Consider the following 144,179-nt stretch of genomic DNA (forward strand, 5'->3'; position numbering starts at 1 on the left):
CAGAGCTCAAAGAGAGATCTATGCATAACGTAAGAGCCCTTATGCAAATGCATATAGAGATCTCTCTTCCATTTAGTAGAGCCCTCTACGCTAACGTAAGAGCCCTTATGCAAATGCATATAGAGATCTCTCTTCCATTTAGTAGAGCCCTCTATGCAAATGCATAAGGGCTCGCATAGAGCTCAAAGAGAGAGATTCCTATGCAAATGTATAGAGATATCTCAAACATTTGGTAGAGCCCTCTATGCAAATGCATAAGGAATGTGGGGGAGATGAATGAATGAATGTGGTGGATATGAATGAATGTGATGTGATGGATGTGATGTAAATGAATGTGATGGGTGGACGTGAATAGATGTGATGTGATGTGAATCGGGATGTGAATGAATGAGATGTGATGTCATGTGAATCGGGATGTGAGTGAATGAGATGTGGTCATGTGAATCGAAATGTGAGTGAATGAGATGTGATGTAAATTGGGATAGATGTGATATTGGATGTGAATGAATATGATGTGATGAGATGTGGATATGGGTAGATGCGAGTGGATGAGATCTGATGATGCGGATAAATGAGAAAGATGTGATGAGATGGAAAATGATGTGATGAGAATGGGAATACATATGAAATAAATGAGGATTGATGTGGAACAATGTGGAAAGACGAGAGTTTGTTATAGAAACTGTATTTATGACCTGTTTTTAAGTGACTGTTTTATGTCAAAAATGCTGGGGAAGCATTTTGGCCGTCTTGTGAATGTGGTCGTGTGGAGACCTATATGATAAAGTTGCAACAAGTGATGGAGAGTCAACGAAGGACGTCTAGCATAGAAAGGTCGGCAGAGGTCTTGACCAGCCTCGGTTCAATTTAAATGGTGAGCTTCTGGTATGGTGGATGAGGGACTAAGGAAGCGGCCTACGAGTCACAAGCGCTAGGTGGCCTACGAAGGATCCTAGAGGGTGCTGACCATACGGTGCTTTCTCGGGCTTTGAGTCACTGAAGATACCCACACGTGCGTCGTGGAAGATATTGGAACAAGGAGTAAGAGTTGTTTTCTGAATTCGGGCATGGATCTGGTTGATTGACCTTGCTGGTCCTCAAAACGGATGAGTCCATGGCTCCTTTATATGGATCTGTTGGTTGATCTTGCTGATCTTCGACGGAGATTCCATTTTGATTTTTACAAGCGAATATATTGTCGGGTACTATGAGCTAGGAACTATTGAAAAGGCCCCTGAGTGGACAGGTGGTAAGCGTTCTGGTTGCCAATGATGCCATAAGTACAACGATGAAGGAAAAATTAGAAATTAGGATTCAACCAAATATTTTGGAAATTAGGATTCAACCGGATATTTTGGAAGATTATGATCAATGATACTATAGTTTCATTAAAAGATTGTTTCAAAAGATAGTTGAATCTATGAAAAAGGCAATTTCATATTGGGTGTGCAAGTGGTGTGACTAGTTTTAAGTTTGCATGAATATCTGGCTAGGGGACCTGGGAACTCTTTTCCCTGGTACTCGAGACAAAACTTAACCAAATTCTTAAATGGATCCTATCACTACAGTGGTTGGGCGGTTGGCTAACCCACGGGATTGAATGGGGTTAGGCTAGACTGATGGACCCCTAAAATATGGTACGATACATGAAGTAAATTTCGGATAAAAATTGTTCTATGGAAAAGAATCAACGGCTGTGCCTCTCAATGAGGAAAAAAGCATTGGTCTCTATGATCCAAGTGCAAGTTTTTTTCCTTGATTTGACTATGATACTTACGGGTTCAATCAGATCAGTTCAGTTAGTTAAGGCTCTTGACTACATTAGAGTAAAAATATCCTAGAGGAATCGCCCTTGCTTTCCGGGCGAGGGAAGTTTTTTCGGGTTCGGTTTTGGAAGAAGCAAGGGATTAGTCTCCTGTCCGGATATCCGTGGGCGAGGCCCCGAGTGAGGGACCCTGCCCCACACAAGAAGTGCTACTTCCGCTGCTAGCACCCCTGAATTCGTTGTGCGGAGGGGACATGGATCTTTCAAAAAAGGAGCCTATGGAGGATCTAAACCCCAAAAAAGCCAAAAGCTACACATGATGTGAATTCATCCACCTCAAAGGCTAACCCTAAAAGCACAAAACCCACATGTGTGTCACATGATACAAGAACTTGAAAGAAATTTCATTCTCGTCGCATGGGAAAACATAATAAAGTCCTAACAATCCAAGGAAAGTCAAAAGATGAAATGAGTTCTAGTACATCACTTAGTGAGGGCGAAACAAGTTTTGACTCGTCACTCAATGCACCTCACAATCCAATCAAGAAACTAGAACCCACACAACCATCCCAAATTGAAAGACGTACTCTCTATAGAATTGAAATCATCTAGCCAAGAAGAGTCATTGGAGGAAGATTGCACGAATGATGTAGTTGAAAAAGCACGTGAGGAATTTGATGAATCCCTTACGAAATTTAAGTAGTATCTCAAATCCTCATTTGGAGGAGTTCTCTTCTCTCTGGTAAGGCTAGCATAGGTTCAGCACTTGGAGAAGTTCTCAAATCCTCATTTGGAGGAGTTCTCTTCTCTCTGGTATCTCAAATCCTCATTTGGAGGAGTTCTCTTCTCTCTGGTAAGGCTAGCATAGGTTCAGCACTTGCACCTTTGAAGGTTAACCATGAGTTGTACCATGATCTCAATAGCTACATAGAACAGGACTGTAAGGATTCACAAGTTTCCAAACAGACCTCAATTAAAGTGGTAAGTGGGCCCAAGGTACCATTGTACACATTGGGCACTCTTGAAAGAACCAAGAGCGAAGAAGAAGATGAAAGTGAATGGGAATATGAAACCAAAATAGGAACTGAAGCTGAAATAAAAACTAAAACATCCATGGTTCTCCTTGAGGATTCTATCATGGTATGGTTAGATTTCCCTATAAGAAATAAGGTTAAGTGCAAGCGAGCATTTATTAGCCCTCAAGCAAGTCATAACCTTGTGATAATACCCACTTGGGTATCATTGGTTGAACCTACAATCATCCCTACTCTAAAGCATTGTAGAAACCATTGATGTGCCGCCAGGTTGCTTAGCTATGCTACTCAAACAATCAGTCAAAATGTGAAATTTGAATTCCATGCAACCCTAGATTCCCTTAAATATGATTTCATCCTTGGTGGAACTTGGGCATGTGGCTCATTGTATTCAATTAATGAATCCATGCAAACAATCACCTTGAACACTCCTGCGAGCATTATGACATTTCTCCTACTACAGGAGGAAGAGACCTTGGAGGAGCTAGAACTCTCAACATATCTTACTCACAATATCCCAAGAGTTTTGGTTAGATTTGAACTTTACAATAAAATCAACACAATCCAAGCACAACTTTATACACAACGAGAACACAATCTCATGACCCTCGAGTTATGGGATTTGTTAGCCTCTCAACCAACACTAAAAGTTCATCCAGATAAAATTTCATTCACAAAAGACATGAACGTGCCATGTTTGGGGTACTTTGAACAAACAATGTATGTAGAATCTAACCCCCTTACTTGCAAGTTTTTTGTGGTCGAGTATGTGTTGGAAGCATATTTGATCTTAGGGTTTAAATGGACTATTGATGCCACTGTGCTAGCGATAGGATCATCATGATGTGGTCAATGATGAAAAGTTGACAATATCATATTTCAAGGAAGTGGATCCAACCATAAGGAGTTTCTATGATGTTGAACGCAAAAAGCTACAAGCCTCTTCCTCAGAAGCTTCTCTGGTGTCAAAGACCTACCATTACACTACTTTGAATGTGATTATGGTGTATTTGTTTGGAATATTGTGTTTGTTTGTTTGTATGTAGCCTATGAAGATACCAAATAGATTGAGCAATGCTCAAGAGCTCCATCGTAGCTGCTCTTCTCACCATGGCCATCCTCTCGCACTCGTTGTGTCACCCCGAGGTGGTTGCTCTAATCCAACGGGTGGTGCAACCTCTCTCGCAAAGATCGTGTATGGGATCTTTGTAGAAGAAGATCTCGTTGGTAGTCTAATCACTCAATCAATAGGGAGAGAAGAAGGAAGAGGGAATCATGAGAGAACAAGTGATTAGTTCTACATCACTCCCAAACCCTAACCCTAAGCACACCACACATGCTAGATTAGAGTAGTTTGCAAGAGAGAGGAAGAGAGAACACTCCACATCTATTGCACAAATGGGAGAATGAGTTACAAATAAGAGAAATTGGCTTTTATAATTCCAAGCCTTTTCCCACTCAGCCGCCCAAGAGTAAGTGACCCGGGGCACCCAAAACATAGTTACAAGGATTTTCTCTATGGTTTGGCCAATTGACCAAGATTCTCTTGTCTATCCTTCAAAGCTCAATACTTGGGAACTTCTTTAGGATGTTTTCCTTCATCAAATACCGAGATTTACAATATAGTATCGATGCCCATTACATAAGTGTGCAGACATAGTTGTCGTAGGAATGTGTTAACCTAATAGAAGTGAGTTGATCTACCCTTAATGCGATTCCACTACCATATATGGAGGAGTAGGGGTCTCACAAAGCACACTGTGTTTGGTTGAGAGGGGTCAAGGTCTGGGATGACCACCTTTGTGTGATACACCCTGTAGATGACACCCACAACAACCTTTATAAGCTTCCATAAAAAAACACATATGCATCACCACATGAATACAATATCCAAAAAATAAAGAAAGATTTCAAATAATATACACCATATTCATATCCAAAGGTAGTATAACCCATCACAAGCTCAATGAGACATTACATCTCTCTAATCAAAACTCTGAGCAAGTCAAAGGTGGTCTGGGATAACCGCCTTTATGTGATACACCTTGCAGATGACACCTACAACAACCTTCATAAGCTCCCATAAACAAACACATATGCATCACATGAATACAATATCCAATAAAGAAACATTTCAAACAATATACACCATATTCATATCTAAAGATAGTATAACCCTCGATGAGACATCACATCTCTCTAATCAAAAACTCTGAGCAAGTCAAATTCCTCCAACTACAACCTATCTTAGCGAGGTCTTCTTAAGATTTTACCTTTCTTGGGGTCACTTCCACCCAGCTCCTTTCCTTGTGTGCATGGCCAGTCAGAGCAGAGTAAGGCCGCTCGGACTTGTCCGAGGAGAACAGAACACTGTAACCGGATGCAACTTCCCCATTGTGTTTTTGGTACTCCGTATGGAGGGTAACTCGGAATTGTATCCCATGTTGTTGGTAGACCATGGATAAGACATGGAAAAATCAAACATGATTGGCTAAGAGAAAGCATCACCATCAGGAGGGGAAAGAAGAAGATCAGAGTCGTAGGCGGTCAGACCATTGCATGCGGAAGTATTGAACCTGTTGGATGGAATAGAAGAGTGTTAAAAAAACGTGGTGCTCATGGTAGATCAAGTGTGTGGAGGAGAGGGACTCACAAAATACAAGAAAACTATCTTGCTTCTTAAGTTGTTTATGAATACAACTAGGCCTTGCTCAATACAAAATGCCTCCTAGCTCCACCTTTAAATAGATGAGCTAGTGGACCTTAAGTCCATTCACACTCCACCCCCCTCAATACCAACTATGAAAGAATGGAATAGGTGGTATTGGACATAGGATGCCTTTATAACATTAGGCGTACCAAGGTTTGGAATATAGGTGTGATTACATTGAGATTTAAAATAATTTCTCAGCAGAGGTAGAGGCTGATACAAAGTTTGCCTCTGACTCTTTGTTAGGACATTTAGAAGTGATATGTCCCGTTTGTTTACACTTGTTATATTTCATTTTGTTGGGATATTTGATCCAACAATTATTTGCCAAATGACCCACTTTTTTGCAATGGGCACATCTTACTTTGACCACTTGATGTGACAAAGCTTGTTCGATAGTCGATGAAGTGGTTGCATTTGAAGATTCAGCTCCTCCCTTTGGCCTCTTTTCCTAATCAAGACAAGATTGAATGACTCCTTCGAGGGTGGGATTAGGTATGTTCTTCAGGGTGGTGACCAAGGTGGGGTACACCTTCTTGACTGCTTTTAGCAAAACAGCCACTGCATCATCGTCATCCATTCTCGCATTCACTGATGCAAGTTGAGCCATAAGGCCCTTCAAGTGAGAGATGAAGGCTCCAATGTTGTCTCCCTCTTTGAGTTCCAAGCTGAAAAATTCAATTTTGAGTGAGATCTTGGAATTCTTACCACGAGCTCCATAGAGCTTATCAAGCTCATCCCATTTCTCCTTTGCAGTCGGAAGCTGGTCCACATGGTGAATGAGAGCCTCATCAAGATGAAGCATGATGATGGCTTGTGCCCTCTCATCATCTTCAATATCTTCAGCCTTTGTTCGATCAATAACCTTAGTGCCGGAGATGAATGGCCAAAAGCCTTTGGACATCATCTTGTACGTGACAAGGACTTGCCAAGTGTGGAAGCCCTCTCCCAAGAACTTCTTGATTTGAGTATTGTCCTTTGACATTAGGTATTGAGGGAGGCTATTAGAGAGTAATGGGCTGATTTATGAAGAAGAAAAAACCAGAAATTTATGATATTTAGGCTTAATTCGAAAGAGAGAGGCTTATGAGAGTGCAACAACCCTAATCAAGTCAAGGATGTTTCATAAATAGGAGATTAAAATAGTAATTTTTATGGTTTAACACTTAGGGTTTGTGCCCAATTACTAATTTTGATGGGGATTAGCTTCATTAGTGTTAAAGAACACTTTTTTTGGTGATTAAGATCACCATTAGTGTTTAAAAACATAATTAATGCTTAAGAGCACATTTGTAACGTCTAATGACACTTGTATTGGTAATTAGATTCACCATTAGTGTTTAATAACACTCTTAGTGTTTAAGAACACTTTGGAATAACTCCCCTTTGTTGGATTAGAAGCTTCATTAGTGTTAATCAACACTATTAGAATATGAAATTTCAGTAACATGAGCATTTTAATGCAAAACTTGGAAGCCTGTGAGAAATTAAAAAATAAAATTTAAGGTTAATAATTAAGTTATCCTGTCCATGAAATTAATTGAGGTTTTCTATGTGCACATGTGCATATGTGTACCCCCTGCACATTGGGGTTAGAAAGAGAAAGAAAATAATAAAATTAGTCTTATTTTTAAAATAAATGAAATAATTATTTATAAGGAAATTAAATAAAAATAATTATCCTATGGTGAAGTAATAGATAACTCTAGCCGTGCATAAATGTGGAAGTTGACTAGATGTATGGGTGGATGCATGTATGAGTGGTTGAGTACATGAGAAAATGGGTGGATGCAAAGGTTGAGTTGCATGATATTTGGTGGCCTACCAACTTGAGTGAACTAATGGTGCAGGTAGAGATTGCATTTGTCAATTTCAAGTATAAAAAGGGCCTCCTCCTCATGAGAAATCCATAATTTATTTTCCTAGAAAGAAGAGAGTACTTTCTACATTGTTTTTAGTGCTACACATGCCCATTGGTCATTTTACCCAAGGTTTTTAAGCAATTATTTGAGTGTAAGAGAGTTATTTGTTTACCCATATGGTACATGAAGTCTCCTACAAGTCAAAAACCAAGGTATAACTATCCCTTTGCTTATAATTCATAATTTTCTTATTCTTTTATAAATAAATCGACTATTTCATGGGGATTCTAATTGAATTGAATTAAGAAAATAAATTCTTATTCTCTGCACATTTCTCAAAATTTTTAAAGATTGTTTTACGTCAAGAATGCTAGGGGAAGCATTTTGCCTATCTTATGGAAAGAGGTCATGGGACCTAAGTGAAAATAACACTTTTATAATAAAAGAAAATCCTTTTATACATCTATTTATGCATAAAATAGGAATAACACTTTTAAAATAAAAAGAATTTCTTTTAGAATGCACAAACGGTGGGGATTATTCTTTTTGAATAACATAACAATAAAACTTATTTCCACAAAATTTAAGAAAATTTTGCCATAACCTCCTTTATATGGCTGACCATTTCTCAATTTTTACATTATAAATTTACTTTAAAATTTATCCCAAGATGAAATAAAGCACTATAATCTAACCAATTTTTCACTTCTAAAGAGTAATCAATAGGAAAAGTTTAACTCAATTTATTTGATACTCCTTTTAGGATAAAGAAAGGCTGAAATTCTTAATGAGGAGAAGGGGGAAGCCTTTTCATCAAGGCTTATAATCCATAATCACATTAAAAAGCAAACTATTTAGATAACCATATATTAGAATTAAAAAAAAGTAGAATTAATAACTTACATGGAGTTTTGTGAGCTTTCCTTTGGCTTGAGGGATTGAGGGTTCTACTCTTGTTTGGATCAAGAGTGGCCACCAATTCTTTGTAGAGGAATTAGTCAAAAACAAGTGAATTCAATGTTTTTGGCTCTGGGGAGGTAGAGTAACAGTGCAAAAACACTATTAAGCTTTTACAAAGGGGGAGGGTTCTATTTATAGGAAAAAGTGAGCCTCAAACCAAGCAAACTGATTCTAGAATTTTTCAGATCAGTTTGGTCAATTTTTGACCATTTTGGGTCAGTTCAGCTTACTTTTTGGAACTAGACTTGAATTAGGAGAGAGGAGAGATGAAATATCTCATTTTATTGATTTAAAATGGAAAGCAATGATGAGAAAAAAGGCGCCTCCTTCATGAGGGGGAATCCCATTTTGAGGTGTCAAAAATCAATTTTCTAACTATTTTCCTTGGTCCTTAGTCCACTCTTCATCTTATGTGAGTATTTACTCATTTTTGGGAGGGTTTTCTTTATTTCTTCAATTTATCTCCTCCCTACATTTGGATTAATCTAATTGGTCCCTTAGAACCTTAATCCAAAATTTTCAAAAAATATGGACCCTTAGGCTAAGGCCTTTTGAGCAGATTATAATTTATTTCTAATGCACCTTAGGAAATTCTTTTTAAACTTCTGTTTCGGGGGAATTTAGTTTAATAAGAAAGGGTATTTTTCCATCCAAAGACATCAAAAAACTCAGTTACCTCTCTCTAGGCCAAAATAGGTAGAAACAAGATCTTTTATTATTTTGAAAAGGGGATTGATTATAAGGGAAGAAACTGGACATCTTGAGGGCTGGGGAGGAATCTTACATTCTCTCTCCCACTTGAAAAACGCGAGATGTCCTCATCTCACAGGTGGAGTATGATCTCTTTCATCTTCTTCTTCTTCTTCAATTACTTCCAGCATTACTGCCTTGGAAGTGGACGGTCGATTTGGAAATATCTCTCTTTGCCTTTCCCTATTCTAGGCGGAGGTCTTGCATTACTTTGGATTGAGATTGCGGGTTGGTTAGAGGGTCTACCTCTAGGATTTTCTTGATTTTGGTGGAAAGAAACCTGATTACTCTAGAAGGAAGGAGCTGGAGTCTGGAATCTTGATCCCTGATTTCCCTGCCCCAAAAACCTTGATCCAAAAGGTGTTGGGCAATCCATATTGTGATGTCCAAATCCTTAACAGTTATGGCATTTCACTCCCTTGTTCAAGGGTGAAACTTCTGAAGTTGAATTCCAGGGGATTGAGTTTTGGGAAAAGGACATTTCTTCCATTTTGGAACTTCCCATATCCTAGGCTTGACCCTGATATCTTTTAGGCGACGGAAGGTTGGAATCACCTTTTGGAATTAAAATCTTTTGAAAGGTGATGGTGCTGGCTTCGGCGGGACTTTGACATCAAAGGCCTTGGTGAAATCCTTTGCCATCCGCACTGCTTCAACCATGGAAACTGGCTTGGCATCCTTCACACCAGGATATTCAAAGGTTCATTCAGTCTCCCCGAATGAACCTCGCCATCAGCTGTTCTTCATCCAGCGGTGGTAAGAATTTGAGGAGGAGACCGAACGCTTGGTGATATAATTCAATAGTTCTGCTCCCCTGGGTTAACTCTAAGAATTCGTTCATCTTTGTTTCCAAAAAGCCAGGAGGACAGAACCTCGTCCTTAGGTAATTTTGGAAACATTCCATGTCTGGGTATTCTGATCCAGACGGTGTCTTGCAGTGGTTTCTCCATGCCACTCTGGATGTTTCTACTATCTTCAGTCTTGCAAGAGCCATTTTGCTCTTCTCATTGAACCCGGTGACATCATCGAAGTACTCTTCCATTTCTTCGATCCACTTTTCCATAGCCTCACCCAAGTTTTCCACAGCCTCACCCAAGTTTTCTCCTTCACCTTTGAAAGGTCGTGGCTGCGATCTATGTGAAGAGTCTACGAACATCCAAGTCGAGCTCTTCCTCATCGGGTTGGGGGTTATCATTTCTACCACGTCAACCTCGATCCATACTCCTATCAATAGGAAAATTCTTGTTAAGTCCCTTTATTTATGATTCAAATCCGATTTTAGATTCAACTGATTCTGGGGTTCTTTAGATTGGTCAGTTCCTCACAGAATCATAGGATAAAGAAATTCATATAGAACTCATTATCAGATAACAATTCATTTAGAACATCTCATTCATATCTTTAACACAATAATGGTCCATTAGACTGAAATTTCCATCTAAACAGTCCTCCCACGGGGATTTCAATTGTACAGATTTTTTTTTATTTGTCATCCCTTAACTTGATCCACTGGGTCGAGTGTTAACAATAGCAATTTGTCAGCACAATCCACTAATCTCATAGTGATGTGCTGAAGTCACTATCGTCATTCTAGTTATGAACATCATCACAGGGACTCGTCCCATTCATCCTCCTTGTAGTTTTGTCCAGCTTATTACATTTCAACCAAAATTCAAGAATCATCATTTTTCAATCAGAATCCAAATCAACTCATCAGTTCTCAACCAGAATTTTAAAATCATATCAACCACATTCGAATTCATCATCTAGATAGCATTTTTGCTTATAATTTCAAGATCTTAGATTTACTCGTATATACTGCTAGTAAAGAGCTACAGTTGTAACCTCGGTATATACGGGTAGTCATGGTCCTTGGAATTATAAGGTAAATACCATCATGTCTAGGCCTCAAGCAAGTCAAGGATTCCATATAATTGCGGTACTTCTATTTGAAGACCTAATTACCAATTTATGAATTTTAGTCTTAATAACAATTTGTATGAATTTATCACACAATTTCAACCTTTTACTGCTACTTCATCAATTTTTGACATTTTTGGCTTCTTAGTTGATCACTTTAGCCAAATTTGCTCTGATACCAGTTGTAAGATCCCTGTCCCCACCGCGCAACAAATTCAGGGGTGCTAGTAGGCAGCGGAAGTAGCACGGCTTGCACGGGGTAGGGTACCACACTCAAGGCCTCGCCCACGAATATCTCGACAAGAGACAAATCCATCAATTCTTCCAAAACCAAATCTGGAAAAACTTCCTTTGCCCAAAAAACACGGGCGATTCCTCCAGGATAAATTTTCTCTAACGTAGGCAAAAGCCTCAACTCACTGAACTGATCTAACCAAACCACCCGTAAGTCCCATAGTCAGATCAGGGAAAAGATTGCACTTGGATCATAGAGAGACCAACACTTTTTTCCTCATTGAGAGGCACAGCTATTGATTCTTTTCCATAGAACAATTTTTATCCGGGCTTTACTTCATCTATCGTACCATAATAGAATTAAGTCTCAAATTAGGGATCCATCAGTCCAGCCTAACCCCATACAGTCCCATGGGTTAGCCAATCGCCCAACCACTGTAGTGATGGGATAATCCAATTAAGAATTTGGTTAGGTTTTGTCCCGGGTACTAGGGAAAAGAGTTCCCAGGCCCCCTAGCCAGAAATTCATGCAAACTTAAAACTAGTCACACCACTTACACACCCAGTTGAAATTGCCTTTTTCACAGAATCAGCTATCTTTAAAACAATCATTTAATGAAACCATAGTATCACTGGTCATAATCCTCAAAATCTCCAGTTGAATCTTTATTTCCAATCATTCCTTCATCGGTATATCTATGGCATCATTGTTGGCAACCAGAACGCTAACCACCTATCCACTCAAGGGCCTTTTGGATAGTTCCTAGCTCATAATAACCGGTAATATATTCACATATCAAAAATGGAATCTCCGTTAAAGATCAGTAAGATCAAACAATGGATCCATATAAAAGAGCCATGGACTCATCCGTTGAGGACCAGCAAGGCCAATCAACCAGATCCATTGGTTGATTAGTAAGATCAACCAATGGATCCATATAAAAGAGCCATGGACTCATCCGTTTTGAGGACCAGCAAGGCCAATCAACCAGATCCATACCCGAATTCAGAAAACAACTCTTACTCCTTGTTCCAATACACGATGCATGTGTGGGTATCTTCGGCGACTCAGAGCCTGAGCACCATATGGTCAGCACCCTCTAGGATCCTTCGCAGGTCACCTAGTGCTTCACTCATAGGCCTTCCTTGGTCCCTCATCCACCGTACCAGAAGCTCACAATTTTAATCGAACCAAGGCTCGTCAAGACCTTGGCCGACCTTGCTATGCAAGACGTCCTCCATTGACTCTCCATTGTCAGCTGTTGCAACTTTATCAGATTAGGTCTCCACGACCTCATTCACAAGACGGTCAAAATACTTCCCTAGCATTCTTGATATAAAACAATAATTTTAAAAAAAAATAGGTCATAAATACAATTTCTATAGTGAACTCTCGTCTTTCAACATTGTTCCACATCATTCCTCATTTATTTTATCTGTATTCCCTTTCTCATCACATCATAATCATTCACATCACAATTCACATGACACCACATCAACTTCACATTCAATTACATCACATCCATTTATACCCATCACATCTCATTCATTCATATCCATCACATTCGTTCATTCATACCACCACATACATTCTCATAACCATCCCATCACATACATTCTATCCACATTATATCACATCACTTTTGTCCACACCATATCTCATTCATACACATCCATCCAATCGTTCACCTGTACGACTACCCACATCTATTCATACATTCATATCTATCACTTCACATCCACATATATTCATGTCACATCACATCATTTTTCATCACATCCCATTCCTTCGCATACACATCCACATTACATTCTTTTACATACATTCACATCCATTCTTTCACATACATCCACTCACATCCCATATCATTCATTTACATCCTGATTCACATGACATCACATCTCATCACATTTATTCACCTCACATCTCTTCACCCCTATTCACATCACATCCATCCATCCATTCATGTACATCTATCTGATTCACATCTCTTCACCCCTATTCACATCACATCACATCCATCCATCCATCCATCCATTCATGTACATCTATCTGATTCACATCACACATCTCATCACATCTATTCACCTCACATCTCATCACCTCTATTCACATCACATCTATGCATTCCTTCATTTACATCTATCTGATTCACATCACACATCTATCTGATTCACATCACACATCTCTTCACATCTATTTACCTCACATCTCATCACCTCTATTTACATCACATCTATTCATCCCTTCATTCACATCACACATCTCATTACTTTTATTTGCCTCACATCTCTTTTTCTTCCTGAATTATCGTTCTCGAAAAGGGGGTGATATTTTAATTACTAATTTACTCAATTTCATTCATTGAATATTCACTTAACTGATTTCTAAATTAATCACAAATTTCGATGAGGAATAAATTAATCATTTATCTAGATATTTCAACTTTGATAGATTTCTCGAATTTTCTCTTTATAAACCGAGTGAATATGAAACGATAGAATTTTCCCTCTCAGAGTATTTACTTATTCATTTATCAAATATTCATGGAAATTAAACATAGAATTAAAAAGAATCTAATTTTGATATAAAAATTCTTTATGCATCTATTTATGCATAAAAGTAATTTAATAGGAATAACACTTTTAAAATAAACAGATTTCCAATATGCATCTTTCTATGCATAGAATTTAAATCTAATGAAAATAACACTTTCATAATAATAAAAATATCCAATATGCATCTTTCTATGCATAGAAATTGAATCTAATGAAAATAACACTTTTATAGGAAAAAAATATCCAATATGCATCTTTCTATGCATAGAAATTGAATCTAATGAAAATCACACTTTAATAATTAAAAAAATATCCAATATGCATCTTTCTATGCATAGAAACCGAATCTAATGAAAATAACACTTTTATGATAAAAAAATATCCAATATGCATCTTTCTATGCATAGAAATTGAATCTAATGAAAATAACACTTTTATAATAAAAAATATCCAATATGCATCTTTCTATGCATAGAATTTGAATCTAATGAAAAAAACACTTTTATAATTAAAAAATATACAATATGCATCTTTCTATGCATAGAAATTGAATCTAACAAAAGTAACACTTTTATAATAAAAAAATATCCAATATGCATCTTTCTATGCATAGAAATTGAATCTAATGAAAGTAACACTTTTATAATAAAAAAATATCCAATATGCACCTTTCTATGCATAGAAATTGAATCTAATGAAAATAACACTTTTATAATTAAAAAAATATCTAATATGCATCTTTCTATGCATAGAAATTAAATCTAATGAAAATAACACTTTTATGATAAAAAAATATCCAATATGCATCTTTCTATGAATAATGAAAATAACACTTTTATAATTAAAAAATATCCAATATGCATCTTTCTATGCATAGAAATTGAATCTAATGAAAATAACACTTTTATAATAAAAGAAAATCCTTTAATACATCTATTTATGCATAAATTAGGAATAGCACTTTTAAAATAAAAAGAATTTCTTTTAGAATGCACAAACGGTGGGGATTATTCTTTTGAATAACATAAAGATAAAACTTATTTCCATAAAATTTAAGAAAATTTTGCCATAACCTCCTTTGTATGGCTGACCATTTCTCAATTTTTACATTATAAATTTACTTTAAAATTTATCCTAAGATGAAATAAAGCACTCTAATCTAACCAATTTTTCACTTCTAAAGAGTAATCAATAGGAAAAGTTTAACTCAATTTATTTGTTTCTCATTTTAGGATAAAGAAAGGCTGAAATTCTTAATGAGGAGAAGGGGGAAGCCTTTTCATCAAGGCTTATAATCCATAATCACATTAAAAAGCAAAGAATTCAAAAAATCATATATTAGAATTTTAAAAAAGTAGAATTAATAACTTACATGGAGTTTTGTGAGCTTTCCTTTGGCTTGAGGGATTGAGGGTTCTACTCTTGTTTGGATCAAGACTGGCCACCAATTCTTTTGTAGAGGAATTAGTCAAAAACAAGTGAATTATCAAGTGAATTCAATGTTTTTGGCTCTGGGGAGGAGTAGAGTAACAGTGCATAAAAACTATTAAGCTTTTACAAAGGGGAGGCTTCTATTTATAGGAAAAATTGAGCCTCAAACCAAGCAAATTGATTCTAGAATTTTCCAAATCAGTTTGGTCAATTTTTGACCATTTTTGTGTCAGTTCAGCAAGCTTACTTTTTGGAACTAGACTTGAATTAGGAGAGAGGAGAGAAGAAATATCTCATTTTATTGATTTAAAATGGAAAGCAATGATGAGAAAAAAGGCACCTCCTTCATGAGGGAGAATCCCCATTTCGAGGTGTCAAAAATCAGTTTTTTAACTATTTTCCTTGGTCAGTCCACTCTTTATCTTATGTGAGTATTTACTCATTTTTGGGGGTTTTTCTTTATTTCTTCAATTTATCTCCTCCCTACATTTGGATTAATCTAATTGGTCCCTCAAAACCTTAATCCAAAATTTTAAAAAAATCTGAACCCTTAGGCTAAGGCCTTTTGAGCAGATTATAATTTATTTCTAATGCACCTTAGGAAATTCTTTTTAAACTTCTATTTCGAGGGAATTTAGTTTAATAAGAAAGGATATTTTTCCATCCAAAGATATCTAAAAACTGAATTACCTCTCTCTAGAATATTTTCTCTCTCTAACAGGTAGAAACAAGATCTTTTATTATTCTGAAAAGGGGATTGATTACAGGGGAAGAAACTGGACATCTTGAGGGCTGGGGAGGAATTTTACACTCACGATGGTCCGATCGATCCGAGTTTAGCTTTGACACTTATGGCGTCACTTCAGTAGATGTTCAGAGCTTATGCGATGGATGCCCACATGTATGCTGAGTTTCGGATTCCGACCCCCATGCTGTTGTCCATGCATAGTCCCCGACCGCATGGAGGATCCCTTGGTACAACCCTTCTTCATCATTGTTTGATGCAGTTGGATCATTACACCGATAACCGTATTTCCATTTACTTTCCAACGACTAATCGCCTCCGGATCCGAGGCCAGAGCTTCACGCAGATCAGTAGAATGTACTCCATGTTCTTGGAGTCTGAATCTTCTTGTGGATGTATGGTTTTTCATTTTCATCTTGTACCCTATATCATGGATGCATTTGTACATGGTATACGCACCGCCTTGGCATTACACTACAATGATTGTGGGTTTGGGTCGTCGAATTTTTCATCCAATCCATCAGAGCAGAAGCAAATAGAAATTAGCCTGAAGTCCTCAAAGAGGCAAATCAACTGGTTGACCTATGCCACAACCCTGCAAACTAAAAAGGAAAAGGGGGCAGCTGCTTTGTAGCTACCCAGCAGGAGAAGTAGTAACTCTCCAAAATCGGCAAACTCTTGGCAGCCCAAGGGGCCTCCCCAATCAAACCAAACACTGTGTTGAAGGAATAGTGCCCTCAGATGTCAGCTCTCGACATCCACATGTCAGAAATATCCACATGTCAGAAATAGTCCCACAGTAATAACAGAGGGACCCACCAATCAGGCAAGTTTTGCTACCTTAGGGGATCGCCTCAACACGCTGCTGCACAAAGAAGGCCTAAACGTGCACAAGGTGCTGTCCTCACTAGCAGTCATCATAGATTGTATGCTCAAAAATCTAGAGAATGAAGATGCAGTAGCCAAAGCATTTGAAAAGTTGACAACCGCATTCAAGCCTTAAATAACGGCCAAGCTGAGTGAAAATGAAAAGATTGCTGCTAAGCAGCAAACAATAAAACAGCTTCAAGCTGAAGTAACCAAGTAAACCAGCAAGGCATTGGAGCTGGAGGCCACCCATATAAAAAGATTGCTATTGAGGAGCAGCAAACAATAAAACAGCTTCAAGATGAAGTAACCAAGCAGACCAGCAAGGCACTGGAGCTGGAGGCCGAACTGCAGGCCAGAAATGTAAAGTTCATCACCAATAGGCTAACTGAAGCAAAAAAACACCGTAGAAGCTGCAAAAGAAAAGGCAACAAAAATCACTGACCATGCTATACAGATGATTATAAATGTGGAGATTGCAGCAGAAACCACACGCAAGGAACTGCTAATAGCCAGAGGGAAGTTGCAGATCCAACAAGTTGAGGCAGCAAATGAAGACTTGAGGTAATGAACCAGTAGGAATAGGACATGGCAGACATGCAGAAGGCATGCTGGTAGCAAAGCAACCTTGAGCTACTGAAAAATTACATGGTACTGCCACCCCCCACTTACCACCTGCCTCTACCTCCTATTCCTCCAAACGACAAGGATAGTGCCGATGGATCAGGAGGACAAGGCTCCACCCCCCCAGGTGGATCTAGCCAACAACAACTGCAGCAACAAGGCCAAACCAACAGTGCAACCACAACCACCTCAACTAACACACAACACTAGCAGCAGCTATAGGAATTGTGAAGCAAATAGCTAACTTGAGGCAACAGCTCTCAGTAATCAGCAAGCTCTATAAAGGCAAGTGGTGGACATGGAACTACAATTGAAGGACAAGCAAACCGTATTTGCAGAACTAGAGAAACTAAAAGAGACGCTAAAAACCATTGTGTCAGAGCCGGGCAACAGCTTAGACACTCAACAGCAACAACTGGCCAAGCAACAAATGGATATCCAGCAACTCAAGCAACAGCTCCACGCTAAATAGATCAAAACAAAACAAGCACTAGTAGCAGGAAAGAAGCTAGCGCAACAAGCTGAACTAGAGAGGCAGCTCGTCTTGAGATCAGTCATTCCCATGGACTCAATGACCCCCATGTCCCTAGCCTCGCACATCGGAAGGGTCTAGTGAGTGGGCGGATAGTCTAGATGATGGTTCAGTTTTGTTCCTTGCTCACGAGATGGATGTTCGACTCTGACTGCTGACACGTCGGATAGTCAGGAGGTCACTTGATGGAGTCATATGATGATGCTAATGATGATGTTTTCTCCTCTGTTCTTGATGATGATCCCAAGGAGCTAGCTTTGGCTAGTAGTGATGCAGATGTGAGGTCTCTCTTTGAGTCCGTTTTTCAGATTCGGACACTCATGTGGAGGTCCCATCGCTTTGGTACACCATGCATGCTTGTGATGATGTTCATACGTCAGTCCCAACTGACAATTCCCCCTACATGTTCACTAATGTGCCACAGTCAAATTCCCCGACTTGTGATTTAGATGTACGTGAGTCTGACTTTGGTGCTGACTTGGATGATGTTATGTCATGTGCTTTGGCAGTTCCTATATGTAGTGCCGATTCCGATGCTATTCTGGATGGCCCCATTGTTTAGATTCCAGCACATGAAGATGTTCCACTTGACAGTATGGATGCATCCGATGCCTTTCTAGATGGTCCAACTGATGGTCTAACAGATGTTGCGGACACAACAGATACCTTCCCAGATGATCCGACTCTGGGCCTCACGATGGTCCGATCAATCTGAGTTTAGCTTTGACACTTATGCCACCACTTCAGTAGATGTTCAGAGCTTATGCGGCGGATGCCCACATGTATGCTGAGTTTCGGATTCTGACCCCCATGTTATTGTCCATGTGGAGTCCGATGCATGGAGGATCCCTTGGTACAGCCCTTCTTCATCATTGTTTGATGTAGTCGGATCATTCCCGAACGACAACCGCATTTCCATCTACTTTCCGACTGATCGCCTCCGGATTCAAGGCCAAAGCTTCACGTGGATCAGCAGAATGTACTCCATGTTCTTGGAGTCTGGATCTTCTTGTGGATGCATGGTTTTTCATTTTAATCTTATACCCTATAGAATGGATGCATTAACTGAATTCTTCAGGGTTAAGCTTTTCTACTAGGGCAATCCTAAGGCTAGGCACTACAAACTCCATGGGGACCATAGCCTCTAGTCCATACACTAGTGAGAAAGGTGTGAAGCGAGTGCTTACCTTGAAGGTTGTCCAGAATGCCCATAATGTTGAATGAAGTTTCTGATCCCAGTCCTATCCTTTTTTGGTTTACAATCTTCATTAGTATCTGATGGAGTACCTGATTGGTTGATTCTGCCTGACCATTTGCTTGCGGGTAATACCCAATGAACTTCTTGTGCATGATCATGTGGTGCTGAGTCAGCTATCTTATCACATCATTGATGAAATGTCCACCCTGATCTCACTGACTAGCTCCTCCACTGGGCATCCAAACCTCATCATGATGTTTTCATACAAGAATTTTGCTACTGATTGTGCTGAATTATCCCTGAGAGCTTTAGCCTCCACCCATTTTGTGCAATAGTCTATTGCAACCAAGATGTATTTGTTTCCAGTTTGCTTGGCAGGGGGTTTGAATGGTCCAACAAAATCTAGCCCCCATTTTTGGAAAGGTTCTAGTGGGAGTATGGGCTCATGAGGCATTCTATTTGCAGCAGAGTGGGCTGACCCAGCCTGTGACACACATCACATTGTTTGGCATGATTACATGAATCTTTTATCACTGTCGGCCACCATAGGCCTGCCTGCATGATCTTTCTCCCCATCGTGTCTCCAAAATAATGTCCTCCTGCTGACACTCCCCTGGTGTGCTTTTTTGTTAGCACAGCCAATTGTTCATGTGATCAGGCACACATCTTCTGATTACCTGGTCTATTCCAACTTTGTACTTTGCTCCTACTATTTCCAAGAAGCTCTTGCTTCAAAGGAAGGCAATCTGCATCCGCTGATCTTTGGTCATGCCAGTTAGGAAGGTGCCTTCTGAAACAAATTGTAGCATGCCATAGTACCAATTCCTCCTGTTGTGTCGATGGTCTGTACTCCAAAGAGGTCTACATTTGGGAATTGGTCGGGTACTCCTGTTGCATGTTCTCCTATATCTATGCAATTGAGAAAGTTAGCGCGACGACTGCGTTCTGATTGCCTAGTGTGTGCATGATTGTGAAATCAAACTCTTGCAGCAGTAGCATCCACCTCACTAGCTTCTCTTCGTGAGGCTTGGCTTCTTAACCAAGTATAGTACTACTTAGGGCCTGATGAGATCAACATGAAATGTAAACTGGTTGCCCAACAAGTAGTGTCTGAACATGCTGACAGAGTAAATTAGTCCTAGGACTTCTCTTTTTGTTGTGCTGTAATTTTTCTCTACTCGAGATAGTCTTCTACTCTAGCATAGTAGATGGGTCTGTACCATCCCTCCTGTGTCTGCTGCATCAGCACACTTCCTATCGCACTGTCGGATGCATCCACAAACACGTGGAAGGTCTTATCCCACTCTGGTGGTTGGATTAGCGGAGCCCTTTGCAAGCATTCTCCTTAGGTCCTGGAATGCCTTTTGGTTTTCTTTAGTCCATCTGTATTCTGCCCCCTTTCTAGTGCGAACATAGAGTGGGTGTGCAATGTCTGCAAGGTAGCAGAGGAATCTGTTGTGCCATTTGATCTGACCCAAGAATCTACAGAGCACTTTCAGATTTTGAGGTGGTTGCAGCTTCTGGATCATGCTGACCTTGGAGGGATCCACGACAATGCCATCTTTAGACACAATGTGTCCTAGGAGGACTCCACTTGTAACTGCAAAAGCACACTTGGCGGGATTCAATTTCAGCTGTGTCTGTTGGCACATGTAGACATGGTTCAGGCATGTAGTTTTGGACCAAGCCTAGATGAACATAGTGTTCTCTCTTTATGCCAAGAGCTTCTTGCTATGTGAGATTCAGGCATGAGTCTACACATTATTGCATTGGTCCAAGAGTGGCTTGATAAAGCCAATTTCATTGAATCATATGTTCTATAATTCCATATGTCAAATTCCAAGATACTTGGAAAACTCTTGAAAATCAAATTTTTAGTACTTATGTACTTCTATAAAAAACCCATTTAATTTATTTAATGTTGATAAATGTGGTGCCGTTGAGCACAATGAAGGTAGGGAGTGGATGTAAGAAAAATACCACATGACATTATCCCACATTGTATGCAAAGAGCCCGAAGTTGTACTTCTTCCTATAAAAGGGAGCCATTTCAAGATGCAAACACAACACTTGCACTTATCTCAAGTCTCTTTTTGTATCCAAGGTAATTCATCTTAGTGTCTAACTTTATTGGAGTGCATCTTAATTAGCACACACACTCATACACCATGAGTAATCTTAGGCTTCACTCATCATAGCTTCACCCCCATCACCATAGCTAGTTGAGGTGCCATGCTCAATTTTTGACATTGTATATCAGAGAGTCCCCTCTCCTCATGATATTCTCCAATCTTGACATTTTATTATCATTAGCTTGCATTAGTTTAATCATTTTATATTAGCACTAATCTCATCTCATTAGTGAAGCTTATCCACTCACTTCACTAGTGGTGGAATATTTTCAACCTTGCCATTGCCAAATTTCTACACCATTCCCTCTCATTGCAAGACTAGGTAAGCTTCTTTAGCTTTCACTAGCTCATTAGCACTTTATTATATTAGGAAATTTGAAAAAATCCATGCTTTTTTGAAAAAAATAAATTGACATCTTTAAATTAATTTTGGTAATTTTGATGACTTTGGTAATTTCACTAAATTTGAAAAATAAAGTGTTGCTACTCATCAAGGTTGATAATAACACATGTGGGGTGTTTACAAACACCGTTTAAGCTACAATCTAGCCAAGAAAAGATCCATGAAATCTGAAACAAAAGTATAAAAAACAATAGTAGGGGACTAACATGCACTAACTCATAAATAAAAAGTGACTAACATAGATCCAACTAGTACTCTAATAATCTAAAGGATGTTTACAAACATCGTTTAAGCTACAATGTAGCCAAATTGAAAAGATCCATAAGATCCGAAGAAAAAGTATAAAAAACAATAGCAAGGGACTAACATGCACTAACTTATAAATAAAAACTGACCAACATAGATCCAACAAGTACTCTAATAATCTAAACTCACTGATCACAGTCCTTGAATGTTGCCAAACTCTCATTTGCCTTAGCACACACATTTTCTCAAATGTTAATCTTTTGTCGCACTAAAAACTATTATCTTTGATACTTCCCAATCCTAATCTTTTGTGGCACTAAAAACTATCGTCTTTGATACTTCCCAACACACAAGATCCTTCTTATTACACATCCAGAATTTGTTCCAACAATCTCTATAAACCTCAACATCACTAACATTTTGTGGCACTAAAAACTATCGTCTTTGATACTTCCCAATCCTCATCTTTTGTGGCACTAAAAAAGATATCGTCTTTAACACTTCCCAACACACAAGATCCTTCTTATTACACATCCAGAATTTGTTCCAACAATCTCTATAAACCTCAACATCACTAACATTTCTCTTTTTGCATACATGTGCCTAATATTGTATTAAAATCCTCTTGTAGCTTTCAGATGATCTATTCACATCTATGTTACTCTAAGATACACCCAACCATATAGGATATATTGGTTATTGGTTCTAATGGTTGAATAAGAAAAAAGTATCTCTTTCTAACATTAACCATGGGTTGAAAAGCTTGCTTTAGCCTTTAAATTTATGATTTGCAATAGTGATCATCATGAAAAGATGCAGGGGGAAAGAGAGCTTGAGCTCTTGCAAGCACACACACACTCACAAAACCCTAATAGAGAACACACAAGGTGAGAGGCTAAAAATCTTCTTCTTCTTCACTCAACACTCAACACACCATATACACACAATATGAAAGGTACTCAACCAAATACATACACGGGTTCTCTATAGTGTGAACCCAACTAAATGAGCTGGCGCTATAACTATGCCAGTCTCTAGAATGGCTGTCACACAACCTGTCATCCCATTGGCCGCATATCACCCATGATCTCACAAACCATGCCAGTGGTGTAAGTGTGGGGCCTATCCCCCAGGCGGGTCATCAGTGTCCATCGCCTCACTGGATGAGCTCGATATCTCAACACTCCCCCTCGAGCTCAACTCCATCTCATGTACACCAAGCGAAGCCCTGAATCTGCGGAGCTTCTCTGTACCCAATGCTTTGGTGAAGATGTCAGCTACCTGATCCTCTGTGCTGACATAAACAAGGTCAAGGTCTCCTACCAAGACCTTCTCTCTGACGAAGTGGTAGTGGACCTCTATGTGCTTTGTACGAGCATGAAAGACCGGGTTCCTGGCCAACTGTATACTGCTAATGTTGTCACAGAAAATGACAACTTGTTTATCCACTGATAGACCCAAATCTGCAAGTAGCTTTCTCAACCAAGCTACCTCACATGCTGCCATAGCATCTCCTCTGTACTCGGCCTCTGTACTGGATAGAGCAACCGTAGGCTGCTTCTTACTGCTCCAAGTCACAGCAGCACTCTCCAAAGAAAACATGAATCTACTGGTAGATCTTCTATCTGAGATACTACCAACCCAATCAGCATCTGTGTACCCATGCACACATATCTCTGTCCCAGTCTCATAGAATAGTCCACAATGCAAAGTAGACCTCACATACCTCAGTATGCGTCTCACTGCATCCAAGTGCGATTTCCATGGAACCTGCATAAACTGACTCACCAACCCAACAGCATAGCTCAAATCTGGTCTGGTAATCGTCATGTAGATCAAACTTCCTACTATGAACCAATACATAGTAGGATCCTCAAAGATCTCTCCTGAATCTGCACTCAACTTGCCATTCTGATCCAATGGCACAAAAATAGGCTTACAGCCTGTCATACCATACTTGGATAACATGTCCAAGCCATACTGTCTCTGCAGTAATCCAATACCATGTGGTGACCTAATCACCTCAATGCCCAAGAAATGTCTGAGCTCCCCCAGATCCTTCATCTCGAACTTCTGTCTAAGCAAGATCTTTACATCAAAGATCTCTGCATCATGGTCCCCCATAATGATCAAGTCATCTACATAGATGACAACAAGCACAACCCCTCTATCACCATGTCTCACATACAGCGAGAAATATGCATTGGCTATATGAAAGCCAATAGTGACAAGATATTCAGAAATCTTGTCAGACCATGCTCTTGGTGCTTGTTTTAAGCCATACAAGGCTTTCTTCAACCTGCAAACATGCTCGGGGTGACCCACATCAGGTGGCTGCAACATATACACCTCTTCTTGCAAATCCCCATGCAAGAATGCATTCTTTACATCCATCTGATGTAAAGACCATTGCTTTGACGCAGCCACTGCTATCACAACTCTCACTGTTGCCATCTTGGCAATTGGGCTGAAAGTTTCCTCATAATCAATGCCATATGTCTACGCATATCCTTTGGCTACCAATCTAGCCTTGTACCTGTTTATGCTTCCATCACTGTTATGTTTAACTTTGTACACCCACTTGCATCCAATGGCTTTCTTGCCTTCAGGCAATTTCACTAAATCCCAAGTCTCATTTCCATATAGTGCATCCATCTCCTCATCCATAGCTTTCTCCCAACACACATTTCCAACACCCTCATCAATGCATGTGGGCTCAACAACCTGCACAACCTTTGCCATATATGCATAGTGATGTGCCACATAACCATCATAGGTAAATCTCTGCACAGGATTTTTCACTCTCCCAGATCTTTGAAGCTTTTCATTCATGGCTTCCATAGCCTTCTTTACACCAGGTGTCCTCATAGCTGGGATCCCAAGCTCCTCATCAAGGCTCATATCTGAGCCACTAGACTCTCCATCAACATGAGAATGCCCTGCAAAAATGTCAAGCATACCAAGGGGCTCAACCACTTTCTCTTTTCCTTTATGTGATGTACTAATCACATTTGCAAGACTGGTATTATGATGCAGCCTGCCACTCCATGGTCTATCAACAGACCCACTAGATGAGGACTCTCCTGGTCCACTCAAAGACCGTGATTACTGACCTGCATTCTGTGCAACCACACTTCCACTCACATCAGCCCCAACAGCTTCTTTTTCAGCAGCATACCAGCTGCTCATCTCATCAAAGACAACATCCCTGCTTACCCTCAACTCACGTGTAGCAGGGTTATAACACTTGTATCACTTTTGCTCAAGGGAATATCCAATAAACACACATTTTTCAGCTTTTAGATCCAGCTTAGTTCTCAGCTCATCTGGCACATGCACATATGCAATGGATCCAAAGACTTTTAGATGAGACAAATCTTCTGCCAGTAAACCTCTCCTCTGGAGTTACATCATGTATGGCTGCAGTTGGAGTCCTGTCCATGATGTATACTACTGTAGATACAGCCTCAGCCCAATAGCTATGCGACATATTCTTCTCTTCCATCAATGCTCGCGCAATCTCAGCAATGTGCCTATTTTTCCGCTCAGCAACTCCATTTTGCTTATCTGCATGTAAACTGTCTCTGAATACCATTCTTCTTCAAAAATTCAGAGAACTCATTGGAGAAGTACTCTCCCCCTCCATCTGACCTTAGGCACTTTACATATTTTCCTATTTGCTTTTCAACCAAAACTCTGAAATTCTGAAAGTGAGTGAACACCTCACTCTTCTCCTTCATGAAATATACCCACACTTTCCTTGTGTGGTCATCAATGAATGTCACATAATACCTGTAACCTCCCATAGACATGGTCTTCGTAGGACCCCATACATCTGAATACACAACATCTAGTGCATTTTTGCTCACATATCTATTAAGTGGAAATACATGCTTTGTTTGCTTTCCAAATTGGCATGCTTCACATATTCTCTGCATACCTTCCACTTTAAACTTTGGCAGCCCTGTCACAATTCCTTTAGTCTGCATAGACTTCATTCGCTGCACATTCACATGTCCAATTCTTTTATGCCAAATGTTTGTCTGCAACAATTCCTGAACCATTTGCAAACATCGCAGCACTCATTTCAGGCATGTCTACATTCAACGTAAACATTCTGCCCACTCTGTTGCCTTTTGCAACCAACCTGCACTTGTCTTTAAAGTCTTCAACATAACAACCATCAGGGTTAAACCAAACCTGCAAACCCTGCTCAATCATCTGGCCAACTGAAACCAGATTCTTTGTTATGTTCAGAACGTGAAGTACATCTGCAAGGTACTTCACTTTGCCATCCTGCATAGACAATGGCACATCTCCAACATGGGCAATTGGATGAGCAGTGTCATCCCCTGTTTCCACAAAACCTGGTCTTTCCGGGTTTTTCATCTCCTTGAACCACTCCCCATGACTTGTCATGTGGTTCGAAGCACCTGAATCCACATACCATACATCATCTTTTTGTGCTGTATCAACATTTTTAGACATGGCATTCACGACATGCTGCATAACAAACAACCTTTCATTATCCTCATTATTTCTTCTTGAGGATGCATAATTGTTTTGCTGCACTTTTCCATTTTGCATGTCAGCCTGCTTCTTATAACATTCTGTCTGCACATGTCCAGGGTTACCACAATAATAGCATTCACGTGCATCATTATACTACCTTTGCCAATTTCCACGGCCTCTTTGACTCCCCCTGCCTCTGAATTTTCCTCTTCCACCTGCGTGTTGTTGTTGTTGTTGTTGTTGTTGTTGTTGTTGTTGTTGTTGTTGTGTATTCTAGGACTGTTGTTGCTACTGTTGCTGTCCATAATTCTGATTACCTGTTCGGCCACCTCCTTGACCGCGTCCACGGCCTCCTCTACCTCGTCCTCTTCCTGAACTTGTGTAGAAGGCCTGTTGCTCTGAACTGTTTTTGTTTTGTGAAGACTGTTGGTCTTCACCCAAGCTCTTCTCTGTTGAAATTTGAGCATTATGATGAGCTATGGTGGATCAAACACTAGAATCAACATCATTAACAAAGTGATTAACAAATAATTAAGACGTAATTAGTGGGTAATTAGCAAATAGATTAATGTAGGCATGGATACTCAAAAACCAGCAAATTCTCATTAGGGCAATGCCTCAATTTATAGAGTTTACATCAAGCATCAAATCCCATTGATTTCTCCATGATTCACTCCCAGAATATCTCCACCTCTTGTCTGATTCTCTCCACCTCTTCTCTTTTCCCTGAATATCTCCCAGAATAACTCCACACTCCTGAATTCTCTCATGCTACCCTTTATTCTCTCCCAGTAGATTCTTCTCACCTTTTCACAGGTTCTTTCACATTTACTCAATCTCTTTTACAGCCTCTAACCAAGGGCTTGTTCCCGCACACACCCTATTCACTTGTATATTTCAACACCTCCCCTCAAGTGAATAATTCTAGCACACCTGGACCCTATACCAAGTTTCCCACTTACTTGATAGCCCGCGACCAGTGTCTACTCCTCCCCCCTTAGCACACCTGGACCTTGTATCAAGTTTCTCTCTTACTTGACAGTCCGCGACCAGTGCCTCAAGTCCCTAAACTCCATAGTCCTTGACACTCTCTCTCTCTATGTGTCCAAGGCTACTATAACTGCCCGCGACCTTGACTAAAGTGCTCACACATACATCTACCGCGTGGCCTACATCATCGGTGGCTCAGAGGTGGTTTTACTTTGTTGGGGCAGGTTACATTGGGTTGTGGGGTCTCTCTCTCTCTCTCTCAGATATTTTCACATGGCTCCTCACTCTTTGGAGCCTCACATCTTCTCTTTTCTTCAGTCTTCTTCTCGTGTGGCAGCATCTCTCCACGCGTCCGTCTCTTCTTTCAGTCTTCTCGGGGTAGCTTTTCTTGTGGCAGCTTCTCTTTTCGTGTCCATGTCTTCCTTTAGATCTTCTTGGTGTGGATCTTCCTCTTGGAAAGAGATATTCTTCTTCTTTCATGGCTGGGGCCATGAGCTTGTCCGTCAGGTCTTTTTGCTCCATGTGAGCAACATGTTTCAATGTTTTGCTGACAGTTCCTTTGGGATTTTGATGTTCATCTTGTGTCATTATGCAATGCAAACCCAAATTTATGCGAGAGGTCTTACCTCTTGCCTTATTCTGGACAAGGGCAGTGCCTGTTCCCATTTTTACACTGATGTAATGTGCCCAATACATAATGCGTATAGCATTCATTCTCATGCACATTCCCAAATGCAACTCTGGCTGTGAATAATCTTGATTTTGAGTGAGATTTACAGGCATTAACCAAGGGTTAAATGCAAAATGATGATTATCACAATTTTATCAACACAATTTTACCAGAAATTACATTAAATCAAGGGTAACCAATTTGTACGGAATGGTTGGAGTATCAAACCAACTCCGAATTGCAATTTGAAGTTATAGGGATCTATATCAGATACCTAATGGTTAATTTGAACCCGCAATTGTACCAAAATATAGTGATTAGCACTGATTAATCACTGATTAGCAAATTAATGTTTTGTTTTGTATGCAAAAAATAGAGTATGCGGGGAGTCCAGATCTGGTACCTTAGACTTCAAATGAGCTCAAATGCTTTCAAAGGCATCAATAGCAATGAGTCTAGTAGAGGATTAAGCCAAGAAACACAAGAATTGACCAAATATTGAAAGCTTAATCTCTGTTTTACCAAAGTCACGTGCAGATTTGATGAAGAGCTTGGATCTCACTGTAGACTTGATGAAACTAAATTCTGTCTTCACCAGCTTGTAGAGCATGCTTGAAAACCCCCTTGGCTAAGAGGAATTAGAGCAATTTGATTTGATGAAGTGGAAATTAGTGATTTGCTGTAGAAAAACGTAGCCTGCTAAAACAGCGATTTCTCCCAGCTCCCTTGACGGTTTGCGCTTCTTTCTTGATGAGCTTGAAGAGAACTGAGATAGCTATCATGTGCTAGAAGGGTTTGGCCTAATTTTATGTGTGCAAGGAGAGGGAGCTCCTCCACTGGCTGGGGGTACAAAGGTGAGTTGAAAAAAGAGGGAAAATTATAAATTTCTACTAATCCTAATTAGCAAAATAATTAGCAAGATAATGGGCTCACAAATTAGCATGGCTCTGATACCATGTTGAAATTTGAGCATTATGATGAGCTATGGTGGATCAAACACTAGAATCAACATCATTAACAAAGTGATTAGCAAATAACTAAGATGTAATTAGTGGGTAATTAGCAAATAGATTAATGTAGGCATGGATACTCAAAAACCAGCAAATTCTCATTAGGGCAATGCCTCAATTTATAGAGTTTACATTCAGCATCAAATCCCATTGATTTCTCCATGATTCACTCCAAGAATATCTCCACCTCTTGCCCGATTCTCTCCACCTCTTCTCTTTTCCCTGAATATCTCCCAGAATAACTCCACACTCCTAAATTCTCTCATGCTACCCTTTATTCTCTCCTAGTACATTCTTCTCACCTTTTCACAGGTTCTTTCACATTTACTCAATCTCTTTTACAACCTCTAACCAAGGGCTTGTTCCCGCACACACCCTATTCACTTGTATATTTCAACATTCTCTTCTATAATCAGTATAGACACCAAATCTGTAAAGTTGGGAATGTTTTCCTGAGTCTGAATAGACGTCTTGAATGCCTTGTATTGTGGCCCGAGACCACGTAGATAGACTTTCACCTTGTCATCATCATCTACTGACACACCAATAGATGCAAGGGATTCCACAATACCCTTTATCTTCAGCGCAGTCATTCACAGACATGCTCTTTTTCTCCACAGTATGAAGTTCATTCTTCAAGTGTATCTTACATGCCTTGGTATTTGTTTCATAAAGCTTTACCAAGGTGTCCCACGCCTCCTTGGGGGACTTGGCATCCTGAATGTGCCCAATCATGGTGTCCCACGCCTCCTTGGGGGACTTGGCATCTTGAATGTATCCAATCATGGTGTCCCACGCCTCCTTGGGGGACTTGGCATCCTGAATGTGCCCAATCATGGTGTCCTGTATAGTAATGGAGAGCCAATACATTACTTTACTGGCTCCTTGGTTCCAGTCTTTAAACTCTTTCACATCTGCAATAGTCGGATTTATGTCCGGTATCTCTGGTGCCTCTTCATGCTTGCTCACCTTCTATGTAGTCCCAATAGCCCTTTCCCATCAGGAAATTCGTCAACCTGAACCTCTCCAAGCATGGAAGTTATTCTTATCAAGCTTCTCAGCCACAATCTGGGTTATGCCATCATTTAACATCTTGCCAGATACACAAATTTACCAGAAACAGCACTCTGGTTTTTCCTGCACAAACTGCTGTATTTTCTACAGCGGTACTGTAGTACTCTCAAATGTCACAACCAATGACTTCAATGTGCATACATGCACCCAGTGGCAACTGTTGACCTCTTTGCAGCACCCACAGTGTCTGCATAGTCAATCTGTCTTCCTGCAATTCTTAAAACAGAGTTCTGCAGAGAATCGATGACTTACCCGCAGTGCTCGAAATCGCCTGCTTTCTAAAAAAAGGAGATCCGATCGCGCCCGAAATGCGTTTTCGGCCAAGAAATTTGCTGTCCGATAGGACAATATAGTTGCCCTATAGCTTTACTCCCGCGAAGAAAGCTCCTCAATCAGAGATCGTTTGTCGGTGCCTCCCGTAGAGCTCCCAACAAGGGTGTAGTCACCAACACAAATAGGGAAGAGTAGTTGAAGCTCTTACCCTCGTACCACTTCCTGTGGTTCTCTTGCTTACAGCTCAGCCCTTAGCATGAACCAGGCTCTGATACCATGAAAAGATGCAGGGGGAAGAGAGCTTGAGCTCTTGCAAGCACATACACACTCACAAAACCCTAATAGAGAACACACAATGTGAGAGGCTGAAAATCTTCTTCTTCTTCACTCAACACACCATATACAAGATAAGAGTACACACAATATGAAAGGTACTCAACCAAATACATACACGGGTTCTCTATAGTGTGAACCCAACTAAATGAGCTAGCGCTATAACTATGCGAGTCTCTAGAATGGTTGTCACACAGCCTGTCATCCCACTGGCCGCATTATCACCCATGATCTCACAAACCATGCCAGTGGTGTAAGTGTGGGGCCTATCCCCCAGGCGGGTCATCAGTGTCCACCGCCTCACTGGATGAGCTCGATATCTCAACACATCAAATTTCTCCAATCCCAAGAATTTATCATCCATAGCAATAGTTATATCATCCACAGGGTTCTTCACTAAAAGTTTTGATATAGAAGCCTCCATCTTGGGCACTTGGTCTCTCTAGTGCAATGGTCTCCCAATACTCAATCATTGGGTAGATGTACAAGGTGTGAAAGTTGCATCAGATCCTTGAACATCAGCCTATCTTTTCCAATATCGTATGTAAGATTCTTAATTCATTTTACCACCTCTAAGTGATATTTAATGTACTCAAATGTTTGGAACAGCACATATGGAACCCCTTTCAGTAGTATTATGTTACTCCATCACTATCCTCCTTTCGTAATTCAATGCCACCATCCTTTTTGGCAACCATTCTATGGATTTCGAATACACTTTATATTGCACTTTATATTTCGAATACACTTTATATTGCATGAAGAACCTTTTCTTGCATGCAGAATCTGAATTGTAATGGTCTTGAGTGCACTTTATATTGTATGACTAGAACCTTTTCCTACATGAAGAATCTGAACTATAATGGACTTGAGTGTCCCACTAGCACACATCTTGTTCATTAGACAAGTATCCATCAAAGAATCCCTTGAATTCTAGGACATTTGTCATTAGAAAGTACCCATCAATGAATCCCTTGAAGTTTGGAACATTTTTCATCAAGAATGGGGTTGGAGCAGATACTTGGCTATCCTTGAATATTTTCATTAAATGTGGGAAGGTGAATGTCTGGCTAGTCCTCATTTTCTTAGAAAACCTACTACTACAAATTGCATCAACATCCTCATGTTTATGACTAACCATTAGAAATCCTAACTGGACTATCTTAAATACTCCTTTGGTAACCAATAATGATAGATAGGCCAACAAATATTGATTCTTATTCTCTGAGGCATAATTGTCCAACTGCAACATCAAATTCTATGGAAACTAGTGACCAAATCTACAAATTCACATCCATCTATAATATTTGACCACTAGTATTACCCACCCTTAACATAGATTTGAACAAGTAATCGAATCTAGCCAATAACACCCATGCATAAGATGTCTACTATCATCTAGTGCAATTTGAACAATTGACCATCAAATCCAACATTCAAATCTATCCAAATATGTGGACAACTAACTATACGAAAAAAATTAATTTATGCACTATTAAAAGATGTATTGAATATTTAAGAGCAATGAAAGAATGTGTTTGTGATTTTTAATTAAGTTTTGGTCGATTGATTGAATGTATTCTATCTTTTTTCCCTATAACGCCCATGCACAAGACATCATCTAGTGAGATTTGGATAACGAACCAAATCCAACATTCAAAACCATCTATAATATATGGACAATTGATCATATTGCCAAATTTAATTTTATGTGGTGAAAATATATCCAATATTTAAGAGCAATTATATGTTATTTTTTATTGAGTTTTGGTCAATCTATAACAAAGATAATGATATAATAGGATTTGATACAAGGGATGTGACAGACCAAATATCTATAATACTGGATTTGAATGAATTATTTGTTTCACAAGATCGAATAAGCATACAAGCTTACGTTGTGGGAAACAATGGATTGTACTTTGTCCAAGATGAATGGATTTCTTAGCCAATCTATTCACAAAGTTTCATGTTGGGATATGGTCACACGACTTCACGCAGAAATGTCGTGCATATGGTGGAAACTTTAGAATTGCATGTAGAGAGGTAATTTGCCATTGTTTATTGTGTGGAGACAAAAGGAGTGTTATGTGTATGATCCTGATAAAATATTTAGGTCAGAAAAGATGGGAACAGGAGCAGTGTTATGTGTATGATCTTGAGAAAATATTTAGGCCAAAAAATATGGGTGTGAAGGCCATGTTCAAAGCACTCAAAAAGGTTTGCACGAATGTAAGTTGTTGCTAGTCCAATAAGGACATACCTTGTATGAATACTTTTGATGTGTGATTATAGAGTGGGAGGAGATGTACAAGGATGAATCCAAGGGATATACAGCCTCAACATGCTAATATGAAAATAACTTAATCAATTCATGACAAGGTGTTATTAAACATGACTCTGAACTTACATTTTCAAGAGCAATACACTCCCCTCCATCAACTCTAAGTACTGCACGATTAAAGATATTTAAAAAATACCACCATTGTCAAAACTAAATGAAATGGTTACAATGCACTGTGTCAAACAACTAGGCTATAAGAAAATGTTCATCACAGGAATTGTGGCTAAGAGTTTCATATCACAACTCCAAGCATACCATAAGTGCAAACATTAATTGGGTTATTTTATATTGTTTAGCCTAGTGAAAACCCTAATATTCATGGATTTTTATTGTTTTCAACAGTAAGGATATTTGATATTTCTCCACTTTGTGTTTATGATAGCAATGGCAACCATTTATAACTATCTCATTGGCCATTTCAAAATGGTAAAGTCTTTACATTAATGAGGTTGCCTTCATGGTTAAGAGCTCAACAATTATGGGTGCTAGTTAAGGGCTATTTATCCAATCAAGTGTTCCTCTTGGTCGAGCTTGTTACACTATTATGGATCTAAATTTCTTCATGATGATTGAAATTTATTGTGTGCCATACACCACAGATCAAAGAAGTACTCCATTCTTGAGGACCAAATAGTTAACGCCGCCAAAGAGGATCGAATATATATCGTGGGTGATGTTCGACATGGAAATGTGGCGGGCTACATAAATAGTTGTAGGGGTTTCATTGAGAAAGAGAATGTGAGATATGTGTTTTCTCCATCTTTGCCACTTTGGCATAAACAAACTCACACGTCAATCAATAACCTTGAATATGGATATGTTTATGTTGAATCTATATGTAACCTCAAGGCGAGAGATGAGCTCTTTGCCCACTATGACTTTCGATTACAATGTGTTATCAATACCAAGTTTCCATCATTTTTCATTATGTTTCATCAATATGTTTTTTAAAATGAGCATTGGTTCTTTATAGTCATGGCAATTTGGAAGTGTCATTGTTAAGGCCTTATCTTTAATTATCGATCTTATCTACAATTATATTTTTCTTGGGATTCGTAAACATCATTTTTTCTATCTCCATTATTAGCTTTAGCTTACTTACAAATAAATATGATAATTGATGCCATATTGGTAGTTATATAAATGAACATAACAATGTCATCAAGTTGACACACTCAATAATGTTCGTAGATGTAATGTCAAGTTCATGGAAGTGAAGATATTTGTGAGATTTGAGTTTGGAGTAGGACATGTTATCCTTGTAAGGGTTTGTCATTAATTAATGGCTTTTAATTGATCAAAAGAAATTTTCTATATTTTTCAATGTATGGTTAAGGCAATACGATGAGTGTTGATGACAAAATTCGTTGGTATACGATGTGCATTTAAATAAAGCATTCCCATAATATTGTCCTTAAATATAGTATGCTTTGGATATTGTAAGCCTCAATATCATAAATATGCAATTTGGAGAAAAGAAGTTAATACATTTTATTGACCTATTATTGTGGCTGATTTATCCTAAACATATGAAAATAAAAATTGAGATTTTTTTAAATTCTCTAATATGGACTTAAGATTAATTATATCATTAGAGCTCTTAAACATCAACCTTATCCACAAGATTAAAGGAAGTGACTAAGCTTGTGCAATGTTAAGATGTCAAGCTCAACATGAGTTGACACTCATGAGGTGCCTCTATGACCGTTCGACATTTACATCACTGGTAGGTTTGGTAGCTGGCACCGACATATCTTCACCAAGATTCTACAGCTGGACTACACCAACTAGTCCACACTTACCCACTCCACTTAGCATGTTCACATTATGGACCGCTTGTATATACTCTATTATGTGTGTTAGTCACTTTATTTTCTTTGTAGACCTCTTTTGTTGTCTGAAGAAGAAGAAGAATTTTCAGCCTCTCACCTTGTGTGTTCTCTTCTATGGTTTGTGTGAGTGTGTGTGTGCAAGAGCTCAAGCTCTTTTCTCCCCTGCATATTTTCATGGTATCAGAGCTTGGTTCATGCTAAGGGCTAAGCGGCAATCAAGAGAAGAACAGGAAGCGGTACAAGGGTAAGAGCTTCATCTATTCTTTCCCCTTTGTGTTGGCTACTACACCCTTGTGTCGAGAGCTCTTTGGGAGGCACCGACAAACAAACTCCGATTGAGGAGCTTTCTTTAGAGAGCAGAGATACATGGCAACTATACTGTCCGTTGGACAATAAAGTTTTCCGACCAAAATCGCGTTTCGGACACGTCTAGACCTCCGTTTTCCAGTTTGTAGGCATTCACGGGCACTACGGGTAAGTTTTGATTCTCTGCAGAACTCTGTTTTTGGAACTACAAGAAGGGTGATTGGTTGTGTAGACACTGTGTGTACTGCAAAGAGGTCTTAAAGTTGCCACTGGGTGTATATATGTAAATTTAGGTCACTGGTTGTGATAATTTCGGTGCAGTATAGTACCATTGCACAGAATACAGTAGGTTATACAGGTCAAACAAGAGTGCTATTTTTGGTAAATTTGTGTTACAGATAAGTCGAATGATGGAATAAACCATATTATTACAAAAAGAAGCTTGACAAGAACAACTTCTATGTTTGGAGATTTAGATTAACAAATTTTTTGATGGGAAAAGGTTACTGGGACTACATTGAAGGTGAACATGAGGAGACACCAGAGATATCAGATATTAATCCAACTGCTACAGATGTAAAAGAATTCAAGGATTGGAATCAAGGAGCAAGGAAAGTCATGTATTGGCTTTCTATTAGTATACAGGACACCATGATTGGGCATATATAGGATGCCAAGTCACCTAAGGATGCATGGGACACCTTGGTGAAGCTGTATGAAACTAACACCAAGCCACGAAAGATTCAGTTGAAGAATGAGCTTCATACTGTGGAGAAGAAAAATATGTATGTGAATGATTATGCCTTGAAGATCAAGGGCATTGTGGAATCCCTTGCATCTATTGGTATTTCTGTTGATGATGATGATAAGATGAAAGTGTGTCTACGTGGTCTCGAACCACAATACAAGGCGTTCAAGACGTCTATTCAGACTCAAGAAAACATTCCCAACTTCACAAATTTGGTGTCAATACTAATCATTGAAGAGAAGAATTTGGGTGAAGATCAACAGTCTTCACAAAACAAAAACAATTCAGAGCAACAGGACTTCTACACAAGTGCAGGTAGAGGACAAGGTAGAGATCGTAAACGTAGCCAAGGTGGTGGCCGAATAGGTAATCAAAATTATGGTCAAAGTAGTAACAGTCCCAAGATTAACAACACCACACAGGTGGAAGAGGTGGAAGATTCACAACAACACACAGGTGGAAGAGGCCAGTTTAGAGGCAGGGGGAATCAAAGACATCATAATGATACATGAGGCTATTTTTATTGTGGGTGGTAAGCTTGGACATGTGTAGGCAGATTGCTATAAGAAGCAAAGTGACATGTAAAATGAAAAAGTGCAGCAAAATAACTATACGACCTCTAGCAAAAATTATGAGAATAATGAGAGGTTGTTTGTTATGCAACATGTAGTTGATGCTGTGTCTGGAAATGATGTAGCAGCATGTAAGGAGGATGTATGGTATGTTGATTCCAGGTGCTTCGAACCACATGACAAGTTATGGTGAGTGGTTCAAGGAAATGAAGAGTCTTGAAAGACCAGGTTTTGTTGAAACAGGGGATGACACTGCTCATCCGATTGCCCATGTTGGAGATGTGCCATTGTCTATGCAAGATGGTAAGGTGAAGTACCTTGCAAATGTACTTCATGTTCTGAACATTACCTGTTGGCTATATGATTGAGCAGGGTTTGCAGGTCTGATGGCTACTATATAAAAGGCTTTAAAGATAAGTGCAGGTTGGTTGCAAAAGACAACAGAGTGGGTAGAATGTTTACATTGAATGTAAATATGCCTGAAGTGAGTGCTGCAATGTTTGCAAATGGTTCATGAGTTGTTGCAGATACCGACATTTGGCATAAGAGAATTGGGCATGTAAATGTGCAAAGAATGAAGTCTATGCAGACTAAAGAAATTGTGACAGGGCTGCCTAAGTTTAAAGTTGAAGGTATGCAGAAAGTATGTAAAACATGTCAATTTGTAAAGCAAACAAAACATGTATTTTCACATGATAGAAATGTGAGCAGGAATGTACTAGATGTTATGCATTCAGATGTATGGAGTCTTGTGAAGACTATGTCTATGGGTGGCTGCAGGTACTACGTAACATTCATTGATGACCACACAAGGAAAGTGTGTTGTATTTCATGAAGGAGAAGATTGAAGTGTTCAAAATTTTAAAGTGATGGTTGAAAAACAGATAGGAAAACATGCAAAGTGCCTAAGGTCAGATGGAGGGGGAGAATACTTCTCCGATGAGTTCTCTGAATTCGTGTGAATGAATGGCATTCAAAGACAATTTCCATGTAGATACACTCCGCAGTAAAATGGAGTTGTTGAGAACAAAAAACAGGTACATTGTAGAGATAGCACAAGCATTGATGGGGGCAGAGAAGAATATGCCATATAGCTATTGGACTGAGGTTGTGTCTACAACAGTTCATATCATGAACAGGACTCCTACTGCAGCCATACATGATGTAACGCCAGAGGAGAAGTTTACTAGCAAGAAACCTGATTTGTCTCACTTGAAAGTTTTTTGATGTATTGCATATGTGCATGTGCCAAATGAGTTGCATACTAAGCTAGATCCAAAGGCAGAAAAATGTGTGTTTATTGGGTATTCCCTTGAGTAAAGTGGATGTAGATGCTATAATCCTGTTAGATGTGAATTGAAGGTAAGCGGGGATGTTGCATTTGATGAGATGAGCAGCTGGTATGTTGTTGAAAAAGATGTTCTTGGGGCTGATGTAAGTGGAAACGTGGTTGCACAAAATGCAAGTCAGCAATCACAGTCATATTGAGTGGACCAAGAGAGTCCTCATCCAGCAGTTCTATTGATAGACCATGGAGTGGCACGCTGCGTCATAATACTAGCCCTGAAAATGTAGTTGATACATCACATAAAGATAAAGAGAAAGTGGTTGAGTCCCTTGGTATGCCTGATATTTCTGCAGGGCATTCTCTTGTTGATAGAGAGTCTAGTGGCTTGGAGATGAGCCTTAATGAGGAGCTTGGGATTCCAACAATGAGGACACTTGGTGTGAAGAAGGCTATGGGAGCCATGAATGCGAAGTTACAAAGATCTAGAAGAGTAAAAAACCATGTGCAAAGGTTGACTTATAATGGTTATGTGGCACATCACTATGCTTATATGGAAAAAGTTGTGCAGGTTGTAGAACCCACATGTTTTGATGAGGCTATTGGAAATGTGTGTTGGGAGAAAGCTATGGATGAGGAGATGGATGCATTGTATGGAAATGAGATTTGGGATTTGGTGTCATTTCCTGAAGGCAAGAAAGCTATTGACTGTAAGTGAGTGTATAAGGTGAAACATAACAGTGATGGTAGCATAAGCACGTACAAGGCTAGATAGGTAGCCAAAGGATATGCGCAAACACATGGGATTGATTATGAGGAGACATTTTTTCCGGTTGCAAAGATGAGAACAGTGACAGCTGTGATTGATGTGGCTGTAGCTAAAGGCTGGTTTTTACATCAGACGAATGTAAAAAATATGTTCGTGCATGGTGACTTACAAGAAAAAGTGTATATGGATCAACCACCTGGTTTTGAGGATATAGGTCACCCGGAGTATGTATATAAGCTTCGTAAGGCTTTGTATGGGCTGAGGCAAGCTCCACGAGCATGGCATGACAAGATTGCTGAGTACCCTGTCACTATTGATTTTCATATAGCAGATGCAGATCACTCTTTGTATGTGCCCAAAAGTGATAAGGGTATTGTGATCATCACCATCTATGTAGATGATCTTATTGTTGGGGGTGATAACTTGGATGAGATTGAGCATGTGAAAAGTCTCCTCAAAAGGAACTTTGAGATGAAGGATTTGGGAGATCTGCACTACTTTTTGGAAATTGAGGTCATTTGCACATCTGATGGTATTTGGCTGTCACAGAGACAATATGTATTGGACATGTTGTCCAAGTATAGGATGGTTGGTTGTAAGTCAATCTCGGTGCCATTAGATCAAAATGGCAAGCTTAGTGTGGATGTAGGTTATGTGTGGGAGGACCCCACTATGTACAGGAAGATTGTGGGGAGTTTAATCTATGTCATGATCAACAGGCCAGATTTGAGTTACGTTGTTGGCTTAGAGAGCCAGTTTATGTAGGTTCCGCGCAAACCACATCTTGATAGTGTGAGACGCACACTTCAGTATTTGAGGGCCACTGTTGATTATGCATTGTGTAGCAAGTGTACCGTTGGAGCTATATGGATATACAGATGCAGATTGGGCAGGTAGCATCTCAGATAGGAGATCTACTAGTGAATTTATATTTTCATTGGGGAGTGCTGCTGTGACATGAAACAGCAGAAGCAGTCCATAGTTGCCGTGTCGAGTATAGAGGAGCTATGGTGGCAGTGTGTGAGGTAGCTTGATTAGGCAAGCTACTTGCTGATTTGGGATCACATGTAGAGAGAACGGTTGTTATATATGGTGAAAATCTTAGCAATATACACTAGGCCAGGAACCCAGTTTTCCATGCGCGGACGAAACACATTGAGGTACATTACCACTTCATCAGGAAGAGAGTCTTGGCAGCAGAAGCAGGCGACATCGATTTGGCCTACGTCATCACACAGGATCAGGTCGCTGACATCTTCACGAAGGCCTTGGGAGCTGAGAAGCTCCACAGATTTCGAGATATACTTGGAGTTCATGAGTTGGAGTTAAGCTTGAGGGGGAGTGTTGAGATGTCAAGCTCAACATGAGCTGACACTCACGAGGCGCTTACATGACCGTTTGACATTTACATCACTCACGGGTTTGGTAGTTAGCACTGACATACCTTCCCTAGTGATTCCACAGCTAGACTACACCGACTAGTCCACACTTACTCACTCCACTTAGCGTGTTCACATTATGGACCGCTTGTATATACTCTATTATGTGTGTTAGTCACTTTATCTTCTTTGTAGACCTCTTTTGTTGTGTAAAGAAGAAGAAAAATTTTCAGCCTCTCACCTTGTGTGTTCTCCTCTAGGGTTTGTGTGAGTGTGTGTGTGCTTGCAAGAGCTCAAGCTCTCTTCTCCCCTGCATCTTTTCATGCAAAAGCTGAAAAATCTTCCCATTCCTTGGAGCTTTATCGAAGATCTTCTAGGAGCATCTCAACCTCTCCAAGGCATAGCCCTACAGCCAAGCATTCTACAGGATTCACTCAATTTGTGACGTTTTTTGCTATACATGTCGATGGCTCTGCCAAAAGTTTGTTCTCCTTGCTTACATAAAATTGGGTCAAGTTCTTTTAACTAAGGCTTTTACATGGTATAAGGTATCCACAATCCAAATCTTGTGTCAATTGGTTGAATGTATAAGTGGCTACAATCTGCAAAAAACCAGTCACCGAAATTGGTGGCAACCAAAAAAACTAGATAACTCTCACCCAACTGGTGAGCTCTCTCACACCATACAACGACAGATAGTACACCTATATACAAAGATGAGGCTCTTACATGTGAGCCATGTGTCCTTCCATGTGTCATAATGCTAGGACACTCCACTCTTACCTTAGGCTAAATAAAATCAAATCCACCACACTCCTAATACTTGAATTTCCCATATTTCAACACCCCCCCTAATATACAAGTATTCCTTATTCTTGAAAGCTAGGTCCATCCCATAACCTATGCCAACTCTCTCAAACTCATGCTTGTCTATTTGAGTTACAAATAACAAAAGATGAAAGTGTAACATAATATTAAGGTGGGGGTGGGCTTGTCGATAAAGCCAATGTTGATGTTGATCCTTATGTCAATGAAGAATCGAGTCTTGAGGGTATCCTCCCCCTCATGGTTCTTCTTCCAAACTTGGTCCACATCCCTACACCATGAACTGATGTTGGGGTGTCAACGCAGTCATCTAGGTTTCCAAACCTGGTCTTTCTTAAGCATAAATTCCTATGCTGTCGATCCAATCTATGAGCTTCAAGACAATCTTATACTCCTACTTATAAATGTAATACATGCAATGCTTCTTGCCATCACATGATCCATCATCATCACATACATCATACATCAAATTCTCTTGTTTATCCAAAGCATCAAAACACATATCACTGCAAATCATACTCTCACATCTATCATTCTCCATCACCTTTGTGCTAATTTCATCATTCAAAATATCATAGCCCTCAGTGATTTTTATCTTCATGAGTGATCTCCCAATCAATTTGCATGCCATTTTCCTTTAACTTTTTGAGAGGCCAAAGGCAAATCTCCAGAACTCGTTCCTTGGTCAATGTGGGTGCATCATCCCCATGCCACATATCCATGTGTATCACCATTATTGCTTGCATCATCAAGCCAAACTGAGTTGTCTCATAATGACCATCATCATCATCAAGCCAAACGGGGTCGTCTCATAAAGACCATCATCATAAACAAATGCATATTACATCCTCGATGTCTGTAACACCACATCGTTGCTTTTGTGCATCAAAAAAATCTAACATATCATGATCAGACATGTAGTGCTTAAACAAATCCATGTGAGTGTGTATCTAGATGTGTGAGTGCACCACTACGAAGTTAATGAACTTCTACACTAAAATCAGGTAGGCATTGTGAACACGTGTGAATGGGGGCTTAGGCTAGGGCGTCGTCAAATAAGGGTTTAACAAACCCTATTCTTGTGCAATAGTGCACCTTACGATCTGCTGCTGCTGCTGCTGCTGATGATGATGATGAGACGATCTCTGCTTCTTCTATGCTACGTTTGTTCTGCTTACTAGATTACTTCTTCAACTGCAGCCCTAGCTTGCGCCATCATTTCTTCAACAAGATCAGCTACTCCACTTACAGGCTCTGTCGCAGCACCCTCTGCCACAGTGGAGCCTCCTCTTCTCTCCCTTTACTGTCCTCTCAGCTTCAACACTTCAGTCTTCAGCTTCTCCCACACATAGCTTTCTTTCAAAGCTTTCTTCCTACCCCGCCCTTGGGCATAAAAGCCCAGTTCCTGCCTTCCCAATCAGGCACCAAACTCTCCATAGCTCTCAACACAAATTGCCTGCTTTCAAGGCATCCATGGCATGAACACAAATTGCACCAATGTATAAAATACATGTAAAATGAACTACCACACTAGTTTTTCTGATTGTTGATGTAGAATACTCCTCCAAGCTTTCAATGTAGAAATCTCTACCTTGGCTCCTTGTTGAAGATGCACCTTGTAGCATAACCTAATCATTGCTGCAAATTTCAACAACCAAAAAACAGCCTACTATCCACTAGGCTATCCTCACTCTCATGTGGGCATTCACACAAGCCTCTCGGAAGGCCGCTCTGTTCCCAATTTAAAATTATGAGATGAGGGGAAACTAGAGCTCGCGAACTCTTGCACACGCTCGATGAATAAAACTCATGAACCAAACAATGGAGTGCAGGGAGAGAGAGTAGCCACAATGTGTGGCATCCAAACAAACTAGATAACTTTCATCCAAGTGGTGAGCTTATCCAAGTGGTGAGCTCTCTCACACCATACAACAATAGATAGCACACCTATATACAAAGATGAGGCTCTTACATATGAGCCATGTGTCCTACCATTTGTCATAATGCTAGGACACTCTAGTCTACCTTAGAATGAATAAAATAAAATCCACCACACTTCTAATAATTGGATTTCCTATATTTCGACATGCTAAGCATCAAAGCATATCATATTGCACTTTGATGCTAAGCATCAAAGCATATCATATTGCACTTTAGGCGTGTTGGAAAGGTTCAAGAAGCAAAAACCTCATACCTCCGAGAAGTTTCGTGAAGAAATGATACCAAGACCATTGTGTCCATGTATGAGCTAGGCAGCTTATGGGTGGCTAACAGTATGGAGGCCTAGACCCAAAAGGCTGAGGATTGTGGATGGTTTAAGATAGCTAGGAGCTAGTTCGAAAAGTGGAGTGACCTTTGCTATGGGTGACTAAGCCTAATACACTCTATGTGTAAGCCCTAAGAACATTAAAAAGCACATTAACCAACAAAAACAATAAATTAAGCAAAAAAACATTCTTTATAAAATAGAAAAGAGAGCTATTTCTCACAAAATCACACACAAATCTCCATCAAATCCACATCTTTTTCATAGAAAACCATTAATAAGGACAATGGGCAATAGGTAATGTGTAGATTAGAGAAAAACTATGGAAAAAGCCAAGGGATGGCTCCTGACAGTGGCGCTAAAAATGTTATGGCTCACCCTAACCCCCCTTGAAAAACATCTAACAAGAGATTACTTGGTGAATTGCAACTGTCGTGTGAAGATCTTTCCAATGGTGGCCAAGCTCGTAACCCTTGAGGTCTCCAAGCTCTACAACTCCTTGAGAAGTAATTCCATCGCACCTCCTGTCGCACGAGCATTGTCACACCGTCGCGTTGCACTACGGGTACTCATCCCTCCTCTCACCTCACATCACTCACACACACTCACTAGCATACATTAGAGATAGATATGGATGGTTTATGGATAGCTAGAAGCCAGTTCAAAAAGCGGAGTGACCTTTTACGTAGACAATTTACCAATTGCTAGATTGTGGCTTAGATAAGAAACTGAGGTAGTGGACATGGTGGTATCTTTTGTCTCTAGTTTGGCTAAGTGCTAGGCTGATCATGGCATCTAGAAGGAGGTTTGGTTGCATCAAGTTCTGTTTTTACATGAGGTATGTCCTATTGGTATGGGACACCATGACCTATTTCATGTAGGGACTTTCAATGCTTCTATATCTTTGGATACCCTATACCTATATGGATAGCTAACCTCTCAGATAACCCTACAAGGTGTAGTGCCAATCTATAAGGGACAACATAACAGAATTTCTTGAATGTCTTGAGCATTGCAATTCACCAGAATTGTCTGAACCTCTAGGATAATTGCTCAAAGTGATTCTTGAGCCATCCAATGCTCCCTCTCGTGCTGGTGGCTTGTACCATGTGTACAAAGAGGCAACCTTAGCAAGTGGATGTAATTCCACCCTGTGGATGTAATTCCATAGAAGCACGCGTTGATCCCATGATTCTAGAAATCAGAGGGAAATTTATATGTTCTATAGGTTGTAGAGCATGGATACAAAATGGGCGAGATATATACTTCATGTTGAGTGGAAGTATGCCTCATGTTTAGGAGGTTGTGTATATGTCTTCGTCAGGGACATGCAAGGTAGTGGAATGGACACATAGTGTTCTGGGAGTGGAGTTGATTACTTGCCCCATGAAGGTTAAATCTTTAGTTAATAAAATTTCTTACTTTTATAAGAATTTGGACCTATCTCACAAAGTCCCCTTTGTGGATGAAAAAGGTCTTATGTAGTCGTAGAGCTTCAATCTCAATTGCATCCTAATATAGCTCCTGACTTCAAAACTTGTTGATTACCTTCATTATGGATTGCTCTAGAAATGCATGATGACTCGAGGAGTCGAGCCTTTTGGGCCAAGAAATGAATGTAACACTCCCATGAACAAGTTTCTTCAATTGGAAATCCTCTTCTATGAAAGCCATGAGCTCAGAGAGGCAGGATGGAGAAAAATTCAGATATTGGTCTAGCTTTGTGAGGGTTTGGAAGTTCTTTTCTATTGCAAGCTTTCTTGTTCATGATGTGGGATCTCCCCAAAAAGAGATTTCCATGGGACAGATTTTGTGTGAGGATTTTTGCATCTTGATGGGGAAACCTTAAATAATGGCCTTATGGTATCAATAAATCAGCTAAAGGGCCTTATGATAGCTAGGGCCAGTTCTCTAACCAAAAGACATGGAGAAGCAATAAAGTCTGTTGACTACTACTGAACCGATTGGAACAAGGTTTCAGTTTAACTCATAATCATACATGTGTGTAGTCTAGTTACTGTATGAAACTAAGTGTGGATGGGAGGCATTGACATCTTTTTAGCATAGAGTCAAGTGGTGATTACTGGCACAACCAAGCACTAACACAAGCGAGGGCTAAAATGTGCAGTGAATTGGTTCTTAGGTTGTCTATGGTGGGACTCATTACATTTCATTTTTTTTCTTTGTATCCAACTTTGACCTTATGTCAAGATGGAATTAGATTAGTAAGCAGGTTACCTTTTAGGGATTCCCTTCAAGGATCCACTATACAAGGGCACACTAGCTCAGGGAGGTAATGCGGATGTTATGGTGGGATATATGAATACGAGGAGGTTAAGCTTACAATTAATTGTCTCCTACTTGTATTCACGAGAACATGAATCTAAAAGAAGGGGGAGATAATGTTACATCCCCAACTAGGCCTAGAGCCACTATGAACAGGGGTTAAGATAACTTCTAGTCAAGGGGATGTGCTAATACAGGGTTAGGGTTAGGGTTAGGGCCTGCCCAAGGGCTAAGGGCTAGCAAGGATGAGATTGGGATTAGCCAAGAGCCAATTAAAACTAACTAGAGTCTAATTATGGCTAAAGGCTTAGTAATAAAAGTCGTGGGCCAAATATAGCATGTTTATTATTATATAAGTGAGTTTGGGGTCACTTATGATGATTATGAGGTATCCATGAGGAGAGGAGTCATGCAGGACCTCAATGCCAGAGTAGCTACACACAGGCAAGCAGACTAGTGGTATGGGACACTAAGGCAAGCTGTGAAGCCTTGGCTTTTGACTCACATCAATCTAACCTCCAACTCGGGGGTGGTTTCGAAAGAGAGGATGTGGCTAGGAGGAGAGTTGCTAGCCATAATCTCATTAATCTCTGATTCAATATGTTGGTTATGCTAACCCTAATAGGGTTTCCAAGTATGTGTTCCTAACAATGGGAAAGGTAGTGCAAGACTCATACAATGAGCCCATCCTCCTATAGAATGCTCCTCTAGAAAGAACGGCATGTAGAGTGGTGGTATTCGTCATGTGATGAGAGTTGTCCATGTAGTCAAAGAATATCTTGATCTATGGAGGGCCAAGATCTCTAGGATCGGGGGCATTTAGCTCCTAGAAGGGATTACGCTCTCTCTCGCAACACCACGGGTGCACACGACCGGAGGATCATGTGCTAGTGTATGTAATTGGTGATGATTTCATTGCTCATGTGAGGAGCTTGGATGATAGCCTATGGTTAGTGGATGTAAACCACCCAAAAAAAAAATGTGGTGGAGGTCTAAGAGGCATCTCCCTAATTCCAACTCCGTGGGGGTTGTCTCAACATGATCTCTTGGTGGTGAAGCTTCAATAAGAACATGTCCAAGCATCTATGATCCTCATAATGCATAACTCGAGAGAGAGGTCTAAATCTGTCTCGGAAAGGATAGTGGAATTTCTCGTAGATCTCATCCAAGGTGGGCATCTAAACAGATAATGTTGCTTTGTCTTCACCCCTCCCTCCAGTCGTGCATAATTGCATAGCCATACCTCTCGTTGAATACCCTCTGCTTTGCCAGACTCGATTCGCTTGCCATACTCAATCCCTAATCGGTGAGATGATACCGTCGATTGGCCAATGGCAATCCGCATGGCATGTGACTTGTGTCCATGGAGATATCTAGGGATCTCAACAAAACCTTCCTATAAAACTCTCAAAAGGTTATACCTACAAAACTAGAGTTTCATAAAAGCGTTTGGGGAGACACCCTGTCTTGCTTGTATGAAGCCGTATTAAATCGAGCCACAGACGATTAGTCTCTTGATTGGTCTCTGGAAGGCATCTGAAGACTGTGTTGGGAAAACCTCTAGGAAACCTGAGAGTACCAAGATCTTCTCTACTCATCCTGACCCAAGTGCATCAGCAAGGACTAAAGAGCCAAAGAGATGGCCACCACCAATTGTATGTAGATGGTGGATGTAGCTAGTAGTCTAGATTACAACATCTATGACCAAGGGAGATGCTCCAAACTCTACTAGAACAATCTCATATGGCATGGATGGCTTACTCTTGATCGTACATGAGAGCATCATAACTTGCAACCTCTCTATCTTCCTCCTCCTCTCCTCTCCTACATTTGGTTCCCAAAAAAAGGCCCCATACATTGCTGCAAGATGCACCAAGGTGTCAAACACTTGGTGCACAATTCTTGGACGTGGGTATGGAAACATCGTCTCTCTAAGTGGACTAAAGATGTATAGTCTCTAGCTAGGCAAACCTCAACAACTTGGTTTTCATGGAAAAGGTTGGGCATGTGAAAGTCACTCCAACATATACATAGGAGGAGACAAACTCCACCTAGAGACAAACTCTCTTCAATATAGAAAATATTATAAAGATCAAAATTGTATTTTTGCTTAGATTAACTATGAGATCTCTCTTGTTACAAGACCTATACAATACTTGAAGGTGTCTTTGTAACCCCTCTATAGAATCACGGATCAAGACTATGTCAACAAAATGGGCACAACCAACTAAGCCAATCCTAAACCTATCCACAAATGATGAAATCTCATCTATTTACAATCCAAATAGAGAGAGAGAGAGAGAGAGAGAGAGAGAGAGAGAGAGAGAGAGCATCCCTATTTAACCCCAATAATACTATTGATGTCCCTTGAAAGGCGTCTTGGTGCACCCCCCATATCATGTATAATCGAAATTAGAGCTCGTGTAAATGATGGTAGAGAAGTCACACTCAAGGGATTGCGTCAAAAGCCTTTCTGAAATCCTCAAAACAACAAAATACATGCTGATTCTTATGTGCCATCCACTCCTCCATAAAAAGCAACCCTCGTCTAACTTTTAAGAGCATGGCAAAATCTCTATGAAAATTAGACATGTGAACCTACATCCTGATCGTCCACGCATTTGAAGTTCCCAAACATGAGGATGTCTCCTTGTTGGGAGAACTCCACAATACGAGTAAACAAAGGGGCATATGAGAACTCTCCATACGAGTGTAAAGGTAGTTATCTGAAGCAATAAGTAATACATTGTAACATGCTACACCTATAGGTGAGACATGGCTAAGCGCACCCACATGAAACGAGCCTCCTTATCCCATATGACCATTGTGAGTACTCTATGTATGTGAGACGTGACCACCCCTCCTGAGCCCGCATACTCCTCAAAGGTACGGATATAGCCCTCTAAGCAAAACATATCCTAACACTTGCAATATCCCTTTTTGAGGGATGCAATGAGCCTCCATGTAGAACACATTATTTCTCCCTATGTAAGTCTCGACAAATCCACCCGGGTCAGACCATAAAGTCCCACTACAATTCCATGTAGCCATGTGAAGCATATCCTTTGACTCATGGAACATGCTCCATTATGTGGAACACCGCTCCATAATGATGACCCAACCATTCCTTGCGTTACATGACTCGTGAACCTAGCTCATGCCAACCTTCATGTGCTCCACCTGCAAAGGAGTGAGATCATCTCCTGTGTATTTCTTGGTACCTTTCAAGGTAGCCAACTTTTCCATAAATACTTGGTGCAAAGGAGTGAGATCATCTCCTGTGTATTTCTTGGTACCTTACAAGGTCGCCGACTTTTCCATAAATACTTGGTGACAAAGGGCATCCCGAAATTTGACCAAGAAAGAACTCTCCTGCTCCTTGGTCATATCTTTCCCTACTCGCCATGCATGAGTTGGTGTGCATCCACACCCATATGAGCAAGAAAGGACTTCGTACCTTTCAAGGTAGCCAACTTTTCCATAAAGACTTGGTGAGTAAGAGCATCCCGAAATTTGAGCAAGAAAGGACTCTCTTGCTCCGTGTTCATATGTTTCCATACTCGCCATTCATTCAACTCATGTGCATCCACATCCATATGCCTGCATAGTTGCTCCCCATCTTCTTTGGGGGAAGCTCTTGCAAGAAACTCAATCACTTGTGCATGCAATGCATGGGATTTTCAACGGTTTTCCTTTTCCATTGTTGACTGCATCGTAATGGTTTGGTTGGGTTATAGTCACATTGGCTGGACCCCATGTAGCTCCTCATGCATCACTCAATCACTTATCTACCACCACTACTAAAAAGTTACATCCAAGGCTCCCGTCACAAAAGCACATGGGTGGGGAGCAAAAGCCATCTCTTGTAATCAATTTACAACATTAACTTGATATCATTCTCCTCTATTTGTATGCAATGTACGCCACATTTGTTCATGGAAGACCTTTAATTTGCATGTGAATCTGCAATAACTTGAAAGGCACCCATACCACAGGCAGCTTTTAATTTGTTACAATTCACGTCATCCATACCATCCCCTTGCACAACTCTGTCGGGCTTCTCACTTTATTGCATAGCACGATGTAGCCTGAAAAATGTAACCCACAACTTCCCAAAAGAAATGCTGTTTCACATGTGCCCGCCCAAACTTGAAGGCAAGCTACCAATGGCTGACTTGCACCATCCAGGAGTTCATGCTATTTGATAAGTCCTAAACTTTTCACAAGCTTCACATCATAAACCAGCCTAAAGAAGCTAGCATTAAAACTACCCTTGTCAACCTTCTGTAGCCCAACTTCCCCGACTCATTACAAACTGTAGCGCATCATGAGGTAACATGAAGCATCAAGATAGTAAGATCTGAAACATTATAGCAGTCATGAGATCATGCAAAAGCTTACAGATAATCGACTTGATTAAATGGAAAAGTATCCCCTGTCCATGCAATTCATTGTTGCCTTCCTCCAATTTCTTTGACCAAAATTGAGTCCCACATCAATGCAGCTCTATGTACAGAGTCTGGTGTTCTTCAGACTCCAGCAATGATAATTAAGTACCATGTGGAGACTGTAGGCCATGCTTATCATTGCTCGTAGAGGATCGTAAAGCTGCTGAAAAGATTGGGTCATCCACTTATAGATCTAGCCGAACAGCCTTAAAAATATCAAGGCGCCTCACTAACATTTAGTTCAGAACAAGACCGATCCCATGACAAGCTCCAAGTGCGACAGCAACAACCGAAGTGTGGCTATCAAGATGCATATCTTCTTGATTGAATGTGACCTGTATTGGAATGTTTTCAGCATCCATTTTCCCTGAAAATCCTAGTTGACAGTCTTTATTCTTACCCCAGCAATACAGCACTCCTGTCTCTGTACAGAAACACCCATAAACTTGATCACAAGTGTTCCCCAAGAAGAATAGTTGAAACCTTGCAAGAATAACTTATAACATTAAGACAAAATGAAGATAAATGTTCAATGCAAAGCTGCAACATGTTTAGAACTTGACACACCGGTAATGGCAGCGGTAGAGAAGCTTCCACATGTAATATAAACAACATGCAGATGTGCCAAAGCCTCGACCACCTTCGGTATTCTGCCATTGCTCCATGAGCCATGGCCAAGCTGGCCATCACCACCCCGGCCCCAAGTCAGGACCCTCCCATCATCTGCACAAATTTGGTGTAATAACTCCAATAAATAAACTCCCACCTCGGATAATTCCCAACACAGGGTTGATAGTGGATTTCAAGAGCCATCAACTGTATCATCAAGAAGAAAATAGCCCTACATAAAACACAAATCATTCAAATTCTCATAAACTGATTTGGGACATCCATCCCCAAGCAAGGAGGGCCGCTAGTTCCCTGCATGTCACGTGTGTCTGGCGGCTGGCCCTCCTTGCCAGTCAATCGTCCACCTGCCTACACCAGAAACAAAGAGAGAGATTTTCAGCTGTTCTGTATATATATATATATATATATATATATATATATATATATATATATATATATATATATATAGAGAGAGAGAGAGAGAGAGAGAGAGAGAGAGAGAGACGTTCTTCTAGTGTCTATGGGAGAGAGACGTTCTTCTAACATCTATGGGAGACCATAATATGGCCTATGGTAGCAGTTCAAAGCAGAGACCATGTGAGTCCTTATCTACAACACACACACACACACAAAAAAACTTGAGGGTCTGCAGGGAAACTCGAAGCCAGGTACACATGTATCACTTGAAGATGTGGATTGATTAGCTTCCGCTTGTTGGCCTCTCTGTAAAGGGCTTGCTCTAAGAGCCAAAGCACTTAACCTCACGCCTCACTTCCACCATCTTACAGCTTGAAAGAAGGGAGGAGAAGATGAGGTGCAAAAAATCTAGAAGCAAAAGAAAATAGTATATGGGACATGGCATAAGGTAGAATGTTCCATGCTTTCGGCCACAAGAGTTGGATCGTGCATGATATTGTTACAAATTCCGGTATGTTAATTGAATTCACCATTGAAAGGAGGTAAACTTTGCCATTATGGAGCAGATACTTCTTGCGGGCACCCTTATGTGAACCCACCTTTCTATGCACACATCTCTTGCACCACGCCCTTCAGTCCCTCATGCATACCCACCATGGATCCTCTAGCTGACCAGCCACAGCCAAAGAACTCCGCTATACTTCTGCTTCTCATCTCACACGGCCGGTCACACCCACAATCTCCTGAGCAGTGGTGTGTTTCCTTTGCCATCAGGAACACTCTCCTTCCGCAAGTGCATTGCTTTCCTCTGGACCTCTCATCCTCAAGCACTTTGCATGAATCCTTGGATTAGATCCTCAGATCCTTAGCAGCACATTAGGGTCGTAATATTCTCACCCCCTTAACAAGAATCATCATCCTCAATGGCAAACTTTGGAACAAAGTTGATGTCACTGTTGTCTCTCTTCATTCCGAAATCAAATATGGCCATGAACACCTTAATCTATTTCAAAATCAATCACTTCCATGTCTCCAAAAATTACTAGTATGCAAGGGCATTCCCAACAAAACATCCATCCAATGAGAGAAGCTATCAAAAAGCTCTCATGGTCCAGATACCCATGTATGTCAATAATGGATGTTACATCTACTTTTTTGCCCTGAAAGGCAGTAGTTGCATTCATTTACATTCCCAAATTGGATACATCAAGTCCAATGGCAACTACCATTTTAATAGAAAAGAAGTTATCTATCCATGCATCATCAAAAAGGAATAAGGTGGGCTGATCCTTCAATTGTCTCCATGCCTTAACCTATGTTTGGGCAGTTGCCTTGTGTTGCCCTGACACATCTGGCACCACATTTACATTTCACTTTTCCACATTGGCATCCATATTCTTTACATTCTTGGGGGATTTAGCATGCATGTGCTCTTTACCGCCACATTTAAAGCACTTTCCATCATGCACATATGCATCTTTTTTTGTTGTTTGGACAACCCATGATGGGGGAAGCTTTCCCGTACGCAAAAGCACCGCGAGGCCTTCTTGAGGATTTGGTGTCATAGTCCCTTTCTCACTGAGAGTGGTGGTGAGCCCACTTGACACTATAGACCACCAGTGTGGTGTCCCCCCCACCCCCCCCCCCCCCCCAAAAAAAAAAAAAATGTATGAGATAGCCTTCTCCTCCCAGAGCGACCAGCCGAAAGAGAAGAGCATCCTCTCCCTTTTTAGTTTCTTGATGCTCGCTCCCCTTTATGGAGCTGAGTTTGTACTTAGCCATTATGGCTGTTTTGCTCAGTAACTAATATAAGGATCTATTTCCCGGGAAAAAAAAAGAGTATCCTCCACACTTCAAGAAAGGTGGCTCATCGTGTTGCTCTAGTCAAGTTTCTGATCAGTAATCTGAACCCAAACCATTTCTCACAAGAAAAGACAACTGTGCTCCAATACCAATGTAATAGGGAGGCATATTTCTCGGAACTACTTAGCAATAAAACGTGATTAAAACCACAAAACAAGAAAAACACAACCACAATTCAATTTGCACAATACACCACAGTAGGGGCCGAAGATAGACCGACTCCCACCACCCCTCAAGGTATTTGTATTACCAAACGGAGTGTCCTCCTTAACAAGATACGGATGCCCAAGGATTTACCACCAGCCTACACCTGATATTTCCAAGTACAATCAAGATGTGAAACAATATCACGCAGATGCGCAGTGACTATCAATCACAAAGCCAAAGCCACTCATGAGCCTGTGACTACCAACCACATAGCTCGCATGCCCACAAGACCAAGAACACTCATGAACCTGTGACTACCCGTCACACACTTCGCATGCCTGCAAGTGGTTAAGCGTCACACCTCAACCCTCCAGCGCTTCCAGCGTCTTCACATGATCTTTCTTCTTTTGTGCGTAGGAATACTCTCCAAGTATTCCACACACTCCCAATACACACTAAGTGTCTAAGAACCAGATCAAGGTTGTACACACACGCTTGACTAGCAATTCGCTCCAAACATGTTGAGAAAACCGGTGCCAAAGCGTAGCACTAGGAGATTTCCACAAAATGGATAGACTAAAGGTCCTCCATCACCTTCAGGTTTTGGATTTTGGATGGCTAGACCAATTTGTGGAAACCCATTGGCGTAAGCACAACTGGGATCGGTGACCTCCCAAACTTGGCCCCCCACCCAATTTCCAACATGGTTCCATGGGTTGAAGCATAACCTCTGAGCCACTTAAGAGTAGCCAAGTTGAGTCTTTGAGCCAAAAACATGAACAAGTTCAACCTCTAAGCTAAGAAAAAGTGGACAAGTTGGGACCAAGGGAGGGTGTTGAGAAAAGTGGTGCCAAAGCGTAGCACTAAGAGATTTGGATAGACCGGAGATCCTCCCATCACCTTAAGGTTTTGGGGTCTCGATGGCTAGACCAATTTTTTATTGTGCCTAGGGTTAGCACAATGAGCACCTACCTAAGCTATGGTGGATCAAAGGAGTCTATGGTGTGTATGTATGTGTAGAGAGATAGAAGAGAGAGAGAGAGAGAGAGAGAAGAAGAAGAAGAAAGAAAGAAAGAAAGATATATTAACGTCTACGAGAGGCCAAAGTTGGCCTATGAGACAAAAAATAGTACAACTGTGTTCTTCCGGTCATCAGAAGAAAAGAAAGAAAAGAAAAAGTGTGCATGTGTCTGGATCATGGATCGGTGGAGCCCATATACAAACAATATAAAGGGGGGTGGGGATGTGGATGGAGTGCTATATGCTGAAGGGGTAGTACAAGCATGCTATGCAGATCTAAGAGAGAGACAATGATTGAACGTACAATGAGGAACTCAATTGATTAAGAACCTTACATCAAGTACACGCTTTTATAAGCTAATAGTCTGATCTTTGACACATCACATTAAAGGGGGCAATGACACATGGTTAGGCCTGCCGCCTATGACATCACCGCTTATCACATTCACACACAAAACAGCTATAAGAGGTTTTATTCACACAACTTACTCACATAACTGAGTGTTCACACACACATACAAGGACTGTTCGCGCACAGATACAAGCAGGTACACAAACAGGGGTATACGAATATGATGGATAAACACACAGAGACTCTGAAATAACCAACAAAGCCCTCCCTCATACGCAAAAGAAGTAGCTACCTTCTAACTCCATCACACGCTGCAAGGAAGCAATCTAGCCATGCTCTCCTCCTGTGCCACGCTAATCCTCCAATCAGCAGGTGACCAAAGTAGCAAGGCCAGTTCCTAACAAGGATAAAAGATAACACGGAGCCTTTTATAAGTGAAGGTGATACAAACATATAAAGGAAACACACACACAAGGATTATTTTACTCAGATTTCGGGGGACTCCCTAGGCAGAGAACTCATGACTCACACATAACCAGAAATGGTAAATTTTTGGACGTTTAATGACTCCCATGCCAATGATATGTCGATGTAGGCCTTTTTCATTGACGTTGCCAAGTAATTTGACACTTTGGGCCGTCTCTTTAGGCTCAAGGGCCATGGCAAAGAACCTTGACGTGCACAAATTTGAAGCTGCATATGAAGAAACCAAGGTTTTCGCTGATGAATAGGCTTCAATTTGATGCAGGATGCCCGATTTTAAAAAGGTCCAATTTCTTGTGGCTCTAGGAGCTCTAATTTGTTGATTTTCTCCATATTTGGAAAAAAACCCAGATTTTTGCTGAGCCCCAAAATTATCATACTGAAGTGGTCAGTTTTGGAATTTTGCCGTGCCCCCCAAATTTTGGAGAATGCAGGATCTTGAACTTTACTAATTTTCACTGATTTATGAAAAAGCCCTAAATTTTGAAGAATGTGGGAACACGAGAGATGGTTGTGACGCTGCGCTGCATTGGGGACGGCCATCTGAGTGACAACAAACAGAAGATGGGCCGAGCTGATATAGCAGTCACAGTGGGCTGTTCAAAGAGAGACCCAGGCCAGTGAGGCTGGCAAGAAGCTTGGGCACAGGAGAAGCTGTCAGCGCCAACCTCTGCGTGTCCGCAGCGTGGAAGTTTCGACGTGCAGTCAGGCAGAGCAGGCGGCTTCCATCAAAAAGAACCGGGCAGATGAATAGTGGACAGTCACCGCTTGGACGCGAGCATGATGGTGGCAACGATCTGTCCTGCATACAGAGGATAATCAGGCGAAGGATTAGGCTGGGCGGGAAGATGACAACGGTGTGGCCGTGGCAAGGGGCACGAGCGCAAGGTGAGCAAGTTCGATAGAGGCCTGGCCACACGCACACACAGAGGACGTGCCCATGGCTAGTTGATCTAAACATTATCAGCATACAAGCAATCTAACAAGCTTCAAAACTAGTGAAAGACATCATAAGGAAATTACACTAAGTGAAAAGAATTAGCCACCAAACACCCTCTGACAAGACAAAAAACTATGCTAAAAGTATTAGATCCATGGAATACTACAAAAAGCTGTGTCAATACAGTTGATAGGCCACAAAACTTCGTAAATACCTGTCAAAACAGCTGAGTGATAGCCACCACAAGCTACTTGAACAACACGCATGCTTTCAATTTCCGGAATCGGTGATGGTTTACAACGTGAATGGTTATCTCCTCTGCCTAGCTCATAGTTGGCATTAGCTATGCCAACATAAAACAACACCAAATATGAGCGTCAAGAAAAATCCCCGACTCATAAAACAGCAAAATAACAAAAAAGAAAGCATGCCAACTACTTTCTCTTAGGGGTGTTTAAGCAAACAAAACCCACAGGCAGTGGACATGTTTGATGAACAGGTAACATCGCCCGTAAGTGCATGAAATACCCATCCATTGTCAGATTTTGGATGGGTGGGCATGTGTAAAGGGCCTTACATTTAACTGAATGGTACTACATTGCTTAGCACAAAACAACCAAGGTAACAATGGGAGCTGATTACCTCCCCAGCTCCAAGTTTTCCCTTCCAATGTCAATGCCATAGTGAAAAATCCTCCACAACTTACTGCCGCAACTGGCTCCGGCATGAGGTACACTTGCAGTGGAACATTGACGGCCCCCTCATCTGTAACAAGGTCATCTCCGTGTCCCAGTCTGCCATCCCCCTCATCTCTGCCCCATGTATACAAGTCACCTATCACATCAAAGCTCAAATAGTCAAAATTATTTCTCAAACTCCGTATTCCCCAGTCATTTGCACAAAACAACCATGCGCAAGTAGATTCTGCGTAGCCACAGCTCTAGCAAAGGGACCAAGACACAAAGATTGCAAAGACACTATCCTTCCACACTCGTAGGCTTGTGGTCAGATTGGCAAAACCAGAAGGGATGGAAAGTAACATATTTTCTAACTCTAGACAAAAGCATCACTACCTTCATCAAGCACTGTGAGAAGCTTGGATGGTGTGGGTAGGAAAGGGGATACGACTGAGGCTGAATGTAGTATATCAAGAGGACTGGGCTGCTGTTACCAAATGCCAAAGCAAAGGAAATGTTTGGAGGAATGCTTCCTGTCAGGGGCTGACAAGCAGGTCAGCCTTGGTCCCACTCCCCTATAGAAGCTGGTTGGCCCCACGTATGCTAGCCAGCAGTCAGATCAACAATTGGCTGGCCTGGTTGCCACCACATATGCCTAGCCAGCAGTCAGATCAACAATTGGCTGGCCTGGTTGCCACCACATATGCCTAGCCAGCAGTCAGATTAACAATTGGCTGGCCTGCACCACAGGAAAAATGGTTTACAGAGGGCCTACAGGACACTCGACTGCTCAAGTTACCCAAGTCTATGAACACTCACTCTCCCTCTTACCCTCCACTCTTTGTTTTGAAATCTACCACCTATATAGTACATTACCAATTCAAACGACAAATTGGAATGCTATAAGCAGGGTGCATGCACAATAAAAGTAGTAAATAAAAAGAGAAAGCCCCACATACCTGATGATGTGATTGCTGCAGAGTGGGCCCCACCTGCTGAGACATATGCCACATTGCCGTTTTCATCTTTATTAAGGACCAACCTTCTTGGAAAAAGCTCTGCCTTGTATCTACCATGACCTAATGCTCCAAAAGCCCCAAAACCCCTGCAAACCTTCACATCAAAAGACTTGAGAGTATGTTCAATAGCCTTCCATGTTCTTTACTGTTTACACTAAAAGACACATGCAAAATGGAACACAAGGTTTGATATCCCCAAAACATAAATTATATGATTCTCTCTGCAATTTTCAATGCTTTTTTGCAGGTTGCGAGAGTAGGGAAGATTGCTTATAGGTACAAAGCCCGTCGATAGCTTGATCAACCAAACTGTCGATCTGCTCCTGCGAGCTCCTCCGCATCCCCCTCCCGTCTACCTTCCCCCTGCTGCTTCTCGCCGTCGCGCGCCCCCCGCTCCCCCCCGCCTGTCCCCCGCCATCTCCTCCGCCTCTCTCCCCCGCCTCCTTCCTAGCTTCCTCCCCCGCCTTCTCCTCCGCTTCGCGGCTCTTCCCCCCGCCTTCTCCCTCACCTCCCCCTCCGTCTCACCCCTCCTCCCACCGCTAGCTCCCCCGCCTCAGCCCCCCCCCCCCTCCCCCCCCCCGCTCCGCCCCCGCTATCCTCTCCCCTTCCGCCTCGCCGTTTCCTCGTAGGGCTGTGTCCCTCCCGTTGGTGACCCCGGTCTCTGGCCTTTTCCCTCTGGAGGACTCCATGGAAGCCGCTCCGACTACCCCTGCCGATTCCGGTCTCCATCTGGAGTTCACAGATGCAGATCATCAGTTGTTTGTTTCCACAGTATCCGCTCTTGAGGCCTCCTCCTTGGTCTGCAAGATAGTGGGTAGCCGTCCGATGCGGAGAGAGCTTCGCGACCTTCTGCAAGGCAGCCTCGTTGGCATGCCTGCCAAGATCGTCAGCGTCGATTTTTTGGGACGTGGCTACTACCAGGTGGATTTCGAGCCCCCCCAGGCAGCTCAGACGGTGCTGGCTCGGAGCCCCATTGCCCTCCGCTCATCCCGGGCGTTCCTGGCGCGATGGACTCAAGGTTTCGACCCCGCTTCTGACCCGCTAGCAGGCGCGACAGGTTTCCCCATCACTATCTGCTTTCAGTGATAGCTCGGGCAGCAGGACTCCCGGCCATTCGTGTTGTGGTTCCGTCACCGGAGTCCCTCCCAAAGACGATCCTCCTCCCTTGTCTTTCTGGAGGACATCTGATACAGCGCGTGGAGTATTCGGGCCTCCCCGGCCAGTGCTACATCTGTCAGGAGATGGGCCACCTCGCACGCGCCTGTCCCCGCAAGGGGGTTCATCCTAGGCCCGAGGGGAGCCAATCCACCTCAGAGACCGGACATCCCTGGCTCGTCTCAACAGGCGCCATCATCTGACGAGCAGGCCCCGGCGGAGGATGCCGCGCAGACCCAGGAGGCTGGCGGATGGCAGGAGGTTCGCCGGCGGAAACGCCCGGCCCGCAGGGACCGTCGCAGACGCCAACAGGCAGCACAGGCTGGCGGACAGGCGACTCCGGCTGGCGTCCGGGCACCTACCCGCACTCATGCTCCAGTCAGGGATACGCGGCCAGCAGGTCCAACCCCGATGGACGAGGATTCAGTCTCAGTGCCCGTTGAGGCCGCCGGTGGAGCCCCCCACGTGGAGACCCCGCTCCCGCCTCCCCCCGCGGGGGGCCCCGCCCCCTCCATGGAGCAGATTCCTGAGGATCCCGGGCCGCACTCTGCGACCCCCGGCCCCTCTTCCCCTCACTCGGAGAGCACTCCTTCCACCCCCCCTCTCCCCCCCAGCCCCCCCCCCCTCCCACCTCCCCCGGCGGCCCCCCCTGACACCTCTCCTCTGGCAGATGCCTCTCCATCCTCTCCTCGCTCTCCCCCCTCCTCTCCGCGAGCCACCATCCCTCCCTCGACCTCTCCAGGATACTCCTCCAGACCACCCACTGCCCCGGGGCAGCGCAGCTGGGTAGGCCAGAGTTCAGTTCAACGGCTGTTCCACCGCCACTCCGCGCCGGTGGAGATGGCGATCCTAGCTTCGCCCGCCACAGAGTTCTCTCCAGCCTCCCCTGGGGAGCCCCCGCGAGTGATGGGGCTCCCAGTGGATTACGGTTTTTTCAGGTGTCTCCAGCTAGATGTTGGCCCGTTCGAGACACTGGTCGCGCCCTTGCAAGTTTGCGTGGTGTGCCATCCCTCTCGTTCTCCTTCAGTGGTGAGCAGCACGGTGGCCTTCTCCTTTCCTCTCAGTGTTGCCCCAGACACAGCATGGGATTGCAACTCTGTAGAGGAAGTTTTGCGTGATCAGATACTGGAGTTTTCTCACCACTTCAGTGACTTGGGGCTCACGGACCTATTGCAGACCCAATTACACTCAGCCCGCACGAGCTTGTTTGGTATAGGAGATTGGCGGGCGGATCCGGTCCACACCTCAGTTGAGGCGGTGCTACTGATTCTCCTCCACGCCGCCCCGAGGATGCAGCCTACCTTTAGATACATATATGCAGAGGATTGGTCTCATGCCTATGCCCTGGACAGGGCGAAGGTGGAGTGGGGTTGGACACAGAGACAGGTCACCCTCTTTTTGGAGAGACTCCGCACCCGGACAAACAGTGACTATTCTCCCTCCAAGCCGGCGCCCAAGACTCACAGAGTGGAGGGCAGCTCATCCAGGCCGGCTGAGAGGGGTGAGCCAGTGGCGGCTGCTTCACTTGCCATAGCTCATCCATGAGGATCCTCTCATGGAACATCCAGGGTCTTGGTGGACCTCGCTGCTACATTGGTCGGGGCAGACTTCGCCAGGAGATCCAGAGGGCTCTCGTTGGAGGACCCATAGATATCCTTTTCATCCAAGAGCACCACCTTTCTGCCGGGCGTACCCGCACCTGCGGGAAGATCTTGCCAGCCAGGAGTCACACTTTTTGGTCACCGGCATATGCCTCCCAGGGGAACCAGGGTGGAGTATGCATCTCAGTCAGCGAGCAGCTTCTATCCGAGGTTGTGGATTCTGGCACTCTGGTCCAGGGTCGAGCGCAATGGATCATCCTTCGGGTTGGGGAAGACCGCATTGGCTTCCTCAAATTCTACGCCCCTAATGGGGCGACCGGGAGAGCTGAGTTCTGGAGCACCATTAGGCAGTCCCTCCCCATGGCAGACCATTGGTGCCTGGGGGGGATTGCAACATGCTGGAGGATGCAGAGGACAGGATGGGGGGCAGCCAGGAGACCATTCATGGGCCGGAGCTCGCTGCCTGGGAGGAACAAGTGCTGCAGGTGAGAGGCCAGGATCCGTGGACTCTCTCGGAGTTTGGCAGGTTGCAGGGGAGTTTATCTTTCTCGTGCTCGGATAGACAGGCCACAGGAGTTAACCTTTCCCGCATCGACAGGTTTTACATTGATGAGTGGGCTTGCGACAGAGGTGGCACTGTGGGTATACTTGCAGGCTCCTCATTTTCAGACCCCTTTCCAGTGCTTCTCCAGATCGAGGACCCTACGAGAGGAGAGCGAGGCCAGAGCATCCGGATTCCAGATTGTCTCATAGAGGAGCCCGAGATTGCGACCAGAGTTGAGCAGGTCTGGCAGGAGCTTCAGTTCAGGAGAGGATCGACAGCCAACGATCTTGACAGGGGTTTGCCGGAGATCAGTAGGATGCTCAGACAGGCTGCCCTGGACTGTCTGGAGGCTTTCAGAGAGCAGGAGAGGAGCCTGCGGAGGAGTCTAGCTTCCCTTCAGAGACTTCAGGAGAGGGATCCTACGAGCCCTTGGATTTCAGAGCAGATGGAGTCAGCTCGCACAGAGATCAGATCCATCGATGAGAGGAGGGTGGAGTTCCGATTCCATGCTCGGGCTTCTTTTTGGGGACAGGCTGGAGACAGAGTGACTCGAGATTTCTTTGAGGCGACAGGGCCTCGCTTCAGACGAGAGGGTCTCAGGCGCCTTCGGCAGGCTGATGGCCAGGTAGTGGTGGATCCCCCCAGGGTTCCGGCGATCGCCACAGATTTTTACAGCTCTCTGCTCTCTGCTGAGCCAGCAGATGACAAGGTGAGAGAGGCTCGGGAGGCAGTCTGGAGCTTCACGAGACCGGTTGTGCCGGCCCATTTGCAGCACTCCCTTCTCTCCCGCCCATTTGCAGCACTCCCTTCTCTCCCCCTTCTCGGATACGGAACTGGAGGCGGCTCTTCAGGCACTTCCTCGGGGCAAATGCCCAGGAGAGGACGGTCTCTCAGTGGCTTTCTTCCAGAGGTACTGGGGTCTCTTGCATAGGGGTTTCAGATTGGCATTCCAGGAGATCATGGAGTCGGGAGACATGCCGGACAGCATGGCAGAGGGGTTGATTCACTTGATCCCCAAAGAGGGAGGAGACAGACTGGAGATTAGACAGTGGAGACCGATCACCTTGCTAGGCACGGCCTACAAGGTCCTAGCTAAGGCGATCACCAGGCGGCTTCAGCCTCACCTCCCGGACATCATCCACTCCACGCAGACAGGCTTCATCCAGGATAGGAGCATCCTGGATAACATCTTCTCTTTCTGGGAGGCTACGGCTTTGGCTAGATTTCGGCAAGAGGATCTGGCAGTGCTCCTTCTCCACTTCGAGAAGGCATATGATCGGGTGGACTGGGCCTTCTTGGAAGGCACTATGGAGAGGATGGGCTTCCCCCCTCAGTGGATCCGTGGGGTCTCTGCACTCTACACATTGGCTCATAGCCAGGTGCTGATACAGGGCGTGCGCGGAGAGAGGTTCCAGCTCTCGCGCTCGGTGCGGCAGGGGTGCCCATTGGCGCCCTTTCTTTTTCTTTTTGTGGCGGAGGCCATGAGCACTTTCTTGACGGCACAGGATACAGGTTTGCGGGGCCTCCAGCTCCCCATCCGCACCTCGGAGGAGCTCCTAGACTCGGAGTTTGTGGATGACACTGCTGTCTATCTTCAGGGAGGGGAGAAGAACCTCCGCCGCTTCGCCTCAGCCATGGACAGGTTTTGCAGAGCTTCGGGCGCTTTGATCAACTGGCACAAGTCGTGTGGGTTGTGGGTCAGTTCTGTGCCCCCCCCGACTTGGAGGCCAGTTGATGGGTTTCAGTGGCTGCCCCCCGGCACTACAGTGCCCTATTTGGGATGCTATGTGGGCATTGACATATCTCCGGAGCAGCAGATAGCCCCCCTTCTTCTGAGCATTCGGAAGAAGCTTCTGTATTGGAGTACCGCTCGTTTATCTCTGGCTGGCCGAGTGGTTGTGGCCAACCAGGTTCTGCTTGCTACCATGTGGTACATCACTTCTTGCTGGGCCTTCTCTCGGGCGTGCATTGGCCAGGTGCAGAGGCTCATCAGGAACTTTCTTTGGTCCGGTGGCGACGGGCGGCCCGCCAGGGCCAAGGTGGCATGGGCTGTGATCACTCAGCCGAGGGAGAGAGGCGGCCTGGGCATAGTTGATCCTATTTGTCAGAGCCGAGCTTTGCTTGGCAAGTTGGTGGTTCGTGGCCTCCTACCAGGCGCTGAGCCGTGGAAGGAGTTTCTTGTTTCCAGGATTCTCAGCCGCACTCCTTCTCTTAGCGGCCCCTAGACCCCCAGCATCAGGTGGATCTTTACAGACCAGCGATCCAGAGGAGTGGGCCTTGGCTTCGAGAAGCGTTTTGCAGCTAGCCTTCTGAGGGCCTGGGAGCATCTGAGGCCGTCACTCTTCCAGACTCCCCCGGCACCGATGAGGAGCGCCCGAGGCAGCCATTGATTTGGAACCCCTTGATCCAACTTCCCAGTGGTCATATGGTTGGATCGCGATCTCACGTGTCGTGGGGCCCGTTGAGCTCCGGCCCAGCCCAGTCCCTAGACGACTGGATATGTTTTCAGCAGCTGCCTCTAGAGGTTCAGGATCGCGATCTCACGTGTCGTGGGGCCCGTTGAGCTCCGGCCCAGCCCAGTCCCTAGACGACTGGATATGTTTTCAGCAGCTGCCTCTAGAGGTTCAGGAGAGGAGACTCAGCGGGATGAGGGGCAGAGAGTTGATGAGGCAGGACATTGAGGCGGCCATCCCCCGGGAGTGGCGGACTCCAGTACAAGACCCTCCACCTCCACAGTGGATAGGCGTCTTTACTCGGCATGAGATCCTTCTAACGGTCTGCGGCTCAGCAGAGAGAGTCGACCCACTCACCTTCGAGGTGGGAGAGGGAGGCCAGCTTCAGAGGACCCGACTAGATTTGGATGAGTTCCAGGGTTGTATCTTTCAGAGGGTGCGGGTGGTCGGCTTTCATCAGAGACAGTGGCATGTAGACCCCTCACTGGCCTCGATAGGGGAGGACTATTCTTGGAGATTATGGGCTTGGGACAGCAGGCCTCTTATTCGCCTTCAGTGGGATCCAGGCGAGTGGCTTTGGCGAGATCCCTATTCGGCCCCTACCAGCCCAGGCACCCCATTTTTTCAGTACACAGCGAGGCTGGGGCGGCGGATCCAGAGGCACAGGATAGCGGGCACCCCAGCGGCGGCTGAGCATTGGCGGCGACAGGTGCTCTCCCCTGCCTTCCTTAGGGACTTCTGGCAGCGCCTTTGGGACAGCTTCCGGCCCCGGAAGGTGACGCTTTTTCTCTGGCTTACAGCGCATAGAGGACTGGCTGTGGGGGCTTGGCTAGCTTTTGGCAGACACCCAGCGTCCTGCCCTCGGTGCGGCCATGCACAGGAGTCGCAGCGGCACTACTTATGGGATTGCCCACAGGCACAGCAGGTCTGGCAACACGCTCTCAGGATGGTTTTTGCAGGCTCGCCAGGTGAGATGATGGTGATGTGGGGTGAGGTGGCTTGGGCCACGGACAGCGGCCCGGCCCTTGGATACGAGGACGTCCCTGGCAGTGCGACCATCCAGGTCTCTGACAGGGCGATGGCGGTGGTTCCGACGCCAGACTTCTCTTCGGCAGTCTCCCAGGAGGGGGACGGGCACAGATGGGAGATGATCAGCAGCATGACGGCTTGGCACATATGGAGAGCCCGATGCAGGGAGGCCATAGACCGCCAGGCGACTCCACCGGCGGAGGTCATACAGGCCCTCTGGGTGGACATCATTCACACCTTGAGAGGACACTGGGGGAAACTTCACGGCGACTCGGATCACATGAGAGATTGCCGCAAGGCGTTCCTTCGCACTTGGCAGCCTGGCCCTTTCCTCTTCGCGAGGGGCGAGGATGTCACTTGGCACTACAGGCCTCCAGTTTGGCTCTTCTCACCTCCCGCATGTACTACTAGGTAGCCCCCCCCAGAGAGCGGCCAGCCACGGGGGTGGAGCTCCAGTGTTCACTGTGTTTATTATCCCTCCTTGTGAGGTGAGCTTTGTAGCCTTATGGCGTTTTCTCATTAACTAATAGAAGGATCGTTTCCCCCCTCCCCCCCCCCCCCCCAAAAAAAAAAAAGGAAGATTGCTTATAGCACTTACGCCTCTCCTTGTCCATGTGCCACAGAAAAAAAGTCTGCAAGCTCCCCACTTTATGCAACAGACAAGTGCCTTGTTCCCTAACATGTGTGAGATGTCCTTGCACAAAGACCTCTATAGAATGGAGAAGGATGAGTGCCAAAAAATTTCACATTGGTTACATGAGTGGACTGCTTGGGCTGATCACCGGATATTTCCAACTGTTTTGGGTTGTGTGTGGGTCATGGTAAGCAGAGACTACCAAAACATTGTTGGAGAATGCACAGGCGGAAGCATAAAGTGAACGAGAGAGAGTAGAGATAGCTTGTGGACAAGATCACCTTTTATAATAGCAAACAGCTTTACAATGGCAATAGCCAACAGAAGTGTTTTATAGTGAAGCAAGGAGGCTGGCCGACTACAGGAAGAGCTGGCCGACTGCTCAAGACTTCTAAAAATAGGAGAAAAATAGATAAAATACCCAATAAATAGGGTAAACCTCATAACACTGAGATGCATAATTCTAACACCCCCTCTGCAGCTCATAGTGTGCAAGAGTCTGAAGAAGATAAGCTGATGAAGATGCAACCATGGACCCTCCAACACCACGAATATTGGAATCACCTCGGAGAGAGCACCCGCCAACCTGTTTACTCAAAACAAAATGCCACCACGAACAAAACAGCAAGGAACTTTGCTTGGCTACGAATTCCCACACAAGTGTGTGGTAAACTCCAAGAATAGATGATGATTGCTCGATACACCGCGCCCATAATCCCCAACAGTGGACGGAAAACACATCATGTCCCGAAAGCCTCTAACAATGAACTCGGAACACATCCAGTTCATAATCTCTGCTACACCAAAGATAACCATGTCCTGCCAGATGTCTAATGCTTGGAACTCTGAATCACGGTCCAGTAAGTGGAGCTGCAATCACCCCCCTCTCCCGCCCACAAGCCTCCTTTGGCTGGAAGGCTGAAGCACATGGGGGGGACTACATATATACTAGAAAAGTACACCATCTAGGTCCTCCTGAGTCGGATGTGCCCTGGGAGCCCTAGAAGTGGTACTAGAATAATCTGTATCACTATCGTGTGTTGTGTCTTTGTCCTTTTTCTGAGATGAAGACTTGTCCTTCTTCTTGGACAAACAATCCTTGGACAGATGCCCTCTCTTCCCACAAGAGAAGCAACGACTCCAACCTTTCTTTTGAACTGAAGTAAGTGCCTGATCAAAACTGTTAAGAGACACCTTTATCTTACCCTGAGAAACGAGGACGGACTCTTCCTCCAAGAGTAGGGAGCTAAGATCATCAAAATCCAACTGAGTGGATGTGACCTGGCACCTCAAAGAACGAGAAATCACATCATAGTCCGGGGGAAGCTTGGTGAGAATATGTGCAGCCAGCTGAGCAGAGGACAAAGCACCACCCATTGCCAGTAACTAGTCATGGATAACCTTGGCCTTCATGAGGAACGACTGCATAGAACTGCCTGCAGGAAATAACAAACCATAGAGTTGCCCTTGCAAAGTAACTGCTCTCATCGACGAATCTCGAGCAAAGAGATCCTCCAATTTAGACTATACCTGACGAGCACTGGTGAGAGTTTGCACAGTCTGTGAGACCTCCTATGTGATGGTCCACACAAGCACTAAATATGTCTTAGAATCGCGATTTTCTCCAAGTCTTGTCATTCCACAAGGAATTGCCTAGACCAGAAAACGCAGCCAGGTAGTGAAACGCAGCCACTGTAGGAGACTAATCTACAGCCAAGAGGAGCGGTACAAGCAAACGCACAGCACAGAAGAAGACGGCGAGCAGAATGCAAAGTGTTGGAGCAGCCTGAACTTACGCGAATGATACCATGTTGGAGAATGCACAGGCGGAAGCATAAACTGAACAAGAGAGAGAGTAGAGAGAGCTTGTGGACAAGATCACCTTTTATAATAGCAAACAGCTTTACAATGGCAATAGCCAGCAGAAGTGTTGAACAATGTGCAGGGATTGGATGACATCAAGTGAATATGTGAGGCCCCTTTTATAGTGGCGCAAGGAGGCTGGCCGACTACAGGAAGAGCTGGCCAACTGGCCAACTGCTCAAGACTTCCTAAAAATAGGAGAAAAATAGATAAAATACCCAATAAATAGGGTAAACCTCATAACACTGAGATGCACAATTCTAACAAAAATCGCCCTGTTTGTCACAATTCTCATGAAGGCTTGTTGCTGTGGTGGAGGCTGTCGATGTATTTAGCCTAAGAATTACCAAGCAACGCATCAGGTGCCAACATGAGCACTACACAGATTTTCTAGCGACTTTGATTTGAGACACAAAAGGCTCTGAAAAATCATTGCTTTTACATGTCCAAAAGAAAAAATTTCCTTTCATTTCCAAAAACCTAAATGCTTATTTTGAAGCTTTAGGAACAAAAGGCAACTGTCTTCCAATTTTCAAAATGCCTGACTCATTTTTATGAGAAAAAAAGGGTAAATAGGATAATGATAATCCAAAGTCTTGTTTTCCCTTAACATGGTACTTTTCTTGAGACGCATGCTGTGTCAAGGCCCTCACAGGAAAACCCTCGCCCTAGCACTCAGACCTCACTCCCCATGTGAACAAGAAGATGAATGACGCTTAAGGAACCAGATATCTACCAGAGTGCGGTAGACTAGCAGTCACCCGTCCACTTGTAGTCTAGATGAGAAAACAAAACAGATTGGAGCTAGAGTGCCCAAATCTGAAAACAAAGCGACACCTGTTGGCCCCAAAGCTTGGCGCCCCTTGCGGTATTTCTTTATTCAATTATAATAATATGAATGGCTGAGTACAACAAAAATCAGCCAAGAGTTTACACCTGTATGTCCAATCTGACGACCCCCAATCCTTCTTAGCACAGAGGATCTATGCACACAGATCTGTGTTCCATAATAACACACTGTGCCTCCCTCTGATCAGCCAAGACCACTAAGCAGGGCAGCCATGAGCATACATTTGGCATAACTCAAGTGCATGATACAACATCTCAGCTCATACATACATGTACTGTCCAAACTCTGTCTCAACCCTTGTCAATCTGCCATACCCCTCATCTCACAAGGGGCCAGATAACTCATATCTGCAATAGACATCAAGCAGTAGAAAGAGAGATAGATGAACAGAAACGGAGCTTACCAAATTCAGCTCGTGAAACAGCACTGGAGGAAGCAACGGTACCAATCTGTACTTGCAGGCACTTGTTTCCACAACCCTGCTTCACACATGTGCACGTACTTGCCTGTACCTTCCTCCTTGTGTTCACCTCTATGCTGTCTTTGAAAGTACAGATCTGAAAAACAGCCCCGCACCCGTCTGTACTACCTCGGGATACGTGCCAGGAGTTGTACTTGCAAGCGCAGCCTGCTGTCCACACTTGTACTCGCCTCAATCTGCATAATCAGACCTGTCCAGCGCTTGTGCAACGCCGCCTGCAGCAGTACTTGCTGTACTTGACTGTCCGTACACTGTACGGCAGTCGTACAGTGCTGTACCTGCTGTTGTACCTGCTGGTAGAGCCTGACCAGAACCTGTGCAGCAGAAATCCTTGCAGCTACTCCTATGCGCAGCCAGCAACAGAAGAGAAAGAGGGTACTTGCAGCAGATCTGGCCGTACAGTGCTGTACGGCTGGTTTGCACTCAGAAAAACAGCAACAGCAGCACGACTTCTCCAACGACCCTTCTCTTCCTCTTTTCCACGCTTGAGAACATGCGCATGAAGGCTCCACGACTCTCTTCCCCAAAAGCTAGAGAGAGGGGGCGGAGAGAGAAGCACTCACTCCAAAAGTGGAGTGGCCCTCCTCCCCAAAATAATCCCTAGGGCCCCAAACTTTCAAAGTCCCTAGGGGCAAACTTTAATAAACATTGAAGTTTAATGTTCTAGTTCCCCCCTTCACACCTAGGGATGTCCACACATCTTAAACTCTGTCCGGGCACCCTCCATGTGAATCATAAAATATTCTGACTCTGCAACCACCATGCCCACACTTGTGCTGTTCCATTTTCACAGGGCCATGACACTTATATAGGGGAGTTAGGGCTGGCCGACTGCACTCCTTGTTACGTACCTAGTACTAGTCTTTAGGATTAGTGGTCTAATCTTTTGGGCCTTATCTGTGGGCACCCAAAAGCCGATGGCCCCCAAAATGGAAGGCCAATGGGCTGCCCAAAAGCCCTATAGGATGAACTTATCCATGCCCCCTTGACAAATGGTGTTGCTAGTACCTTTTCCAAGGATTTGCACACACCAAGACCTAGACATTTTACTCTGACATGATGACGAGCACCCAACCAATGACCTAATAAGTACCCAAGATGACACGACGCATTAAGTCATATAAGAGGATTACAATGAGTGCAAAACGGGCATGACATTGACTTGTGCAAGACGTGCACGACTTTGACTACCCCTTAGTGGTACACTGGTGACTCATCCCTGGACAAGAGCTCACAAAATGCCAGATGTATGGCCTTAGGGCCTTGCAGTTGTGTTGGTGTAGTATGTCCATGTAGACTTGTGCCTATGTGCTAGGGGTTTCCAGAGATAGAAAGAAGACTGCGACAGAATCACACATACAGCATACACAAGAGTCCTAAACTACTGCTTGTATTATGTACAAGAAAGAAGTAATACAATTGAAATTTCAAGTACAAGAAAGAAGCAATACAACTGAAATTCAAGTACAAGATGTGGCAAAGAATGAAGACATCAAATCACAGGCCCGTGACCTACTCCTACGGTACACTCCTCACTAGCACTTCGCCTATAGAGAAACACTCTGTGAAGTCCAACTCTGAGGAAAGCAAATGAATATGACGATTTGTTAGCAGTCATCTCCCATTTGTACCATATTACACTATAGGGAGTGAGGGCCTGTGTCAGCCTGTAGGTGTGGCTGGTCAGGTGTAGGGAGTGAGGGCCAGTGTTGTGGGTGTGCCCGCCCATATATGAGTTTCTCCATTTTTTTCCCATTGTCCATTTTCCTAGTTGTGGGGGTGATGTTTTCCATGTATCAGTCTGTAGGTGTGGCTGGCCAAGTGGGACCCATTTTTTTCTATTGGCCGACTTGTTGGTTGCTAGCCGACTTGATTTCTATTGGCCAACTTGTGTTTATGCTGGCCGACTGGATATTATCCAGTCATGGGGTTGTCCAAGGGCTTTCGGCCTGTTTTGTAGTGGCCGACCAGCAACCCTAGCCCATATATATGTGGGCCTTGCCCCCCCAATCAGTCTTGTACCGGATTCAGGTGTATATAGCAAAGTTTATACAACCTTCTCCTCTCTTGCATTTTTGTACTTTCTACACAGAGAGAAGGGGGAGAGAGAGAGAGAGAGAGACATATGTGGGGATAAGTCAACTCACAGAATGAGTGTGTGACTCCCCTATCACATGTATATTTGCTCTAGTACACAGTGTGCACTTAGTACATTAAAAGTACTAAGTGTACTATGTACTATAAAACTTATGGACTAGTACACACTATAAGGGTGGGCATAATGCCTTTACCCCAACAACCTCCCACTTAAAGGCAGTGTGCCCTTAAGTAAAGGAAAAGAAAAAATCAGCATGTACATGATAATATACAAGGCCATATCAAGGCTGAAACTGGCCTCATCCAATGCCCATCAAGTGTCTGCAATGAGCAAACCGCTCTGGAGGCAAACTCTTTGTCAACAGATCAGCCGGGTTGTCATCCGTATGAATCTTAACAAGCTGAATTTGCTTGTTCTCTATCACCTCTCTGATGAAGTGATACTTCACATCCACATGCTTCGTCTTTGCATGAAAGGCAGGGTTCTTTGCCAACTGGATGGCACTCTGACTGTCACAATGCAACAATGGAATATCCCCTGTATAACCCAAATCAACCACTAACCGAGATAGCCATAATGCCTCCTTGCAAGCCTCTGTGGCTCCAATGTACTCGGCCTCTGTAGTAGATAAGGCAGTGCACTTCTGCATCCTGGATATCCATGACACAGCACCTCCTGTGAATGTAAACACATAACCGGTAGTAGACTTCCAGTCATCTGGATAACCGGCATAATCCGAATCCGTGTAACCATGCACTAATGCATCCTGTTTGCCAAAGCATATGCACATATCCTGTGTGCCCTTCACGTATCTCATGACACCTTTCACTGCTTCCCAATGCTTCTTGCCAGGGTTGGCCATGTATCGAGAAACCACTCCCACTGCAAATGCAATGTCTGGCCTGGTAGCAACCATGGCATACATGAGACTGCCACAAGCTGAAGCATACAGAATCTTGGCCATGTCAGCCCTGTCACTATCCGACTGTGGGCTGTCCATAGCATTGAGTTTCACATATGGAGGCAAAGGAGTACTAGTCTTCTTCCCTCCCATCCATATTGAACCTCTGCAAAACTTTGCCAATGTATTCCTTCTGAGACAAATACAACACATGCTGATTTCTGTCCCGAAGCATCCGCATACCCAAAATGTGATTTGCATCACCCAAATCCTTCATATCAAAGGTTTGATGCAGCCTCTTCTTCAAGGCATCCATCTCTTTACGAGATTTCCCGGCAATCAACATATCATCAACATACAAGATGAGGATCAATAGACTGCCATCCAAAGCTTTCTTTGTGTATAAGCAGTGATCTATGTCACTTCTCCTGAAATCCTGGGATTTCATGAATGTATCAAATTTATGATACCATTCCCTTGGTGCCTGTTTGAGCCCATAAAGACTCTTTTTTAGCTTGCATACAAGCTTCTCCTTTCCATTTACTGCATAACCCTCTGGCTGTTGCATATATATCTCCTCATGGAGATCACCGTGAAGAAAAGCAGTCTTCACATCCATCTGAATCAAATCCAGATCATCATGTGCAACCAAAGCTAATACAGCTCTAAGTGTGGTCATTTTGACCACTGGAGAGAAGATCTCATCAAAGTCCACACCATATTCTTGCTTGAAGCCCTTAGCCACTAACCTGGCTTTGTATCTTGGCTTTGCATCAGGTGCAACTTTGAGCCTGTAAACCCACTTGCATGGCAAAACCTTCTTGCCTGTAGGCAAATGCACCAACTTCCATGTTCCATTTTTGTGCAGAGAATCCATCTCTGACTTCATAGCACGCTCCCAAAGAGCCTTGTCTGCCCTCTGTAAAGCCTCCTTATAACATGAGGGCTCCCCACAGTCAGTGAGCATCAAGTAGTCAACCCCTGGAACAAACCTGTCAGGGGCTCTGGAGGATCTTGTGGACCTCCGTACCCAATGACCATCACTTGCAGGTTGCTGTCCAGCCTGCATATCACCTATTGGTGGCTCCTGTTCCATGCCATAAGGTTGAAAGATCATGCCCGGTATCTCCTCTAACTGTGGGATATCCATAGGGATATCTTCTGCCATCTCTGGCTGTCCATTTGGACCATTTTCAGCACCATTTAAGGACTGGTTTTGTTACTGTAATGGCTCCCTTGGTTGTTGTCCATGATGTCCATCATCATCAAAGATGACTCTGCCAGGCTCCTGTTACCTTGCAGGCTCCTTATACATGCATGTTTCATCAAAAATGACATCATTGCTGTGTATAATCTTTCTATTCACTGGATCCCAAAGTCTAAACCCCATTTCACCTCTGTCACCATATCCTAGGAATATGCATTTGTGAGACTTAGGATCAAGTTTGGTGCGTATTTCCTTGCGTATGTGCACGTACGCAACACAACCAAACACTCTCAAGTGCTTGTAGGACGGAGGCTTCCCTGTCCATACTTCCTCTGGCACTTTCCCACCAAGCCTCGTGTTAGGTGACCTGTTTATAAGATGAACGGCTATCATAACAGCTTCAGCCCAAAAACCATGAGGTAACGCAGCATGTGACAACATAGAACGGACCTTCTCCTGAATGGTCCCGTTCATCCTCTCTGCTCTCCCGTTTTGTGGGGGATCATAAGGAGTAGAGAGCTCCCTCTTGATGCCTTTAGCATCACAAAAGTCCTGAAACTGTTTGGACATATATTCTCCACCATTGTCGGAACGCAAAGCCTTCAGTGTTTTGCCAATTTGATTCTCAACATGAGCAACAAACTTCTCAAACACTGAGAATGTATCACTCTTCAAACAAAGAGGATAAACCCACACCTTGCGTGTGGCATCATCTATAAAAGACACAAAATATTTTGCCCCTCCCAAAGAAAGCTGAGGCATCTCACATACATCTGTATGCACAAGCTCTAACTGAGCATCTTTCTGTCCAAGAGCTTTCTTGTGGGGGCACTGGAGTTGCCTGCCATATATACAATGCTCACAAAACTGAAAACTTGAGAACTTTAGAGAAGGCAAGTAACCAAAACGAGACAATTGCTCCATTCCTTTGACACTCATGTGTCCCAACCGGCTATGCCACATCGAGATTTCCGACAGCTCGGTTGCATTTACATTAGCATGGTGAGAAACACCAGCATGCATGAAGTAAAGAGTGTCCACCTTAGAGCCTCTGGCAACAACCAGTGAGCCCTTACTAATCTTCCACTTTCCACGACCAAATGTGGTAACATAATCAGCATCATCAAGCTGTCCTGTAGAAAGCAGGTTCTTCTTGATCTCAGGCACATGCCTGACATCATGGAGCATAAGCTGTGAGCCATCTGAAAACACAAGCCTCACATCACCTCTGCCAAGAATCTTGCATGCATGGTTGTCACCCAAATAAACTACTCCTTCATTGCCAGCAGTATACCTAACAAACAAGTCTCTGCAACCTGTGACATGAAAGGAGGCACCTGAATCAATGATCCACGAGTGCATACCATGACCATCTCCAGCAAGAAGTGAATGGGCATCAAGTGAAGACGTGAATAGAACTTCATCCTCACTGTCACCTGCATGTGACACATTGACTTTTTCAATCTTGACTCCACTTTTGCCCTTTGGCTTTGCATCTTTGGCTTCATCTTTGTCTTTGTCTTTTCCTTTGCCCTTTTCCTTTTGATCATTCTTCCATTTGTAGCATTGCTTTTTGATATGTCCCTTCTTGCCACAATAATGGCATTCCAAGTCCTTTTTGGAGCGGGACTTGCTCCTTCCCCGTTCTTGGCTTTTACCCCTTTGCTGGGATCTCCCACGTGCATTCATTGCATTGGACTTTCCAACAGAGTTGTTCTTCCTGTTCATCTCCTCTTGAAGGAGAGCACCCTCCACATCTGCATATGACAGCATAGCATTTGAATTGCTAGTGGCTATCCTGAATGTGTCCCAACTCTCTGGCAAAGTGCATAAGAGAAAGGTGGCTTTGAACTCATCGTCCATTGCCAACTTTTGATTGATGACCTGGCTGACAACACCATTAAACTCATTTAGATGGGCTGTCATAGACGCCCCTTCCTTCATTTGAAGACCTATGAGTTTCTTCAACCAATACACTTTGCTTGAGGCACTTTGCTGGGCATACAAGTCTTGCAATCTTTGCCACATTCCCCAAGCTGTCTTCTCTTCACGTATGCTGAAAAGTAAAGTGTCTGACACAGACAACATGATGGTGGATCTTGCCAGCTCATCCATATCTTCCCATTCTTCAGCAGTAAGAGAAGCGGGCATTACACCCCTTTCTTTGATGGGCTTGTGCTGCTTCTTCTGGAGCAACACATTATAGCACTGGGTTTGCCAAATGTCATAATTATGTGAGCCTTCAAGCTTCTTGATGTAAAGCAATGAAGAGCTCTCACCTGTGGTTGCCATAGTCAATGCCTGACTCCCTGCAAGATGTGCAAACACTGCACCAAAGCACACAAAGTGCTCACAGTTGTTCTCCCAAAGTTTATCTCCCACTGCAGAAGCACGAATGCAACTCTCCTCCCACTGAATGTGATAAAATCACCAAAATCTGGTTGCTGCAGATTTATGACAGCACCTTAGATGTGCTCTGTTCCCCTTCCAAAACACTGTACAACAGTTCTAAGTGCTCACCAATGATGTACCAAATCTGTACCGGCAAGTACAGCAGCTGAAAATGAACCTTTTCCTCACTCAAATCAATGTACAGCCATGCCAAAACTTGTACAAAGTTGTACCAAATCTGTACCAACAAGTACAGTATCAATAAATGCTCTCCTGGCTGTCCAAATGAGTGGAAGTCAGACCTTGACAGTCCTCACCACTGCATACAACAGTCCCGGACAGAAATTGGGCAAAAGCCCCTTGACTGCAAGTGGATTTCTGAGAGTTCAAGGCATAAAAGTCTTCCCTGCTGCTTTGCCAAGCTCAACAAGCACAAATTCTTGAAAAGCCCCTTGATTCAATTCTGATCATGAATGGTACATTAATGCACATGAAGGCATCCAGAGTCTTCACAATGCTTCCCCCTTGGCCACATATACATCCAATACATAAAGCCCCTTGATTTACTGACACATTAAGTGCTTGACAGGCATCAACACATTGCCCAAAGCATCAAATGCCAGTGCCTGCATGCAAATCAACCCAATTGGCACAAAAGCCCTTTGACTTGCACTCCAAATTCCTGCAATTTTGCCCCAAATGCCCAATGGCACAATTACATCAAAAGCCCCAAATTTTGACACCCAATTTCCTGCAAATTGACCCGGAATGTGACCAATGTCACCCAATTTTGCCAATTTTGCTCAAAATCTGAGCCATTTGGACCTGTACCTGCTCAATTGATGAAAATGAACAAGCAAATCCCAAAATTGAAGGCAAATACCTCTGAAATCAGATGATTTCTGTTGCAGAAAAGGGGAGGGGCGTCAAATTTGCTGCTGCTGTGCAGACTCGTGCTGAAGCTATATTCGTGCTTCTTGCTGGTCAGGCTTCTACAATTAGTGCAACAGGGCACAGGTAGATTGCTTCAAGAGCCACAGGAAGCAGCAACAGTCACAGCTCGCGATGGTGGGCACAGCTAGCGATGGTGTTGTCAATGGGCGGCGAAGGGCAGTTGCAGCAGCACTGAACAGTAGTAAGAGGCGGCGGGACGTCCACGGGGACACGTAAACGTGCCCCAAATTTTTTTTTTGATGGCGTCGCACAAAACGGAGAGATCGTGGGCCTTTTCCAACAGTCCCCCACGACGCTTCGAAAAAAAAAATCACCTGCCGTGTATTCGCGCATCCGCCCAACGCCTGCGTGCGCTTATTGACCACCTGCCTGCGACTGGTTCAACGACTCTCTTGGTTGGGAGCAGAGAGCCAATTGAACGTGGATAGCTGGCACTCAGAGGCCTTGCAAAGCAGCTGCTAGAGAGTCGTGCTGTCAAGGGAGTGCAGGCGAGGCAGAGCTGCAGAGGCCATGAACTGTGTTGTAGGCTCTGATACCAGTTGAAGGAGCTGAGAGTTAGGGTTTCATGTGGGAGACATACACAGAGAGAAGGGAGAGAGAGAGAGAGAGAGACATATGTGGGGATAAGTCAACTCACAGAATGAGTGTGTGACTCCCCTATCACACATGTATATTTGCTCTAGTACACATAGTGCACTTAGTACATTAAAAGTACTAAGTGTACTATGTACTATAAAACTTATGGGCTAGTACATACTATAAGGGTGGGCATAATGCCTTTACCCCAACACTGTACGGGATGTGGAGAAGAAGGTATAAGGCAGCATCACTGTTGGACAGCCACCTTGCATTGAGCCTCTTCTTCATATTTTTTTTTCCACCCACCCTCCCTTCACAAGACCACGTGAACCCCCGAGATGGCAAATTTGCTCGAGATGGCAAAGAAACATGTGAAGATCCCCACTCTCCCGACGTTCCCGATGGACCAACAATTGGATGAGAACAACTATGGCATCTAGAAGGTAATGATGGAGTCTGTCTTGGAGTCTTATGATTTAGCTGATTTCATTGTGGTTGGAGTTCCAAGGCCAGAGTTGGAGGAGGAGATTTCACTATCCACCAAGAAAGAGCAGGAGGCAAAGGCTGTTACATGCATTGAGCTTGATCGTGTGATAACGCACAACAAGGCCTTCTTTATACCTTTATGTGGTGAGAATCTTTAGCATCAACTTTAGAGAGTAGAGAGAGAGAGAGAGAGAGGCAAGAGAGTTAGAGAGAGAGACCCACGCTGACTGCTTCCACACATGCAGCCTCCTGGCGTAGAGAGCCTCCCATCTGACCCTCGTTTGACTGCCATATTGTCTGCAGAGAAACTCTTGCCTGACGCCTGCCTAACTACTTTTGCACCATAACACTTCAACTGCTTCTTGTTCCTAGCTGACTACTTCCTGTCCTTGGTGTCTTTTCTCCTGAGCTTCATCTTCAACATTTGGCAAAGATGAACAATCTTGCACTGTCTCCTGTATTGCCTTTTCACTGTCCACATGTTGAAGCTTTTGATGTGACAACCACGAGCTCGCCTCCTTGAGAAAGTCGACAATATCCCGGCAATGGAACCATGAAACCGGCCTTCAAAAATCTGACGAGCGGTGAAACAAACACTCGCACACAAAACACTTCATCACCCATGAGAAAAAAACGCAGTGGCGCCCCTTGCGGTATTAATCTTAACTTGATCCTCTGTATCCAAATCTCGTAAGCAAAACCTCCTTGCGGAGAGAGAGAGAGAGAGAGAGAGAGAGACCCCTTGGCTGTTAGCCCCTAGAGAGCCTCCCATCTGACCCTCGTCTGACTGCCATATTGTCTGCAGAGAAACTCTTGCCTGACGCCTGCCTGGCTAACCATCACTGGTTGCCCCTCTGGTTGCCTGCTTGGCTACCCTATACTGCCCATCTGTAGTCCACAACCGGCGGTAGCATCACCCCTGGCGGCAGCAACGGCTCATCTGGCGGTAATAGCTGGCAGCAACAACACATGCAATAGCATCAGTGCAGCAGCAACAGTCCCGACGGTGACGGCGGTAGCTGGCGGGGGCGGCACCAGCGGCACCCCTGTACCCGACAGCGACCCGACTATACCCGACGACAGCGTAGCAGCTCTGTACCCGGCTATAGCGCCACTGTACATGGCGGGAGCAACGGTTGTACCTGGCGGCGACGCGCAGCAGTAGCTCGCGGCGGCGGCGTGGCAATACCTTGCAGCAGCGACGCGGTGGCGGTACCCGACTGCAGTGGCGGCAGCGTAGCGGTACCCGACTGCAGCAGCGGCAGCAGAGCGATACCCGACTGCAGCGACGATGCGGCGGCGGTAGCGGCAGTACCCAACGACAGCTGCGACAACTCCTGGCCCGATGGTTGTACCTGTACCCGACAGCGCGGCACTGTACCCGACGGCACGGCTGTACCTAGCGGCCACCTTCCCACACGGCGATCACCCACGGCTTCACCACCACCCTTCAACTCACCACACTTTGAATCTCCACCACCTTCCCTTATATAAAGAAAGAAGCGTTTTTCATAAAAACGCCAAAAAGCAAAGTATTAAAAATGCAAAGTTCCGGCAGGAAGAATGCAGTAGGGTAGCAGATGGAGTGGTTTGCAACAGGCGAAGCTAGAGGATGCAGTCCCTCAGGGTAGGTACGCAGACCCAGTACCTCAGTAAGCTCTCAGATTAGTTCCAAAGGCCTAGCAACAGGCATGATCAGTTCCGGCAGGTGACCCACCGCTATGTCAAGGTTAAGGAAAAGCAGGCATGGGGACAACAGTGAACAAATGCTCAATTCTTTATCAAAGACTTGGAAGTGGAGATCAAGAGTGAAGGTGTTCAGAACCAAAAAATATCAACCAGTAGAAGTCAGTGTAAGAATGGGTACTATGCTGAGATACTCACTTAGAAATGCTGCAAGAACTGTACAACACTGTATATGGACAGCAAGCATAAAGGAGAAAAGAAGATCACTGCTGAATATCACCAGAAAAGGTAGTACATCATGTGGAGCAGCATGAGGGAGGTCCCGTAGATGCTGCCTATCATTGCAGAAGCTGAAAAATGAGATGATAATGATGCTAAGCCAAGCCACCTATATATATGTGGGAGAAGAGCTCGTCGGCCAGCTGTAGCAGGCCGATAGCTTGGCTGTAGCAAAGAAATGCTAAAAATGCCTTAAAAATACCCAAAAAAATGGTAGAAAAAATGCTGAAAAATCTCTGTTAAGATATGCCAATGAAGGGCTTCATATGGAGCCAAATACAAGCATGAATATGCATGAGAAAGTCCATCTCGGAATGAAATAATTTCCAACACCTCCTCTTCAGTGCCAGATGGGTGGACCAACTCCGGCACGCTACAAAAAATCCTCCAAAGAGTCTAAAGGAACAACCTCCTCATAAAAGGCACAAAGCTCGGGAAGATATGGTACATCTGAATATCGAGAAGTTCTCCGAAAGAAGCCACAAGAAGATCGAGAAGATATCGAAGACGAAACAACAGGATCAATCTGGAGAGAGAAGCCCTCGGGAGATGGAACCATAGATGACTCCGAAAAATGTGGTACCTCCTCTATATCTGCAACAAGTATTGGGACCGAAGTAGAATCCTCCTCTGAAGGAGGAGGAAATGAAACAACCACTGGAACAAACTGATCATCAGTGATAGCGGAATTTGCGAGGTTCGAAGTAGGAACAGGCTCCAAGATAGTGGAAGATGCCTCCTCTGAAACATAAGAAGGAGAAGCAACTGCCAGCAGAGAAGCCGCCAAAGTAGGAAGCTCCAAAATATGTAAGGATATCTCAACAAAATCATCCACCTGCTCTGTAGAAGAACCATTGTCCTCCTCTGAAAGAGAGGAGAGAAAATCTGCAATAATAGCATCAGCATGTAACAGCACAAGAGAAGGAAGATACTCATCCAAAGGGATTAGAGGAACTCATAAGGTTGCTGTCAGAAACTCCTGTAAACAATCCTCTAGGGCACTGACTTCTGAATCAGAAGTCTCCTGTGTGACCACCAAGATGGACTCATCCTGCACTTATGAAGATGAAAGAACAGGGGGATCATAGACAGCAAGAAAAGCATCTTAGCATGAGACTTCGTACTCTCCTCTGTCGTTGGTGAAGTATCTGAGCCACCTGTCGTTGGTGAAGTATCTGAGCCATCTGTCGTGGGTGAAGTGTCTGAGTGTAACATGCGGAAGCTTTGGAGAAGATCGGTAACTTCAATGCTCAGAAATCAGCACACTTTTCGCAACGGAATTAACGCACAAACTCAATGAAGATGTGCAGAAAATAGAGAGAGGAGAGAACACGGTATTGGGTCCCAAATACCCTCTATAGGGCCCCAACCACGAATGGTGTATTTGCTTTATTAGAATGATGTAAATCTGAAAAGAAAATACAGAAATCTTGACCTTTCTTGGCTGAGAAATCTCTTCCCTTGACCTGCAGTCCTTCACCCCTTTGCTTTAGCAACTCCTTGGCTTGTCTGGCCCTGGTTTGCCTTGGCTCTTGGTGAAAAATGAGATAACACAAAGGGATTGTGGGCTCACTATTTATACTACTCCATAAAAGCAGTCGGCCAGCATTATATCCAATCGGCCAGAATAGTTTTTGTCCCACGACTGTAAATCAGCATTAAATGCTGAATAATTCAGATAAAATCCAGCGCTTCTTTCCCTTGTTGGCTGGGCATCATGCGCATGCTTCTACATGGGCTGGACACTGTTTTGCAAACAGTCTGGGGGCTGGGCAGCCTGTATGGGCTGCCCCATACCTGCCCTACAGCCATACAACGGCTGCATCTCCTGAATGTTTGCCCTTAGCCTGCCCCTAGGGCTGTCCTACAGCCCCTCCATGGCTGGTGGGTTCAGCCAGGGCCTTCCTGGCCCTCATGGGGGTGGTTTCACACTATCCCCATGCCCACACAAGACCCGGGGTAGCCCTATGGGCTGGCCCCTATTCGTAAAAGCAAACCCTAACTATCTACACAATGATCTGGCATCCGGTACCATACCAAATACACAGAATCATTGACATCATTCCAGAGGGAGACTCACAGCGCGGACTGGCACTGTTTCATGTGCAGGACAGTGCACACCTGACCTTGGACTCCTATGCAAGTCAATGCACACCTGACCTCGGACGACTGAGGTGGATCCCTGGCTGACTCGTCCCGGACTGAGCTCACATGGGACCAGTTTACCATCCCAGGTCCGTATCAGATAAGCCTAATTGCAGACATAAAGTCGAAATTCTATTGGCAAACTAAAGGACTGCTTGCGCATTCTAACGCGCTCCCTTGAACTCATCTTCGAGTCGCTCAAGGTAGTGGGGCGGTAGAAACCGCTGCTTAAGATCGCGGACAAACTCGTCCCCCACATAAGCTGCCATACCAAATCTGGTGTGGGCATGAGCCCACTGAGTCCACCAAGGAATGGCCTCACCTTCCAAGTACCAACTAGCTAAGATCACTCTGTCAGTATCTGTCTTTCTAACTGCAGCAAAGTAAGCTTCAAACTGATGTCACCATGAATAAAGAGTTGTGGGATCGAGTTTACCATTATACTTACTGAAATTCATTTTCTCGAAAAAATTATTCGAGGGCGCCGCCGGTGTCAATCTGACGTCCAAAGCTGCTAGGTAACGCTCATGTTCCACGCGTCGCATGGCTTCATCTTCACGTTGTCGAATCTCCAATGCACACATCTGCAACTCAAGCAAAGAGCTCAGTTGCAGTCGTGACCCCGCGAGAGGGTCCCTGTGTCGAGGATCTGGAATCTGGGATACGGAAGGAGAGGGAGGAGAAGATGGAAAACTCGACGCTGGAGAACGAGTACGTTCTTCCAGAGCCTCAATCTGCGCCTTCTGCTCTTCCAACTTGGTCATCTGGTCTGCGATTGCTCGCATCATCTGTTGGAACATCTCTGCTACACTCAAGCTTGGTGCCCTAGCTGGGCTGCCTGGTGCACTCTGGTCCCAAGGTTCTTGGTCTCTCTCGTCGTCGAAGCTCACAATAGCAAGAAAACGCAATTCCTTTCCTGAGCGCAATCTGACCATCCACTATGTGTGTGGGAGACGTCCGGAAGCTTCCAGAGGCTGAAAACCAACCGTCCTTCGAGGGACAAGAGTCACTCCAAAGGGAGGAGTCGACCGACATCTAAAAACCAACCACACAAGCGAGAAAAAATTATGGTTTCTTTGTTGAATCTTTGCACTTGAAGTAGGCTCTGATACCACTGTAACATGCGGAAGCTTCGGAGAAGATCGGTAACTTCAATGCTCAGAAATCAGCACACTTTTCGCGACGGAATTAACGCACAAACTGAATGAAGATGTGCAGAAAATAGAGAGAGAGGAGAGGACACAGTATTGGGTCCCAAATACCCTCTATAGGGCCCCAACCACGAATGGTGTATTTGCTTTATTAGAATGATGTAAATCTGAAATGAAAATACAGAAATCTTGACCTTTCTTGGCTGAGAAATCTCTGCCCTTGACCTGCAGTCCTTCACCCCTTTGCTTTAGCAACTCCTTGACTTGTTTGGCCCTTGTTTGCCTTGGCTCTTGGTGAAAAATGAGATAACACAAAGGAATTGTGGGCTCACTATTTTACTACTCCATAAAAGCAGTCCGCCAGCATTATATCCAGTCGGCCAAAATAGTTTTTGTACTACGACTGTAAATCAGCATTAACTGCTGAAAAATTCAGATAAAATCCAGTGCTTCTTTCCCTTGTTGGCTGGGCATCATGCACACTCTTCTACATGGGCTGGACATTGTTTTGCAAACAGTCTAGGGGCTGGGCAGCCTGTATGGGCTGCCCCATACCTGCCCTACAGCCATACAAAGGCTGCATCTCCTGAATGTTTGCCCTTAGCTTGCCCCTAGGGCTGTCCTACAGCCCCTCCATGGCTAGTGGGTTCAGCCAGGGCCTTCTTGGCCCTCATGGGGGTGGTTTCACACTATCCCCATGCTCACACAAGACCCGGGGTAGCCCTATGGGCTGGCCCCTACTCCTAAAAGCAAACCCTAACTATCTACACAATGATCTGGTATCCGGAACCATACCAGATACACAGAATCACTGACATCATTCCAGAGGGAGACTCACAGCACGGACTGGCACTGTTTCATGTACAAGACAGTGCACACCTGACCTTGGACTCCTGTGCAGGACAATGCACACCTGACCTCGGACGACTGAGATGGATCCTTGGTAGACTCGTCCCGGACTGGGCTCACATGGGACCAGTTTACCATCCCAGGTCCTGCAGCTTCTGTACACAGATGTGACATGTCTACGCGGCATCCAAGTGCAGGATGCACGTGACACTGAGCCATCGGAGGAGGACTCCTGCTTTGCTTTAGCTTTGGCTTTAGCTTTGCGAGAAGCAACCTGTCTAGCAAAACATTTGGCCTCTGAATGACCAAGTCGGCCACAAAACTCACAAGAATCCTTCGTCCTGGAACCCTCGTCGTCGTCAGAAGATGACTTTGTGGTGACTTTCTGCTTGTTGTTGAAGTTCCCTTTTCCGCCTTTGCCTTTGCCCTTGCCCTTGTTAGAGGCAACAAAAGCAGATTCCGACTTGCCTTTTTTGCGAAGCATGCACTTGTCGTGGAGATAACTCACGACTTCCTCAAAAAGGAGGAGAGGATCACGGAAATAAATATTATCCCTAAAAGAATCAAAGGAAGCAGGCAACTTACCAAGAAGTTTATGGATGGGATTGTTGATGGTGCTCCCATACTCCTCAAGTTGTAGCTTGATACGGGAGAACTGTCCAATCTTCTCAATCAAGTTATCTGACTCAGTGATGGTAAGCTTCTCCAGATCTGACTCCAATTTGACAATCTTCACTGTCGAAACTCTCCCATACCTCCTCTGGAGGATCTCTGTCCACATCTGATGAGCATTACTCCGAGAGAAGACAAACTGTGCCTGTATGGATGGAGTATCTGACTCCAATTTGACAATCTTCACTGTCGAAACGCTCCCATACCTCCTCTAGAGGATCTCTGTCCACATCTGATGAGCATTACTCCGAGATACGACAAACTGTGCCTGTATGGATGGAGTATCTGACTCCAATTTGACAATCTTCACTGTCGAAACTCTCCCATACCTCCTCTGGAGGATCTCTGTCCACATCTGATGAGCATTACTCCGAGAGAAGACAAACTGTGCCTGTATGGATGGAGTCATGCAATGGATGATGATAAGACGAGCCCGAGCATCCAATATGCTTTGCAAAGCAGGGTCCACCAAGTGAGGTGTGGAGATAGCCATCCACACACCGGCTCCTTCCAGCAACAACTGAGTGTAGAAAGACCCAAGTATGATAGTTGGTTGCTGTAAGCTTCATGGAGTCACTGACTTGGGGACGGTTGTAGGATGGTATGTGGGCAAGGGTGGGAGCAAGACCTCGATGAGAGAAACTCAGAGAGGAAAGATTGGGAATAGGAACCACCTGTGGAGCGGCAGGAGCAGGGGATCCAGGTTGTGATGGAGCGGGAGAAGAGATAGGAGAAGGAATGGTTGTAGGGAAGTGGTCGAGGGTGGGAATCTGAAAATAGAAGAAGCAAACTATCTCAGAGTTCCTATCCTCAGCACCTATGAAGAGGGTTTCAGCTAATAAAAGTAAAAATGCAGAAAACGCAGCCTACAATAGCAAGAAATTGCAGCACTTGAGGCAGTCCCGCAGCTCCACTGTAAAAAGCAGGTTACTGATGAAGAAACACAGCAGTAAACAGCTCCTATATGCTGTAAACAGTCAACAGCAGCATGGGAAAAGAAACGCAGGTCCCTATAGATGTTTCCCGCTCTAATACCATGCAAGAATGGGTACTATGCTGAGATACCCACTCAGAAATGCTGCAAGAACTGTACAACACTGTATATGGACAGCAAGCATAAAGGAGAAAAGATGATCACTGCTGAATATCACCAAAAAAGGTAGTACATCATGTGGAGCAGCAGGAGGGAGGTCCCGTAGATGTTGCCTATCACTGCAGAAGCTGAAAAATGAGATGATAATGATGCTAAGCCAAGCCACCTATATATATGTGGGAGAGGAGCTGGTCGGCCAGCTGTAGTAGGCCGACAGCTTGGCTATAGCAAAGAAATGCTAAAAATGCCTTAAAAATACCCAAAAATGGTAGAAAAAATGCTGAAAAATCTCTGCTAAGATATGCCAATGAAGGGCTTCATATGGAGCCGGATACAAGCATGAATATGCATGAGAAAGTCCATCTGGGGATGAAATAATTTCCAACAGTCAGTAAGCAATAGAATTTAAGTCAGAAAGTAGTAGCAGTTCAAGGTCAAGTCCAAGGAGGAAGGATGACAGAGTTCCACCCCGTCATCAAGTTTAGCAGAAGGGAATGTCACGTGCACGCCCGTGCCATGGCTTAATCTTGAGCATGAACTATCCAATCCCTGATTAGTGTAGCAATGTCATTAGCATCAGCATCAACATCAGCATCAAAAGCATCTTCATCAACATTGACATCATTAGCATGGTCATCAAGTTTCAACTTGATCATCATCAATAGTGTCACTTCAGCATTAGCATCATCATGATAAGCAGCACAGCATCTTAATCATCATCATCAGCATAGGGATAGTATGGGGCCTGTCGGCTGGCATCAATGCTCTATACAGCAGGCGGCTAGAGCTTCAACAATGGCCGACTTCTGGTCGGTATCAAAAGTGCAGCATTAAATGAAGAAGACACGTGTTTGTCAGGTATTCTTGCCGACAGCATAAAAGATGACCGACTGCAGCATTCCCCATATGTATATATAGCATAGAAGTTTAATCAATTCAGTCACTTCAGTCACTTACTTCATAAATCATTTCATTCATCTCTAGCATCAATAGACTCATGTAGGAGGGGCCAGGTCACCCCTACGGGGCCATAGGCTTGAATCATGTACAAGCATTAGTCACCTTTTTGTACCATAGTAATACAAAAAACCTGAACACTAATCTCTCTTCTTCTCTCTCCTCTGTGTCTTAATCAAAAGTTAATTAGCATCAATGTTCTTAAGTATGCTTAGGGTTGTGGATCAGTACAGCAAGGCTTCCACGCATGCAACATTGGTATCAGAGCATTCAAGCTCAGCCCACTACGCTATGTCCCTAGGAAGGTGAAAAGTTCCTGTAGGAAGGATGCAGCAGGGTAGCAGATGGAGTGGTCTGCAATAGGCAAAGCTAGAGGATGCAGTCCCTCAAGGTAGGTACGCAGACCCAGTACCTGAGTAATCTCTCAGATCAATTCCAAAGGCCTAGCAACAGGCATGATCAGTTCCGACAAGTGACCCACCGTTGTGTCAAGGTTAAGGGAAAGCAGGCATGGGGACAACAGGGAATAGATGCTCAATTCTTTATCAAAGACTTGGAAGTGGAGATCAGGAGTGAAGGTGTTCAAAACCAAAAATATCAGTCAGTAGAAGTCTCGGTAAGCAATAGAAGTCAAAGTCAGAAAGTAGTAGCAAGGAGGAAGGATGAGAGAGTTTCACCCCATCAATAAGTTTAGCAGAAGGGAATGTCAAGTGCACGCCCGTGCCATGGCTTCATCTTGAGCATCAAGTGTCTAATCCCTGATTAGTGTAGCAGTGTCAGTAGCATCAGCATCAGAAGTATCTTCATCAACACTGACATCATCATCAACATGGTCATCAACTTGATTGTCATCAACAATATCACATCAACATTAGCATCATCATGATAAGCAACACAACCTCTTAAATTTTAATCATCATCATCAGCATAGGGATATAGTATGGGGCCTATCGGCTGGTAGCCCATGCTCTGTCGGCTGGCATCAATGCTCTATACAGCAAGCGGCTAGAGCTTCAACAGTGGCCGACTTCTGGTAATGAAGAAGACACGTGTTTGTCCAGTATTCTCGCCGACAACATAAAAGATGGCCGATTGCAGGATATATATATATATATATATATATATATATATATAGCATAGAAGTCTAATCAATTCAGTCAGTTAGTTCAAAAATCATTTCATTCACCTCTAGCATCAATAGACTCATGTAGAAGGGACCAAGTCACCCCTACGGGGCTGACCATAGGCCCGAATCATGTACAAGCATAGTCACCTTTTTGTACCATAGTAATACAGAAAACCTGAACACTAATCTCTCTCTTCTTCTCTCTCCTCTCTGTCTTAATCATAAGTTAATTAGCATCAATGTTCTTAAGTATGCTTAGGGCTATGGATCAATACAGCAAGGCTTCCACGCATGCAACAAGAGGTCACCATAGTGGGAGTGGTAAAGGTTCTTCCTGACCGCAAACAAACCATCCACTGTGTAAGGGAGACGTTTCTAATTGCGTTCCGGAGATTGAAACCCAACCGTCCTTCGAGGGACGAGTCACACTGGAATGGGAGTGCTTCTCGCATATAAAAAACAACCCCACAAGCGAAAATTTTTCCTTTGTTTCTTGGCTGAATTTCTTCACCAAAAGGCAAAGCTCTAATACCACTCTAACATGCGGAAGCTTACAAACAAGGATTATACTTTGATAAATAACTTTCAACCCTTTGTTGTTGACAATGTATAGAATAATGTAATGAGAATTGCGTCCCAAATACCCTCTGAAGGTCCCCCACCATGTATGGTGTATTCGTTTTATTGAATTGTTGGAAATATTGTTCATCCCCATATGGACTCCCTACATGCTTGTATCTGGCCCATTTATGAGGCCTTGCATTGCATATTTTATCGGCATTTTTGCACCATTTTTAGGTGCCTTTTTTAGCATTTTATGGATTTTTGTCAAGGTCAGCATGTAGGACCTGGCCGACCAGCTCATGAGGACCTATATAAATAGGTGCCTCATTCCCACATCATGTCATCTCCGATTTCAGCCCTAACTTGTACATACCAACACTCACAGGCCTCCCTCGTGCTGTATCTTCATTCATATTCAGGTCCTTTATCATCTGCAGTCTACTGTCTACACATATATGCTGTTTTATTCTCTGTTTTCAGATTTACAGCAGTAGCACATATTTCTCACATGGTACCAGAGCCTAGAACTGCTCTAGGACCTGCGTTTTCTTCATGAACCTGTTGTTTATAGATTTCAACACATAAAGACCTGCGTTTTCAGGTCTGGGAGCTGCGTTTTTCATCAAAAAGCTGTGTTGCCTCAGTGGTGCTGCGTTTTCTTCAATCAGGCTGTGTCTCTCTTCACAGAGGTGTGTTTTCAACATTTGTGGTGCCATTAAACCTTGGAGATCCATTTCTTTTCTCTTCTGGTTCTTACCAACCTCCCACCCTGCAGTCCTTCCTCTTCATCCTCATACTAACTATGCTCAGTTTTGAAGAAGGCCAAGCTGCTTCTAGCCCTATGTGAAGAGGAGGATTCTCTATTTGGAGGATATGGCTTCAGGAGATCAATAACTCATTTTGGACTTCCCCCTACGTTTTAGGGAGAAACTATGGCTACTTCTGTTTATCTCATAATGTCACGTGCATCCCACACTTGGATGCCACATCGACATATCTGACATATCTGTACAGAAGGTGCAGGACCTAGGATGGTAAACTGGTCCCATGTGAGCCTAGTCCAGAACAAGTCAGCCAGGGATCCATCTCAGTTGTCCAAGGTCAGGTGTGCATTGTCCTGCACAAGAGTCCAAGGTCAGGTGTGCACTGTCCTGCACATGAAACAATGCCAGTCCACGCTGTGAGTCTCCCTCTGGAATGATGTCAGTGATTCAGTGTATCTGGTATGGTACTGGATGCCAGATCATAGAGTAGTAGTTAGGGTTTGCTTTTAGGAATAGGGGCCAGCCCATAGGGCTACCCCAAGTCTTAGTGTGGGCATGGCGATAGTGTGAAACCACCCCCATGAGGGCCACGAAGGCCCTGGCTGAACCCACCAGCCATGGAGAGGCTGTAGTACAGCCCTAGGGGCATGCCAAGGGCAGCCGGCAGCACATCAAGTATTATGATGGCTGTAGGGCAAGTTTGGGGCAGCCCATACAGGTGTTAGAAGTCATCTCCTGTCTAGATTTATACACCAGGGCCTTTGTTGTGGGTGTGCCCGCCCTTATGAGGTGTTTTCCCATTTTTCCCCACTCTCCGTATTTTTCCCCTATTTTTCCCATTTTTTCTGAGGCTTGGGAGGGCTGCCACAAGGTGCCAAGAGCAGTACAGTGCTGGCCGACTGGGTGTTTATCAATCGTGGACACTCTTGCTGCTGGCCGACTAGTTTTCATCAGTCGTGGGCACCAGATTGCTGGCCGACTGCATTGCAGTCGTGGACCTTTTTATCAGTCCTGGGCTTTTCTTTATGCTGGCCGACTGCCCTCTAGGGAGGTATATATAGGTCCTCAGCCCCCATACCTCATTTGTATCATTTCTCGGGATCTTCCTGTGTATATAGAGTAGAGTTACATGCCTACATCTCTCTCTCTCTTGTGCTGTTTTTCTGCCTGCGTTTTTGCTCTTGTGTTCCCAGATTTGGTCATCATCTCCGCTGCATATTCTGACATGGTATCAGAGCCCTAGGCTCTAGATAGGTCTTGGGATTTGTGTGAGCAAGAGGGGGACTGTTTTGTGGCTGATTGGTGGACTGTTTTGGGCTGATCGGGAAGAGAAGGTGCAAGAGGAAGGCGGGCTGATTTGCTGGACAGCCACTTGCAGGTTTTAGTTCTTCTTTGTTCCCACCAACCGACCCTTTTTAGAGTACATCCCCGCTATGGCAGATCTGTTTGAGATGGCCGAGAGACATGTGAAGATCCAGACACTCCCCACGTTCCCGGTGGACCGTTAGTTGGACGGGAGCAACTACGGCATATGGAAGGTGATGATGGAATCCGTTCTGGAGTCCTACGACCTCGCCGATTTCGTCGTTGTTGGTGTTCCACGGCCGGAAGTAGAGGAAGGGGAGTTACCGTCAACCCGAAAGGACCGGGAGGCCTAGACACAGATGTGGGATCGTGTCAACGCCAGGGTCCGTTCGTTTATTTTCCTCAACTGCACACCGCAGGTAATCAATCATGTAAAGCATATGACGCTGGCCAGAGGTATATGGCAGCATTTGGCCTCACTTTACAACAGGGTATCGCCCATGAAGAGGATTTCCTTGGAAGTACAGATGCGGGTTATGAACCCTGCAAAGTCGTCGACGATGCGGGAGCATATTAACAAGCTGCAGGCTCTTCAGCAGGAGGTTCTTCAGGCTGGGAAGGAGATATCGTCAGAGAACATGGCCATCACATTGCTGTCACATTTGCCCTCTTCGTACTCAGCATTTTACTCGTCGTTGATTACCAGTGGCAGGCTCAGCACCATCACGTGGGAGGAGCTTGTGCCCATGGTCCTGGACCAGGAGGAACGATTCACGAACCCTCCTCAGGGTGGAGGTTCGGAGGCCTTTACTGGCCAACGGTCGAAAGGCCGTAACTCGGGCAAAGGGAAGGCTTCATCGGAGAAGTCTTCTGAGAAGAAGTCTGACGCTGACAGCGAGAAACTACAGGCAGAGAGGACCTGTAATGATTGTGGCGAGAAAGGCCACTATTGGAGGCAGTGTCCCAAGCGGAAGACCGAGAAGGGTGAAGACTCCTCAGCAGCAATCATGAAGACTCCGGCTTTTGTGCACCTGGAGGTGATGGACACCGATGCTTCATTTTCTTCAGGCAGGGAGGAGATTGGAGGACTCTCCGCAACGGATACTCGGGAGTGGATTCTCGATAGTGGTGCTTCTAGGCACATGACTCCTTCCCGTTCCGGTTTACAGGATCTCTGCAGGTGTTCTGGTCATATACTTACTGGGGATACGTCCACTATCCCAGTTCACAGTGAGGGCAGGATGGAGATAGTTCCCGATGGCAGAGGGGGGAAGCATTCCTCAGGTGTTGTATGTTCCGGCACTTGGTTTTCATCTGTTGTCAGTGCATCAAGTTTGCAAGACTGGCATACGGGTGGAGTTTGATGAGCATTTTGTTGCTCTCCGGGACAAAGCAACAGGCCAAGTGGTTTGGGAAGGCGGAGTGGAGAATGGAGTTTATAGGCTTTCAGCACACTCTCTCCCAGGTCCTCAGGATTGTGATGAGTGGCAGTCTCGTAATGGCTACTCAAGTGTGGATACACTGCAGGTGCGGGCTTTCCGAGACCAGGTGGTGGATAGCTTTCCAGTCGATGGCAGCAGTTGGCAGGAACTTTCCAGTACTGATGTTGGTAGTTCTTGTGTTCGTGAGTCAGAGGAAGCTGAACATGTCACTTCTGCTCTGATGTCTCGTAGTGTTCGGGACATAGAACTTCCAGTAGTTGAGGATGTTCTTTCCACGGGGACCTTTCGGAAAGCCAGGCAGGTGGCAGGTGCTTACTTGCAGAAGGCGGTGGTTTCTCCAGGCTTTGTGGTTCCGGATTCAGAGGGGGTGGTTGACAGGTTTCATCAGGTTTCCAGGACTTGTTTGTGCACCGTTACAGGTGGTGATCCTTGTGAGCAGTGTGATGTCTCTGTGACTCAGAAGCTGTATGGTTCATTGATCTGGTTGATGGACACCGGATTGGACGGGAGCTTCCTGATGAGGCAGTTGAGCTCTTGGTTGCAGATGTCTCTTTATGAGGCAGGATTGCGTTTCCTGTGGTTTCTGCAGCATGCGAAGGATCATGGACTCTTGTACACAGGAGGGGGATTGTTGGATGGAGTCCGACTCCGCGGTTGGAGTGACTCGGTTTGGGGAGGAGATCCGGACACGAGGAGATCTACTTATGGCCCAGGAGCAGTTTTACGGAGCAGGAGGAGGTTACATTGCAGGTTTGGGCTTCCACTGGAGGAACCCATGGTCATCCAGAGGCACTTTGTTCGTGAACAGATCGTTGCTAATGACATCTTGCTGGAATTCTATGCGACGGAGGACAGTACGGTGGACCTCTTCACGAAGTCGCTCTCTCAGGATTTGCTCAGGCGGCACCCCAGCTCCCAGTGGTTGGTTACACAGCCAGGAGCTGAGAGGGGGTGTTAGAAGTCATCTCCTGTCTAGATTTATACACCATGGCCTTTGTTGTGGGTGTGCCCGCCCTTATGAGGTGTTTTCCCATTTTTCCCCACTCTCCGTATTTTTCCCCTATTTTTTCCATTTTTTCTGAGGCTTGGGAGGGCTGCCACAAGTTGCCAAGAGCAGTACAGTGCTGGCCGACTGGGTGTTTATCAGTCGTGGACACTCTTGCTGCTGGCCGACTGGTTTTCATCAGTCGTGGGCACCAGATTGCTGGCCGACTGCATTTATGCAGTCGTGGACCTTTTTATCAGTCCTGGGCTTTTCTTTATGCTGGCCGACTGCCCTCTAGGGAGGTATATATAGGTCCTCAGCCCCCATACCTCATTTGTATCATTTCTCGGGATCTTCTTGTGTATATAGAGTAGAGTTACATGCCTACATCTCTCTCTCTCTTGTGCTGTTTTTCTGCCTGCGTTTTTGCTCGTGTTCCCAGATTTGGTCATCATCTCCGCTGCATATTCTGACAACAGGCTGCCCAGTCTTCAAAGCAACCTAGATTCCGTACCCAGCCCCTAGAGATTCAGGCGCAAGATGCCCAGCCAGCCATGAAGAAAGTCGCAACCTTTTTTTCTTTTTTTTTTTGGAAAAACGATCCTTCTATTAGTTAATGAGAAGACGCCATAAGGCTACAAAGCTCACCTCACAAGGAGGGATAATAAATACAGTGAACACCAGAGCTCCACCCCCGTGGCTGGCCGCTCTCTGGGGGGGGGCTACCTAGTAGTACATGCGGGAGGTGAGAAGAGCCACACTGGAGGCCTGTAGTGCCAAGTGACATCCTCGCCCCTCGCGGTGAGGAACGGGCCAGGCTGCCAAGTGCGGAGGAACGCCTTGCGGCAATCTCTCATGCGATCCGAGTCGCCCTGAAGTTTCCCCCAGTGTCCTCTCAAGGTGTGAATGATGTCCACCCAAAGAGCCTGTATGACCTCCGCCGGTGGAGTCGCCTGGCGGTCTATGGCCTCCCTGCATCGGGCTCTCCATATGTGCCAAGCCGTCATGCTGCTGATCATCTCCCATCTGTGCCCGTCCCCCTCCTGGGAGACTGCCGAAGAGAAGTCTGGCGTCGGAACCACCGCCATCGCCCTGTCAGAGACCTGGATGGTCACACTGCCAGGGACGTCCTCGTATCCAAGGGCCGGGCCGCTGTCCGTGGCCCAAGCCACCGCACCCCACGTCACCATCATCTCACCTGGCGAGCCTGCAAAAACCATCCTGAGAGCGTGCTGCCAGACCTGCTGTGCCTGTGGGCAATCCCATAAGCACTGCCGCTGCGACTCCTGTGCATGGCCGCACCGAGGGCAGGACGCTGGGTGTCTGCCAAAAGCTAGCCAAGCCCCCACAGCCAGTCCTCTATGCGCTGTAAGCCAGAGAAAAAGCGTCACCTTTCGGGGCCGGAAGCTGTCCCAAAGGCGCTGCCAGAAGTCCCTAAGGAAGGCAGGGGAGAGCCCCTGTCGCCGCCAATGCTCGGCCGCCGCCGGGGTGCCCGTTATCCCGTGCCTCTGGATCCGCCGCCCTAGCCTCGCTGTGTACTGAAAAAAAGGGGTTGCCTGGGCTGGTAGGGGCCGAATAGGGATCTCGCCAAAGCCACTCGCCTGGATCCCACTGAAGGCGAATAAGAGGCCTGCTGTCCCAAGCCCATAATCTCCAAGAATAGTCCTCCCCTATCGAGGCCGGTGAGGAGTCTACATGCCACTGTCTCTGATGAAAGCCGACCACCCGCACCCTCTGAAAGATACAACCCTGGAACTCATCCAAATCTAGTCGGGTCCTCTGAAGCTGGCCTCCCTCTCCCACCTCGAAGGTGAGTGGGGCGACTCTCTCTGCTGAGCCGCAGACCGCTAGAAGGATCTCATGCCGAGTAAAGACGCCCATCCACTGTGGAGGTGGAGGGTCTTGTACTGGAGTCCGCCACTCCCGGGGGATGGCCGCCTCAATGTCCTGCCTCATCAACTCTCTGCCCCTCATCCCGCTGAGTCTCATTTCCTGAACCTCTAGAGGCAGCTGCTGAAAACATATCCAGTCGTCTAAGGACTGGGCTGGGCCGGAGCTCAACGGGCCCCACGACACATGAGATCGCGATCCAACCATATGACCACTGGGAAGTCGGATCAAGGGGTTCCAGATCAATGGCTGCCTTAGGCGCTCCTCATCGGTGCCCGGAGGAGTCTGGAAGAGTGACGGCCTCAGATGCTCCCAGGCCCTCAGAAGGCTAGCTGCAAAACGCTCCTCGAAACCAAGGCCCACTCATCTGGATCGCTGCTCTGTAAAGATCCACCTGATGCTGGGGGTCCAGGGGCCGCTAAGAGAAGGAGTGCGGTTGAGAATCCTGGAAACAAGAAACTCCTTCCACAGCTCAGCACCTGGTAGGAGGCCACGAACCACCAACTTGCCAAGCAAAGCTCGGCTCTGGCAAATAGGATCAACTATGCCCAGGCCGCCTCTCTCCCTCGGCTGAGTGATCACAGCCCATGCCACCTTGGCCCTGGCAGGCCGCCCGTCGCCACCGGACCAAAGAAAGTTCCTGATGAGCCTCTGCACCTGGCCAATGCATGCCCGAGAGAAGGCCCAGCAAGAAGTGATGTACCACATGGTAGCAAGAAGAACCTGGTTGGCCACAACCACTCGGCCAGCCAGAGATAAACGAGCGGTACTCCAATACAGAAGCTTCTTCCGAATGCTCAGAAGAAGGGGGGCTATCTGCTGCTCCGGAGATATGTCAATGCCCACATAGCATCCCAAATAGCGCACTGTAGTGCCGGGGGCCAGCCACTGAAACCCATCAACTGGCCTCCAAGTCGGGGGGGGCACAGAACTGACCCACAACCCACACGACTTGTGTCAATTGATCAAAGCGCCCGAAGCTCTGCAAAACCTGTCCATGGCTGAGGCGAAGCGGCGCAGGTTCTCCTCCCCTCTCTGAAGATCGACAGCAGTGTCATCCGCAAACTCCAAGTCTAGGAGCTCCTTCCTCGGGGCAAATGCCCAGGAGAGGACGGTCTCTCAGTGGCTTTCTTCCAGAGGTACTGGGGTCTCTTGCATAGGGGTTTCAGATTGGCATTCCAGGAGATCATGGAGTCGAGAGACATGCCGGACAGCATGGCAGAGGGGTTGATTCACTTGATCCTCAAAGAGGGAGGAGATAGACTGGAGCTTAGACAGTGGAGACCGATCACCTTGCTAGGCACGGCCTACAAGGTCCTAGCTAAGGCGATCAGCAGGCGGCTTCAGCCTCACCTTCCGGACATCATCCACTCCACGCAGACAGGCTTCATCCAGGATAGGAGCATCCTGGATAACATCTTCTCTTTTTGGGAGGCTACGGCTTTGGCTAGATTTCGGCAGGAGGATCTGGCAGTGCTCCTTCTCGACTTCGAGAAGGCATATGATCGGGTGGACTGGGCCTTCTTGGAAGGCACTATGGAGAGGATGGGCTTCCCCCCTCAGTGGATCCGTGGGGTCTCTGCACTCTACACATCGGCTCATAGCCAGGTGCTGATACAGGGCGTGCGCGGAGAGAGGTTCCAGCTCTCGCGCTCGGTGCGGCAGGGGTGCCCATTGGCGCCCTTTCTTTTTCTTTTCTGCTCTGAAATCCAAGGGCTCGTAGGATCCCTCTCTTGAAGTCTCTGAAGGGAAGCTAGACTCCTCCGCAAGCTCCTCTCCTGCTCTCTGAAAGCCTCCAGACGGTCCAGGGCAGCCTGTCTGAGCATCCTACTGATCTCCTGCAAACCCCTGTCAAGATCGCTGGCTGCCGATCCTCTCCTGAACTGAAGCTCCTGCCAGACCTGCTCAACTCTGGTCGCAATCTCGGGCTCCTCTATGAGACAATCTGGAATCCGGACGCTCTGGCCTCGCTCTCATCTCGTAGGGTCCTCGATCTGGAGAAGCACTGGAAAGTGGTCTGAAAAGAAGAGCCTGCAAGTATACCCACAGTGCCACCTCTATCGCAAGCCCACTCATCAATGTAAAACCTGTCGATGCGGGAAAGGTTAACTCCTGTGGCCCGTCTATACGAGCGCGAGAAAGATAAACTCCCCTGCATCCTGCCAAACTCCGAGAGAGTCCACGAATCCTGGCCTCTCACCTGCAGCACTAGCTCCTCCCAGGCAGCGAGCTCCGGCCCATGAATGGTCTCCTGGCTGCCCCCCATCCTGTCCTCTGCATCCTCCAGCATGTTGCAATCCCCCCCTAGGCACCAATGGTCTGCCATGGGGAGGGACTGCCTAATGGTGCTCCAGAACTCAGCTCTCCCGGTCGCCCCATTAGGGGCGTAGAAGTTGAGGAAGCCAATGCGGTCTTCCCCAACACGAAGGATGTGGGAGCCATATGCCGGTGACCAAAAAGTGTGACTCTTGCCTGGCAAGATCTTCCCGCGGGTGCGGGTGCGCCCGACAGAAAGGTGGTGCTCCTGGATGAAAAGGATATCTATGGGCCCTCCAACGAGAGCCCTCTGGATCTCCTGGCGAAGTCTGCCCCGACCAATGTAGCAACGAGGTCCATCAAGACCCTGGATGTTCCATGAGAGGATCCTCATGGATGAGCTATGGCAAGTGAAGCAGCCGCCACTGGCTCACCCCTCTCAGCCGGCCTGGATGAGCTGCCCTCCACTCTGAGTCTTGGGCGCCGGCTTGGAGGGAGAATAGTCACTGTTTGTCCGGGTGCGGAGTCTCTCCAAAAAGAGGGTGACCTGTCTCTGTGTCCAACCCCACTCCACCTTCGCCCTGTCCAGGGCATAGGCGTGAGACCAATCCTCTGCATGTATGTATCTAAAGGTAGGCTACATCCTCGGGGCGGCGTGGAGGAGAATTAGCAGCACCGCCTCAACTGAGGTGTGGACCGGATCCGCCCGCCAATCTCCTATACCAAACAAGCTCATGCGGGCTGAGTGTAATCGGGTCTGCAATAGGTCCGTGAGCCCCAAGTCACTGAAGTGGTGAGAAAACTCCAGTATCTGATCACGCAAAACTTCCTCTACAGAGTTGCAATCCCATGCTGTGTCTGGGGCAACACTGAGAGGAAAGGAGAAGGCCACCGTGCTGCTCACCACTGAAGGAGAACAAGAGGGATGGCACACCACGCATACTCGCAAGGGCGCGACCAGTGTCTCGAACGGGCCAGCATCCAGCTGGAGACACCGGAAGAAACCGTAATCCACTGGGAGCCGCATCACTCGCGGGGGCCCCCCAGGGGAGGTTGGAGAAAACTCTGTGGTGGCGGGCGAAGCTAGGATCGCCATCTCCACTGGCCCGGAGTGGCGGTGGAACAGCCACTGAACTGAACTCTAGCCTACCCAGCTGCGCTGCCCCGGGGCAGTGGGTGGTCTGGAGGAGTATCCTGGAGAGGCCGAGGGAGGGATGGAGGCTCGCGGAGAGGAGGGGGGAGAGCGAGGAGAGGATGGAGAGGCATCTGCCAGAGGAGAGGTGTCAGGGGGGGCCGCCGGGGGAGGCAGGAGGGGGGGGCTGGGGGGGGAAGAGGGGGGGGTGGAAGGAGTGCTCTCCGAGTGAGGGGAAGAGGGGCCGGGGGTCACGGAGTGCGGCCCGGGATCCTCAGGAATCTGCTCCATGGAGGGGGCGGGGTCCCCCGCGGGGGGAGGCGGGAGCGGGGTCTCCACATGGGGGGCTCCGGCGGCCTCAACGGGCACTGAGACTGAATCCTCGTCCATCGGGGTGGGACCTGCTGGCCGCCTATCCCTGACTGGAGCATAAGTGCGGGTAGGTGCCTGGACGCCAGCCGGAGTCGCCTGTCCGCCAGCCTGTGCTGCCTGCTGGCGTCTGCGACGGTCCCTGCGGGCCGGGCGTTTCCGCCGGCGACCCTCCTGCCATCCACCAGCCTCCTGGGTCTGCGCGGCATCCTCCGCCAGGGCCTGCTCGTCAGATGATGGCGCCTGCTGAGACGAGCTAGGGATGTCCGGTCTCTGAGGTGGATGGCCACCCCTCGGGCCTCCTGGAGGGGGTCCAATGAACCCCCTTGCGGGGACAGGCGCGTGCGAGGTGGCCCAGCTCCCGACAGATGTAGCACTGGCCGGGGAGGCCCGAATACTCCACGCGCTGTATCAGATGTCCTCCAGAAAGACAAGGGAGGAGGATCGCCTTCGGGAGGGACTCCAGTGACGGAACCACAACATGAATGGCCGGGAGTCCTGCTGCCCGAGCTATCACTGAAGCCGCTGTCTGAGGCGTCTCCACCACCTGCCCGAACGCCTTGCCAATGGATGACAAGAGGGGCAAGTACTCCCTGCGGAGTCCAGGAAAGCAGATAGTGATGGGGAAACCTGTCGCGCCTGCTAGCGGGTCAGAAGCGGGGTCGAAACCGTGAGTCCATCGCGCCAGGAACGCCCGGGATGAGCGGAGGGCAATGGGGCTCCGAGCCAGCACTGTCTGAGCTGCCTGGGGGGACTCGAAATCCACCTGGTAGTAGCCACGTCCCAAAAAATCGACGCTAATGATCTTGGCAGGCACGCCAACGAGGCTGCCTTGCAGAAGGTCGCGAAGCTCTCTCCGCATCGGACGGCTACCCACTATCTTGCAGACCAAGGAGGACGCCTCAAGAGCGGATACTGTGGAAACAAACAACTGATGATCTGCATCTGTGAACTCCAGACGGAGACCGGAATCGGCAGGGGTAGTCGGAGCGGCTTCCATGGAGTCCTCTAGAGGGAAAAGGCCAGAGACCGGGGTCACTAACGGGAGGGACACAACCCTACGAGGAAACGGCGAGGCGGAAGGAGAGAGGATAGCGGGGGCGGGGCGCGGGGGGGGGGGGGGGGGGGGAGCTGAGGCGGGGGAGGAGAAGGGCTTGCACACCAGTCGTTCGTCCCTTTGGAAGAACTCTTGTCACGCTTCTTTTGTCAACGTGAGTTGTAAAGGTAGGTCTTCATAATAGTGGACCTTTAGAAAGTCGCAGCCTTTTATGTGGCATTAAATGCTGATTTACAGTCGTGGGCAGAAAAGTGAACTGGCCGCCTGGATAAGAGCTGGCCGACTGCTGTTTAAATAGGTGAGTCATAAACCATTTGTGTTATCTCACAATTCACCAAGTGCTCAAGCATACAAGGGCTAGGACAGCCAAGAAGTTGCTAAAGCAAAGGGGTGGAGGACTGCAGGTCAAGTTCAGAGATTTCTCAGCCAACAAAGGTCAAGATTTCTGTATTTTCTTATCAGATTTACATCATTCTAATAAAGCAAATACACCATTCGTGGTAGGGGCCCGACAGAGGGTATTTGGGACCCAATATTGTGTCCTCTCCTCTCTCCCTCTCTCTCTCTATTTTTTGTACATCTTCATTCAGTTTCGTGCTTTGATTCCGTCGCGAAAAGTGTGCTGATTTCTTAGCATTGAAGTTACCGATCTTCCCCGAAGCTTCCGCACATTACACATAAACCGCTCACTCACGAAGGCAGTTGATGGGTTGACATCGGAGGAGGCATTTTCTGGACATAAGCCATCTGTATCACATCTTCATGTCTTTGGTTGTGTTGCTTTTGTTCATGTCCCCAATAAGAAGCAGACTACACTTGCTACTAAGTCCAAGAGGATGATTTTCACAGGCTATAGCTCCGAAGCTTCCACACATTACACAAACCGCTCACTCACGAAGGCAGTTGATGGGTTGACATCGGAGGAGGCATTTTCTGGACATAAGCCATCTGTATCACATCTTCATGTCTTTGGTTGTGTTGCTTTTGTTCATGTCCCCAATAAGAAGCAGACTACACTTGCTACTAAGTCCAAGAGGATGATTTTCACAGGCTATAGCTCGAGATCCAAAGGATACCAGTTTTGGGATCTGCATGTGGAGAATATTATCATATCTCGAGATGATCGGTTCGATGAGACATTATTTGGACTTGATTCTTCCTCCATTACCACTTCTGAGGGGTTTTGGTGTTAGAAGTCATCTCCCGTCTTTATCAGACACCAGGGCCTCTGTTGTGGGTGTGCCCGACCTGTATAGGTGTTCTCATTTTTCCTCACTCCCCGTATTTTTTCCCCATTTTTCCATGGTGTGGGAGGCTGCCTTGTGCTGGCACGATGGTCCAGATGCTGGCCGACTGATGGCTGCTGGCCGACTGGAGCAGGCCGACTTCACACGTGCAAGCATGCTGGCCGACTGCAGTAAATGCTGGTCGGGTGACTCCAGCATGCTGTCGGCTGTCCTTCTACTGGCCGACTGCACTCATGGGGCCATATAAAATGGCCCCATGGCCCCCCCAATTATTGTATCTTGTTTTCATTGCGGGATCTTGTGTATAGAGAAGAGTTACACGCCTATCTCTCTCCTTCTCTTGTGCTGTCTATTTTCTGCACTCTACTTGCTCTTGTGATCTAAAATTTTGTTATCATCTCCGCTGCGTATTTTGACATGGTATCAGAGCCCTAGGCTCTTCAAAGATCTTGGGAGTTTTCTGAGCAAGAGGGGGATTGTTACGTTGCTGATTGGTGGACTGTTAGGGACTGTTTGGGAAGAGAAGTAGCAAGAGGAAGGCGGGCTAAGTTGCTGGACAGCCACTACTTGCAGGTTTAAAGTTTTTTTTTCTCACCCACCCACCCTTTTCAGTTACATCCCCGCGATGGCAGATTTGTTAGAGATGGTTGAGAAGCATGTGAAGATCCCAACTCTCCCCACGTTCCCAGTGGACCGTCAGTTCGACGGGAACAATTACGGCATCTGGAAGGTGATGGAGTCTGTGCTGGAGTCATATGACCTTGCTGACTTCATCGTTATCGAGGTTCCACGGCCGGAAGCAGAGGAAGGGGAGTTACTGTCAATGAAGAAGGACTGCAAGGCACAGGCACAGATGTGGGATCGTCAACGCCAGGGTCCGGTCATTTATCTTCCTCAACTTCACAACACAAGTAATCAATCACGTAAAGCATATGACGCTGGCCAGAAGCATATGGCAGCACTTGGCTTCTCTTTATAACAGGGTAATCGCCCATAAAAAGGATTTCATTGGAAGTGCAGATGCGGGTTATGAACCATGCAAAGTCGTCGACGATGCGGGAGCACATTAACAAGCTGCAGGCCCTTCAGCAGGAAGTCTGTAATATGCGGAAGCTTCGGAGAAGGATCGGTACTTCAAAACTCAGAAAACAGCACTCTTTTCGCGACGGAATTAACGCACAAACTGAAAGACGATGTGCAGAAAATAGAGAGAGAAAGGGGAGATGGAGAAGGACACAGTATTGGGTCCCAATTACCCTCTGTAGGGCCCCCACCACGGATGGTGTATTTGCTTTATTAGAATGATGTAAATCTGAAACAAATACAAAGTACTTGACCTTTTCTTGGCTGGAAAACCTGCCCTTGACCTTCAGTCCTTCACCCCTTAGCTTTAGCAAACCCTTGGCTGTCCTGGCCCTTGAATGCTTGATGCTCTTGGTGAATTGTGAGATGAAAACATGGATTATGGGCTGGGGTATTTATACCCTCCAAAGCATCTAGTCGGCCAGTTCTTAAAAGCTCCACGACTGGGTTCCATGCAATAAAATGCTTTCCCACTCTATTAAATACTGTCCAGCCTGCGCATGCATTCTGGGACAGCTTCTGGCTGCTGGGCATGCTGCGCATAGGTGTGGGGACTGCCCCTACACCTGGCCGACTGGCTGGGCAGGGTTTCTAACCCTGTCGGCTGCCTGTCCAGCAGCCCTAGGGCTGGCCGACTGCCCTTCCAGCCCAAGCCATGGCTGGTGGGCACAATGTGGGCCCTCCTGGCCCCTTGGGGGTGGTTCTACACCTCCCCCATGCCCAGACTAAGTATGCAAATGCAAATCCTTGCCCTGGGGTAGCCCTATGGGCTGGCCCCATCTCTACATGCAAACTACATGCCTACAGAGGCCTGGCATCCAGTTGCAAACCAGATACTCAGCACATCTGACATCATTCCAGAGGGAGACTCACAGCGCGGACTGGCACTGCTTCATGTGCAGGACAATGCACACCTGACCTTGGACGACTGAGATGGATCCCTGGCTGACTCGTCCCGGACTGGGCTCACATGGGACCAGTTCACCATCCCAAGTCCTGCACCTACTGTACAGAATGTCTACGTGGCATCCAAGTGCGGGATGCACGTGACAAAGTCCTCCAAGCTGGGAAGGAGATATCATCAGAAGATATGGCCATTACTTTGCTGTCCCACTTGCCTACTCAGTATTCCGTTTTCTACTCCTCTTTGATTACTAGTGGCAAGCTCAGCACCATTACCTGGGCAGAGCTTGTGCCCATGGTCTTAGATCAGAAGGAACGTTTCACGAACCCTCCTCACAGCGGAGGTTCGGAGGCCTTAATTGGCCAACGGCCGAAAGGCCGGAATAACAACAAGGGCAAAGGGAAGGCTTCACCAGAGAAGTTTTCTCAAAAGAAGCCTGAAACAAAACGAGAGAAACTGAAGGCCGAGCGGTCCTGCAATGATTGTGGCGAGAAAGGCCACTACTGGAGGAAGTGTCCTGAGCAGACTGGGAAGAGTGCTGATTCTTCAGCCTCCTGCATTTATGCACTTAGAGATGATGGACTCCGATGCTTCATCGTCTTCGAGAGAGGAGGTAGTTGGCTTCACCGCAAAGGATACCCGGGAATGAATTCCTGACAATGGTGCTTCCAGGCACATGACTCCGTCCCGTGACTTCTTTCTGGATCTGAAACGGCAGTCAAGTTGCATTTTCATTGGCGACAGCTCCACCATTCCGATACACAGTGAGGGCCGGATGGAGATTATTCCCGACTGCAACGGAGGCAAGCATGCCTCCCGTGTTCTTTATGTCCCTGCTCTTGGTTTTCATCTTCTGTCACTGCATGAAGTATGCAAGACTAGCTTTCGGGTGGAATTTGAGGAGCATTTAGTTGCTCTACGGGACCGTGAGACTGGCCAAGTTGTTTGGGAAGGCGGTGTGGAGAATGGTATCTACAAGCTCTCTGCACTCTCCTCATTGACAAGTTCTCAGGTCGGAGATCTGTGGCACTTTCGTTTTGGCCACTTAAATGTGGATGCACTGTGGCGAGCTTTCCGGGACCAGATGGTGGTTGGCTTGCCCGATGTTGGCAACAGGCAAGGACATTGCAGTTCTTGCATACGTGGTAAGCAACACAGGGAATCCTTTCCGAAGCAGGCGTCCAGGCGGGCTTCAAAACCATTGGAGTTGATTCACACTGACTTTTGTGGACCTCAGCAGACACCATCAGTGGGAGGATCTCTCTATTTTATGCTGCTTGTTGATGACTATACCAGATTCACGTGGGTCTACTTTCTTTCACAGAAGGACCAAGCTTTTGCACGGTTCAAGGATTGGCACGTGACGGTGGAAAAAGAGTCTGGATTGCAGGTAAAGACTCTCAGGGCTGACAAAGGGGGTGAATTCTCCACGAATGTATTTCTCAGATTTTGTGCAGATCATGGTATCAAGAGGGAATTGGCCAATACAGGATCGCCTTTAGAGAACGGAGTTGAACGTAAAAACAGGACTGTGGTGGAGATGGCGAGGACCATGCTGGAGCATCGTGATCTTCCTCATCCACTTTGGGGAGAGGCTGTGGCAACGGCTGTCCATACCCTCAACCGGTCTCCAACGACTTCAGTACCTAACATGACTCCGTTTGAGGCATACTTTGGCAGGAAACCTGATGTCTCGCACTTCCGTGTTTTTTGGAGTGATGCATATGTACATATTCCGAAGAAGCAAAGGGGAAAGCTCGACTCCAAATCCCGCAAGCTTATATTTGTGGGGTATAATTCTCTTTCCAAGGGATACAGATTGTATAATCCAGATAGGAATGAGATTGTTGTCAACCGGGATGTGGTCTTTGATGAGCATGTTCCAGTATCCACTGTCGAGGAGCCGCCACTTCTTGGAGATCCAAAAGAGTCTGATGATGATTCCCAGACCATTGTTCCGGTTGATCAACCTCACTCAGTACAGGAGGTTGAGCCCGCAGCCGGAGTAGAGCCCCCGCAACGGCAGGAGGCTCCACGATCTGTTCGAGTACCCAGGTGGTTGTTGGACACCCTTCGGGAGTCAGGTGTCATGGAGTTACCCTCTAAGTGGACCACAGAGGACGGCCCTCGAAGATCGCACAGAGTCCGTGACAAAAGCAATACAACGGAGCTTCTTCAGGTAAACTATGCTTTGATGTCTCGTATTATGCGGGACAAGGAGCTCACTTCCGTTAAGGAAGCCCTTTCACAGGATTTGGGACGCAGGATTGCGGATCTTGCGGTATCTGCAGAGTACGAAGGATCTAGGACTCTTTTACACAGGAGGGGAAGGAGTCAAACTCCAAGGTTGGAGTGACTCAAATTGGGAGGAGATCAAGACACGAGGAGATCCACTTCAGGTTACAGTTTTACCCTCGGCTCACGAGCAGTTTCTTGGAGCAGCAAGAGGTAGCCAACTATTGCCCTATCTTCGACAGAGGCAGAGTACCGGGTTGCTTGTGGTGTTGCTTGCGAGGTTGTGTGGCTGCGGAGGCTGCTAGGCGAGATTGGGTTTCCGCAGAAGGAGCCCACAGTCATCCAGTGTGATAACCAAAGTTGTATAGCTATTGCTCGGAACCCGGTCTTCCATGCCCGGACCAAGCACATAGAGATACAGTATCACTTTGTACGTGAGAAGATCTTGGCTGGTGACATCTTGCTACTTTATTGTTCGACGGAGGACAATGCGGCGGACCTCTGGAGAGGGGGTGTTAGAAGTCATCTCCTGTCTTTATCAGACACCAGGGCCTCTGTTGTGGGTGTGCCCGCCCTGTATAGGTGTTTTCTCATTTTTCCTCACTCCCCGTATTTTTTCCCCATTTTTTCATGGTGTGGGAGGCTGCCTTGTGCTGGCAGGATGGTCCAGGTGCTGGCCGACTGGAGCAGGCCGACTTCACACGTGCAAGCATGCTGGCCGACTGCAGTAAATGCTGGTCGGGTGACTCCAGCATGCTGTCGGCTGTCCTTCTACTCGCCGACTGCACTCATGGGGCCATATAAAATGGCCCCATGGCCCCCCCACTTATTGTATCTTGTTTTCATTGCGGGATCTTGTGTATAGAGAAGAGTTACACGCCTATCTCTCTCCTTCTCTTGTGCTGTCTATTTTCTGCACTCTACTTGCTCTTGTGGTCTCAGATTTTGTTATCATCTCCGTTGCGTATTTTGACATTTGGACCCATTTCCAGCAGATATTGGAGAGTTTTCTCATCTACCACAGCGAGCTTCTTAACCCGCAGTGACTCTAGTGTCTTTAGCACCAATTCGTCCCGTTGTACCCTCTATTTCAGCCCCTATATCTGACGTGTCCAGCCCCTTACATAGAGCTGGATTGCCTTCTGCATCTTCTCCACCAATATTTGCGACCTCTCCATTATCTTCTCCGCATTTGGCTGTTTCTTCTCCATCCACTGTTGTCCTAGATACATCCATTTCTACAGCCATACCTTCTTCTTCTTTCAAATTTGAGAGGAGGTCTGGTCCACCCCCGTGGGTCTAGAAATTGTTACAAGACTCTAGCCTTTCTAATAGCCAGTTGCATTCTCAGGCATTTGCTTCATCTTCCGGACCTCAGAGATCTTCTCGGAATGCTTCTTCCAGTCTTACCGTGAATTATACTCTGATGAGTACCTTACATGATATTGATGAGCCCCAGACTCCAGAGGAGGCCCTTGCTTTGCCGCAGTGGCAACAAGCTATGGAGGTAGAGATGTCTTCTAACGAGCGGAACAAAACTTGGGAGTTAGTTCCACGCCCCATGTATCAACCTAGCATGAAAGCTACACTAAGCTGCTATTTCCATGTCACTACTGGGCGCACACATAGGCATTGCACATAGCACCTATTCATGAAGACATCACCAACCCTAAAGTGACCACTTCATAACCTTGTGTACACTAACCATTCCACATTGGCAGCCTTCTATGTATTATGGGTGTCACAAAATCAATAGATGGGCCATTCGCTTACAAAAAAGAAGCATGTTTACCAACTATAGATGTTAAAGGCATCTATATCCATAAAGAGCGCCACTCCCCCCTCATACCAGTGATACCACTAATGGCATGGCCCCCAATATGCGCAACATAAACTTGGTCAGACCTAGGGTCAAGTCACAATTAACGCACAAATCCCCTTGTACAGCCAAAAGCCAAGTTGCTTTCAATAAATAAATGTGTCATTAGACTTGATAAGTAATTAAGCCCTAGCCCCTAGACAACATACACAATTACAAAAGGGCTCCACACATAAATATTCCCCCAAAAGCACTGCAACAGGCACAAAAAAACCAACACCATTGGATACCTGACATAGAACAACTTCTATGCAACCGGATACGAAACACTAGAAAAAGAAATAACAGGCCTGTAGAGTTCTTCACCTAGATCACGGGTTGTAAAGAATTACCATGTATAAAGTGCACCGTCTTCAGTGGTGGCAGCAGAGTGCAACCCTCCAAGGGCGACGGAGCGCACATCTTCAAGATGAGGGTTGGAAGCTGGAGTGTATTTGGGCAGCTCGGAACCAAGGCCAAGCCGTCCAGCATCGCCCTTGCCCCATGTCCAGAGTTCTCCATCTACAAGCAATGCAGAGTGGAACAAGCCACAGGAAAGCCCTAGTGTGGCCGGAGATGTAGCAGAGTCTTCATTTGATTGGTATTCTGCTGTGAGAGACCCTAATTTGGTGAAGAGTTGGGAGAGAGGGGGGTGCCCGGCCAGGCCCTGCATGGGGGCGAGGTGGAGGTTGGGAGGGGGTTCCATGCGGGCGATGAGGTGGGGATTTCTGTGGTTGCTGTCGTCTCCGGCGCCGAGCTGGCCTGCGTCGCCCTTGCCCCACGCCCACACCTCCAGCATCGACTTGTTCTCTGAAGTGGAAGAGGAGGAGGAGGTGGTGGTACAAAATGCCCGCCATCGCTTCCTGAAACTCCTTGTTGTTGAGACTCCACTCCTCATGCTCAAGCCTAAACCCTCCAGAATGCATGGCGAGTTTATAACGTGTGTTTAACTAGATCTGTATAACTGTGCGTGCTTAGCTTTAATTAGATCCAAGGATCAAACTTCATATATCGTTAGAGTGTATGTATGTATGTATGTGTGTGATCAAACTTCACATATCAAACCCATAACTCGGATAGTTGAATTAGCTATATCGAGCGGAAGGCGAAGAGCAAAAAACACGAAGGCTTCGTGAGAACTAGGGTTGTCTGTTGAGAAGCGTGCGTAGGTTACAGGTTCTGACAAGGGACTTGAAACGGCAGGTTCTCTGCGCATCCCAGCTGGAGAGAATAGTTACGGAGGAGGACGATGGGGTCAAACCCTTGAAAAGAAAAGGCCAGTTTGAATTAGTGCGGGAGACTATTGTGCACATGGAGATTGTGCATCATGACACCTATGCCAGGAAAGTGCAGCACGCACCTTACAACAAGTCAACAAGGGCATATCTTCAACAAGAGATTAAGAGACTGTCGACTAAGGTTGAAGAAGGTATTCCGTGCGAGTGGCAAGACAATGGCTGAGTTGCACAAAGCTCTTGCTTGTGGGGTTTTTTTTTTACTTCATGGGGAAGCCCCCCACAGATGATGAATTTCAGAGATGGTTCGGGGAGGTGTATCCTTCAAAGGTCAGGCTATGCAAGTATCACTTTGCTAGCAAAGGTTTTTACCAAGCCCTGGTGGAAACTGAGTCATAGAGGGAGCATGTATTGGGTATTGTGGCTGCATTCAAGGGCAATATTGTATATGCCATCCCTTGGTCCTCTTCTGTATTCAAACCTGAGGAGGTACTTCAGTACCAGTATCCAGTATCTAGTATGGGTCGACTTCCTAGGGCTCCCCTATTACTTCTGGGAGCAGGTCAAAGAAATTTGTATGAGGTTTGGGTAGAGTGCTACATGTACCAAGAACTAGTGTGCAAGAAGGTAGAGCAGCAAGGAAGGCTTGCATTCTCTGGGATAGGAGGCAAGAAACCCCTGATTACCTTGAAATGGAGATAGCAAGGTGCAAAGTTGAAATTGTTGTACACTTCCACCCATTCCTTGACTCATTCTACAAATGCAGAGCTGTTGGGCACTTTGCTAAAGATTGCACTGCATAGATTCATGAGACCAAGCCAGACGAGGAGACAAAGCAAGCCCCAGAAGACCAACAGGGAACTCAGAGCAACAATTAAAGTCCAGCACAAATCAAGTCTGGTCAGAATATGGAGACTAACCAGGGGGTTATAGCTCATGGTAAGGAGGAAAGTCAAAGAAAGAACTAAGATATGCAGGTTGTCCTAGTGGACAAACCAAAGAATCAAGAAAATAAGGTTGGTGGTGCCAAACCTAACAACAGCTGCAGTGGAAGCCAAAAGGAGAATGAAGGGGACTGGCAGATGGCTACTCAAAAGAAAGGAACCAACAAGCCAAATAGTGGGCAGACAGGAGCAATGCAGGATATCTCAAATAAACAAGTGTCAAAGGTTAGTCTCAAGAAGGAGGCTAGGAATAAGTCCAAAACATTTACCATGTTGCTAGAGGGTAGTGAGCTTGAAAATATGGAGTTGGTTACTGATGATGAAAATGTACATGTACTCTAAGGCCATCAGGCTGGTTTCTTGGAATGTAAGAGGGTTATGCTCTGCAAACAGGCAGGCAGGGGATTCTCTGATAGTTGAGGTGGATCAAAACCAATTTTCCACACTCTCTAATCCATGTTTTAGCATTCAAAAGAATTTTTACAGCAAGCAGGTGCAAATCTCATTCAAAGAGGCTGGTGTGTCGGATTCTTAGTATGACCAATTATTGACATTTCTGACTGAAGGCACTATCCCAGGTGAGTTTACTGCAGATCAGAGGAGGAAGTTTGCTTTGAAGAGTAGACCTTTTTTGGTAATTGCAGGGAAGAGTAGACCTTTTTTGGTAATTGCAGGGGCATTATATAGGAAGGGCATTGATCAAGTCATCGAAAGGTGTATTCCAGATTTTGAACAGAATGTTGTTATTCAAGAAGCACATTCTGGTGCAGCAGGTGGACATTTCTCAGGAGATATAATAGGAAAGAAAATTCTCTAGGCTGGATGTTAAAGATTATGATTGCATCACTAGTAGCTCTTGCAGAGGGTCTGGAGGTTGCATGATACTTGTCAGCAAAAAGCTCAAGGCTCATGATGTGCTGAGGGAACCTAATGGAAGATATGTAGCATGCAAGGTTGAGGTGGAAGGTACCTTGCTGGGTTTAATCTGTGTGTATGTCCCAAATGGGGAAGCTGAAAGGAGAGTGTTGTGGGAAAGCTTGTTCAGGGTGTGCCCTTGATTTTTGGAGGTGGCTGGAATTTTGAAGAGGTGCAGAGTGATGGCTCTCAAGCAGTGGAAGGAGTGGAAGACCAAGTTTGATATTGTGGATATGGCTGCTATGGGGGGTGTCTAGATCTATTGAACCCCACCTGGAGCAACAGGCAATATCAAGGGGCTTATCTCTCCAAGAGACTTGACAGAATCTATGTGTCAGACATGGGAACCTAGTTAGGGCATGATTGTGAAGGATCCATGCTGCACAGACATATTGTATCAGATCACATCCCATTGATGGTAACCTTTAGATGTAAAGTGCTAAGGAGGGCTAATAAGGGCCTGCCCCCCTTCAAATTTGATGTGTCATTTCTTAAGGATAAAGCCTTCTGCAAGGAAGGAGGCATGGATTCAAGCAAGCACAGTACAAACAGACCCATACTTGAGGTGGGAAGAAGGTTGCAAAGCCATCACTGCAGGAAGGCAAAAACAGAGCAAAAGAGAGAAGAAGGGAGGAAAGTGATTTAGACTATGCCTTGAAATATGTGAGGGGGATCTATGATCAGGGTGGTAGTGACCCCTATATGCTTCAGCTACTGAAGGAACTGGAGGACCACTCCAGGAGGGCAGAAATCAAAAGGGCAGAGGCTGCAAGGGTACAGGCTGGGATGTACTGGCTGCAAGTTGGTGATATTCCTAGCATGGTTTTCTTCAAAGCCCTAAGGATCAAGAAGGATATGGAGCATATAAGTGCTATGAGGAAGGAGGATGGTAGCTTGGCCACCTCTGATGAGGACATCAGTGATGTTTTTGTGGCTAGCCTCTCTTGCATTGTGGGTTCCACTATGGATACATCAGGCAACTATGAAGAGAGACTTCATGCATTTCTAGAACCAGTAGAGAATGATATCTCTGATGAGAAGAGACTCTTGTTGGGGAGACCCTTCAATGGTGAGCACACTCAAGAAAGAAAAGACCCCTGGCCTTGATGGGATGTAGGCTGAGGTGCTTCAAGAGTTGTTTGAAGTTGCAGGGAAGGATCTTTGTGATCTTCTAAATGCTTGCAAGAGGGATGGTCAACTCCCTGCCACTATCAACACTAGCCTAATCAAACTTATCCCTAAGGCTCGGATGCAAAGAGTTTCAGGCCCCTGACTATGCTTAATACTGTATACAAGGTCATGGCCAAAGCACTTGCTTTGAGGATCAAGGCTTTGGTTAGTCAGAGGGTACACCCAATGGAATATGGGTTTGTTCAGGGCAAGAGCATTCATGAAGCAATCCTAAATGTTATCTGCAATAGATTGGGTAGCTGAACAATATGTGATGATCAATGTGGACCTCGAGAAAGCCTATGACAGGGTTGGATGGGAATTTATTCTTGTTGTAATAGACAAGATGGGCTTTGGACATATGTTTTGTCATATGGTCAAAGCATTATTTTCCAATGCATATGCTGCAATTCAGGTGAATGGATATATCTCAAGAGCAAGTTTCAGTTGAAGAGATCTGTTAGGCAAGGGTGCCCCTTAGCCCCCTTGTTGTTTGCATTGGTCACAGACCCCTTGCTCAGGAATGTGGATCTTCTAGATACAAAAAGGCTCCTTGAAGCCTCTTCCTCTACCCAATGGCAAGTCTTTTTCTTGCCAGTTGTTTGCTAATAAAATCTGTAACATAAATAGATGTGAGAGTGAAAGTATCTAGACATTGATGAAGGTCTACAATGACTTTTGCTTTGTCTCAAGCTCACAGATAACACCCCACAAGACTGAGAGTCTGGTCCTGAGCTATAACCCCAGCAGGAGGATGTCCTATTATAGTACAATCTCAAGGACATAGGCCTGGGGAAGACTGAGAGTCTGGTCCTGAGCTATAACCCCAGCAGGAGGATGTCCTATTATAGTACAATCTCAAGGACATAGGCCTGGGGAAGATCATCAGGTACCTAGGCTGCCCAGTGGGGCTTGGAATAATTGCCCATCAATGCTTTGGTTGGTTACAAAGCAGGATTGATCAAAAAGTCAGGGTGAGAGCACAACTTAGATTAAGGGTAGGCTGATTGCACTAAGGCATATATTGTTGGCACTGCCAGTTTACATTACCACTTTAATCAAATTCTCTGACACTAATTGGGGCAAGGTAAATAAGCTGTTTAGAAACTTCCTATGGTCCTTTGCAGATAGTAGATCATGGATGTTAATCTCCTGGGATCAGGTGTGTGCAAGGAAGGAAGATGGAGGTTGGGGCATCCCCAACATTGCTGACAAGGCAAGCCAACCACCAATCCATTTTGCAAGCCAACTACTTGCAAAATGGATTGGTCACTTAGAGTATGACCAACCGTGGGCATGTATTACCATATACAAAATTGAGGTGGCTAAGATAGGTGAAAAATGCTGGGAAGAAGTCCACTGGCTTACAAGCTCTACATGGTCAGAAACTCTGATTATCTGCAACGACTGGCTAATAGTTGGAAAAGGATATTGAGCTCAGCTTCCTGGAGGGGAAATGGAAGAGTTAACTCGTCCCTAGCCCAAAGCATATGGTTCAACAAAGTTGCAATGAAAGATGACACCCCTGCTATCCTCAGGAACAAAAGGCTGGCTAAACAAATCAGTAACAAGGGCCTTAGGCATTTTAAGGATATTTGGAACCCTGGTTTATAGGAGTGGATCATCCCAATGGAGGTATAGCAAACACTGTGCAGAAGTGAGAGGCTGTTTCTATCTGACACTATTAGTAGAATTAAGTCCACCTGGCCAACTGCCCCCTTTTTTACTTCTGAGAACACTCCATAAAGAAGTGGGAACTGCATCAAAAAAAAATTTGGTAAAAGGATGAGGGTGATCAGACATATTGGTGTCTGGATAGACAAGGCTGTCAAAACTTGGGATAAGGTTGGATTCAGAATAACCCACAGATATTACAAAAAGAGAATAGTTAAGACCTAGAAATCCACTGGTGCTGGTAGGCTTTACTTGTTCTTGTGGAGAATCTTGTATCAGAAACTTCCTATCAAAGAGGTGACTTCTAAATGGAGTGATGGTAACCCCTGGTGCCCAAGATGTAAGAACCAGAAAGAGTCATTAATTATGCATGCACTTTGGGAATGTAAGGATGTCCATCCTATCTGGGTAAAGGTAAGCAAACTCTTGAATGAATATGGTGTACTGGACAAGTTACACTGGAGACAGGTGCTGATTGGTTGCAAGGGCAGGATGATCTATACAAAATTTGGCACACTATTAGGGCTTACGTCCTTGCAGAAATCTGGGAACACAAGAATGCCCTAGCCCATAAGGGCTTCACAAGAATCTTGGAACATAGTAGGGAGAAGGTAAGGGATATGCTGATACAAGCTTGCCAGCTAGGAAGTCGTAGTGGTGGGTGTAAGAAAGCTATAACTGCTAGAATTTTGTTTAAAAAATTATCATCAGCTAAGATGTAGCCTCTGGGTGGTGTATCCACTCATTTTGGATACTAATGTAATTTTCTTTTGCATTTTAAAAAAAAAACTTCACATATCAAGTACACTCATTAGAATGTATGTATGTATATGTGTAATCTGAAAGATCACTACAATCTGAGAAGCTTCTCAACCTGGAGTGAGATTGAGGCATTGATCACACCATTTTACCTTACTTGCCTTGCGACAACCCTCCAACTACTGTTTCATATAATAAAAATGGATTAGAAAGACCACCGAGGTTGAGAGAGAGAGAGAGAGAGATGGAAATAAGGCCCCTAAACATTGAAATCACGAGGCTCAATTGATTATTGTTGCATATTTCACAATAAACCTTCATGGAAAATAACTTTTCGAAGGTTTTTGCCTTGTGTTTTTTATACTAGCAATACTTTTTGAAGCTTTCAAATGTAGGAACCCAGATCCTCGGCATCCATCGTCCATGCACCATGTCCTATGCGTAGGGATAGACTTTCCTACATTTGAACCTTTCAAATGTAGGAACCCAGATCCTCGGCATCCATCGTCCATGCACCATGTCCTATGCGTAGGGATAGACTTTCCTCTTCTCTGAAGGGTGGTGCAAAAAGAGCAAGGCTCCAGTGTTGGGTATAGAAGGGGATGGACGGGCAAGAAGATGTTGTCTACTAGGCTCAAGTTTGTTGTGATTAAGCAATGGAATCTAGGAGGAAAGGGGGCAACATGACTCTCTCTCTCTCTCTCTCTCTCTCTCTCTCTCTCTATATATATATATATATATATATATGTGTGTGTGTGTGTGTGTGTGTGTGTGCGTGCGTGTGTGTGTGTGCGTGTGTGTGTGTGTGTGTATATATATATATATATATATATATATATATATATATACGTACATGTACATATGTGCGTGTGTGTGCGTGTATGTATATGTATATGTACGTGTATATTTCTCTATATGTGTGTGTGTAGGGACCAAGGATGTCATGTGTCGCTTAGTCACTCTATTTTTATCTCTATAGAGGAAGCAGAGAGGTCAGAGGTGAGAAGAAGGTTGCTCAAGAGGGAGGAGGGTAGGTTGTGTGCAAAAGGGGGAGGGGGCAGCTTAAAATAGTACTAATAATTTAAGCAAAATATTAGAAAAGTATTATTCAGTAAAGCTCGCACAATAGTAAGAGCTTTAATATACACATGGATTCGAGTGAATAACACACACTAACGCGGCCTTGAAAACATGACATCATTTAATTTATTTGTTAACATTGGTTACCTTAGAGTTAGTGAGTTCAAAATTCAATGACATCCTTTAATTTATTTGTTAACATTGGTGACCTTAGAGTTACTTAGTTCAATATTCAATGCCATCTTTAAAGAAATCTACCTCTCTCTACCTCCCCCTCTTTTGCCTTTCACATCCTAGCCTAGCCCTTTGCCTCCTCTATCGTGCCATTTCACATCTTATTAATAATTTTCAATCCCTCCTCCTATGCTCCCTTGGCCTTCCACTGTCGTTCCTTTGTCCCTTATACTCCCATAAGCATAACGGAATGAAACCTAATATCACTCAATCCTAGGGGTCTCGCCTTCTTCCTGACTAGTGGACCTATAGAGCTGGTGTGAACTGACACACCTATGTGAACTCATCCATTTTTTTAAAATGCAACTACTTATAGAGTTTACATTTATAGGAGGGGCATTATTTAGTTACGCAATGTTTTACTTACCCGTAGGACACGCTAAATATATGTCATTGGGACTTTGTAATTGGAGTGCTACTACATCCTTGTATGTGTTTATTTCATATTTCCTCTCATTTGATAGCTCAAACTCCCTATTCAATCCTTTAGAAAAATTACACATTTTGGGTTTTTTGAGTATTTGAGTTGATTAATACTTTCCATTGCATTAATTTCTCCTTTGTAAAATGGTTAGACATTCACATTGAACACTCAAATTACTTTCCATTGCATTAATTTCTCCTTTGTAAAATGGTTAGACATTCACATTGAACACTCAAATTACTAAGACCTCCCTTATTCATTGCATAGAATCATGGGAACATCCTACCTTATTGAAAAACTTAATCTCTCATTGTAAAAGGGTTAGACACCCCCATTGAACACTCCAATTACTAAGACCTCCCTTATTCATCGTATAGAATCATGGTAACATTCTACTAAGACCTTCCTTATTCATTGTATAGAATCATGGCTAAGACCAATTACTAAGACCTCCCTTATTCACCGTATAGAATCTTGGTAACATCCTACCTCATTGAAAAAATTAATGGTCAATGTGTGCCAAAAGGTGTTTGAGCCATATAAACTCCATAGTCACTATAAAATTTGCCCTATACTCATCTTCACAGCTCAAACTGGTTGTTATCAGTTGCTTTTTTGCAGAGCCATGATATACATGAACCACCAAGTTGAAAGCAAAATCCACTAGTGGATACTTATATATTATAACATCCAGCCCAATCAAAATCACTAAAAGCATGTAGTTGAACATCATCCCCCTTAGCATAGAATAAGCCAAGGGACTAAGTGCCTTGTAAGTATCTGAATACTTGCTTAGCACTATAAACTTACTCACAACTAGGAGATCCCATAATTTAATGTATGGCCTCATATTATATAAATATATGAGGCACCTAATTGCCTACTGTGATAAAGTGATGCATCAAATGGTTCACATGCATCATGGAGACTAAGCCTAGCACCTATCTCTATTGGTGTAGCAACAGGCTTATAGTCTTTAGGACCAAACTGTGTATGTAGCCTCTGTATGTACTATGACTATATAACATCACAATACCATTATAACATTGTATGCCCAAATAATAATGCAACGATCCCAAATCTATCATCTCAAATGACACGTGTAATTCAGCCTTGAAGAAGGCTTAAATCTTCTCCTCATCAGTAGGGCCTGTGAGTAGCATGTCATCAACATATAAAACAATCGTTACTCCTCTTTACATAGAGAGTACTCTCAGTTTGAACTATTGCAAACTAAGCGTTTATCTTCTCATACCATGCTCTGGGAACCTATTGAAGGCCATATAGAGCTCTTTGTAACCTAGATACTTTAGATTCTTGCCCCTTCTCAACAAAACCATGAGGCTAAGATACATGAACCTTCTCATGTAAGTTACCATTTAAGAAGGTAGTCTTGATATCCAACTGATATACCAATCATGATACACTACCAATGCAATAATACACCTAATCATAGTCATACGAGACGTGGGTGCAAAGGTCTAATCATAATCTATGACCTTCTCCTGATCATAACGCTTTGTAACAACAACAAGCCTTGCCTTGTAGTAGTCAATGGTACCATCAACTTTACGCTTAAGCTTATAAACCCACTTTATACCATAAGGCAAATTTGCTGAATACCAAGTGTTATTTGTTAGGATTGAGTTGTACTCATCCTACATGGCCTACATCCATCAGTTTTCCATGCTTCCTCAAAGGAAACATGTTTCTCCTCATTACATATACTAGTAATGAGAGCATGATCCATAAAAGATTAAGATGCATGATGAGAACCTACACATGTCCTGCTGGAAAGTACCATAAAAGAATAGTAATGAGAGCATGATCCATAAAAGAATAAGATGCATGATGAGAACCTACACATGTCCTGCTAGGAAAGTACCATAAAGGAAGTCCCCAGTACTCCACCATGGCCTTCTCCAACTCCGCAAGAACCTGCCACCCTAGAAGTACAGGAAGAGGCCACTCTCCCCAGCATGCGAATACACTTTGTACCATAAGATAAATTTGCTAAATACCGAGTGTCATTTTTGAGGATTGAGTCGTACTCATCCTGCATGGTATGCATCCAATGATCATTTTCCTGTGCTTCCTCAAAGGAAAAATGTTCCTCTTCATTGCATATAGTGGTAATGAGAGTATGATTCACAAAAGAATAACATGCATGATGAGAACCTGCACGTCCTACTAGGAAAGTACCGCAGAGGAAGTTTCCCCAGTACTTCACCACCACCTTCTCCAACTCCACAAGAACTTGTCACCTAGAAGTACAGGAAGAGGCCACTCTCCCTAGCATGCCAATACAGGAGCTTGAAGTGTTGAGTGCCAGATAAAGCTAGAAGGAAAGCATGCCTCTACCATAATAACAAGCACAAATGGTACCTCCTTAGGATTCCACTGACCCGTTCGAGTTGGAAGATCTAATTGCGCGAGTACAAACCCGTGCCTTAGTTAAACCATCTTCATCCAAAAAGCATGCACGGACATATAGTATTCAAGTAAGTTCCAATGAGAAGGTAGACATGGCAGCAAAGTGAAAAAAGGAGGAGGGAGAGCAAACTGAAGATGATTCCTTCAAGCTGCTACACTCCAGCTATAAGACATGGACACCACAACTAGACGGGTGGTCATCCCCATGAACTGGAAAAAGTCCTTCTATACTGCTTACAACCAAAATATAACAAGGTGGACAAATACTTAAACCAAGGTGAAAGGGAGGATTATGAAATGAAGGCATACATCTTAGATCTCAACAAACTTTTAACCCAAATGATGGAGCAAAACTTCCATATGTAGGCCTCCACCAACTCCTTACTCAAGCACCATGCAAGCACTCTAATAAGGCTTAATGCGCAAGCAATGGTAGAGATGGATCAGGTCACTAAGGAAGCTGAACAAAGGCAAAAAGAGTTATCATATGCCAACCATGTCCTCACCATACAAGTCCAAGTGCTCCTTGAGCAATTGGAGTCCTAGAAGCAAGAAGTGCTAGATGAAAGATCACGCAATACACAGTTTGTAGATCCAAGTGGATAGCCTTGCCAAATAGCACAAGCTTGAGGTCATCGAGTTGCGAGAAAAGGCACACACTTAGATGCTGGATGTACATGCAAAGCTCACAAATGAGGAGGTCATGCCATGGAAACAAGATTGGAAGAGAAGGAGAAGGAACTGAAGGCTATGGAGATGGGCTTAAAAGCATAATTTGTAGTGTTGGAAGGAAAGGAATCCCTACCGTGCTTGCAGACCGAAAAGGTGATAATGCTACAAAGCCACTGGCAAGTCATTTCACACTTGAATGAACAAAATTTGGATGCACATACAGTAACAATGGAACTACAAGCTGAAGTGGCTGTACTCATCACAAAGGAAAAGGATGCCCTTGTCATTCAAAATTTGTAGCTCCACGAAGCCTACCACAACAAAGGGACCTAGAAGCAGCCAAAGCCTTAGCCGACCATGAAGTGCAAGTCACAACAATCCAACAACAACTTCGCTATCACAAGGAACCTGTCACCACGATAGAAGACGGTGATACTTACAGTACATTAGTGGAAAGGGTAGCCCCTCTAGCTGACCTTCTAGTGGTTCCTCAGGCCCCTGCACAAACCTTTTCCATGTTTTTTATTTCACTAACACACACACACTCTCTCTCTCAATATAACATTAATCTCACTAACACACACACACTCTCTCTCTCAATATAACATTAATCTCAATGAGGAACTAACACAAGGGGATCTGGCACTAATACATTAGAATACTACATGCTATGCTAACCCCACCGTCATTATGGCTATGTTTATGGGGGCTCTTGAACTAAGCGAGGGTCATGCTATGTATATTTATCATGTACACCCAATTGTACTTAACTTTAGATCTTGGTGTAGGTTGCTCATTCATTCAATTAACTTTAATGAGGGTAAAGAGCTGCTCAATCTAATGAAACCCACTAACATTAATTTATTCATTGCCCCCTCCCTAAAGTACAACAAAGCCTTGGCTGGATGCTTCGACACACGGGTGGGTAGAAGACTGGGATACTCACCCCTCCATAATTGTGAAATGTATCATCCTTATGGCATCCTAAAACTTTTTGATAACATTTGTGTACAACTCATGTACCTATCTCATGTACCTTATTAACATCATTAGTATATGATTTTGAGCAAGTGCATATTGAATACCCTCATTCCCTAATAAAGAAGAAGACGTGAACACACTTCATGATTTCTTTATAACTAAAAACCACCACCACCTTTCGATAACGGGGATAGTGATCAAAAAGAGGAGGAAGAGGACAACACCTACCCAGTGTTTAGTCCCATGACATCTTATTTATCTAATATCTAAGATAATAAAAATAATGATGACACTAACACATCACTAACTCAGAGCAATTTTCCCCCTTCTTCTTTTGATTTCACAACTAACCCTCTCGACCCCGAGGAACCCTTGGATGGCCAGCTAGAGGCCGAAGCTCCCATTCAACAACAAAGTCATGTAACGAACGGGTTCCAACCTCAACCCAATCTTGGATCTCCCAGCCCCAGAGTATGAGAAACCCATTATGAGCATGAATCTGTTAGTCAAACCTCATCTCATGCACCAAGCCCTCTTACAAATAACCCCTTTGGATCCACCACTCCTTTATAGGAAGAGGCTTATGCAATAGTGATTCAACTTGCAGGTTTACCATACCCTTTAGCGAGAGATTGGCTAGAAGCAAGAGAGTTGGGATAGTTGGATTAAGTAGAAACATTGTGGTCAAATGTGGCAAGAGGCTCAAGGCTAGCCAACCCATGGCTTGCTGATTTGCTCGAGATCCACATGGCTTGCTGATTTTCCCATGCTTACAAGGGATGGAAGTGGGAGCATTCAATAGAGTCACAGGGGGAGCTTATGAGGAAATCCAAGCAGATGTTGATGGTGGCCAAGTTGCAGTGAACAACTTTGGCCTAGAGAATGCCATTCCTTGCCATAAAGGAATATGTTGACATATACATAGCATCTCCATGGCACCTTTGCATTGACATCTCCATGGCTTGGAGAATGCCATTTCTTGCCATAAAGGAATATGCTAACATGTACAGAGCATCTCCATGGCACCTTCGCATTGACTCCTTGTACATGCCCATGAAACAAAGGTTCACTACTAGAGAGTTCCAGGAAAGGCGGGCTCACGATTCACATTTTATCTACAATGTTCCTTACTTCAAGCATAGCCAATTCAACACTCTCAACAAATAGCAGTTCATGATCACCATAGTGCATGCATGGAAGGCGATCCCCCAATCCCACTCTACAGTAGCCATTGTGTAGTTCTTCAAGCTAATTATTCTTCTCATTTATATATAGGATGACTATATCCACAACATCAACACTTAATAAAGGGCCTTCCGACAAAACAGTGGTACCGTGTACTACTACCACACCGGCTCCGTTGTTTGCCCTTGTACATGCATATAACTTTTGAGGATATGATTAACACCAACTTGTAGAGGTCTCTCCACTTTCTTTGTTGAACTCTTTGCATCCTCCAGATAAGAAAGAGCCACTATCTTGGGTAATAGTCCCTATGGGGCAATAGATTATGAGGACAGAATCTCCAATAGGTAGGAGGGGATGCTAACCCCATTTTAAGGTTAACCTAGCATCTCTCTGTTATATAAGAGAGATAGCACAATAAGTGTCATGAAATGGCACTATATAAACATTGTAATTATGAGAATGGCCAACAATGCAATAAATCTATGTATCTTGTAATCATTTAGTTTATCTTTCTTTACGTTTCGGGCACCCAAGTGTGAATAAGGGCCAATTGTATAAATAATGAAGAGTTGAGAGGAGAGATAGCTTCATTATTGGTGCATGTTCCTCTTACGCTTGTGTTTATGAGTGTGAGAGTAGAGAGGATTGAGTGTCCTTGTATGCGAAGAGGAAATCTCATGGTGATAGCTTGAGGAGAAGGCAAAAGAGTAGAGCTAGCTACCACTAGCATAGCTTGGAGTCTTCAGAGATGCAAGCTTGGATATCGACAAGTTCCCCACCACGATATGTTAAGGTAAGCATTGTCATTGCAATAGGGGGAGAGTGTAGCATGTAAACAAAGATAAAATTGGCACAACTCAAAGCTAATCCCATGACAAAGGTAGACAAATTGAAGTGAAACATGGTATATATCTATAAAATGAAACATGACATATATCTATAAAGCAAAAAGTAAGGCATATATCTATAAAGCTAAAAACACAACCTACGATCTAGATGATCATGATGAGTATGTTGCTCTTGGTAGACTTTGGTTGGGCTTCCCAACTCAAACAAGATTCTTCTTGGCCCTTAGCCTTTTAGACTTTGGAGCATGTAAAAAACTTATATCTTATGAAACATGGGAGAGATTGGAAAAACTGAAACTTGAGGAATCAAGTGTGGTTTTAAGTTCATTCAATGGTTATGATTTAAGTCCCTAAGTAGCATTTTAATGAATTCCTACTATGTTGCAAATGCTCTTTTGGAAGGTAGTGTTTATGCCATGAATACAGGTGAAGAGATATTATTGAGTAGAAACTAGATAGTGAAGTACTCATGTAACCCAAAATAGAAAAAGCATACCATGAGAATGACAATACCATCGGATATGGAAAATATTTATTTGACTAATGATATTTTGTATAATCAAAAGTAGAAGTTCAGGGATTTCTTAAGAGATAATAGAGGTAAAGAGAATGTGAATTCAGTGTAACCAAAACCTACTATGGAGATCTTATTGCTACCTGAAGAACTAGACCCTCTCTTTATATCTAGTGAGCATCTAGACCCACCTCTCATCAATATAGAGAAGCCAGTGGAAAAGTTCAATGGATATAGATGGGTGGCCAATAGAGCTCTCTTGAATCCCACTTCTTCTGAAGGTTTAAATTACTTTTGGGTGCCTAAAAAATGCCTACACAAATTGGCTTTTGGTGATGAATTGAGTCCTCAGGCATATGAATCATAAAGCGGATACAAAAGTCAGATGTGAAAGTACTATTCATAAATGGTTACATACTAGCAGAGTATTAGACAGCTATTACTTGGAATCCAACAAAAGCTAACTTGAATGGTTTTACGCCACTACCTACACTAAATGTGTTTATAGGCATAAACAAGCCTACAGGGAAAGACAACAATTACAAACAAAAAAATTAGGCTAACCATGTAGATGAAAGTAGATAAGTTAATGATGGATGGAACCCCAAAGGTAGAAAATGTCACCCTAGATGAGTTTCATCTGGCATTGATAATGCAATTACCAACATAAAGTGAAACAAGGGTAAAGGAGTCTTAAATGTTGGGTTCATTGTGTGGGAAACTTAGTGATCATCGAAGAATGGATAAGGGATTTACCTTCTAGTTCTCAACCTTATCAAGAATCACAAAAGCATAGAATGATCCTAGAGGTAGTGTTACAGTGGTAGTAATAGCAATAAAACATGGAAATAGCTCTAGCTCTCAAAACATGCAAATAGTGAACTAGAAGTAGGGGAAAAATTGCCACTTGCTTGAACAACAATAACTTCTACTAGAGTATACAATTTTGCAAACTACCTTGCCATTTCACTTGATTTTTAAAATCTTGGCGATAGTAAAGCAGATTCACATAGAATTTAGTGTGAAGAATTGGGATGACATCTCCAATACTCTTGCCAAATCTCATAGAATTTAGTGTGAAGAATTGGGATGACATCTCCAATATTCTTCACACTAAATTCACATAGAATTTAGTGTGAAGAATTGGGATGACATCTCCAATACTCTTGCCAAATCTCATCCCCTCTTTTAATCTCATCCCCACTTTTGATCAATAATGGCTTGCCTATTTTTAGCTTTTAATGAAAAAACAAGCATTTTTCTTTAGAATAGGATTAGATATCTTGACGACCCAGCTAATCATACTTCAACCCATGAACCTATATGTTAAAACCCTAAGATCTCTCTCGATAATTGTTATGCATAAACATGCATAAATCAGGCATAAACTCAACCACCCAACCACCCCCGAGCCCAAGGGATGCACACATGAATCATAAATGAAATACATCATACCTCTACCTTGATGTCTCATACCATCAAGAGGTATAACACAATCCAATAGCATGTAGCTATAGTGTGAAATGGTAGGTGAGTAGATATGGACCTCTACACAAGAGACCATAGCATAAGCCTCCAAGCCTCCAAGCCCCCTTGAGTGTGCCCCATGCCCCTATTATATAGGAGGGCCCTCAAGTGACTCTTGACTTTCCATTCCCCATGTGTGACCCTTGGATGCCTGACCCTAACCTTAACCCTTAAGATTAGTCCTAACCCATGCTCCACTAGAGCTTGTTCCCATGCTCCCATGCTCTCACAAGCCTAATGTGGGTTAGCCTCCTAGTATATGCACACATAATGTGTATATAACATAGCACACATAATGTACATATAACATACTTCCCCTCTCTCAAAACATTGCACTCTTGCAATAAAAAGAAGGAGAACTGCGTTGAACAATATCAACCGACTCCCAAGTCGAATCCTCTATTTTCCTATCTTTCCACCTAAATTTAACCTCAGGGATTAGTCAACTACAAAGTTTCCTTTCCCTCAATTCAAGTACCTTATCAGGTTCATGTAGAACATAGGATAATTCTTCGACTTCAACGAGTTCTTGAGGAGTAACTGTGTTATCCTCACCTCTTAGTTTTCCTTTCAATATATTGATATGAAAGACTGGATGAACTCTAACATGTGAAGGTAGTTTTAAGTTCAAACGCAACGGTGCCAATCCGATGTATAACTCGAAAATGGACCACAATATCTAGAAGATAAATTCGAGTATTTTCCCATTAACAAAGTCTAAAAATCTTTAGGAACATTAAAATCCAGGTTCAAAAGACCGAGATGAGTGTCCTCTATCAGCATAAAACCGTGCCCTATCTTGAGCACTCCTGATAGAATCCCGAGCTTTGGTCAGCATTTCTTGCATATCTCACAAGAAATCCCTCGTTGCATCAAGCTCGATGTCCTTAAGACCGACATCAATAGGTGCCCTGGATTGATACCCATACATAAGTATGAACGGACTAAAACCAATAGCCGTATATTTAAAACTGTAATAGGCAAATTCCATCATTAGAAGATATTTTTTCCAATATGATGATTTTCTAGAGACATATGCACGAAGCATATACACTATAATTTGATTCATACACTCTGTTTGCCCATCGGATGATCAGAGTAATTCACATTCAAAGTAACTTCCTCGTTGTAAAACATTTGAAATAAAGTAGGAAAACATGGCATTTTAACAGCAGAAACCAGGGATTCATCGGTGCCCCGACATACCCACATCTGCATATGGAATAATCGACGTCCCGAATTACCCATATCAATATAGAGAGTCATCAGCGTCTCGACGAGTCACATTTGTCCATCCGTAAACAATCAAGTTGACTATATAAATCACCTAAAGTATGGAACTAGAGAAAGAAATGCCAACAAAGGAAGAATCCAAATTTCCTTATCCGAACACAATAAGATAAACTTGTTTGAACTCTAAAGAAAGAGATTTCAACAAGTGAAAATGCCGATGAGATTACCCTCATCAAAACATGCAGGCTATAGATAAAAGAAGTTTATCTAGAGAATGTCCACACTATAACTTCTACTTAATTTAGAAAATGAGATTGTCTTTGAATGTTGAGGTCAATATGCTAAGTGATGTAAGCAAAGCAACAATCTTGAGCCCAAATTACCCCATAAGATAATATATGTGAGGGATCACTAGCGTCCCCCATACCACCATGATACCACCCATACATACCTTAACAATTTGAAACTCCCTAGTATGCCGTCTAGGAAATATGAATAAAATCCTGTATAAAAGGATTAAGATGGCCTTATCCAGACTTTCACATACTAAACCTGTCTCTATATACTTGAGACTACATCAAGGAATAACTCCTTTTGAGTACATCATTAGAAAAGAAATTGAATTATTGGTGCCTTTCTAATGATAACTACCCAAAACACAATAAAGTTAGGGTAGAAAAATAACTCACCTAGATATATAAGCAACTAGGTATCCGAGTTGGAATATGTACAAGAGTACAAAAAATATATTCCAAAATTACGTGCAAAAAATGAAGGCAAATGCTACCTTCAAAGCACTTGTAATTATTCAAAAGATCAAAAGATCCTTATAAAACCATGGATAAAAGCATAGAAGCTCCTTAAATCCATGAAGACCATAGTTGATCATAAAAATCAATGCATACCATCTAATGGACATTAATCATGCCAAAAGAAGCATTAAAATTGGTGGCCAACTCATCAATCCGGAGTATATGAACATTGTGTTGTTCAAACAAAACTCCAAAGTAAGCAAGTGAAACACATGTGTATAGCACTCAATAAAAAACCCCTAGACACAAGTGATCCAGGGCAGAACCTGATGAGTCCAAATAAAACTTGGAAAACATTCAATAAAAAGCCACCAAAACAAACCGATCAACTAACCCATGATAGAATTTATCTTAGGCTTAAGAAATTAAGCACAAACCATACTTAAACAAGTGTAAAATAAGTTATCATGGAAAAGTGTCAAAGGTGAAACACACTTTGAACGCAAATTATAGTCATCAAAAGAAATTAAGGAACATGTCCAAAAAGAATGGCTAAACAATGGTAAAAAATCATGAATACATCGTTTAGAATTAATCCAAACATAAATATCCATTAATACGAGATATAATTGTATTAATATGCGACTAACCCGCATCTATCTAATGTCAGCACGAGAAAACCTACTTCAACATTAAATAACCATCGAAAATATTAAATTCTTGAGAAAAAGAATTATCATGATTTTTTCCTAATTTTTCCTAATTTTATAGGGCCTCAAAATATGACAATTTTGAATTCCACCAAACCTATCTTATGGCATTCCAAACCTATATTTTTCCAGAAATTTTTAGCAATTCATTTTGCCAAAATACCATTGATATTTTAAAAATACCAATTTTTAGGACTTCTAAAAATAATTTCTAGAAATTTTCTAATTTTTCCTGAGAATCCCATCATTCACGAAATGTCCAATTCTGCCCGACAATTCTTAAATCCAATGAAAATTTATAATTTTAATGGATTTTTTAATTTTCTGGGTCAAAAATATATTTTTAAAGAAATTTGAATGCCGGGCACCTGAATGGACACACCACATGCCAAACACCAACCCCACATTTTTCCAAAATTTAAAATAACCTTTGTCTAATTTTTCACTAATTTTCAAGAATTTTTTGAAATTTTTAAATTACCCCGAACGCATTTAGAATACGAACGGTCAAAAAATTTTGGAATTCCAACGGTTTTCCCGGAATACGGAAAGCCAAAAGTTTTGGGAAAATGAAAAGACAAAAAAAAACCGGAATGTAAAGGTCAAAGGTTTCCGGAATACGGAAGGTCAAAAGTTTTTCTGGAATTCAGAAAGCCAAAAAGTTTCGGGAAAACGGAAAGCCAAAGGTTTTCCGGAAGATGAAAAGCCAAAAAATTTCAAGAAAAAAATTTCGGTAATTTTTCAGAGATTTTTTTCTCAAATCCCATATTTTTCAGACTTTTATCAAGCTTTTTTTTTGAAAAATCTCCAAAAGCTTAAAAAAAACTCATTTAAAAAAAAATTAAAAAAATGAAAATAAGCTTATTTAAGCTTATTAACTTTTGATTTTTTTAGGGGGCGAGGGGCGTTTTTTTTTCCGCCAGCTGCGCAGCCCCCCGCCGCCTGCACGTAGAAGTGATGGAGGAGGAAGAGAGTGGATTCTCTCTGCACTTTTCTCTCCTCTCCACCTTTTGCAAAACCTTCCCTCTCCACCCTCTCCTTCTCTGTTTAGAGAAGATTAACTCTAATCTCTTGATTAAAGTTTTTAATTAAACTTTTCTTAATCGTAATTAACATTAATTATGATTAATGTTAAAAAAATCATTTTTAAGAGAATTTCTCACGGAAAAAAGAAGGAAAAATCAGATTTGAGAGGCGGAGAGAGTCCCACGCACACGAGAGAGCATTTCATGCATCAACACGCTGTCCCCTACTGAATTTCACTAGAAAATTGACAGAAATTTGATCGCATTCACGTGGAAAAAACTCGCAAAAATGTATAAAAATATATTTTTAATCATAAAAATGCTCAAAAAAATTCTAAAAAATTAAGAAAAATTTCTAAAAATTTAGGGAATCCATTCTACTAAAAATATCCACCATAAAATATATGGTATTTTTGTAAAAAATTCCATTAATGCTTGATTTTAACCATAAAAAATAAGAAAAAAATAGCATTAAACTCACGAAATTCCCCCGCAACGTCGATTCGTCCATTGAATTGTAGTAACACACGTTCCAATCACCATATCGATGATCCACATGCAATTCATAAACACAAATCAACAAAATAATATTTTTATTAGTAAATATTAAAATTTACTAAAAAAAATCAACAACAATTAAATAGAGATTGCTTTGATACCACTGTTAAAACCCTAAGATCTCTCTAGATAATTGTTATGCATAAACATGCATAAATCAGGCATAAACTCAACCACCCAACCACCCCCGAGCCCAAGGGATGCACACATGAATCATAAATGAAATACATCATACCTCTACCTTGATGTCCCATACCATCAAGAGGTATAACACAATCCAATAGCATGTAGCTATAGTGTGAAATGGTAGATGAGTAGATATGGACCTCTACACAAGAGATCATAGCATAAGCCTCCAAGCCTCCAAGCCCCCTTGAGTGTGCCCCATGTCCCTATTATATAGGAGGGTCCTTGAGTGACTCTTGACTTTCCATTCCCCATGTGTGACCCTTGGATGCCTGACCCTAACCTTAACCCTTAAGGTTAGTCCTAACCCATGCTCCACTAGAGCTTGTTCCCATGCTCCCATGCTCTCACAAGCCTAATGTGGGTTAGCCTCCTAGTATATGCACACATAATGTGTATATGATATAGCACACATAATGTACATATAACACTATATTAATATTATTTTTAATTCCTTGATTGGGCATGTAAAAGCTTGATCGAATTCGATTTTGTCTAGCTGATCCTGCACTAGGTAGCGTGGGTTGCTGCTCCAAACTTAGAATTAAAATGACTTAATCTCCTTGATACATCCATTTATAGCTCTCATAGAGCTCTCGTCCACATGCTCCATGCACCCTTGTGCTATTCATGTGTTCATAAATGCCCACATGCCTTGTGCACCCTTGTACTTTCCATGTGCCTACTTTTTGACCATTGACTTCCTAGATCTCACATACGTGTGCCCCATACATGACATGACGGGCACCATATTTCAACACCCCCCCTTGGTGCCCAAATGGGTCTCATCCCAAGAAGGTAATGTGACTACATAGACATGACATTTGCCCCCCCTTAATGGAGACACATACATACATCACTTAGCCTACATTATCGGTGGCTAGAGGTGATCAACATGAACATACATCAGCATAATTGCCCATTTCCAACTTGTCTCACTCACACTGAGCTTAGAGGTTGGCATGACATAGATATCACCATAGGACATTACATTAACATTTTCACATCCACATACATATGGGCACATCTTCACCAAGGGTTGCCCAATCCTAAGGTTGACATCAACATAAGACATGACATGAATCATAATTACACCTAAAAAAGGTGTCCGTGTGGAGCATCCTCATGAGTTGCTTCCACCATCAAGTTGCTTTGTTGCTTTGACCAACAATTCTTCTCAAGGTGGCTTACCTTGCCACATGCATCACATACAAGCTTAGGCTTGTTTCGATGATGACATTTGGCCATTACATGCCCCATCCTTCCATAATGATGACATTTTACATTTGTTTTATTGAAGAGAGCCATTTCCCTCGATGTTGAGCTTGATTGTTCATCACACTTTTGGTTCTTGTCCTCTTCCATAAGATATGCTTCAACTCCTTAAAGTGTAAGATCGGGTAGATTCCTCAAAGTGGTGACCACGAATGAAAACTCCTTAGGCATGCTTTTAATCAAGACTGTAATAGCATCCTTTTCATTCACTGGAGCTTTAATGCTCATCATTTATCCTACATGATAAACAAATGAGTCTTTAAACTCCATATTCAGCCCATAGAGCTGAATCTCGAGATTTATCTCTGAATTCTTTGCCCTTGCCCCAAAAATTTTATCTAATTCATCCCAGGCTTCCTTGGCATGCTCCTTGTTGATATGATGAATGATATTATCCCCAAGGCTTAACCCAATGATGGCCATGGCTTTTCTATCCTTTTTTATCCATGCTTTAACTTCATCATCACTCCCTTCATCAAGCTCATCTCCATTTACTACCCCCAAAGTTCCTTTTGCATGAGTAAATACATGACCTTTGTCATGTATGAAACCCCTCACCACCACTAAACTTTTCTATTGAGGTTTGATTAGGCATGACTCAATGAGGAGGGTCTTGCTGAGATTTATAATGATATCTCAGTAGTGTCTACTCCCTTACAAAGATTTAAGATGAGATTTGGCTCAGCTTGGTCACTAATCACTTGATTAATTGCACTAATATTGTGTTAAACCCAAAAAGGTGAATGCAAATTTTGAGCAAGCAATTGAAAGGGTTAGGCATAAAATTGAACTAAGCACAATTTGGGAATGAAATAGCAATAGATGAAGGTGGGATTAAGCCTATGATAACCAAGATTAGAGTCACTAATTTTTTATTAAGAAGATTTGATGAAAACCTCACCAAAAGAGAGTAGCTAGTGTAGATATCAACATCTAGTGCACCATTTGCAAATCTGACTTCACAAGCGTGTTCATGGTTGCCAAAAACCCCTAGATCCACTAGTAATTATGCAATGGTTGGCCAGCTCGACAGACAAAGTGATTCCCCCAAAATGTAAGGTGCTAATCGCAGAGCTGATTTGCACTGGTTTCTGCCAAATTGAAGTAAATACTTTGAGCAGAAGATTTGCTTAGAGTTCCTCTAGACTCCTGTTGAAGGGATTGCCCAATGAAGAAGGGAGTAGGCAATGGCAAGCTCTCCACTACTACAGGGTGGTTCCCAATCACAAATTTTTTGAATAATGTAAACTAATTAATCACTAAAATAAGGTTCAACCTTGCTAATTATAATGTGATGGAGTAGTAATCAGATGAAAGGAATGGCTTTGGCTCTGATACCATGTTAAATAAGATGGATTTAAGTGCATGAATATGAGAAAATAAGAGCTATGGTGGATGAAAGATTGAAGAAGACATGATTATAGCATAATATTGACACTAATGAAAGTAAACAAGATGTGGATTAGGGCTAATCACATGCTCATGTTTTTGCATTAAGGAAATAGGCTCGATACATCCATTTATAGCTCTCATCCACTTGCTCCATGCACCCTTGTGCTATTCATGTGTTCATAAATGGCCACATGGCTTGTGCACCCTTGCACTTTCCATGTGCCTACTTTTTGACCATTGACTCCTTCTTACATTTATCCATTCACACACCCAAAAAACATTAGCCTTCATCCATTCCTGTTTCATGACATCCTAAGGCTCCATTTGCCTAGCTCTCACATACGTGTACCCCATACATGACATGACACGCACCATATTTCAACAAATAATAAAGCTGATTATAATCATATGATGACCTTCTCTTGGGCATAACCCTCTGTAGGTAGTCAATGCTACCATGCTTATGCTTATAAACCCACTTTGAACCAATGGCCTTTTTACAATAAGGAAAATTTGCTAAATACCAAGTGTCATTTTTGAGGATTGAGTTGTACTCATCCTTCGTGGCTTGTATCCAATGATCATTTTCATGTGCTTCCTCAAAGGAAGTGGGTTCCTCTAAATTGCATATACTAGCAATAAGAGCTTGATCATTAGCCATTTTGGCATACGCTTGGATGTCTTTATGGCTACCCTTCCCTCATCCATTGTATCATCCACAATTACCTCATCGTTGATATTTGGGGTGAAATTTGTGCTGATTTTCAACCAGTATGGGGCTAATTTGTAGTACATTGTTGAGCATCCATTTGCTCCACAAATGGTTGGCTAGCATTTAATTCACTTTGTGGCCAGATAGTAGAGTACATTCAATATGACATTTTTTCATGTTTTTTACACAAATATATTTTGAGAGAAGGGTGCTTATCAATCACAAAGCTTATAGTTTGTATAGGAAAAAGGTGCATTGTAATTATGGGAAATTCACACATAAGGGATTTTAAAATAGGTCTTGAATGCAAGTGTGATATGTATATGCTTTTCATATAATGAACCCCCTAAGCTAATTGTAGAGTCTATACCCTTTACTTTATGAGCTACATCCTTATTGCCTTATCATCTAGCTTATTACGTTATTGCAGCTCAGGCATAAGAACATTAGAAAGACAATTAAAAACATGCAAATGAGCCACATAGCTTCATGCTATTCCAAGTTCGTAAGGGATAATTGTATGTAACGCCTTGATGGGGGCAATCTATTTAGCATATAATTAAAAAAGAATAAGGCAAATCTTAGCCTTTAACCATGCAATGTGCTCTCTCCATGAGAATTCTGTTCTTTCTATCAGCCATACCATTTTGTTGAGGTGTGTAAGGCAATGTGCATTGATATTTTATGCTTTTTTGAGCCATATACACATGAAAGAACTTTGACATATACTTTTCCCCTCGATCTGTACAAAGGGTGCCAACTTTACATACATACACATTTTTAGCCATGGAAATAAAGTGTTTGAAGCATGTAAAAACCCTTGACTTTGCTTTCAATCGATACACCTAGGGTGCTTGGAGCAGTCACATCAATAAAAGCCACAAAGTAGAGATATCCCACTAATCAATGGTGTCCTCATAGGACTTCATACATCACTATGTATAAGTTATAATTTTTGGATAAGCCTTATTGATCTATCTTTCAAGAACGATGCCCGTTGCATCTTGCCCAAAATTTCCCTCACATATATTTTTGACAAGGGTCTCAAGATTTAGCAACCCTCACACCATATCTTACCTTTTAAGACATAACAAACTGCCAAAATTCAAATGATCAAAGCATGCATACCCTAGCTCCACATCACTCATAACATGTGTGGCAATAAGTATCATGTGCTAATTTCCAATATATGTCCAACATGTAAAGCCCATAGCTTAGATTACCATATACCATAGTGATGTCTCCATCACTTCGGTCATAAATTGTACATTTTCCATCAACAAATTCGACCACTAGGCCTGCTCATAATGGTAGACAGATTGAGAGCAAGTACTTTTTAATGTCTGGAACAAACATGACTTCTGAGAGCTTCCGTTACTTAAGAATACTCCTTGCCATCTCAATAATAGTATAATACTTTACACCATTTTATTATGGAGGGTGCTACTCTAAACCTCTTCCTTTATAAAAATCCAAGAGTTCATCAGACATGAATTCTCTTCCTTGGTGTATTTTTGAATTGCTTCAATTTTTTTCATGTCTTAGTTGTAACTACTGCAAGAGACATTCCTTAACCTTTCCAAAATCTTGAGGCTTTTTCTTAAGAAAATACACCCAAATCTTCCTATTGTAATTTGTAACAGAATATAACGTGCAGTGTATACAAGAGAACACTCACAAGAAGTAGGAACTTTCACAGCACAAAACTTTAAAACTCAAATTGTATAATAATAGAGATAGAGAAGAATATTATATTATTGAAGTGATGTAATAGATGGCAGATCCCCACACATGTGTGCTCCTATGAAGGGAGATTCGATGGGTGATCTAGAATTAGTAAGACAAAGGCTATATGCTAATAGAAGCAGAAGCTAGGGAATAAACTCATAGTGATGATGTCTGATGAACTGTGTGGAGAAGGGGCTACCTGTGTATCTATATAGGCCTATATATGTGGGGTAACCCTAACATAACCATGTAGGTCTGTGTATAGTTGGTGCCATTGCGATGTCACCGTCATGATGGTGTGGGCTCAATCCACTAGAAACTGCATGGCAATTACCCCACCTTCCACGATCATTCAGGCTCATCTTGGGCCTTGTTTAGGCCCCACAATGTCAGGATAGGTTGTCCAAGAGTAAAGTCTACCTACTCCATGTGTGGACCGTTATGAGATAATGGTCTAGTGTAGCATGTAGCCTATTTGGCAACGTGCTAAATAGGCTAATCCAAGCCATCTTTAAACCATTTGGCCCTATAGGCCACCTTCTTGTGTGAATACAGGGATACCTTGTGCTCGGATTACAATGGTTACTCGAAGGTTACTCCTCATAATGGGGGCCGTACAAACATGAGCTAGCTGGTGCCTAGACAATATAAAATATGAGGGTGGATCATTTATATCCAACACCCCCCTCCACCCAAAGGTGAGCTACTTGTGTATTCTGAGAAACTGCTCCATTTGATCTATTTTGTGAAGATGTTTACATAGTTCTCTATCGTCGAGCTATAGACCATCTTGAACTCCTTGAACATAATAAGATCGTGCACAAAGTGATTATGAATCTTAATGTATTTCGTGTAAGCATAAAACATAAGATTTTGAGTAATGGTCATGCAACTCTAGTCATCACATTGCAACATTCTAGGTTGCCTTCTACACCACTCCAATATCCTGTAAAATCCTCCTCAGCCATAATGCTTCATATGATGCAAAGCATGCAGCTTCGTACTCAGTCTCTATCAATCAGAGTGCAATTGTGGGCTATTTCTTACACTGATCCAAGAAATGTATCTCAAACTAAGAGAAAAATAATACCAAGTTATACTGAGTGCCTAGTGTTCAAGTCACCCGCCCAATCTGAGTCACAAAATCCACTGAGGTCTTGCTTGTATCATAGGTGATGCCATACCCCTGAGTACCTTGGATATATCACAACACACGCATAACTACTTTCCAATTATTCTCCTGGGGCTTGTTAGAGAACTTGCTCAAAACACCAACATTAATGATGTCTAGTCTAGTATTACACGAGAAGATAAGACTACAAATAGAAAAACTAATGTCTAGTCTAGTATTACATGAGAAGATAAGATTACCAACAAGTTTCTTGTACAATATCTCATCCATAAGGTATGAGGTGTCTTCGATGGATAGCTTTAGATCAACCTCCATTGGGGTACTGACTACCTTGCATTTTGTCATGCCAAATAAGTGGAGTATCTCACCTACATATTTGTATTGAGAGATGAAAATGTTATCTGGCTTTTGATAGACCTCAATCCCTAAACAATAATGCATAAGCCCAAGATCTATCATCTCAAACTGTAGTAAGCATCTATTGTGTTTATGAGATCTTTTTCATGTGATCCCCTATCAAGATGAGTTCATCTCTACATAGAGAATACTTCTCATGTTCACAAAATACATATAAATTTGTATCTAAAGGGCTGTGTAAGAGATGAATACTCATAAAGTAAGCATCAATCCTTTGGAACCATGGGGCCTATTTTAGCCCATAGAGTGCCTTCTGTAACCTATAAACTTTTCTTTCGGAATTGAGGACCATGAACATAGGTGGCTACTCCCTGTATGCCTCCTCCTTGAGGTTCTCATGTTGTTGAGGAAAGTAGATTTTACATCCATTTAAGAGAATAATACATCCCCCTTGCACTGGAAACGCAAGAACAGTGCAGATTGTGGCTAAATTGGTTTTAGGAGAAAAAGTTTCCTGAAAGTCAAACCCTTCAACTTGTGCAAAACCTTTAGCGAGTAGCCATGCCTTGTACTTTTCTAAAGGACCATCAGATTTATATTTTGCTTTGTAAACCCACTTAGTGCCAATTACCTTATGCCTTGGAGGATGATCTATAAGGTCCCAATTGTGGTTTTTAAGGATACAGTCATATTTTGCTTGTATGATTTTGGATCCCCTTGCGCTTTGACAAAGGTACTAGGTTCCTAAATCTTGAGTACCTCTATCATCATAACAACAAATTCACAAGATTCTCCTGAGTCTTATTTTGCACCTCTAACCTTCTAGATCTACAAACATCTTGAGGTGCATCCTTGATGGCTTGAGATTTTGTTCTATACCACTTAGGGAATGCCTTACCTTTTTGTAGAACATTATGCTTTTGTCCTTCAAAATCCATGTTCATAGGAAATGGGATGAGATGGCCTCCATCAGAATATGAGAAAGCATGTGTGCTACATGTGGAGGTAATGTTGGTTTGATGATTTCCTTATTTTATAATGAAGAATAAGGAAACTCTTCCTCCATCCGATGTGGTTGTCCTTGGAAAGTGACATCATAGCTCACTATGATATTCTTTTCCCGAGAGTCATAGAGTCGATATCCATTCAACTTCATTTTATAACCTAAGAAGATGTATTTATGGCTTTTAGCATCTAAATTAGTTCTCTGAGCATATGGAACCTATGTTGGATAGGTGTCATCTCTAGATGGTGTCATGCTAGTGGCACACTCTTTAGCCTCTAGGCATTTTTGGGATTTATAGCATTCATTTCCATTTTTTTCCTATTCACACATTTTTGGGTGGAGGAACTTTTCTAGAGATCCGTTCATCTTGTGCCTATATATATGAGGCATTGTAGTTCATTTCTAATCAAGTTGGCTAGTGGTTCATTGATGAGTTCTTGAGTACATTGTCTCTTCTCTCATCTCTTCTTTCTCACATGGTATCAGAGCAAGGTGGTGGCGCACATAGAGCCTCCTTATCCTTCTTCCTCTCTACCTCTAGTCTTCTTCAACAACCCCGCTTTCAATGGCGTTTTTTTAATTTTTTGATTTTCTGCTAAATGAATGCATTTTTGAGGATTGTGCCCACGAGATCTACTGGAATCATCGTGGTCTACAACTTAGCAGAAGAAAGTTTTTGCAAATTCCTCACTGTTTTTGAGTTATTCTTCGCAGACTGCCTGCATGTAGAATTTCTGCTTGCGTTTTTTGCAGAAACCCTTACTCATCATCCTTGCACTCATTTAATGATGCAAAAGGCTTCAAACCAGCCCCTTACCATTCTCTACAAGTGTGTTTTTAAAGCACTTCAATCCGAGTCCTACAACTCTACTTGCTGTGAAAACATTGCCAACTAGTTTTTCCTACATGCGGTAGTGTTTTTTTGGAGGCTTCTTGTGGAGAGATTTGTAGCCATTTCTTGGCTGCGTTTTCATCATCAACTTCAGCCCTCTTCATGGTGTTTTGAGATACATATTCATTCTCTTTTCTACACCTTTCTACCGACTGAAAATTTCACTTTGCTACACACTTTGTGTTTGCGTTTTTGTGGACAATCAACTCCTCCATACTCCTTCTACCTAAGGCTCCATTCTCAGCCCTCTTTTGGTGGTTTCTATGGAGTCTATTGGTTCATATATCGGCTGCGTTTTCGCACAATCTTTGTGCATATTTTGGAGATACTTCCTTGGTGGACAGCCCATCTATTGGCTGCATTTTTGGAGGTACGACACTTCTTTCCTTGTGTTTTCCCACCCTCCTCTCCCTATGGGATCTCGGAAGTCCTTTACTCCAAAAGACAAAGGCAAACTTGAAGATACTATGGATCCTACATCTCCTACAAATGGACCAGCAACTACTACAACGGAAGTTGGTGCAATTCCTTCTTCGGTAGGTGCTTCTACTTTCTCTTTTCCATCATATCCATTACCTTCTACGGGTCCTTTCTCTCTTTCTTCTTTGTCCTTTATGCCTTCCTATCCACATACTTCTATGCCCTCTATGGTATATCCCCCTACATCATCTATGCCTTTTATGGCAACTTCATCTACTATGATTCCTCCTTCTACTACTTTCACTACTACTCCTCTCCCCACTCAATCATATCAGCCCTTTAACCCATTCACTCAATCTTTGAGCCTTCCAAGTCTTTCCGATTAACAAAAGCTTACCCAAAACAACTACCACACTTGGTCCTTGTTTATGCAACTTCTTTTGGAAAGCGCCGGGGTGGTCTATAATCACTTCTCCTCATATGGTGCCTTCTCAATATCAAACCTATATGGATGCACGGGCTTACTTGTGCATGGCATGTCTACATCGGTTGTGTCTCAATTTCTTTCTACAAGGAGTACGGCTCAACAATTATGGCACGCTATCAACAATTATGGCACGCTATACAAATGCAATATGGAAGACTTTCAATAGTTAAGATGGCTAAGTTGGAAGAAGATTTGGATAAGCTTTCTATCTCCGAATTCGACAACATAGTGGAGAAGCTTGGAGAATTCAATTGAATCAAGCAGCAACTTGAAGAGTTTGGTACATCGGTAAGCAATCCGGTCCACAAGCTACTTGGTAAATTGCCTTCTTCTTTTGAATCGTTCAAAGATAACATCTTTTGAATCGTTCAAAGATAACATCTTTCTTCGAGTTCCTTCCTTTGACAAGACTATGGGTCTTCCTCATGATAAGTGCCTTACTCGCAAGCAAAACAAAAAGGACTCGGCTTTTGTAAGCCAAGGCAAGGGCAAAGGCAAAGGCAAGGTGAATGATCAACGCAAAGGCTCTAATTCCAATGCTAAAGATTCTTCAACCAAAGGCGACAAGGACAAATCAAAGGATTCTTCCAAGAGTGCACTTTCTGTGGTCATAGTGGCCATACGGAGGATCGTTATTTTGTTAAGAAGGTGGCATCCAAGAAGATAAAAGCTGAACTTGAATCCAAATCTAAGGGTTCTTCTACATCAACATCTTCTCACGCGACAAAGACAAAGACAAGAAGGAAGACGGTAATGCCAAGGTTGCATATGTTGCTATGTCTTCTACTTCTTCATGTGACACATCACTTGTGGTAATCAAAGATCTGCAGGGTCTAAAACAAGGTGCTTCAGTGTTTCTCATTGATGGTTCTGCAAGGAAGGCACGCGGGGTTATTCATTCCATTGATGCATCTCAAACATGTGGTTTTCAATTCATTGGTGAGACATGTGCAGCGATACATGTTCAACAAAGCTTTGATGATACATTTCTCATTCCATTTAAACCACAATGGATGCAAGAACAATGTCTCAAGTAGTTGGAAGCATCATCAAATGGCCATTGGTCAACCTTGTTATGGAACAAAGACATTACTAATACCAAATATAATAATTTTGCGGAACTTCTTGTTGATCAAGAAGATCACTTTATAGATAGGGAGAGCTGGAAAGAGAAAAGTGTCATCCTCTGGGGATGACAACAGATCTACAAAACTTGGCAATGGAGTAGTATTGCTGGTCCACCCATACGAGGCTATAAATTGTAGAGAACTAGGGGAGAGTAGCTTGGGTGTCATTATAGAAGGATCTTTGTATCCAAGTTCAACTTGTGTTTCAGGTCTGAATTTGGTTAGTTGGCCAATCAGGCAACTCACATTTGAGAATGGTGAACCATTAGTGAAGGACACAGAATCTTCTTCTATTGATGAGGGTATTCAAGATCACTTCATGCAAAAAAATATTGACAGCCTAAACAATTCAAGTGATGAAAAAGAGGATGATGATGTAGAGGGCAATGATGGCGATAGTTCTGATGACAGACACCATGATGCCATGATCACTGACTATGATATCATTGAAGGGACAAATAAGAAAAGGAGCTATGTCCATAGGGTAAGGGTAATGAAAAATTATGATAATTTGAAAAATTATGATAAAACCCATGGAGCTAGCAAAAAATGTGATGTTGCAAACATTCACAATGTCGCAACCATTGATTGTTGTGAGAAGTGATGTTGTCAATTTGGAGATAGATCCAAAATCATGTAAGCTGGGGTACACTTTTGGGGACAGAGCTATAGTACACGATACACATTTGTACTGGATTGCATGGGCATGGCCTATAGACAAGGTCAAGATGACGAGTGCTTTGAGTTCACATTTGATGGGAAGAAGGTTTGTAGTAAAGCATGGTATGTAATGCATGGCATTGGTAAGTCAACATTCTATAGGCTCATAAAGAAGTTCTTGAATGGTGCATGTAATGCCAGTCATGGCAACAGTGGGATAATACGGAAGGGTATGACACATGTTGAGATGGCAAAATTAATCATACAGGGCTTCATAGATAATAATGCCGATCAAATGCCACATAGGTAACTATGCATGGAGCCTGCGAGACCCCAATGTGTTCTACCAGCAATGTACAAACAGGCGGACATATTGCGTGAAGTGAATGACACACTTGTCTCATTCGAATACCGACCACTGTCACAACCATCATTCTCAAGATTGTGGAACACAGAGTTCAAGACAGTTAGTTTATCAAAAACCAGCACCTTCTCAAAATGCGACATTTGTATGGCAATCAAGGTCAAGTTGGAATCAACAAAAAATCAAGAGGAGCGTGTCAGATATATGGCACAAAGAAGGGCACACATGTTGCAGCAAATGAGTTGTAGAAATCTATACTATGCTTGGAGGAGCTCTTCCGAAATGAACCCAAACAGGTATTTGTGTATTATACATGATAAGATGGACCAGAGCAAGACTGCCATACCAAAAATTAAACCAGTTCCTAAATCTCTCAATGGGGTTGAGAGGCTTCCTGTATCTTTCATAGGAATGCTCACTCATGGACATGGAAAAACAGCTTATGGTCACTTTGCCTTGGGGTTATGGCCAAGTGATCCCAACTTCACAATTTCATCTCTCTCAAAATGTTTAAGAAACTTAGAAAGAGGAGAGCAACACATGTATGGTGACTTGAGCTCACAAAACTCAGATGCAGAACCATGAACAGATCTTTTTGATTGTGTTTTGTCTACTATGGCCCTGTATTAGCATATGGAAGTGCTGAAGGAGAGAAACACATATTGCAAGCAGAGCATTGAGGATGTAGATGCAGAGACACATGTAGAAACAAATGTGGATACAGAGGGAAATTGTTCTTCACAACATGAAAAACTTAAGATTTCTTAGCCCTTCTTTTCCTTTTATAAAAATGTTTAATCCATGTAAAGTGCATTTAGCTAGAATACAAGTCAAACACATGAATGTGAGATGAATGCATGGAGACATGAAAATGCAAGGTTATTTTTCATGCCATGAAAGACTATGAGTTCTTCATGATGCAAAAAGCTAAAGATTCTTGTATGATTTGAATTTGCAGGGTTTAAGTGATGGTAGAAAAGATTCTTGTATGATTTGAATTTGGAGGGTCTAAGTGATGTTATAAAAGATTTGTGACGTGTACCAAATACCTTTGAAGATGTGAAAGCTCCCCATATTTCATGGCTATGAAAAACTATAGTTTTTCATAGTTTATCATCTGGTTCAATTCTGCCTTTTGGAGGCTTAGATAAGATGTAGAGGGTAAGGAGGCCTTTAAATTAGGTTTTTGTATTCCTCCATGTAATGTGGAAAACCCTTGAGTTTTTCACAACCATGAAAAACTCAATGGTTTTTCAAGGTTGGTTTTTCTAACCTTCTTCTTTTTGGTTGTTTGGCACCCTAATAATTGTGTTAGGTGTTTTGGACATAATCATACTTAGACTTCCCTTTAGAGGTTGTTTGGCATCCTGATAAATGTGTTAGGTGTTTTTGACACAATCATACCTGGAATTCATTTAGAGGTTGATGGCAAGGAGGTTCTTCCCTTTAACACTATAATTCCTCTTCCATCCAATGTATTAGGATGTCTATTAACATCAAAGCAAGTTCTTGTGGTTCCATTCCCTTGTGATTTAGAATGGGTTCCTTTCTTTTGGAGTTGGTATTTACCTATTTTACTTTAGCCTTTGATTTTGATTTAGTGTTTGTTGCTACAACAAGGTTCATATGGCTTCTTTATCCATAGTTTTTGAGGCTCTTATAGCTTCTTGCTAGCACTCTGGTTCATTTTTGGAATAGTTTTAAATCTCCTTCCTTTGGTTGGAGTTTTTCTATAGGGAGTCTTAAAACTACTCTTACCCTATTCTCATTTTTACCTATCATTTCTTGGAGAATTATCCATGGGTTACTTGCTACTAGTTTTAATAGCTTCTAGTCCTCCAAGTAATCACACTCAATTGGGTGCTTGTGGAGTGACCAAATGTGACACTTAACTGACATGAGGATCCTGGGTGGTTTGATGCACTATCTTCCGGAGTAAGGTCTCCTTTAATTACTCTCCCAAATTTAAGTGCATGAGATTTGGTATAAATAGGCCAAGTACACTCACCATAATATGTCAATGATTTATCAAATCGCTTGTTTTCACTTCTTTAAGTTTTTAATGATAGTAAAAATCTACCTAGGTTTTCAAGGTGTGAATACTCTATGAATTTTTCACAATGCAAACTAAACCTTTTAAATTATGTTTTCTCACTGTAAGAAGTATGCACTATACTCCCACAATCTAAATATGGTCCTAAACCTTAGTTTCTCATGACGATGATGTGAACAATTGCTTGGTTTTTCATATATGTAAAAAAACTCACGGCATGAAAAACTTCAAATTTTTAAGTTTTGATTTGGATGTTTGGAAATTTTCTCTATCTTGTGCAACCATGTCTCCTTTTAGTGATGGAGAGAGAGAGAACAAGATCAAGAAAGCACCATAACTTAGTTTGTGTCTATGATTTTTAAGCATTATCTTGTGTTAATCACCTCCTTAGTCTCCTTCTTCCCAAAGCTTAAAGCTAAACTTTTAGCATATACTTTGTTGGCTTTTTACCCATCATTTTGGACTACAAGAGGTTATTTCCTTGACCAATGAAGAGCCCCTGCCATGGTACTCCTTTGTTGCCAAATCCGGGTAAGAGAAGTTGCAAGTACTCTTGCATGGCCTCAGACCCGCAAAAATCTTGCTCTCAAGACAGAGAAACTCACCAACACACACTCAACAATTAGGAGACGAGAAAGAAATATTCATCATCATGATCCTCATCACTCTCTCCTTCACTCTCTCCCTCCATTGATACAAAACAAGAAGAACAAGTGAGAGTTTGTTGCAAAGAACCAAGAGAGAGAAAATCATGTGTAAGGGTAGAAAAAAGAAGAAGAAAGTTCTAACTCCTTTAGCCACCTCAATCCCTCGGCTCTCCACTCCTCCCTTTTCTTGATCATATTTTATTTAATTTCAAAAGCTTGATTACATTTCCTTTGACTAAGGTTCATGAGACCTTTATTTTGCATCTAAAAAGTATCCTAACACCTTCCAATAATGAGAACACACACACAAACACACACACACTAAGGTCATGGCATTGATTTGTGTGGACCCGCTATAATCCATACCCATTTACATATGAAAGCTCATAAAATAATCATTTTGAGTAGCCTAAATGCTTGATTTTTATCGCGATGAAGAACCCATAAATGTGCTTAAAAATGCACAAATTAGAGGGTTAACATTCCTCCTCCACTTAAATGCAAACGTCCTCATGAGCACTTTGAAAAGAAAGCTTTTCCTTGTAATTAGCACCTCGAACATGTTGATGAAGAAACCACAAATACTCTATCGCTTCTCTTCACTCCAAATTGGACCAGCTCAATCCACACTTCTTCTCATACACTTCACATTTCACATCTCAACTTAAATTTCTTCTTCACACCAACACTTCATAAAGATTTTTCACTCCAAGTTTGGAAAACAAGGCAAAATAACCTCCTCAAATGTACATAAGTGTGCCTTGATCAGGGAAGCAATGAAAAGCACCATCTTGAAGCACATCAATGAGCTGAACCATGGTTGAAATCCCAAAAAAATATTGATCTTTGAAGACCACCCTATCAAAGATTATGCATGAGAAACTCTACCCAAAAAATGATAATGTGTATGGGTTTTGATGATTTGAAAGAAAAAGGATTTTATTATTCCTAAACTACGGGTTTGTATGTGATGGGTAAGCTTCTTGACTTAAAATCATGTGAACAAGGCATAGGAATGTGAACATAGGCCTTGGTGGGAAGGGACTCTAGTCAAGCAAAATTAGTAATAAGGTTATTAACCTTATTATCTCCATATTTGCATCGAAGAAAAGCCACCATCGATGATCACCACACCATCACCATTCAAAACGACCATCGTTGTTGTCATGATGATGATGAGGATCTCCATGAAGGTCCAAAGTACTATGGGATCCAGTTGAGCCCACCAATACCATAAGCAGGTTCATGAGCCACTTGCACAACCAACTCACCATGGCTAGTTAGTCATCATCTTGAATAGTCCACCATGAAGGACCACCCATGAATCTGTCATTTTGCCATGCATAAATGTAGATCTTATACCACTTCTATTCCCTGCCAGTGCACCAATGCAGAGCCCCTTCCATGGTACTCCTTTCTTTCCAAATCCTAACACCTTCCAAAAATGAGAACACACTCACACTAAGGTCATGGCATTGATTTGTATGGGCCCGATATAATCCATACCCATTTACATATGATTTTACAATGAAAGCTCATAAAATAATCATTTTGAGTAGCCTAAATGCTTTATTTTTTTAATCAATGAAGAACCCATAAATGTGCCTAAAAATGCACAAATTAGAGGGTTAACAGTGGTTGCCATCTTCTCTCCTTCAAAATCCTTCTCTTCCTCTTTGTCTTGTAGGAAATTGCTTCACCTTGCCTGCAAGGATTCATATACCTCTCACTATCTACTCTCTCTCACATAAAGAACATAAAGAATAGATAGCAACATGTGCTAAGCAACAATAAGGTTTTTACTCTTAGCTCTTTCTCTCACATAAAGGATGGATAGGAACATGTGCTAAGCAAAAATCTAATATCTAGTCTCAACTCTCTCTCTCTCTCCACAATAAGGTTTTTACTCTTAACTCTTTCTCTCACATAAAGGATGGATAGGAACATGTGCTAAGCAAAAATCTAATATCTAATCTCAACTCTCTCTCTCTCTCCACATAAAGCACAAGTAGCCAAGAGCAAGTAGAAAACTAGAGAATAGGTTTAGCACAAAGAGGGATTGTGTCCATTTATTTATGAGATAACATATTATATACAACTCGCCCTTATTCACAATTGGGTGCCCAATACTCAAGACTTAACTAAATGAATTTGGGTGTGGCCACATTTGGCATAATTTCTACACTTATTCTTCACTCTCCTATGTCTATTTAACCCTAATGGGGTTAACATAGTTACACCCCATACAAGCCAAGGAAAAGAAAGCAAAAGAAGTCCACATCCATGTCTCCAAAAAAGACACACTTGGGTCCATACATGGACTAAGTGGCCATGCATATTGTATAGAAGGATGTATACACTAAAAGGCAAAGTACACTTCTAGTCCCAAGAGTTCCTATGTTATTTCTTGAGGATCTAGATGTCAAAAAAGTTACACGCTTAGGGGTTGGACAATATGCAAAGCAGTTGCCCAAATACACACAACACATTGAGGTGAGTAGAGGTAAGTGGTTCCCTTGAAGCTATCTCTTAGCCTTAACATTTTTGGTACCTATTGGGGGAGAAATCCCTTAGCTTTGTTTTTTGTTTTTTTCTCAAATCTATGGTTCACCCATTGCTTGTGCTTTGAATTAGTGGCTTGCGCCCCATGAACGAGGACAAATTTGATGGAGATTTGTGTGGGTTTTGTATGATTTTTTCTCTATTTTTACTCATTATTGGTTTTGACATAGGGTTTAGATGCTTGATTTTTGCACTTTAATGGTGTTTTTGTTGCATTTGAATGTGTTAGAGTGTAGGATACATATTAGGTAGCCTAATCCAAAAATCTCAAAAAATCGCATTGAAACTCTTGATTTTCACCCAAATTCACAAATTGGATTGGTTTTTTAGGATTAATAATGTGATTACTGAGATTCTAGAGTTAAGAAAATAAAAATTGGGGTACTCCATTAAGTGTGTTAATCCATTGGCAATGATGACTTCGTTGAGCTTTTGCATCAATTGAACATCCCAAATGATGACTTGGTTAAGTTTTTACATCAATTGAACATCCTAATGTGTGTAGATATGTTCCCACATCAATTGGGGGGCCTCCTTCAAAACAAGTAGAGGGTATAATTAGGCATAATTGTTGTGCAAAATTTGAATTTTTCATCATAATTGGGAG

General features: G+C 43.6%; 1 protein-coding gene across 2 annotated transcripts; it reads right to left on the bottom strand.

Moving 5' to 3' along the window:
* Positions 1-49,781: 49,781 nt before the first annotated feature.
* RUG3 (Regulator of chromosome condensation (RCC1) family protein) lies at positions 49,782-106,644 on the bottom strand. Of its 2 annotated transcripts, XM_086816595.1 has the most exons (6): positions 106,050-106,641; positions 57,362-57,507; positions 56,368-56,559; positions 55,940-56,068; positions 50,462-50,617; positions 49,782-50,318 (listed from the first exon to the last, which is right to left on the bottom strand). In XM_086816595.1, exons 1-6 carry the CDS (start codon positions 106,592-106,594, stop codon positions 50,131-50,133), a joined length of 1,356 nt encoding a protein of 451 aa, XP_086672721.1. In that variant the 5' UTR covers positions 106,595-106,641; the 3' UTR covers positions 49,782-50,130. The 2 variants fall into 2 exon arrangements, with proteins under 2 accessions (XP_086672721.1, XP_086672722.1); XM_086816596.1 differs by lacking the exons at positions 49,782-50,318; positions 50,462-50,617 and adding an exon at positions 55,128-55,587 and having other exon boundaries at positions 106,050-106,644.
* Between the last annotated feature and the right edge of the window lie 37,535 nt (positions 106,645-144,179).

Source organism: Cibotium barometz, chromosome 22, assembly GCF_041138505.1.
Source record: "Cibotium barometz isolate CiBa-2024 chromosome 22, ASM4113850v1, whole genome shotgun sequence".
Classification (NCBI taxonomy): domain Eukaryota; kingdom Viridiplantae; phylum Streptophyta; class Polypodiopsida; order Cyatheales; family Cibotiaceae; genus Cibotium; species Cibotium barometz.

Bases quoted from the DNA above. Each gene is read 5' to 3' on its own strand.
- RUG3 (XM_086816595.1), bottom strand. From the start codon at position 106,594: ATGAGGAGTGGAGTCTCAACAACAAGGAGTTTCAGGAAGCGATGGCGG. The intron at 50,618-55,939 runs GTATTTACGAAG...AAATTTGTGCAG, and splicing joins TCACTCAGCTGTTTTGACAG to ATGATGGGAGGGTCCTGACT. The intron at 50,319-50,461 runs GTGTGTCAAGTT...GTTTCTGTACAG, and splicing joins CTCTACCGCTGCCATTACCG to AGACAGGAGTGCTGTATTGC.